This window comes from Dromaius novaehollandiae, chromosome 1, assembly GCF_036370855.1.
Source record: "Dromaius novaehollandiae isolate bDroNov1 chromosome 1, bDroNov1.hap1, whole genome shotgun sequence".
NCBI classification, from domain to species: domain Eukaryota; kingdom Metazoa; phylum Chordata; class Aves; order Casuariiformes; family Dromaiidae; genus Dromaius; species Dromaius novaehollandiae.
In genome coordinates, this window is record NC_088098.1 from 201,575,318 (window position 1) to 201,708,342 (window position 133,025).

Genomic DNA, 133,025 nt, shown 5'->3' on the forward strand with positions numbered 1-133,025 from the left:
CAACCTTTCACACTCATTTTCTGCTCTGCTTTCCTCTTTTCTCCTCCCTGGGAAGAGTAGCATCCAGGTCCTCAGAGGTTACAATTTGGAGAGGTATCAGTGGTAATATAAATTATTACATTTTTAAGCAAAATTTAGGTTTTCATCATGGTAAGAGGAAACACCACCCTGGGTGGGGGGGGAGGATGTGCCAAAGCCAGACACCCTCTCCCAGCAGCACAGAGCCAGTTTGACATGTGACAGGGACATACCTTGCCCCAGATATCACCAGAATTTTAAGAGCAAGGATGTCCCAGGCACAAGCTGAAGTGCGAGTGGGCAGTAAAACAAGATCACTAGGCACCAGCATGAAGGGTGTCCAAGGGAGAAGGAAGCTTTGTGTTTAGCTTCATTAAATCCATCTCCCTGCAAGCTAGTAGAAACAATCACCCAAAGCATCTATATTATGATAAAATCTGACACCGAGCCAGATGACATCTTCTGATTTTATTTGAAGTTGACACCTTGAGACAAGGCATAACAACTGAGAAGGTCACACTAGTAAAGAGGTAATGGGGACCTCAACGCCCCCACCCATTAACTCCAGTACAGAATATTAAAAATGAATCAGTGCAGTCCTCCTGAGGATTTAAGGACAGTGAAGCCTAAAAAGCTGAACAAGAAATTGAAGTCAAATAGTGGGGGATGGAAAGGTGGCGAGAGACTCCTGCTTCGAAACAACAACAAAAAATGTTGCTTCAAATGTATTTTAGAGACTTCAAGATCAATGCAAAGAAGTCTCTAATACTTTATGTATTATAAATAACTGCTTTCCAAATCCATGCTGATGTTAAGCATGCACAATTTATTTCTATTTTCATGCAAAATATGCAATATTTAGTATTTCCGAAGTCATTGAAGACCAGTTATCTTAACATCCCTACAGTTTTGCTGATTAACTCAGCAGAGTAGTTTAGCCCTGTAGAGAAGTCCTCCCTCAATTCCCCCCAAATGAGCCCCATCTCATTTCTGAAGCTGTGAAATCAAAGCCCCAGGATCTAAAGAGAAGTTTCTCTTCAAGAAATTCAACCACTTTAAGTTGTGGCCAAAGCTATAAGGAGAAATAGCATAAGCAACATGATCCAAGGTGCGTTTGAGTCAGGTCAAACTCCCAAAGCATTTGAATGGAGTCTGGAATAAGCTCAGACCACTTTTCAGATGACAGAAACACCACAAATCCGTTACATCCCCTTTTACTTGACCCATTAAAGCTCAACAGCTTTCATCTGTATTACTGCATATCTCAAAAATAAAATCCACAGTGCTTCAGTTTAGAATGACATATAATTTATTCATATAATTCACAAGTAGTTGGACACTACCCAAAATTTAATCTCAATATGCAAGTGATTTACACAAACATATAATACTAAAATTGATTGTTTAGAAGGTAAAAAATACCATGGGTATGAAATGCCATGGTAGATGCTGTTCAATATACTACACAATCTTAGTGTCAGACACTTCACATTTATATTTTTTTTTAGGAAAAAAAAAAGGCAGTTTGCCTTTTTTTAAAGTAGTCTGGAAAATTCAGGTGGTTTTGCTCTAAACCTTCTAATCAAATTATTTCTCCCAGTTCTTAGGAACTGAGCTGATAACCAAAGCAACATTTTCAATATTGGGGGAGGGGGGGAATTGCTCCCCTGAATTCACCAAGCACAACGTGATCAAATCATGTTGCCTTCCAATATGTGACAGAAAATACGAACCCCTGTATATCCAAAAGAACGTGCAGGAATCGAGACCGTGCTTGGTGGTGTCGGTGATAACAGCCTGATACAGTTTTTGGCCTCTGCCAGTATCCAGCTGTGAGTGTTTGCACTTCACTGAACGTATTAGCACTGCCAGATCATTTGGTGTTCATGCAGTTGTGGAGTCAGACTGTAATTCTGTATAAAGTCTTCACACTGAAGCTTGCATCTCATGAGCCTCAAATTCTGCATTAAGCATATATGGCTGCATGGACAAAATTGGACCTTAATGTGTTGTGTTTGTCTGCATCAGATGCAATTACACGCATTATCTTCTAGATGATGTCCAGATATATACTTTGCTTGAAATGCCAGAAGTTATCTTAAAACATACCAAGAAGTTAAAAAGCTTTCACAATACGAGATCCAGCTAATTATTCCACATATACAAAAACACAGCTAGAGAAATACAATTAAATTCTTCAATGCTGAATTATGAGGAAAGTCTAAAAAAATAGAAAAAACTCTGATATCTGGACATTAATTCCGAATGTAACACTGCATAATGCCGCAATATGAGCACCCATTTAAAATGAGAAATCCCCAAGAGAAGCATAAGGGGATCTAGTATATATGACAAAAATAGATGAATACTGCACCAAAAACATGCATACAATCGCCATGGTCATTCAGTATGTCAGTGATGGTCTAAACAGTGATCTAACACAAGAGTGAGGCAGTGTTTTCAAAGAAAAAAAATCAAGTGAATAACTACATATTGATTAAGCTTTCTGATGCAGCAAAATGAGGGCACAGAGCCATCTCTGGGTTCTGGAGCTGTTTCAAAATTCGCTTGTGAAACTTCTCTCTGACACGATTGAACTCCATTATGTCCAGTGGGTCCTCTTCAATCCAAAATTTGTGAAATTCGTGCATTAAGTAGCCTACGAAAGAGAGAAATACATTATGTAAAGATGTTATATAAGAATTAAAAAGAAACCTGCAATTAAGGATTACGATGTACAGAGACTGCTGCCTCCTGAGGTCTGACACTTAAGGAAGCTACAGAGCTTCCTCAAACACACCTCTGGGACCTCTGCTGCAAACCTGCATAAGGATTACCTTAAGAAACTAAAACAAGTGGTGAGAGTTTGTTGCCATAGCAGTGACATTACCCGCACCAAATTACCAGACAACAGCTGGAGTTCCATTTCAGGAAATCATCTAATCGTATGCTGAAAAAGGCTTCCTGGACTTTGGGATATTTCCCAACAGCATATTTTAGAGAAGCCTTTTACAGAAGGCACTGGCAGACCTAGGATATAATGAATACAATAGCAGAACTTTTCCCAGTAAATACAAGAAATCACTAGGTGTCTTGACATACGGATGCTGAACTGTTGATTTTATTTGGTTAAACGATGCATGCACTACACATTAAGATAATGAGTATAAAAGCAGGGGAAGCTGCTGCTGATGAGATTTCAGATAGCCTTTTTCCTCATGTTTTGCCTCATGTATTTCAGCATGAGAATAACACTCTCCAATAAAAACAGTGTATTGGTAAGTAATGTAACAGTGCCACATCTTTTTGTATCAATACTTCCTCTCCACACAGAGTTTTACTTTAACTGTGTGTCCATGAATTTGCAAGAAACTTTGTTTAACGTTTATGCCTATGATCCTGGAAAGGATAAGGTGATACAAAGAACCACCTGGCTTTGGTAAAATACCCCTGTATTAGGAAGAAACTTAGTCATGAAGTGGGTTGAATATACAGGCTTTGATTAAGGCCCCTTACCACCTCAGTTCTGTGCCATCCCTGTATTGAGGAGGAACCACTGAGGAAAGAAAATGTTACATCCATCACTAGGGCTTCGGTGAACCAGACACAACCTCTTGATCCTAACTCTCACAGCAGACAACCTATAGAGCCTGATCTTCCATCTCAAAACAGTAAAGTGTTCAAGCACAGAGCATCTGTTGTGAAGTAGGATTAATTGCTTCTATCCATTTACGTCTGTTGTATCACAGTTAGAAGTATGTCTTCAAATCTCTCCCAAGTATTTCAAGAGTCAGAGGCCATTTCCTGCCAAGAGATGTTTCTTTCACAGAACAGCTCAGTAAAACACCTTTAAAGTCATTGTATAACAGGTAAAACACTACTTTTAGATCTTCACCTAAAAAAATCTGGGAGATTTATAAGGGGTCCCTTCTGCACTTCAGCAGCGGGTGCGTTCAGCGTGCCCTGGAGCTATGCAGTTCAGTGCCCTGCTTGTACCATCAGAAGGCAACAGCGCTGAAGAACAATGTGCCAAATTCAATTTGCAGGTTTGTGTCTGTCCCTACAGTTGAGGGGAGCAAAACGGTGTAGGTGCAACACGGTGCATCAGCATTTCGGAGGTCCATGCAGCGCAACCATCATGCACCTTCATGAGAAAGGGTGCTGGAGGGTGCTGACTGGGCAATGCAACTGACTTTCCAGTTTGGCCAGGCAGCCTGTAGGCATTTACTGCAGCCTAATGGTGTCTCAATATTTTCTCGGCTGCATTAAATTAAAGGAAATCTAGGATGACTGAGGTGGGAGGGGAGAGAGAAACTGTGAGAGCAGAAGAGGAGGGAGCTGTCAAACTCAGCTCCAGGCTTGCCCAGCAGAACAGGACATGCAGCAGGCTCTTCACTGCTGGCAAAGAGACCCCGTAAAGGTACTAAAACATTTCTCTATCCCAAGCTTCAGTGATGGGGGATTTTAAACTTTGGAAAAGGAAAAAAAAAAAAAAACAAATAAAAAAAATAACCCCCCCCAAAAACAAAACCAATAATGAACCAAAGATATGATAGAGAGGGGCGTCAAACCTGCCTTACTAGACACAACTGTTCAGGAAGACATGAGCAGGCCAGGGATTTGGTGAATCAAGAGACAGAATAGCCTTCTCAAAGAAAAGATGATCTTAAGATGCTTAAGTGGATACTTAGGCAGATACTTATCTATTTTATCAAGCCAACCACCTAACAAAGGCAGAGACATTTATGACCCAATTAGGGTAGGGAAAGCCTAATGGCTAAACTGCCCTGAATTCCTACTAGCCAGCCTCAGCCAAGGCAGCAACCCAAAAGCAATCACAAAAGGGAGAGCCCTGTTAGGGTATGGAAACTCTCTGTGGAAATTTGGGGTAAATGAAGCTTATTAAATGGCAACTTGGTTCTGAAAGGCTTATATTATTTAATAAGAGAGATGCACAGCACAGCAATATTTGCTATTTATCCAGTCAAGCAACTAGAAAATATTGTAGATACTAAACACAAGTTCTTATTTTAAAAATAAAGGATCTTACTGCAACCTTAAAAATAAAACCAAACAACCAAAATTGCAAAGCTTTTTTTTTTTTTTTAAACCTACTGACCTAGAAGTTAAAGGATTGCCACTTTTCCCATTTAGTTGGGTCCTACTCTACCTTCGAAACTACCTCCCTCCTCCCCTTTCTCATATCCTTAAGGTTTCTTATGTCCTTAAGTGTTTTTAATGTTTACACTGAAAAGCAAAACCTCATTTCCAACTCAGCAGTTGCGCTGAAACACTGGAGCACCGAGCACGTCTGCTACGCTCCAGGGGCTGCGAGGGGACTCCCCCACCAGAGCCGAGCCGCCAGCAGGCCGTGTGCTGCCGCTCCCCTGGGCACGGCTCCCGCGGCGGTGCTCTTCTGGCAAGGAGGCGCAGCAGGTCTGCACTGCAAGGGGATGCTCAACTACGCGGAACGGGGCTAGAAAAGTATTAAGCCTGAGGGGGAGGAATCTACTGCAGGGGGCAGGGAGACACTTATTTTAGATGTAGGTATCTTGAGAGGCAGATGGCTTTACAGGGAAACAATATTTGGAAGCTCTTTAGTTTCTTGTTGTTTGCCTTTATTTTCTTACTATTTAAAGCCAGTTGAGGCATATATAAAGGTCACTTTGGTTTGGGCCAACCTGTATTTTTTGTTTCACCCCTTGGTTTGGTGGTGGTATACACCACAACCGAAAACTGGATACTAGTGACAAGACAGCGAGACAAGTGTGATAGTAGCTGTGCTGCATCAACAGGTTTGAAGGACTTGCCACTATTTTTGTTGTTGCTTTAAAAAGGGATGGGTGATGCAAACGGATGGGTTAGTAAGAAGACAAATTAGGTACAATCCTCCCTGCTCTGCCCCCAACTTACAGAAGGTCTGTTGGAAGTGTGTTAGTGTTGGTGCCTCTGGAGCGACATTGTAGAAATGGGTCTTCAAAGCTCCGCTCACAAGCAGATTGTATGCAAGGTCTGTTATGTTAATGCCCACAATAGCAAAAGAGTAGCTGTAAGAAAAAAGAGCAGCAACATTTACAGGTAGTTTGACTTTTTTCAGCACACTAGAAGAAACTCTGACAATGCTGTGGGTGCAACTGAGGTGCCTTAATTCTCTCCTGCTTCTGTTGAGCTTCCAAAGGGGGAGGGGGTAAGGGGGTGGAAAACAAGACAAGACATTTATCCTGCCTGCTTTGTACACTATAACGGCAGTGTTATGCTTGTGAAGCAAGTAGTCACAGTGAAAACAGGAGTTTCCTCGTCATGCCAGCCATTTTCGGTGGAGCAGCACAGGCTCATTTCTGTGGAAGGCGACCAAGGCTGAGAGTCTCTGTACTCCTGGACTCGCTCTGAGCCAGGGTTAGTACTACCTGTGATGGCTTTGTTTGCGGCATGGCCAGTTATTTGCTATTTTAACCTGTCTGTCCAACTGTAATTCATTACCCATAGATAGGAACATCAGGCTTGAACAATCAGTCCTACAAAGAATTTTGCCTACAAAAGATATTTCACAGGCTTTTCAGCTGTTTGAGAAGAACCAGCTGAGTCACCTCCAACTTCTTCCCAATGGAAACTAGATATACAGGCCAGAAAACAGATAAGAACCTATATCAAAGCATGTTGGAAACAGAAATAACTACAGACTTATGGAGCAAAACCCTGTCCTGCTAAGAGGGTGTATTAACAAGGAAAATATTTTTAGGCACAACAGAATAAAGAAATTGAAAGTTACTTCTTAATTTGTGAGCCTGTTGCAATAAAGAACTCAATGAGGGAAAAGGGAAAGTACTTTCTGGAAATGACCATTTCTCAAAGAAACATGCATGTCCCATGCTGCCATTTAGAGACAGAAGCAAATATGTTTAGTTAGGCAGTGATTTTTTTTTAAACAGCTATCATGTATGGGTATTTTCCAGTTATAACTATTAAGCAAACTGATTTAAAAAAAAAAATCCTTTGATATATCGCAGGAGCAGGAAAATCCAGAAGCTACCAGCAGCATGATGCCTTATGGGAAGTTTCACAGAACAATGAAATCTCAGAGACCCTGCTATGGACATTAAAATGTTGCATTTTCTCTAACAAGTATACCTGAGAAACTATAATACAGTTCTGTACTCATGAATAATACAGCTATTCAAAACCCACATCTCAACAAAAAAAGAACTCACTAGGACTTCTTCCCTATTATCATACTTACCCAAAAACAAATCAGAACCTGAGTCAGAAGTGAGACCTGATCATATTATGTATCAAGAAGAATTAGACGTTCATAACTGCACCATCCACAGCACACAGAGAAAGCTTCTCCTTGCTACAAGATTTTTCCCCTCCAATTACTACTTAAAATGACATTTTTCCTATAAACCTATCCACACCTTAATTTTCAAAGACAGTAAGCACTGAAGTATGTATATTGAAGTTTCCTTAAAAATGTAACCAGAAAACACCTCCACTCACCTCAAATATACAGCGTTATTGATAATGGTTGTGCTTGTGGCAACTTTAAAAAGACTTTAAACTTACCCAATTGCCTTATCAAACTTTTTCTTCTCCCATTCAGCTTTACTGAATTGGCTGGGGAGAGGAGAGAGGGAAAAAAGTCATCTAGATATTGCCATGCATTGCTGATTGATTAAACATTTCCTTTTAATTTGTTTTACACTATAAAGTTAACTGGACATAGATTATATTTTTTGCCCCATTGGCACATTTGCCAATGTGGCACAATCACATTTGACTCTACTTCTTACTGAAAGGATTGGCAAAAAAAGGCTTGAAAGGGGTAACTTACCTGCTATGTACCATCTCTGATAAACTTTTCTCATCATTTACAAAGTACGTGGCTACAAAGCTCTCAATAAAAGTCAATTATTTTCCTATACTGACCACAATGATGATCTATCTAGTTAAGTCTGAGTTACTGAAAATGTTTAAAATATTAGGTTTCTTTTAATAATCAAAGCAGATTTAAGCCTTTTACATTCTGCAAGATACACATGACATTCACCATTGGAGACACGATTCACTTGACACTAACAGGAAAAATACTCCTCCAATAGATAGTTCATATGTCCAACTAAATTAAGAGGCCACACTACAGCAAAAATACAGGGAACAATAATTCATAATACTTAGCACAATAATGCAGAGCTTTCCAAGGACACAGAAGGTGCCTCTCTTAAAACAGAATTAATTAGGGAACCATTTAAATTTTAAAATAACTTTATTGTTCAACAACATTTTCATTTAGAAGAGCTCTGTCATCCAACCATCAGTCAAATAGCATTCCACTGAGGAGTGTTTAACTGTAGCTACCTGCATGGAAGAAGTTGAGCAGAAGTCAGTGGCTGCATTTGCCACCAGCTAAAAGCAGACAGGACCTGACCCTGAGCTGAGCTACAACTTTGAGGACCCTGCAGGAATTTTGCCTCAGTAAGGTCTGAGCAGACATTGTAGACTAAATACCCCAAAATCAGACAACCATGCATGAACTTATAATTCTTGGACCATACTTGAGTTAGGGTAAATACATATGACACTAACAATAATCCCCGAATTTCATGCAAATATGGTATTTTACAAACTGTTATCATTAAGTATTAGAGACAGTAGGAGGTTCACACACATCCTCATCTGAATGTTAATATCAGCATGTGTCAGGATAGACCTCTGCATCTCAAATGATTTAGTGAATGAGAATATGCCAGTCTGTACTCAGTCTCCAAAATCTTTGCCATTTTTGTAGGCTGTGGCCTAACATCAATTAAAAAAACAACCCCTCCACCCCCCAAACACACACACACGAATGTTGACTAATAAGATGGCACTTTTAGGATGTAGACAAGTAATACAGTTCAACAGAAATAGGAACTACATTGGTCATTATCACATCAGAAACCAACACTGCTGCTAAGCAACCACACTAGAAAAAAAAAAAACACCAAAGGCACCACTACCACCCTCTATCTTCCAGTGAATGCTCTTTCAAGAGAAAAATTGCACATGCTCATACACAGCACTCCAAAATGGCCCTTGGTAATTAAATATGTAAATGAAGAACACTAATGGGATACCCTGCTTCACAGCCCCAGCACTGAACACTCCGTGTATTGTTAAAGACAGACAGACAGGGGTTCAGTTTGCCATGTAAATCTCAAACATTTAGTTAAATGAAAATTCTTGGCTATTTCTTGGTTATTTCAAACTATACAGTTTAAGAATCATGGAATCTCTTTCATTACCATATATGAACAAAAATCAGCCATGGGCAACAAAATATATAAAGGGAAGACTAGACTGGGGGTGCTTGTAGGAAGAGGGTTAATGCTAATACTTAAATGAAACTCCAGACAAAAATAAATCCGTGGACTGACTCTCAGGCTCAGTCTCTTGGGTTTATATTTCCCCCAGCCCTCCCCAAGGCTTTTTGTCACAGAATTACCACAGGGAACTTAGCTACAAAATATTGAGGAGATGAAAAACTTGGCAGGATTCAGACATGGACCTATGGTACTGAGCAGTAGAAGAGAAAATTTCTTCTGAGGCACTCGATTACCATAGGACTGGTTAAGAGGAATACCCCCCTCTGCCCTCTGTACCAGCTATGGAATGAACTTCCTAGAATAAAATAGGTCACAATACCAACTTCTTGCCCCTTAAAGGCACCTGTTACTGATCTCTCAAAAGACAGGACATTGGACTAGTCAAATTAGACCAATCATTAGTCATGGTGGCCAAAGTGAACATAAATAGAAGGGTTCTTCAACTGAGGTAACTTAAACTCTTGACCTAGACTACTTTTGATTGTCAAGTCAGAGTCACAGCTGCTTGGACAGTATTTGCATGGCTTAATCTTTTTCTACAAGAAGGTAAAAATTACCAAATATTTCTTACTAGAGGGGTCTAAAATGTGGTGCTTCAGCTCCCTCAAGCAAGGCTGATTTTATTCTTTATAGATTAAGATACTCAGATACACCCAGTGTTGTGCCATGGGCTCATTTGGGCTAACACTGCAGTATTTAGAGAAAGGAATGCAACACCTTCAAAAGATCCGCAAAGATTTTCAGTTTATAATAGGTCAAATTGCAGTATGGTTTGATCTTTATTTACATGTAGAGTCTCACAAAACTAAGAGAAAAGGAAAAAAAATACCTTAGTTCCTTCTTAGTGACTTCCCTTCATTATGAAAAGACAAAAGAATTAAAAGAAAGGTAAATAAAAAAAATAAAATCACTTGAAATTAGAAGTTAGTTAAAATAGTTAACATTAACTATTTCTATGATTCAGTATACAAGTTTGCCTCTTGGATCTGATTAGCATTCAGGATCAATACTTGGGCATTGCCACATGCTGTCTGTTTCCAAGCATATGCCCCATAAAACAAAAACCAGCCCCCACCCTAAACCACCAGTCCACACAGCATCATCCAATTAGCTAATTTTTTCTAGCCTCAAGCATTACCTGTATTTAGGCTGAAGAGAATCGGAAAGAACTTGCTGAGCTATCCCAGTGTCCCATTCGGCAAAATACCTGCAGATATATACATTTAGGGTCAACTGTTGAAGACAGACAACAAAATCGTTCATTGGTCATAATGAGCTATCCACACATACCATGCCCAACTCTTTAAAGGGTCACTAAGGGCGTGAGGCAATACCAGCAACATTTAACATGTTGAACTCATTAAACTGTCCCTCAGCCTCCCCCCCATCCCCGAATGAAAGATAAAAGCAGCCCAGCCTCGAATTATGAGTGCAAACCTATAACTTGTTAATGGATGTTTGTTACCATGCTCCCTTTCTACATGGTCTGCAGAAGACCGGTTTCTTACTGCTGGAGCATGTTGGCTGCTGAGCTCAAGATAAAGCAGTTCAGGCTTCCCGGTCTGGCAGATTTGTTAACCAAAATGAGTCATCGCAGGGACTGAGAAACAAAATAAATGGTAGGGATTTCTCTCCAATGAAGATTTAGAACAGAGTCAAGAGGCCAGATCCTTAACTGAGCTTTGCTATAACGTGACCTGCAGAGAGTCAATGAATTTTTACGTCCTTCAATCTGTAAGAGCAGAAAATAACCTCTTCTGGCGGTGGAGGGGGGATATTTTACTAAATGCTTCTAAGTTATGTAAATGTCTGCAGTAGATACAAGGGCTGGAGGAAAGAACAGATCACACTTATCAATCAATTCCTAAATTACCAACCATAGATACAATACTAAATGTCTGGTGTATGTGAGGCAGAAGGGGAGAGTTATTTAAACTCACTGCTTAGTTTTGAGTATTGAAAGAAATTGAGGAATTAATCCAGCTACCAGTCTGCCATCAGTGGCTGCATTTCAAAACATTTTGCCTAGGAATTCAGAATGAAATGTCAAAAGAAGAAAGTTGAGCAGTAATATAAACCTCCCACCCACACGCTTTTAGGGTATTTTGTTTAGACATCTAAATATTGGTGAAAATATATTTTAGTCTTTTACTTGGAGGAAGAGAGTGCTAACTTTCACAGAACAGCTAAAAAGGGCTTAGCAAGCTGTATAACCTAGTTAAATGAGGAATACTGAAAAGAAGAAAAAAATTGCAATGGAAAATAATTCTTTTTTTTCAGTTTTTGGCGTGGAGTCCCTGATGTTTAGAATTTAGTCCTACAGACTTGTTAAAAAGAATCCGCACACGATGCTGCTTTTCACAACTTCAGGCACAAGTACATCTATAAAGAAACATACTTACACCAAATTATATAAGCCCAGGAGACCCATCCCTCTAAAGTCTGTTTTAGGATCATCACCTTGGAAACCAATTTCACACCACTGCTTTGAAATCCGAGCTTTCAACGGCGAATTGGGCTTCAAACATTTCCATAACTAGGAAGATTACAGGTAGAATATGATTAAACTTCACACATTAATATGACCTTCTCTTCTTTTTAAATCAAGTAAGTTCTCATGTCACGTAATTGCGTTCCAGCAACCAGATGTGAACAAATGCAGTTCCTGGGGGTGGGGGAGATCCCAAACCACTCTTGAATGTTGCAGAAGTTTCAGCTATGGCCCTAAGGCCCTCCTGACCTTATCTACAACTGTTGCAGAGCTTTGCACAGGGACTTGTTTTGTTCATGCTTTATGCATCAGACTGGAATCTGCCTCCATAAGCACAGAATCGGGAATGGGCTGGACTTTTGTAGTAAATCACTGACAGGGGGGCAGGCAATCAGCCCTCAATTCCCTTAGGCCCTGCAGCAATCTTTTCTTCAGCATCTTTTGCAAGTCTCTAGAACGATTACAAATTGAGAGCACCGACTTGGCTACCACAGTGCTGAAAAGCAAATCACAGAACATAAAAAAAAAATATCCATAGAAGAATAGCACGTTCCACCTTCACGTTTAACTAAGGGGTGAATCATTCATTGATCTCACAGCAACAACAGGGGGGAAAAAAAAGTGATTTAAAAAGCCCGATCTTCAGCTGGAATAAATGGACTTAGCTGCACTGGCCCAGTGACTTCAGTGCTGAAATATCATGTTGCTAAGCATCTAAAAGCAGCCTAAACTGACATGTCTGAGAAATCCATACCTATCTGCATACATGCCACAACAGCACAAATTCACCACTTCTAAAGTGTATTAAGTAATCAGGTGTTCCTCAGACATGGGTGAGTAGCGCCTAAAGAAACACACTTGTAAGAAAAATAAAAAACAAAAGACACCCTACCAAAGGGAAAGACCTGTATTAACATTTCACACACAAACACCCCAGAAACTATATTAAAGTAAGTGATTTAGAGAAGCTAAAACTTTTAAAGATTTTAGCTTTAACAAGCTGCATAAAGCATTGTGCATTAAATTACATTTGCTATTTCTTTCTTATTCACCCATTAACAGTGAATACAGTATTATTCACCAGTTCAATCACATTAAGCTAATCTTTATCTCATTCATAAAATGCCCTCTTGGTAAACATGAATAAGTGATAAACATTAAGAATATGAATTACCCATTGCAGAGATCACTTAGCAGAGTATCTAGAAGCAATGAAAGGCAGCCAGCCTATTCTTCCCCAGCGTGGCCTAGAAACCAAATCAAACCCTTGGACAGATTTCTGTCTGACACGAGAACTCACAAAAGCAAAGAGCACGCTGTAAACAAGTGCCTAATACACAGATTATCTCGGAGGCAGAGGAAGATATTGTTATCCTTTTTTAATGTGAAGAATTTTACCGTGTAAGCTGAACTGTTTAATCTCCCCTCAAAAACGCTCCCACACTCGGCTTCCATTCTGCTTTCGTTCTCATTCAGCGATGTTTTTAAAGCACTGATGTGATTATACATCCTAAGTGCCATTTTCAGGAACGTTTAGGAACCAAGACTGCTTGGCAGAGTGGGCGTCAGGGAAAGGACACCAGGGCCCACTCCGGATGCTTCCCGCAACGCTGCCCTCCTCCATGCCCGCGACGCCAGCCCACAGGTCCCCACCTCCCGCTCTCCACGCGCTACAGAGGCCTTGCACCTTTGGGAATCCTTTCCTGGAGCCAAGGGCTCACAGTAGAGCTGCAGCCACCTACCTTGTATTTTCAGCGTCCAAAATCCTAGGCTGGGACCTACAACGCTTGCCTTCCGGATACGGGCTTCCTCACTGGGTAAACCTGAGCGCCCTTTTATGCAAGCCCCTCCCCAGCCCCCGAATTTTTCTTTTTGGCTGCACAGTGGCAGGAGTCCAGCAGAAGGGGTCTGTCTGGTCCTGCCTAGTGCTCAGAGCGTGGATCTGCTCCAGAGGCAGCCCTGGACCGTGGACCCCCTCAGCCAGACTCCCACCTGCCCGCAGAGCTGTCTGACCATCAGGGGATCGATGCACCCGTGGGGGCTGCTACTGCCTTAAAATAAGTAAGGGGATCTACGAGTCTCAACATGCAGTGCTTTGTATTTAGTACTAGAGTGTGCTGGGATCATCTGAAGAGATGTAGTATATTAGGTTTCTTGCAGGGGAGTTTTGGAAATAGAGGCCTGGCAATAATCATTCTAGCCATGCCTGCAGCAATTCTAGGCACATACAGGAGCCAGCCTTAAGCTCTAGACACCTACAGGTACTCTTTCGCCATTTGAGACAGCTTTTTAAGTAATTATTTGCATCAGTAAATGCTTATATAAAGTGCTCAGTAGAATTTTTAGAAGTGTCTGGTAGCGCAAGTAGCCAATGTAAACTTTGCAGAAGTTCCCCACTATAACTTGTGAGGTGTGCTATGTTGCAAGTCATATTGTGGAAGACAGCATCACCATGTGCTGTAAAAACAGACAAAGCAAAGAAGGTGGGTGTGGGTGGAAGGGAAGGAAGTGTTTGAAGTTCTTGATATTTTTGTCAAGAAAAAAATAAATACTAGGCTTGTTTATTATAAGACCAAAAATTCTGTAAGAGAGTGCTTTCTTTTTGGACAGGCTAATATATCACTACCTATTTAATACTTCCAGCCATTCCTCTGAAGCATGTTGCACTAGCTATGGTCAGAAAAAGGATCTGAAGAAATGTAGGGACTTGTTATTAGACTATTTTCCATCCCCTTTATTCTGTCCTCAACTTCTTTCTAACATGAGAGCTCTCTAGCTGTCTCCCTGCATATGGTTTTAACATCTTATTCCTCAAAAAATATTTTGTTTACTTCAATGCATGGTTTTTCAAAGTATGAAGTGAGTAAGACCCAATTGGTATGGTTTTCATCATTGTTCATGTGTTATCTAAAGAATGGTTTTATTCTATTTTCATTTGAAAATATATTTGATTAGTATAAACGCATGTTACATCATCTCCCACCTCTACATCCCACGTGATGAAAGCTAGAGGCCTGCCACTGGGATACATGAACAACACCTTCAAAAATACAGGAAATTGAGAAAGAAAATATTTACTCCAATTAAAAGAGAAAAATGCTCTCATCTTCAAGAAAGGTTTTCTGAAGTAGGATGCATTGTGGTTTTCCCAGATCTGATCTTGTACAGCCATTACCTGCAGTGAGACGTAGATGCCCAGCAGCTGCACCTAGTCCAACAACAAGCTCTAAGTGGCAGGCATTCATCAACTGAGGAACGAGCCCCTTGCTTGGCAGCTATTACACCCCACACTGCATTAGTATTCTGTATAGGTTAACCTTAAAACAGGTACATGATGGAGGAAGGTGAAAATACCTGTGAACATTTTAAGAGGTTTATAAACCAGACTATTAGGGTCGGCAAGTATAGAGGACTCCCTGCAAGTCTTTCTTAAGCACCTACCTTCAGAAGCATTTCTTCGTGTTGCGGATTCTCCGAATCATATGGCTCTCTGCGCAGCTTTTCAACCTCTGCAACCAGATTTCGGTACCCCACAATCTGCAGCAGGCAGGCCTGAAGAGACACCCCCAGCCTAAGAGGTGGGAGAAGGAGGAGGAGAATCCACTCAGTCATCTGCAGCCACGCAACAGCACTACGGTGCACATACCCATTTAATTCACAGGAGTAACGTTTCATCAGTGAATTAATAGCTTAACAGCATAGTTACTATAAGAGACTTTCCAAAGATCAACATTACCTTAAATATCGCCTCATGAACTGTACAGTCTTACTGCTTAGTGGCTTTCTTGAAAAAGAAGTTCCAGACTTTCTTTATTTTGAGCAGTGAATTCTTTCACTTAAAGGCTTATTATGACTCTACACAGAAACTCTGAAGGCCTGCTACAAGCACTTCACTGAATTTTTCCCCTCATTCAAATGGCAGCTTCTCAAACACCACCTTGAGACTAGAACTAAAAAAAGCTAAAGCTACCCATTTTGTTTCCATGTCACAAAGTACATGTGCAGTAGTCAAAAGCCTGAAGCAATATGGTTCACAAATCTGTCTCTAGCTTTTTTTGTTTTGTTTTGTTTGTCTTTTATGGTGCTTCACATGCCAAGAATTCCCATCATGGCTCTTTTCATTATAATGCAGATCAACTTTTAAAATTCCCGATGCATCATTAAAAAAAACCCACCATGTAGCTTCCAGTGCTTTAAGTTACGGTGACTTATTTGTATTTAATATTATAAAATTTTAACCTAAAACCAAGTTATATAGTATACAACTGCCAAGCTTTTTGCTTCTCATACAAATTCCTAAGACGATTTGGGTATTTATGAGAATAAGTGCTTTTAATGTCTGAAATAATCAGAATGTCTACTATGACTTCTGAGAGCACAGTTAAAACTTTATTCTCATTACTCTGTGGAACACAGGCTGCACTGATATTAAGCTGCCTAGATACTTCATCTGTTTTGCTTTGTATGCTAAAATACTTTGTTCATTCTACAATACTGTTGAGCTTTCTGAGCAGAAGGATTCTCACTGCTTATCTTTTGAGATTAATCCACAGAATAAGAGATGTCATCATCAGGCCATTTTTCTCGCTGCAATTTCATGCTTTTTTGTGGCTATAACCCTTTTAGAGTATCTTAAGCAGAGTCTTCCCTCTTTTGTTGTTTACATGCTTCACTTGTTATACCCTACAGTTTTACAGAAAGGTTGCATTAGAAAAAGCTGAAACGCCTGAGAAGATTGCATGCGAATTGCTGCAACGCATCACTAAACCACAGCCATAATGTTTTTAACTACACACAATAACCTCCAAGTAGTTTAGAGCAGAACACCATAGACAGTGGGAAGAAAAAAAAAGCAATTATATAAAAAAAATTATTTAAGTTCCAAACTGTAGAACATATACAAAAAAGCCACCCTTGCACTTTCTATCTAAAACCAGTCAAAAGTCCATACAATGTTTTTGCGTGGAAAAAGCCATTTTCCCCACACTTCTTTCCATTAACCCTTTTGCTCACTTCTCTCCTTCCCAGCAGGGCCAGGCCAAGGAGCTGGGTGAGCAGCCATGACCCTGCATTTCCTCCCCACCATCTATGTGCTGGCGGCGGCAGTTCTCAGTGTGGGAACAGCCGGTGTGGGGTAGGTGTGGGTGTGCTGGCCCACGCAGCTCAGGTGCTCAGAGACAGGGAGACAAATCTGAAACTTGGAGTATTTCACAGCCTCCTTCCATAGCTAATGGGACCATACATGTCGCCACGTGTTTATTTATCCTACTTTCTCCCTCCGCTGAATATACATAGCGTTATCCCCCCACTGAGTATGCATAGTGTTATCTTAAATGTATAGATAAGGTGAAATTACTCTGACACCTCCTTCTCGTCAGGTCACAACAGCCCCACAGCCTGCAAGAACAGCAGGCCAGCTCAGCGCAAACATCCCCAGGATGCTAGTTCAGCTCTGCAAAGATGCTACATTAACAAAAATGACTGCATACAGATTTGCAGAAACACATATAGCACGACACATGTCCCCTTGTCCTTACCCCAGGAGATTAAGTCTCTCGTATGCAAGGGACAGCCAAAGCTTCTGAACAAGACAGCCAGATGTGGGTTTTCTGGTGTTTAAAAGCAGGCAGACTAATACATTTTGGTTAATCCTGGCTAAAGAAATAGCTGACCTGCTTTAACTAAAATTTTTCCCTGAAAATTTGGTATAAAAATAAATGCCTCATATAGAAAACTTCAATCCAGATGATTAAAGATTAGCGGAATTATAATCAATTTGAAATAAGGGGCAATTTAGTAGCAGAGTTTGTTTCTATGCATGTGGCACCACCTCTCTTGCCTCAAGTTGGGGCCTCAGAAGAAGAAGAAAAGAAAAAAAAACCAACAAAAATATTACTACTTACTCTTGAAATGACAGCTTTTAAATTAAAAGGTTTGTTGTTAGTCACTTCTTACTCTTTTAATGCTACAAGGTCATAGTGCTTTCACTGTGTTGTATTGTTTACTTTTGCTTGGATAATGCAAAGGGGTTTTAAAAATGTAAACACATGGTTTCCTTCAGTTATGATGTGATAATTTCTTCCCTGCCTAATAGACTGTCTATGGCCTTGCTATCACTTTCACTGCCACGACAACCTGCATTGGTAGTATTTCATCCTTGGGGAAGTTGCCCCCATAAATCAATGTACCAACAATATACTAAGACAGCAAGAGTCAGGAAGCAGCTAGATAAAGAGACTCAGGACTTCATGCCTATTATCGTCACCATAAGAGATAACTCATTTTGCTATCAGCTTTCTGACAGCAAAGCTTAACTTATGCTTTTACACTGAGAAATAAAATTATCTTCAAATTGTGTACCAAAATAGCTATGGAGAACCCATTCTCCATGGATCAAGGCACTAAAGAAATCAATAATTCCTATTTATCTCACAAGAAAGTCACAAACTTACTGTGGATTTATATCTGGATTAATCCTTTTCAGCTCCATGATGTCATCTATAGTTTTTTCAATAGCATCAGGGTGAACACTTACTGAAGTTTGCAGCCGCTACAAAGAGGTTTTAAACATATATTAATTTCTATGGAAACTGCTATTCAATAGAAGTTAACAATAGTAAGCATGATACCTGAAAGCTTCTAGGTTAACAGCCCAAAAGACCCAACTCACTATATTCAGACCTTTCCAATTTTATTCAACCCTACTGACCAGTTTCAGAGCACTAACCCTATATGAGGATTCAAATCACTTTTCCGTTCCCATACTTTTTTTCCAAGGTATTTCTATGGCAGCTGCCACTCTTCTCTTCTCCATGGCCTGCTGCCTCCTCGATCCCACCAGTGCCCACAGTGTGCCAAGCCCCGAGGGGAGGAAACACTCCCCAGTTTTGCAAGACCACCTATTAGTGCAGTCACTGAACTGTCCTCTGTAGAGGATGTTCTTTAATGTGAGGTTGTAGCAAACCTTAAAGTGATTTTCGGGAGTGAGCACACAGCAGACTGAACAACACGACTGGTAGAGGAAAGGTGAATTATGAGATATTTGACTCACCTTACTTTTTGAACCCCTCAGCGACGCCTCTGTTAAAAGATTGAAAGCATTGTGTCAGTTAAGCTAAATTTCTACTGGATTCATTTAACACTAAAATTCTTAAAAGTGAAGCCATCCCATTATTAGCACATGCAGAAACGCACAAAGGCATGCAAAAACCTGAGCAGTTTGTAGTTACCTATTTTCATAGTTCTTGCAGCTCCAGGCTTGGTATTGTAACAGATCCTTTGTAGCTCACACCGTCCTGTTAATTTCCTGACCACGAATTTCAGACAGCGCCACAAGCATTTACAGTAGAAGTACAGGCATACCTGAACAAACATCCTGTCAGGGAAAGGAAGAAGGAAAAAAAAAGCCTGAAAATAAGAGACTTGAGCAGAGATTGTTTTGACAAGGCCACCCCCTCCAACAGAAAATACTTTCTTCTCCTAAATTCCCTAGGTGCCTAGTGGCACCTTTAAAGCAAAAGCAGCATTCACACGGCTAAAATTCATTCTGTTAAGTGTTAAATCATGCTTTACAATCTTATCCAGTGAAGAACCACACACAAAGTCAGAGCCAGAAACACAAAATGAATCAACTCAGGAGTTCTGAAAAGAGTATTTCTAAAAAGGGAACAAAAGCCTTAAAATAACAGGCTATATGTCTCTTGATAGTGCTTTTGAGAAACAGGACCGCATGAGAAGAAAGCCCAGATCATTCAATTATGGCAGCTATAGAGGATCTGGGGAGCCACCACACTCCACCTCCCTTAGCTTTGCCTTGGCACCCAGCTCTTCCAAACAAAGTGGTGGTTATCCTGACAAACACAAATCCCAAAACCAACCCCAGATCCCTAAAAATGAATAGTCCCAATTAAGAAAAGCATAGCTTCTCTCCTTAAACAAGGGCTTCAGTATCCATCCTGAGGAAAGCCAGTTCTTCCCAAAGTCAGCTTTTACACAGTAGTTTGAGGATGGAGCAGCAGCAGTTTTCAAGACCAAATGGACAAAGCCCTGGTCCGACCTCAGAGTTAACCCTGCTGCAAACATGATGTTGGATTAGAGACCTCCTGGGGTCCTTTCCAGCCTGGTTTATCCCGCGATCCTCAGAAAGCTTGGGAATGCCGTGCACCTAGACACATTCTATTTTGAAGTTTGTCAGTGTTGCAGCTGCTACCAAAGCCCTCATACCACACACTACTCCAATTACCTATCACACCCCAAACAGATTCATAGGCTATAACTTATTTGGACACACAATTTAGCTTTCTTGTTTCCCTAGCTACAAAGGAGGAGACCCTTCCATGTTAGCCAACTGTCAACCCCCTATTGATGGCACCAGGACACAAGATGGAGCAAGAAGCACCAAGAGCCCTTGGGACCAGAACCACATCTCAGAATCGATAAATCACAAAGACCCCACAGACCTGACAACGGAAACATCGGTACAACTTTGACATACGAGCTTGTTGTTTAATGGTCAAAAATAACTTGGCTCATTATGTTTTAAGCCTTTGTGTACATACATATGAATGTGCATCCATCATATTAATTTACTGTCTTTTTCACATGCTGTTGACAATTGCAAAGATGACATTTGTCAAGACACTCCATATTATAGCTTTAGCTATTCTGAAATACTGGATGCCAGATACTCAAATCTGCATAGCCTTATTAAAGCCAGAAGAGCTCCATTACTCCATAACTGTTCTTGAAGAGCATGTTTGTAAGGAGACAGTCAGGAAAGGGAAGATAAGTCATGTTAACGTCCACACAGGAGTTTAATCTGCATTACTTCGCTTTAGCTTAATCCCTTTTGAAGGAGAATTAAGATAAGGGAAGTAAAGCCACTTTATGTCTAAACAGAGAGCATCCACACAAGGATTTAACATGCTTTCAATGCATCCACTTTATCTTCACACTTTTAGTTAATTTGCTTAACATTCCTGAATGCCTGCATGTAGGCAACCCCCTTGCCCAGGAAGCTTCCATTTTAGATAGAAAGTGAAACCTAAGAGTGAAGATTCACTCTCACATTTGAATCAGATCTTAGATGGGCAAACAAGTTTCAGTGGCTGACAGTGACAGAGCATCTCCCCCACCCCAACATGCCAGAACACACCACCACGAGGAATGTGTGCAAGCTTTACAGCAGGCAATCAACTAGAGTATTAAGAACAAGATCAGTTATCAGGAGCCAACTCCATCATCTGCCAAGAAGTCATTCTTTAGGTGTTCCAACAGCCGGAAGAATAAGTCAGCTAAGACAAAATTGTCTCATACAGAGGCAACTACCTGCAACCTTTAATAGTGGCTTGAAAAAAAACCACAGGCTAACACAGAGTATTTCAGCTTTTCCAGTAGAAATCTGATATTAAGCACAACAGATTCAACTAAGACCCAACACCCAAAGAAGAATCAAAACACAACTTATAACAACCCCTCAGCCTCCTCAGTATGCCCCAGCTCCTCACTCAGGCTGAAGGTCCAGAAAAGTGAACATGAGATTAATGCCAAACTGGAATCTGGAGTGCAATGAAACAGAGTTCTGGGTTTTCATCACACATTTTTTGAACAAATTAAAGATGGCTTTTTGCTTCATTTCCAAAGGTTAGGTCATTATTAAAGCGATTTGTTATCCAGTGAGTTCATTTATACGAGAAAAAGGGAGGAAAGGCTCACATAACCTCATGTTAACCACTCATCTGGAAAGGTTTACTTCCAGTGGACAAAGTTACTCCTACAAACACCACAACTCCTTTAAGAGAGTTCATGCCTACACTGAATTGCCTTCAGAACTGAAACATCACAGTCCATTCTGTTACACAGAACCTGGTTTCTTACCAAGTTGTGAGACATGGATAAATTCCCAGTTTAAAAGTTAAGTACCTTGGAATTATATTCTGTTGCTGTCTTTATTTGCAAATCAAAAAAAAAAAAAAAAAAAAAAGCTAAATGAGATAGAGCTCTGATCTTCCATGGTTGCAGCAACATTCACCATTAAAGTTTTGCTTCAGTTGTGGTTTGCACAAAATAACTAGTAAAAAATATCTACTAGAAGTGTCACTACAGCACAGAGAAGCACAGAGAAGCACTACGTATATGAGTCACTAGAATATACTTAGCAAGCTATTACTAATAAAGCAGATAAACAATAATTTTGACTAGGTAGCTTAGAGAAGGAAGTTTTGCCTCTGTGGATACCTGCAATTTTCTACTACTCATCCATCTTAAACTTATGACAGTTGAAGTCTTCTGCTTATAACACGAAAGGCACAAAATTTTTTTGCAAGTTTGCTTTCAAAGGGGTTGTTCTTTAGAAAAGGGAATTCTTGCTTGCAGAAGTCCTGTAATAAAAGCATACTACTGATTAAATAAGATAGGTTTTATTTTAGTAGTTAAGGATTTCAGTTCACTTGAGCAAAGCAGACACACCAGCAGCTACACAACAAAACACTGCATATCATTACAAAGAACCCTTACAGATGTTGCAAGAAAAACACGTATTGGACTACAGCAGAGTAGCATTAACTTTCAGTTTGTTTTAGGACTGGATTCTAAGCTTTCTTCCTGTCAGATCTCTTCTGCGTTACTGGCTTTTTTCCTGCTTGTCTTTAAAAGTTTTCTTGGAACAAAAAACAGAGGGTGCTTCACTAGCGATTTATGTAGTCATGTAGCTTTTAAGAGGGAGCGAACAGCAATACTTCACTTCTTCAGGTGAGCTTTAAGAACAGTAGTGTAACAGAAATGAAGATGTTCCTACTCTTCCCTGTCCCAATACAAGCTCCTTGTCCTCCTGTATTACATGCAGCTGCACAGACCTGCAGATTCGTGTTTATGCAGTGTGTATTATAAGAGTTTGTATTACCATCTATTCAGGAAAAACAAAGAAAAAACCCTGTATAATAAGATGCTAAAGTGCATAGGCCTAATTAACAGTAAGTTCCCTTGATGAGGATGCTGTATGAGTGCAGACACAGGCACCCATCCTCCCACTGAGAAATTACACTTGAAAACTCCCAATCATTGATGCCAAACACTTGAACATAGAAAGCTACCTGCTGGCTCAGAGAAATGCCAGGGGAACTCAGCACAGCTTTGCCAGTTTTGCTCACAAAAAAAGGTCACTGAACTCTGAGGCCAAAGCTACAGCAGAATGTACTTGTTACTTAGGTTCCAGGATGAGGAACATATGCTCTGAAATGAGTATGTTTTTCCTTCCATGTCTGGAAAAGATTTGTGAAATATTATCCAACGCTAAGACTTACTGCCACAGCAGCCTGAAGTTACACAGAAACTTGACATTTTTTCCTGTACAATTAGCAAAGGCCAGTTAAGGGTTGGTACATGCATTTATTTCACATCTTTCTTCCTTGCTCTTCTACTTTCTAACTCTTATACATCTTCCTTGCTGTGTGTCACCCTACTTTTCTTCTGGTGGACTTCTTGACTTCTGCCAAGAGCAGCTTCAACCAGCAATGGAATTTGGTGGGTAGTACCTTGCAAAGCCTATCAGGAATGCAGCAATACTGCAAAACCAAAAAGGCCACTGACCTATATCATCAATAACAGAGCTCAGCAGAGATTCTCAAGGGCTCTGTTCCACGAGCGAAGAGAGGAAGGAGGAAGTGGATCCTACAAATTTAAGGATCCCTGCAATACCCAGATCAATGTAGAGCCAAAAGAACATAAAGTGAAAGCACCATTGCTGCAGTCACAGCACTGCCATTCTCCAGGGCACGTGCTGGTCTGACTCCGATAAGAGAGCATAAGGCAGCAAGAAGCTGAGGTAATTCAGCACGTTGATTTTTACTCTAATGTTGCATACAGAAGAATAGAAGTGTGTCCTTAATAAGAAGTCTCAAGATGTGCTCTCCACTAGCACAACTGCTGTTGTGACAGTACGATGGGAATGGCAGATTGTGGTCATTTGAATTCACATTTCTGACAGCATGACAACACATTTTCATTTTTATTCAAATGTTACTGAGTCAGTTTTGCAGTATAAACAGACAGAAGCAAAGGAGATCAATAGGTTTCCAAAGCTGTCTAACACTTCGGTGAAGGTCATTCCTGTGCAAGGTATACTTGCCAAAAATAGGAAGAAGTACGTATAACACAACATCTGGTATTATGTCGACATGAAGGGAAGCAGGGCCGAATTCTGTGCAATTTTTTTGAAACCAACAGAAAAGCTTTTTTTTTTTCCCTCTCTCTCTCTCTCCAGATAGTTTTGAAACCTTAGTATTTTCCAGAGACAGCAACAGACCAAAGAAATACCTAGGGTAAAATGAAAGCTTAAACTAGATGCCCCAAACCCCAATAGCTCAACTTAGAGCTGGACCCACCTCTCCCAAAATTCACTGGATCTACATAAACATCCTTTTCTTTCCTGTGTCCCATTTTATGTTCTATAGATACAAGAAATGCAACTAAGTTTTTCTTTAGGGACATACTCAACTCAGTAAAGAAAATGTCACAGGCATCATGAGACATATGGGTAATCATTTTGCCTCCGATTAGTGTTCACATCAGTATTTCCTTACTGAGGATTCCAGTTATGGCTTGAGAAATCAAGGACACGTGTTAGCTGTGGATGACAACATGACCAAATAGGTGAATAAGGAAGTGACACTATGCTATTAGAAACTAATTAACTTAACTATCTCTGGCTTCTGTAACTTATTTTGTACACAAGGTCAACCGTGAAGTGCTGTACAAATCATCATTTCTGACATGCACACAAGCCTGCTCTTAGATCCTTTAAAATAAATACATACAAACATTCTGTGCCTTTTCATACATATGACAACTGAAATTTGAAATCCAATTTATCTATCCACTTAGACACAGAAGCAAGTCACCATAGCAACTAAAGAACACATAAGAGTAATTTTAAAAAGAAGCATTCCACGCTTTCACATTTCTTGCTTCCAAATGACTTGATTTACATTTTATCTGATGTGACTTCAGTAAAACATAAGCGTATGCTTAAAATCTGTTACTGCTTGGAGACTGTTTTGCAGTAGATCAAGAGAAGATGTCAAGTTTCTAGGATTTATTGAAGAAAAACCAAGTGTTTGCTACAGTTGGTTCTCTAAATTATTATTTAAGATGTTTAAGATGAGTAAGTTAAAATCAAAATGGAAGTATCACTGACAGATTCCTTAATACCTGCTTACAACAAAGTGTTGGAGGATTAAGTGTTTCATAAAGAAACATTTTTATTATTTCATAATTAATATATCAAACTTTAGGAATAATTCAAATGAGAGCAAGGTGGAAGTCAAACTGGAAAAGACAAGAAACCCCAAACAATTGTTTTCCTTTACATATGGCCTTGGATTAGAGGTATGAGCATAAGCAGGGAGAAGAGCCCTGTGCACTATTGGGCATGTAGATTATTGGTCAAAAGTACTGCCCTAGATCTGGGGATTTAGAATTATTCTAATTACTGGATTGACCAATTAAAAAAAAAAGTTTCTTTCCACCGGAAAGCAGCAGCTATTGAAAACAGGTAGACGAAAAGGCAGAGATGAACTTCTGCTACATTATGCATCCCCAAGTCTAAAAGTGACATTCTTATAAGAACCTGGATTTTACACTGGTTACCCTTGGTGTAAGCACAGCCCACTTTCTCAGCTCTTCAGACATGCTGTACAGTCCTGTGAGAGGCAGGGACACGGGAAGTAATTCGGATTGAGATGGGATGCATAAGTAACTTTAGTTATTACTTGCTTAGAATTTTTGTTTTTTAATCATTCACTTGATTAAAGTTAGTCTTACTATCTGGCACCACAGTACGCATCTTCTCCTATCTTTTTAAGTACTGTCTCATTTAATGACCGAACTTTGTGTTAGAAAAGTACTATGAACCACTTTAAAAAACACCACCACCACAAACTTTTATACTTGTGATTTCCTTTTCCAGATAGAGTACAGATGGTGACTGTCAGCAAAGATAGGCATTCCCAGGGTGAAGACATTTTGTATATGTAAAGACTACCTCTGAGAGGATATCTTGGGTGGGGAGGGGGGGGAGGAGAGGGTGGGCACCCCCCCAAACCAAAACAACCCTCCCCTGCAAGCCCCTAAAAACTCAAGTAAAAATATATACTCTGTTATGCGCTACATCTTTAAAGGGATGTTGGGTACTTATCTGTTGTTCTATTAGGAACAACTTCATCACCTTCATATAAAACATAATTTATCTAGTGTTGCTAACGGCATGAAGCATGTGTCTTCTTACTGCCTTCTTTTGAATACGAGAATGCACAAGTGTCACTTATGCAAAACTAAGCAATTGCTGCAGTTGTGGAAGAGCAGCCACTCTTCAAACAGTTATACTTTTTCCATTGCCTTTCGTGGGAGGCCCTTAAAGCTCCACATATTTGTGGATCACCTTGTGGGAGGTGATCCTTCTCATCTTCTCAGCCCTGCTGAGGCCACACCTGGAGTGCAGTGTCCAGTGCTGGGCTCCCTAGTACGAGAGACATCCGGACCTGCTGGAGCGGGTCCAGCAAAGGGCCACAAAGAGGATTAAGGGACTGGAGCACCTGACATGCGAGGAGAGTCTGAGAGCTGGGACTGTCTAGCTTGGAGAAGGGAAGACTTGGGGTGATCTTATCACTGTATATGAATGCTTAATTGGGGGGAATAAAGACAGGGCCAGATTCTTCTTAGTGGTGCCCATTAACAGGACAAGAGGCAATAGGCACAAACTGAAACAGAGGAAATTCTGCCTGAACATACAAAAATACTTTACTTTGAGGGTGACTGAGCACCAGAGCAGGTTGCCCAGAAAGGTTGTGGAGTCTCCACCCATGGAGACATTCAAAACCCCACCGGACATGGGTTCCAGCTGATCCCGCTCTGAGCAGAGGAGTTGGACCAGATGACCTCCAGAGGTCCCTTCCCACCTTAGCAGTTCTGTGGGTAGAAAAGACTTCACAGGCCATCGGTCTGCTTAAATGGAAAGGTAAAAAATCCCCCCAAAACCAGACAAACACCCCCCCCCAAACCTACTGATGTTAAATAAATACAAAATAGACTGTATAAAAAGAAAGAAAAAGAGACAGGAGATTTTAAGCTGATTATAAAAAGCTTTGTCAGCAGTTAAACAACAGATGAAGAGTAGGTACAGAAAAAAATGCAAATTACACTAATTCCTCATTATCCGTATTCATGTCTGCAATGTTTTGTTTAGAAGACAAACCCCAGTAGCAGTGAGAGTGCCCTGATGCAGCATATGCAGACTTGCCCTTTGATAGTAGCAGCAGGGACTACAGCAAGCCTCCAGTTCACAAGCCTCAGTTAATGCTGAGCGGTTGGTCTGCCTATAGGCAAGAGCCTTCTCTTACAACAACCTGGATTTGAAAGCCACTGTTGAAAATCCTCCTGGGCTCCCCAGGTGCATAGGTCTGTTCCACAAAGCTGCTACAGTACCCTACTATCACTACTCAGATGGAACAGGTTAAGTTTATCTTAATTTCACAAGTGAAAGCTCAGCTCCCCTCTTGTCTGTCTCATGACATTTTCTATGCTACAGTCAACAAGATCACTTGCAGTCTGTGTAGACCTAACTGAACTGGTTTTAAGCACAGAGGTAATCTTATCCACACAGTATAATGCAGAACTGGGCAAAAATATCTGAACTAGTTTGGCTACTGGAAGATGCTGTGGTATCAATCCAGTGATTTAACACAACTGTATTCTGCCCTTTCAAGTTTCTTTTCTGTTCTACCTTTAAAGACAAAAAATAGCTATATGGCAAGTCTCAACTGAAGTAAATAAGAGTTCATACCACTGAGTCTACATTTATGCAACATTATTTTGTCAGAACCTCTAATTCTTGTTTACACTCCCTCATTCCATATCATCCTTCAGAATTATCACTGAGACAATTTCCATCATCTGCATAGTCTCCATTCCTCAAGATGAAATTCCCCACAGCTACTTTGAAGCTCCAGCTCTCATGCCTATTACCCTTGCAATTTTCATCCCGCTCTGTTGTTCTAGCATGTACTGTTGGTAGCCCTATTTACAGGAACATGTAAATTCCTTCATTTTTCCTTCTTATCCAAGAAGAAAAATGGATAACAGGGATGTTTCATGAACTATAGATACCATCAGCCAGTCCAGTGTCTACTCCATGTTCTGCAACAGAAAGTGCTATGCCACTGACCAGCCCTCTTGTCACCAATACACTGCATTTGGCCATGCATTTGACTGATGAACAGTGAAGGCCAATTTTAGCAAGCTCTTGGGCTGCTACTGCTGGTAACAGACAAACACTGGGATGGAAGATGTGTAATTGTTTCATTTCCAGCTGTCATCCAAGTTGGGAGGCTAAATATCCTTCTCTTGCACCTGGATCTCCCTGCAGCTCCTAACTTAATTGCTTTTTCACTATCACACTAACCTGCTACCACATTCAAATGTATGCAACAGAACTTACTTTCCCCCGTAAGTGCTCTTCAAAGATGACCAAAGTTTATTTCTTAATCTCCCCAGATTTCTTATATGCTCATAAAATACAAGAAATTGAATACAATATTCCAATCAGTCCTATCTTGAAGGATGAGTATAAAAGAAGAAATCCAGATGCTTATAACTGAACAGAATGAGTTCTCCACTTTAACACTCATTTCCTAAGTTGACTTTTTGCTCTGCATTCACAATATTTGACTTCCCATGAAAGACAAAGTCCTAGAATGTTATTTTTAGATAACCAACTGCTTTCCAGAGGCTTGGCTACCTTGGCTACTTAGGGGAAGCTAAACACTATCAAGACTTTTCAAAGCCTTTAAGATTCATTGTCTTCAGAATATGAAAACAAGTGGACGTAGTTTCCTCAGGAGAGCCACAGGGATTTAAATATTCAAAACAGCACTCTATCCAACATGAAAAAAACACCAAAGAGGCCAGGACAACCAAAGAAAGGCAGAATTGACAGTTTAAACGGAGAAGCAAAGTGTTTACTGTAGTCAAAAAGGAGCAGGCAGGTTAGAAGTTGTAAGCAGTTCAGCTTCTCCCCATGGAGGAAGCAAAACTACACCATGATGGAAAGATATCAGGCCATCTAGGGGGGAAGCTGTAATGCTCTCTGTAACCCCAGTTGTAAGCTTCCACCCCACCTGCAGGTGTTTAAAGGCCTGTTTATCTGGGATTCATGCCCCAGATCCTATATGGTACAGCTGCATAGGCTTGGCTCAGGCTGCCGAGAAGGACCGTACAGAGAAAGGAAGGTAAAAGTTAGAGGTGGGACCGCTGAGATGGAAATTATTAGCAACTCAAGGATTCAAGAAGGAAAACTCCAGTATGGGAAGTTGTAAAATTGTACAGGAGGGAAAAAAACACCCCGATGAGGTTAGTCAGGCTCCTTGTGAACCGTCAGGTCATTGGATCAATCTGAGTGGAAGACCATGGAAGATCTCTGCCACAGAGCTGCAGGGGCCAAGCCTTCCCCTCCTGACTGATGCCTTATCAGGTAACGCTTAGCCTAATGGCTCATTAAACCCCAGCTATCTTTTGTGTGTGTTAGCAAATAAATAAATAATTGCTTTAAATTTAAAGTTGTGCATATCCTGCTTACAGAGTCTTTGTGCATCCAGTTGAAGATGGTACCTGAAGAAACTGACCCAAAGTGGGGCAGGAACATCTGGGGCAAGGCTAGGTGGGCAACAAAGTCATTAGGGATGATCGGCCTAGAGGTAACGATACTAGTATCCATAGCGCATATGAAATTCTTTACTACAAACAGCTGAGAAAAAAAAACAACAAAAAAACCAAAAAAAACAAAAAAGATAGTGACAGAGGCTCTGTACAGAAGCATATATTTCAGCTCTCTTGAAAAGGTTTTCCCCATCCAGACATATGATTGCTCTGGCTTATACATAAATTAAGCTCTGATCTGTATTAGTTTCTAGGGGTGTTAACTTTCCCCACTGGCTACAGAACAAAGAGGACATTAGCTTTCTGCACCTAAAGTTGGCCTCTGCAAGTCCCCTTTACTACCCCTGGCTTATAGAGAACAACTGCAAGTCATACACAGGAGCAAGTAATCGTTAGACCTTTCTCCCAAAATGGAGCACAACCTTCCCGCCCCGCCCCCCCCCCAAAAAAAAGCATTTGCACATCTATTCCAAACATCTCCCCTTCCCCTCCTCCGCTTCTGCAAGCAGCACTCTAAGAAACTACATCGCAAGCGCAAAGGGGAAAAGCATTTTGTAAGCACTGTTCAACATTACTGCGTTTCTCCTATTTTCCTCTGACACATCAGACACCAGAGATCTGCTGCTGATGTGATGGATCACTGACCCGATCCCATATAACGGTTCCTGCATTCTTTGTTCCTATGAAAAACTGAAAAGGAGATCTTAAATTAGAACTGTCATTTGGAAACAGCTTTAATTAAATAGTGAATCTAGGTGAGTAGAAAGTAACCTAGAATGAACTAGTTCACACCTTCCACGCTATTGGTAACAGCTAAAACATTTAAGTCACTACAGTATAAAAACAATAAACATTTAACACTTTTGAAAAACATGCAAAAGAATTACCTTAGGAAGTGTTTCATGATGATGGTTTTGCTTGTGTTACTGGAACCGTACTGATAGCCTCTTCTTTGCAAAAGATACCAGTACTGTAGAAACAGAATTAAGATGCATTTACTAACAGAGAAAAAGAGGTACTCTGCATTTTTGCAAGTTTACAACCTGATCTTGAAACATCTCTCCCACATATTTAAGTACTGAAGAAAACTCATGCCAATAAAAACAAAAGTCTCAATTTGGTTACATGCCTCAGCCTGAGCACATATTTTGGCCATCCATGTGTCTCTTCTGAAAAATCTAAGGTTTAAAAGCACAGAATGAAGTGAGAACGCCTGGATTTTGCTTCAAGCTGTTTCAAGCACTTCTTAAAGAAGCAGTGTGGTTCACAGCAGCTTCCAAACGGCAATCTCAAGAGACGTTCAGCTCTCAGATTAAGCCCTCTGTTTTTCAGAATTTGTAACAGCACTTGGATATCCTGGGTAAAAGAAGCACATAAGCAAAGAAGTATTACTGGGTCCTGATTTAAATCAGTATAGGATATATGTCAGGTAACAAAACTTTCCTGGTGACAAACTTGATGAAGCAGTATGTTTGATGTCTTAAAACATAAAGAGTTGACCAGGTTGCCCATCAGTTCTGAGAACTGGAGTCCTTAAGTTAATTTTCATTATAATTACCATTTAGTTCAAGTGGAGGAGAGGAATGCAAAGAATTTAGTGAGAAACCTTATAAATATAACCCTGCCCACACACTGCAGGCTCTCCCCAGCTGCTTCTTTTCTTTACTGCAGGTTTTAAAACAGAACATTCATATATGAGCAATACTGGAATAGAGATGCAGACTTCTCAGATTACTATACTTCTTTTCCTGTAAAAGGTGATAAAATATCTTCCTTCTTCCGCCAGAAACCAGAGCACTGTTACACATGTTGGCTATTGGGACACCTTCCATACTTAAAGAACAAGACCACACTTCCAATTTCTGTACTAGCATCAACCACACATGAAAGCTTGAATGAGCACCACACTCTCGAGAAACCAGTCCATTTTTCACTCACACAGCACAGAATATGCCGAGAAGTACCTGAAGGCCTTCAAAGTCTGACTACTTTCATTATATAAAGGAAAGCTATAAATCTAAGAAACAGAAATTCGACCCTATCCACTTTTGCAGGATCCATCAGCACTGCTGGGATAAAATCTTTACTCTCCCTAGTTCTCATTTTCTTTCCCTTTTGTTACATGCAAGTTTTACATTTTGCTGTTGCTCGCTGACAGGAACAGCTGCATTTTTTCTAAACTTAAATGCTTGTTCTCTCTTGTCAGATTACATCACATACACATACAGCTTGCCGAAAATATATAATCTCTGAACTGTGAGAGCTTCATTCATTTATATTGGTTTTGACTGGCTGAATCATGTTGCTGTCCCCTGAATACAGCTGTAATTGGTGCTGGCTGCAGTGACACCTGCTTGCAAGGGCAGAGAGATGCTCACATCAAACTCTGCTTCATTAATGAACACAGCAGACAGGCTCCTAATACTTTTGATACGTCTCAGACAACAGCAAGCATAGCGAGCACAGGAGACGGGCAAAAACTACAGGGGATGTAACCTGCTCCCCTTCTCAGGTCCAATAATTTGCTGTTCAAAAGATACAGTTTGTGAAAGATTCCCATGGCTGAGTCTCAGCTTCTTAGCGTCAACTTAAACAAAAGAAGCTTCACCGCAATATTTTGATCCATAAGGGCAGCAGTGTAAGGAACACACCAAGAGTGCCAGGAGCTGTCAAATCAACTCGTTCTAAAATGTTTGCTGGCCTCAGCCTCTGAGGCCAGCTCCTTCCTGACTCGGATCAAGGACCTTGCTGAAAATGCTGCTGCTCCTTCACTACTGCTCCAAAAGGAAGAGAAGTTGCACCTATGTGAACCCCAGAATCATCTCATCCAGGCATGACATGATAGAAGCCTCAAAACACCCTCTCTTCAAGAGCAATAGTGAGCTACAGCCATTAAATTTTTTTTGGAATACTTATTAAGAACTAGACTGTTTCAAGAACCAACTTTTAATAAGTCAGCATTGCTGTTCGTCCACACATTTCTGCCCACAAAGCTAAACTCCAACAAATTATGTCTTTGGAAATCTGGCCATTGGTTGCTTCCCCCTGCACCACCCAAAAAACATAACTAAGTAGCATAAAACGCATGACAAGTGTAAAAGTATGAATTTTGGATCTTTTTAAAAGCCCATCCTTGGAATTACTCAAAAAATTAAGTTTCCTTGCTACTCTCCCCCTTTTTTTTTAATTGAGAAATAAACAAAAATAAAATTTAAAAAATAAGTTTAAATGTTACAGCATCTAAGGGGGGGGGGGGGGAGATGTAGGGGAGGAACTTCCATAGCTGAGAGATAATCAGGGTAATGAACATTTGTGAGCTTGCTGAAAGAAAAAGCAAAGGTATATAATATGCCCTTAACTGAGAAGCGTACAACAGTTAGGTAATCGTGGACACAAAAAAGTTTCTCAAGATTTATCTTCCTGTAGAAAAATCATTTTTGTCAGAAAATACCAGTTTCAGAACAGAATTTCCAAAGCCAGAAAGGTGTCCAGTGGAGGACAGCCTGCTGGCTGCTAGCATGCTGGAAACCCATGTCTGCACTTTCACATGCTTTCACTCAGACCAAGAACTTGCATCTGTGTTTTTCACATCCTAAGAAAGTCTTCCAACTTCAAGCTATAGAGTCGCATTTTATCCCTGAAGGAACTTGGAAAAGACTTCCCCTTTTCTCCTTTTGTAGGCAGTTTTAAAATACTTTTTAGTTTAATCCGACAACTGTGGTAAGCCTGAAGACAAGTAGGTTTGATTGTTAGCTGTCTTTGGTTGAACCCTTGAAATCTCTTGCACCAATGCATGGATCCACAACTGAAAACCTCTGTGGGTAAAGGTTTAAGGTTTGCTCTTTGGGATGACAAACGATTCAAGTTCTAAGGCTATAGGTGGATGGTGACAGAGGAAAGACTTGAGTTCAGATCTCCCATATGCCCGAGTTCCTCAACTTGTGATATGGGATGAAATCCCTCAAGTCGAACTGCCTTCTCCCTCCCACAATCCCCCTCCCTGCCTCCAAATCCCTTGGAAATTGATTCATCCATTTTTTCCTTAAGCTGGAGAGGAGTTTTCCATCCTAAAACTATCTGGAGCTTTTCTTGGCTGAGTAGCAATACAATTACAAGATCTGTATAAAAACATAAACAAAGCTTTCCTTAAATGAACATTAACTGTTTGGACTCTTGTGGTTAATTAAATAGTATAGCCAAAGAAGCATTTAAAAAAAAAGTCATAATCTGAAAGATTAACAGTTACTGTAGACTGAACGAAGTCAAAAGTAAGCCCTGAAAAGTCACATCTTGCTCTGAAGCTGAGGGTTTGCTCTGTCTTCAAGAAGGCTGCAGATACAGTTGAGAGGGAATTAAAAAAAAGTATTGTTTAATACTTACATATAAATCGACATATTTGCAGACTAAAATACAGAACAAAGTGGTTTTCTTCACAATGTTTATTTGCAAGCAAGAGACTCTTCTGACCTCGTAATGCATGCTGCAAACATTTCAAAGGCTTATATTCTAAAGAAGTCGGCAGTATTAAGATAAGCAGGCAGAATATAGGCTGATGAGCCACATTAACAGAGTCCCAGTGTCCAGTCTGGGGCCCCAGCAATATCCAAAAGACATCAATAAACCAGAGCAAGTTCAGGGGAGAGCCACAGACACAGCTGGGGCTGGAGCACTTGCCCTGCGAGGAGAGGCTGGGAGGTTGGCCCTTGTTCAGCCTGGAGCAGAGACAGCTTCGAAGGCACCTGACAGCAGCCCCCAGTGCCTACAGGGAGGTCATCGAGGAGATGGAGCCAGGCTCTTCACAGCAGTGCACGGCATGAGGAAAAGGGCCAGTGGGCGTAAGTTCAAACAGGAGAGGTTCACACTGGATGTAAGGAGAACCCATTCCCCCCGCCCCCCACCCCCCCCCATTAAGGCACCCAAGCACTGGAACAGGCTGCCCAGTCTCTGTCTTCAGAAGTTTAAGACTCAACTGGGTCAAGCCCTGAGCAATCTGGTCTGCTCTCAGAGCTGACCCTGCTCTGAGCAGGAGGTTGGACTAGAGACATCCTGAGGTCCCTTCCCCAACTGAATTGCTCTTTGATTCTTTGCTCCCCACAGTCACTCTTGCGGAGCGATCTGAGATCCTGGGGTCTATCCAAGTGTTTCTATCAAAGTAGACAGAGCATCATCAGCATATCTAAGTTTAAAATTTTATTTTAATAGTTTAAGAACCCCCACCTTCACACTAAAATCCTGTATAATTTGTAATATCTCCCATGAAACAAGCTCAGCTTGAGGGTGGAACATGATTATTCCCTCTGTACCTCTGCTCCCCGCCAAAAAGCCTCCACCACTCAATTTGACCATAAGCAAACTGTTTAAGGGACTTACAGCTCAAGAATAAGAAAGTCCACAACAGTCCTGCTAGCACACACACCTGAAAGCATTTAACAAAAAGAATCAACTCCAGGACCCCAGTTAGGTCAAGCTATATTAACTTTTAGCAAGTATTGCTTACCAACCTATTCCATGGAATAGATACATTTCTACTGGCACTTTACCTAATTGCATTAATACCTCAAGGTGGAGGACAGAAAGAGGAAGGGGAAAAAACCCCCCACCAAACAAACCCACACCCATGACAAAAAACTCTCAAAACCAAAACCCCGAACATCATTAAAACAGTTTACTCGAATACCCAGTGAAAACAAAGGATCTCGTGATGTACTCATTCAGAGGTCATTATGAGTTTTAGTAATTATAGTGCATAGGCCTCTCAGACTTGAAACACAACCTGGGAAACTGATCCCTTGCTGAAATGGCTGTTAGTAACAGGTCACTTCTAAATTCTGTGAAACCAAAGTTTGAAGTATTTTGTGTTGGCTCAGAAGTGGCTTTGTCCTACACCAACAGATGCAGCCACCACCAGGACCAGCTGAAAGACCAACAGCTGACACCTGTTTGGTGGGAGCTCGGTTTCTCATCTCGGTATACAAGGGTATTCTTGTTTCCACGTACCCGAGACTAGGTGGTATTCGGTTTCAAGCATTCTTAGGAGAAAGTCCTGGAACAAAATGTCACAGCTGATTGATGAAGCTAATGAGCAACACTTGACTTCAGTTACAGTGTCACAGGTAATAAGATTTTCTCTCCTAATCTCCATTACACATTGACATTTTATATTTCTGTATTTCACTAAGAGGGTGAAGGAAAGGCTAGATAAGGTCAGACTTTACTGAATTTTAGTACTGTCTAAAAGGACCTTTTGGAGATCATGAACACATGCAACGCTTAAGCTTTTATTCAGGACTGTTTCTTTGCACTGCAGAAAATCCCAGCAGGGTCATGGGGGAGGACAGACACAAAAGACAAGAGTACTTTCAAAGTCTAGTTCTGCAGTCCTAACTTACCACTTCACTTCAGTGCATTATTTACCACTTTAAAGAGGCAGTAATCTCACAGAGACTAAAACAGAAACAAGAAAGCATCAAGAGGATCTTACAGTGACCGTATCTGACAGTTACAAAAAGACAGAGGATTGCGTTTAGATTCAAGAAAACTTAGTCACCAAATCTCACTTTGTAAGTTACCTCTATCATCATCCAGCTAAGTCTAAACACTGCAATTCCCCAGCACATTTCTGCCAGATAACCCACAGCTTGTCGCAGATGACACCCAACCAAAATCCAGCTTTTAGAAACAGCTCCACAACACACGGCAGATCTCTGCCCTTTATGAGAAAGGCTATTTTTCCTGTCACCGGCTTTTTAAAGCAGGCTAAATGTTAAAAAAGCAACAACTGAGATCTACACACATACCTATATTTCACATTGAGAGCTACAGCAACATTCTAGTTTCACTGGTTTTTTTTATTGGTTCTGCTCTGCTACAACGTTGAAAGACATTGAAGAAGTATACTAAGTCATCTGTGGTCGCTAGTGAATATTTTGTTGGGTACATTCTCTCTCTTGATACTAAATATGAAAGCAAGAAGCACAGAGGAAGCTCCCCACACCCCAGAACACTGTCAGCTTCTAGAAATGCAGTCAGATGCTTAACTTCAGGTGGAACTACAGCATCTCCAAGTGCTGTTTCTGTCTATAATGCTTCCATTCTTAACAAACAATTTATTTCTTCAGGAAAGTACATTTTATCCAGAAGAGGTCTGAGTAGATGAAACACCTGCTTTAAAAAAAAAATAAAAAATCTCATGCTTGAAAACTGCCTTCAATTCAACCCAGGGCAACATGGTGGGTGGGTTTTTTGGTTTGTTTTTTTGCGCTTGCTTCATGCATTAAAATAAAAGCATCATTTTTGGCTGTGTCTTATGAACTTTCATTTGACCTCTGATGTGCTCACACAGGAGAACAGCAGCTTCATCTGGTTGGCTCCTCTGTGCCTGCACAGTTTTCAGTTCAATGTTTCTAGTCTACTTGCTCTGTTTTCATACACACTGTACAACAGCTTGTACTGAGAGGAAATCTGTTCTAAATAAAACATCACACTTTGTAGCAACATTCCTCCAAGTTTAGGATAAATCCTATGAGACTGGATGCATCAAATCAAGAGACAGAGGCATCCTGGATTAGCTCCCAGACTAATTACCGCAGAAACTCCAAGTTTAAATAACTAAATAGAATTCCTATTTCCAAATCCAACTGATGCCCTTTTCACCTTCCTTTCTTGGTTTTCACCTCACTGTATAGATGAGAGGACGGAACAGAAACTGCTTCATCTTTATCCTTTCCACTTGCTACCAAAATTAATTGAATTCTAGATTTACTTCAGAGCCTTGCCAACTCCCAATACACAGTATAGCTTTTTGGGGAAGAAGCTTATCATCCTACCAATGGGTCAAATGCAGATCCTCAATGTCAATGGAATTACACTAGAGATGATTGCTCTGTTCTTTACCCTGCTTTTCCTTTATATTTACTTGGAACAGGTAGGATTAATTTAACCATCTGATTAATACAACCTCATACCAAGTGTCAGCATGAAAGCTCACAGAATGAAGGTCTCTCACACTTACTTGGTTAACAGCTGACAACAAACAAAGGAAGAACACCAGAGGCATCAGGACAAAGGCCGAACAATCCTTTGAGGCTAGGGAAAGATAAAGCAGTAGGTTTGCCCTGAAATTTGGTGAGTGTTAGACATAATTCACACTGCTCTAACAGAAAATTGCTTGATATGGTGCCCAGTTTTCCCATCACTGCACCCAGATTACTTTGACATGTGACAACTTCTCCATTGACTTCCAAGGCACACAGGTAAGAGTAGGTGCTTAAGAGTTTATTCCTATCCTTCCGTAATTTTATGGACCTGTTATTCTCTAACCCAGGATTCAAGAATAACCAATTCCCATGAAGTAAGCCAGGAGGACGATGTCAAGAAGCACCGTGTCTGCAAGACACTGAACCTCCTATGATAAATATTATGCACCAACTGTTAGCTGCCTGGGGTCCTCCAATTTGCAGAGGGACAACAATAAATGAGCAACATACTGAATCTGTAGTCGAGATGACTTAAAACAAAGAAACACACCACACACAAGCGCACATGCACACACCCCTCACCGCAGTTTTTCTGGAAACACCATGGCCTATTTCACCTCCTGTTTGCTGCTCAGTAAGACATTCTGCATCCCCGGAGAGGGAGAAGGAAACCAGGGCAACTCCAAGTATACAACCTTGCTGGAAGCTCTGGTTATGCACATGCTGCACAGAAAAGCATGCACAGGGTAGTCTGCTGGTCCCACCAAGGTCTGGGGAGAGGAGAGAGAGAAGAAAGAATCTACTTTCCCAAGCAAAGCAGAAAGCTTTCTCAAGCTGCTCTTATAAATACTGCAAACTACACACTTGGAGCAGGTTTAAGTCCTTCTTTAGGTAAGGAATTGAAATTGTAACATGGCCAGAAATCCCTTTAGAGGCATCTTTCCAAGCCTGCTATTCAAACAGGCCTGTGCTCCTGCAGTTACTTGCTGCTTCTTCAACTTGCAAGGGTCACAAATATCTCACCAATTTTTAGCATCCATTCACAAGGGTGCGAACAACTGTAAAACTAACTACATTTAGACCAATTTCACCCTTCTGTAGCTTAAGCTAACAATCAGTACCAAAATCAAGTACTGCTATCAGTGGCAGAGAAGGAAAGCTAGGATGGAGTTTGGTGATGGGACATTCAGAGCAAGGAGGGAAACAGTAACACAAACACCCCATTAACACAACCAGGTCAAAGGAAAAGGTGACGAAGATCTGCAGATGGTAGAAGATAGAAAAATGGTTTGAAGTCAGTAAAGGTGTGCTTGCCGGTAAGCAGGACAGATGAAAAAAGCTTTCGGGCTGGGCCCAGGAACCAGCCTTCTGTGGCAACTGTGCAAGGTGTCCTTTCTCAAGGAGTGGGAAAGAGGTCAGTAGCAAGGTGAGTTACCATGGTGTTATCCTTCCCTTTCCCACTTCCTACTGGGTGCTACTAGGTATTTGCTTTCTTTCACATGCTCAGTATTGGATATGAAGAGATGCTGACAAAGACTTGATGAGAGAAGAGTGAAAAGGAGGGAGAAGAACATAGGAAGAAAGAAGAGAGACATGAAGACCATTGGAAAATATCTGCGACAACATTACTCATGGGAAGAGGAACAAAAGCAGAGCCAGGGAGAATACAAACTAGGACAGGATGACTGACAGCATTACCATAACAGCACTCATTCTTAACACAACGCAACATGGAAAACCTTCCTCCCCCACATCCTTTGCTACTTAGAATACTTAGAATACCTAAGGTAAAGTGATAGTTAGAAATACCGTTCAAAGCAAACAAGCAAAACATTTTCAGACCCCCTGCAGGTACACCGATAACTCAGTAATATAAACTGATGGCATCCTTGAGATGGTAACCTGAATGATACAGTACAGTGCGCAGACCCAAATTTTCTCCCAATTTCAGGGGCATCCTTTGTTTGTTTTTGATTGAATTATTACCAGTGTTTTTCATGCTTTAGAGCTTCTCCTGAATTGCTTGGCTTGCATAAGGTGCTAACTGGACATTCAAGATGCACAAGAACAAGAACTCCTTGCTGTGCTGCTCAACCCACCCACCCAGGAAAAGAAGTAGCCCTCAGAGTTGTAACCATCCCTGCATTATAATAAATAATGGGGGGTGGGGAGAGAAGGAGATGAAAAGCCACTCCAGCTGAAACAGTCTGTAGTATCAAAAACTAATGCTGAAATATTTTTCTCTTCCACAAAGAAACCTAAATCTAACACCTTTCACACATCTCATTTGCATATAGGAGCCTCCTATACAGGGCTCCAAGATCAGCATTGTGTAAAGATAACAAGCTTCGACCCAAGAAACTTGTACTGCAAGGGTCAGGACAAACAAGGCTCAAGGAAGAATACTACTGTCTCACAGCTCCCTGGAGATTTCATCATGGCCCCTCACCGGATGGTAGGGGCAGGCTGTATGGCCTTTGCTTTTCTTCTTCTTTTTAAATTTGTGCCCAGGGTATGTCCTACTCCCCACATCATCTTCTAGGAGCACTCTCATCTCCCTTCCTCACTCTTCTCCCATACTCAACTGGCACAGCAAGAAATCATCTTCCTCCTTCAATCCATCTGTTCTCCTCAAGCTGCCCTGACACTGAGAGTGTGAAGGCCTAGCAAGCCCAAATTTAACAAACCCTACATTGATCTTAGTGTTGCACATAAGCACAACCTGTTTGATGGCTCACATCCAAGTCAATATTGATAAGCATGTAGCTTTGTGAAGGCAAAGTGGGAAGAGGGAATAAAGCACTTCCTCTTATGATCTCCCTACTGGAGCTATAGAAAAGGAGTATGGCTTCCACGGCCACCGGACCACTTTGTACTAGTGTTCCCATTCCTACTATCTGCCAGCCCACCTGACTGTGCTGTTATCAGTACGGTAACTAATTATTGCCACACCATGGGGAAGAAGTCTCAATACCTGAAGGATCTTGGAGAACAACAGAAGGTAGAGATCCTATTGTTTTTTATAAATGGTAGGACTACTATTACAAAACAAAACACAACAAAAAAAAGATCAGTGGCAAAACTTATTTAATCGCCAGTGCAGCCTGGAACTGGCCACAGAAGCCCCATGCCCTATATGCTGATTCTAGCAGTGTCACGATTTTAGGATCCTAAGGAACTTACCAACTTGCTTTCAGCAGACTCGGACATAGATGCGCAATATGCACTGATGTGGCAGATGGTTTATACAAAGGAAGAACTCCTGTTTTGTGAAACTATGACCCACTTGTACACAGTCCTAAATAGGCATTCTTTACAGAGACAGACTTTCTTCCTTTTGCACCTTCAAAAGATATCAGTTAACTGTAAAGGAGTGAATTAGGAGCATGGCAAAACCAGCAATGGAGACAGGACCTCGTATGGCTCATTTCTTTTGTCTTTGGACTGTTACTTAATCTCTCTGCCTCAGCTGCATTCTCTGGGAAGGAGGATGCTTTCCACACAAGCTACAGCTACATCAGCAAGTAGCACAGAGCAATAGAGTGGATCTGTTGAGCAAAACAATTGGTGCCAAGTACTTTAAGTCAAAACCACATATATTTTTTTTGGGGGGGGGTGTCTGTTTAAGAAAAAATAAACAAAACCAAAACAATTGTCCCCAGCCTGATATACACTTTGGACTAGGTCCAGCCTGGTCCCTTGAACTGCATGCCCATTCGCAGTGGGTGCATCAGGCATGCTCCCACCTCCCACAGCTGATCCTCCAGTTATTCTCCTGTGCTCCAAGACTGATCACAATGGAAGCTGAAGAACAGAGAGCAGGCACAATTAGGACACTTGCTTTAAAAACAAACAAACAAACAAAAATCCATGCCACACTGAGCTAAAACATTAATGTCTAGTGGGAGACTGAAAACACCCGTGAAGTATTCCAGATACAATTATACTGGGTGGGGGGGGGGGCGGGGGATAACTCTCAGCAATGCAGTTTCCCATGGACACAGTAAGCAGGACTGCAGTATCCTGCCCTGCCTAAGCCTGCTCTAACAAGTTGCAGTTTCACCTGTCCAGTTTGCAGGTTGTTTTAAACTCCAGCCTTCTTGTTTCCTGCGTGTCTCCTACTCTTCAGGCTTCTCTGCAAGCCTGTGACTACCTGGTTGAAATCTAATGGAGCGCTCAGTCTGAGGAGCTACATCCAGCTTAGCACACAGCAAAAAAACACAGTCAGTACCTATATTAATAAAGGTACTGGAAGCTATCTTTCTGAAGGGCCTCTCAGCTATAACCGAAAAGGACGAGAAGTATTTGCTCATGTTTTGTGGAGAGGGAGACAGCACTCCACGATAAACTGCCAGAAGTATTTTAAGCTAACATACTTGGTGTGGGGCTTTTAATTGGTTTTATGCCATAGGGCACGAGATGAGAACTGCTCACTCAATTACAGCTGGGAAGTATTTTTAAGAAACCAACATCTTTCACACCAGACTCAACGAGAATCTGAGAGCTCCTACGGTGGGACTCCCGCATTAGGTTCATTGGAAGAGTTCAGTTCTCTCATATCGAGACTGCTCTGAGACCTGAACCAGCACAAGGCAACTGGAGATGGTCTCCAGAGGATGTGTCAGATACTCAGGCTGGATGCGAGCCAAATTGCTAGAGTAAACATATCTCTCTCTCTCTCTTTTTTTTTTTTTAAGGCAGTGTCAAGCAGGTTAGTTTACCACTGAACAGCTTGACTCTGCCTTGAAAAGGAGGAGCGCTCACGCAGTCCTCCGCACAATCGACGAGTGGCTCAGGAAGCTGCTCCTTGCTGCCTCTGCCATCACACTACTCTTTCCACAGCCTGGCAGCAACAAGCAGAGTTTCCACGCTGGGGCTCAGACACCGCCGTGCTTCTGGCACAGACTAGGCGAGTGCTGCGGTGCGGCACAGCTCACCACTTGAGCTTGAGTTACATGGATGCTGAAGATGTTAAGCCTGAAACATGGCCTCAGTGCTTCACTACCATAGATGTTCCCTGCATCGCATCTCTCTACATTATCCTCATTTTTCATTTTATTTTTCTCACTTTATCCTCCTTTCCTTATTTAGAATTTTACCATCTGGCTTCCTTCCCAGTACTCCAGCAAGACAGGAGGAGAGTTTATTCTTCTCGTCTCCTTCCCAAAGCTGGGATTCAAGAATAGGATAGTCTATGCAGTCTTTTGGCCCACGCCACTGAGCAAAAGAACAAGTGTCAAATAAAACAAGCTTTCCAATCAAAAAGGCTGAGCAGATGCTCATGGGGAAAAAAAATTATATATATAGCCTCATGAGCCAAAGGGCATTAAATCCAACAAGATTTGATCACCAGACAGCCCTGATGTGCTCTTGTAATTTTCTGCTAGCACTTCAAATGACCCCCTGGGAAAAATAAGCTTGCCTGGCTGTGTATACCACATATGTGCTGTCTCTACAGCTAAACAGAGTTTTCGCTAACATTGGTTACAGCTGATCACAGCTTAACTTGTACTTACAAGTTCTCTCTGGGCAGCTTTAAAATACAGGATGCTTTAAATACTAGCAGCATTCTGGAGCCCTCCATACACTCGCACTTGCGCGACAGCCCTTGCCCTGCCTCCCTCCCTGTGGGGCTACATTCCTGCAAGCAGCAGCAAGAAGCTGTGCAGGGGGGATGATGGATAACAAAATAACCACCTACTGCAACACAGCCCTGAAGTCTCCCAGCTTAAGTATAGCTTAGCTCAACCTGCTGTCATTCCAAGGCAAGGGTAACAGGGGAGGGGGGGGAAAAAATCTTGCCTCAGAGAGAAATTCTTAGGTTCACAAGAATTAAGTTAGCCAACGTGATGCTGCCCCTATAGCTGTAGTGCAATAAAGCGCTGTCTCACGAGCTGAGCAGGCAAAGGATTCATAAGCACTTTGGTTATATGCTCAGCTGTAGCAGGTTTTTACATTAGAAGAACATGTTTTACTTTATTCCAGTGAACCAGTAAGAAAGTTATCAAATGTGTTCTGTTAATGCTTGATTTTCCATTGTTTAATGCTTTCCTGGAAGTTTTTTTTGCTGATTTTCTGTCAAGAATGATGCACACAATATCTGAAGTTATCACATGATTTCTTTCTTGAAGATCAGAGGCTTCCTGATCTGAGAATCTGTTAGGCTTGGCAATAAGTCTATTACTACAGCAATGTGGATTTGCATTAGTCTTGGCTGAAATATCACTTATAATGATATGCAAATTATAAGGATTGAACAAGCCACAAAAGATATTTCTAGATGTACCTCGACACACAGCCTAGGCAGGCAGTTACCCACATTTAAAAGGGGGGGGGGGGGGGAGAGAGAGAAAAGCAGCACCTCCTAGGACTCACTAAGTCTCTCCTGGGTAGTAACCTGCTAAAAGTGCTAGACTTATGTACGCAATCCATATTAAATTACTCCACCTAGATACTGTTCTCATCTCCCCGAGATGGTCTCAGCACCAGCACACACACAACTGCTTCAAGTATTCATGGCTCTAGCGGTAGAAAACAGGTTTTCCTTGAACACGCATAACTAGATGTTTGAAACAGAAGGCAAACAGCAACCTTGCTGCAGCGCATGGGGATGATGCAGGATTTGAGAGATGCATAACTATTTCTTCTATTCTAGTTTGCTTTGGGGTAAGCCTGAGTAGCCGGGGGGGGGGGGGGGGGGAAGAAGCACGAAGACCTGGATTTACCAGAGCACGCAAGTGGTAGAATAAATCCCTTTCTTTCTAAAATGGCTCCTTTGTTTCAAACGCCTTTGTCACACGAGCGGCTCGTTGCGACCTGCCGAGCTGACCGCGGCGGGACAGAGGGTCGCCCTGGTCCCCCCCCCCCGCACACGCTCCGGCGACCGGCGCTCTGGAAGCGGGAGGAGCAGCAGCGGCGGCGGCGGGGGGACAGACAGCAGCACCCGGCACCGCCAGCGCCGGTCCTGGAGCTCGCTCGGAGGCAGCTGCAACTTGAACACACAGCGACCGCGTGGGGAGAGGGAGGAAGAGGAGCGCCGTTAGGAGGACGAGTAAGACCCCAGGCGGGTCCCCGCGGCGGGGTGAGGGGCCCCGGCAGCCCACGGACAGCGCCGCAGGGCCCCGACGGCAGGCGGCGAGCCCGGCCGGCCCGGCGCACACTGCGGGGCCGCGGAGCCGCAGCGCCGCGCGCCTGGCGCCAGCCCAGACCCGGCCACTCCCCCCCCCCCAAAAGAAATGCAAAGGAGGGATAAAAAAAAAAAAAAAACCTCTCCCCCCCCGCCCCCCCCCCCCCGAGGCCGCCAGGTCTGCCCGGAGAGTCCCGAACCGAAAGGGGCAAAACTTCCCTCCCCGGAGGCGCCGGCGGGGGAAGGCTGCGGGGCCGCGGCCGCCCGCCCCGCTCCGCTCCCGCCGCCCCCGGCAGCCGCCTGCCCGTCGCTAGGCGACCCGCCGGGAGCCGCCCGCAGAGCCGAGCCGGGCCGAGCCGAGCCGAGCCGGCCGCCAGCGCCGCCGCCGCCCGCACTCACCGCTCCGGGCCCTACAGCGCCATGGCGCGGCCCCGCCGCCGTCCCGGGCCGTGGTCGCCGGGCGGGCGCGGGCTGCGGCGCCGCCGCGATCTGGGTCAGCGGCGCCCCGCTCCTGCTGCGCCCTGCGAAGGTGAGGAGGAGGAGGAGGAGGGAGGGGGAGGAAGGCGGGCGGCGGTGCCGCCTACCGGCGGGCGGGGGGGCCGTGCCGGCCGCCGAGCCGCAGCCTGCGGGCCGGGCCGGGACCCAGGGCGCCGCCCGCCCCGAGGGGCCGCGGCCGCAGCGCGGTGCTGGTCCCTGCTGCTGCCCGCGCTCGTCCGGGGCCGCCGGCTCGGCCCTGCGGGGCCCCGGCTGTTCCGCGGGTGCCGCTCGCCCAGGGGCCCTGCCGGAGGGACGGGGGGGCCTGTCCCCCCGAGGGGAGGGCAGCGCAGCGGGCCCCGTGCAGCGCCCCCGGGCCTGCACCTCTTGCCCTCCTTCCAGCCTCGGCTGTCCCCAGATTGAGCTACCTTTCCGAGACCTTCCCTCCCCTGCTCCCTGCTTTTGCCGAGGAGAGGCGATACCTGGGCCTGTGGCTGACAGGGGACAGTTAGGGGATGGCAGCAGAGCAGGGCACATCTCCTAGGGGTTATGGTCACAGCTGGCTAGGGCAGCATCGCTGCGAGGCCACCTCCTACCCCCGCATCTCATCCCACCCACCCATCGACAGGCTCAGGTCCTTTCCTCCGCAGCAGGAGAGCCCGAGGGCTTTTGATCAAAGTTCAGGCCTGCTCATCCCAAGCCTAGGCATGCCCGCCTGTTTATACCGCTCTCCCCTCCAAGAGGGAAGGGACTGCTGCTCCTCTGAAGCATCCACAAGAGCATCTGAAGTTGCCCAGTGCTATAACTGCAGCCAGTAGGCAAATAGTCTGCCTTTCTGTTTGTCATTACTGCTTCGTGCACCTCTCCAGATGAGGCTTTGAAGCTGTAAGCAGGCTGTGGGGCCATGCTGCCCCCCCCCCCCCCCCCCTTGTCCAGGAGATTCTTAATCATTACTTGTCCTTTGAAAATGCTAATTAACCTCTTTTTCAAAGAGCTTCCTGTGCTGGACCTGAAAATTGCTTTCTGCATGCTTGTTGAAGGGATATGTTTTAATTTTCTTCCAAGTCCCCTTTTTTTCCAGTCATTTTGAGTCCATAATCAACTATTGAAGAAACATGATGAAGACATTAAGGTCACCAAGCCAAGCACTTAATGACTAAGAAATGCTGTCCATGTCTTGCACCCAAGGCAAGAGAGACTGCTACTTAATCCTCCCCTTCAACTAGAGCTGTATAGATCCTCTTCCACTTCATGACATTGCTATGCCTGATGCACCTCACTGGCAGATATTTTGATCTGCGGAGCTGACTGAAAAGCAGGGACAGGCTAAGCAGCTTCTGCTCTCCACTAGCTACCAAGGCCAGAGGAACCCCACCAAATAGCTGGTTTCAGACTGCAGCTTAACAACTGCATTTGTCTGCATCGTGTTTTGCACACTGAAGTAAGGCTTCAGCCTTAATTCCATGCATTAATGCAACCAGAAAACTATTTCCATCTCCTTCTCCTCTTGCGCTAAGGTAGTATTCTCATTTCTAGATCACAATTTTTTTGTTTGGTTGGTTTGGTTTGTTCCTCCCCCCACCCCCGAGATCCTTGCTCCCAGTTCCTGTGCCTGCCAGGAACCGCTCCAGCACTACACAGGAGGAGCACTGCATCCCCAGATGGATAAAACCTAGTACTGGTGAACTTTTCCACAGGTTTCAGTAACAGAGTTCAAATATGCTTCGCCCAAATAGGTGCGCACTGAACCCTGTAAGACAATTCATCCACAGTTGCGCAAGATATATCGGGAGCATCAAAAAAGACAGATCCATGCTACAATATTAGCCTCCCCCCAACCCCCAAGTGCCATACTTGTGTCCACAAATGTGGAAGAATGTAAAACATAGGCTGGAAAGGACCACTGATTCTAGTCCCTTGCTCCTGCAGCAAATTTCTATAAGCTGCTGTAGACCATAGTTAATCAGTCTTCAATGAAAAAGGAAAAAAATAGATAAAAAACAACAAAAAAAAATCCCACCCACACAATTAGGTTTCTCTCTTCTGCTACAGTTGCAGGTGGCTGCCTGAAAATCCCATTTCCCTGATAGTTAGAAGTCTAATTTTCAGCCTAATATTATTCATGGCTAAATCACACTTTTGGCCCATAGCCATCCAGTTTGGGGCATTTCTTCTTTGTAGTCATTTGCAACTGATAGCTTATGGCAAGAGTTCTTGTTAATCTTGAAAAACATGGCCTTGCTCTTTATGTTGTTGCCGTGGAGGCGAGAGTGACAAATGCAGAATCATCCAGCTCTCATACAACATTTCAGTCCCCCTTTTTGTTAATAGCTCTTCCAGCTTTATCTTGCCAAGAAGTTTACTTAACACATTACTACTTCATGTGTTAAATTCGGTCCTCAAGTAACTCTGTGAAAGCCATTGGTGCTGTAGGCTTTTTTCCAGCATTGCGTTGCCAGAGCAAAAACCTAGCTATATGGGTTACCTGGCAGCGTTTATGCTGTTCCTCTCCAACTTAATTAACAATCTCCCTGTAGCATCAGGGCACACGCTTTCCTGAAGCAGCAGCTCTAGCTTTTCCCTGAACAATGCTCTTGTCTAGAAAAGCAGTAATCCTGTCAAAGGAAAACACCATACTTGCCTAGTTATATTTGCCTTTGGTAAGGTCGTGTTATAGCTTATTCCATTTTCCTTCACATCTTTAGAGCAGATTTTGAAATTTTTTAACCCTAATTTAAGGGACCAATAGTCCCTTATTAAGACCAATAATGTTTGTGTTTTCCAGATGACCTTCTGCCAGTTCTTTGAAGTTAGGTGATACATTGCTAATCTATCAAACAGTGCCATTCCCAGCTTGATAACACCTGACTTGTCAAACACCTATCCGATCGCAGTCTGAGGGACCCATTCACTCAATAGCTTGGGATGGAAGTTACCTGTACCGCCATACCTCTCACGTTCAGCATCATCGTTCTCATCAAAGTTGGAGTCAGGAAGAGTATTTTAAAGGTAATGGGCACAGATTAAAAACCAAACAGCTGTTATGATTATAAACAGCTAGAAAACTTTTTGCTATGCTGTACTTCCCTAAAAACAATGCAATTCTTTTTAACTTACAGCAAGTGGAAGAAGTTGTGCCTTATAGTAGAAATATTGCCTGTATTTAGAAGCAGCAGTGAAATATATATTAGAAAAATAGATACAGGATCCTACTAGTTGAGCACTGTCACACTTTCCTAGCAATAGCTCACAGAGCCTGCTGTGAGTAATAAAAGCCAGCAAGGTCACCTGCATGATTAATTTAGTGTTGAAAGAAGGTGACAGGGACAGCAAAAACAGATAGCAACAGACCTAGCTCAGATATTGGTGAAAAATCAAAAACTCAAGTTGCTTTTTATTTTGGATGGAAGTCCTTGTTGTACAATTTACTGATAAGAGACAAGGCTGACAGCAAGCCTGCAAGCTGTGTCCTTGTGAAGAACCTCATGTGGTTCTGAGACGTTCCAGCACCTTTCTTTCCTCAGGAAAAGTACCACCCAAGTACCATTACATGCATATGTGAAATTACTCTTTGGCTAATATTTTCTTAGAAGGACAGAAAATATTTCATTTTGTTTTCTTTTTAACAAAAATATTTTTCATTTTGTAATAAACAGACAGTGGCAGAAATATTTCACTTATATTTGTATTCAACTACTTAAAACAGAGAAGAAAAAGAACATATTTTGCATAACACTGGAATAGCCATAAAAGTTGTAATAAGAAATTATAAGGAAGGAGTAAAAAAAAACCCTCCTGTTTACATAAGGGTTTTTCTTACCTCAGTTTTAGAAGCCAATAGTTTGGATTATCATTCTGTTTACTCCTGGTCTTACTCAGGACCAGACAGGGTCCTCTCAGCATAAATTAAAACCTTCTCCAGCTGCTTTTAATCCTACCCACTAGCCCTGGGCTTTAGGGGACCTTTTGTCAGCTGGGCATTGTCAGGGTGTGATTGACACAGCCATGTCTTTAATCATGCTGCTAGCACTTTTCCTGGGCCGGGACCTGTGGATCAGCTAAGAGTTTTTATTTTTTGTTACTTTGTGGTTGATCTTCTGGCTCTGTTAAGCCAGGAGTGACTTAATCCAAGAGGCAATTCGTGACAGTGCTGTGCATTTAAAAGAAAATTGCTGTAATGGAAGCATACTGCTAAGTATAAAGATACTTGTGATATCAAAGGAACAATAGCAGATTAAGTACTGTAAAACCAACTGCTGTGTTTTTTTATTACTTTCACTGAGCTGAACACACTTTTTCACTCGTGGGAAAAAAATGTGTATTAAAACAGCTATACCTTTCTCCTAGTACCCCTGCCTACTGAAACACATCAAGTCTGATTTTAGTTTAAACAGCTATTTGCCCTCACTCTAGGTGGAAATGCATCACACCTCTTGTCATTCAGAAACCTCTGTGTTTATATGAAACTGTGCACGGCCTTGGCATTAGACCTCCACAAGGGAAGACCAAACACTGGTATGTGGTGAAATGGAGGCTTTCCGGAGCCAGCAGCAAAGAGATGGCAGAAGAACTCTGTAATTTGTGAATCTGATGCTAGGACTTCTCTCAAGATGTTCAGATAGGAATCAAGCTCAGATCACCCTTGGTGTATGATGCCATTGAGCAAATGTCCAGCTGTGCCTTCTGGGAGGTGTCATATGGTCCGGTCTGAACAGGATGTTCAGGTAAAAGTGTAGCGGGGAGGACAACGCTTGGCTGAACCCAAGTCATCAGTACTCTATGTGCATGCAAGTTCCTTGATGAAAAGAAGTTCAGCAATGATCATTGCAGGGGAGGAATCTGAAGTCTGTGAGCAGGAATCATGCAAGAGGTATGCTAGCCGTTGTTAGCTCTGTAGTGAAAGGTGTCTATAGTAAATTGATATCTGGTTGCTGGACTGTACTACAAATGCAGCAGGACAGGTGCTCGCAATACAGTTCTTGCTCCTATTATCATGGTAGCCAAGAGCTTTGATGTATCTGCCTGGAGATCTATAGTTTATTTTGAATACATAAAAAGAGATATAAGAGATATGGAATCAGTCCCTCCTGAGGATCCATGAGAATCTAGAAATGTGCACTAAATATCTGGGCATTTGCTTATGTGTAAGAATCATTGCACTTTGGAGCCTCTCATCTGAGAATACTCATGTGCAAATTGGGTTAGCATCTTTGTTTATGTCTGATACTGCACAATGTTCTTAGGAGCCTCTGTTTTCACCCTATGTAATCATGTAATCAGGCTGGGATTTACTGGATGGGATTTGGGGTCTGTAATTCACTCATCCCCATTCCAAGCAGTGCCCAGGCAGTGAGTACAATCCTGAGTTATGTGGTGCAGTCAGGTATTCCCTTCTTTGGTGTCCATGTGCATTCAGGTAGGTGCTGACTGCACTCCTGGGAGCTGCGTACTTGATGGGTGTACGGGTACTTACCTGCATGTATCTCCCTCCCCCCACCAAATGCACGCCTACAGGTGAGCTGCAGAATGCCATAGAAACGTGCTACATAGAACTGTCCTGCTGTGGTAAAGAGAAGGATGAGATGACAAAATACATTTCGAATCTTTAACTTATCTAATTTTGGTTTTTTTAAGAAATCTGCTTACCCTAATTAAAAAGAGAACACAGAGAAAAGAATTATTTTCTTGCTGTTTGTGGAGTCATTTTTATTCTTGAGATCTGTCTCCACACTCTACTTTGAAATACTGAAAGAGCTGTGATTTCTTTGTGCCTAGCTCAGGACAAGTATCACGTACAGAAATTTCTGTGATGGTGTATTACATGACTGGCACACTGGTGTTATAGCAACTAAAGCAGCCTGCACACAGCCCTTATGACCCTTTCTTAACCTGCTCTCCTAGTCATTTTGTTCATTTACAGCACCACACTTCATTTCACTCATATTCCTTTCACTGAAGATGCTGTAAAATTTAACACACAAGACAATAACCAAAGCATGTAGATGATGATAACATGAGAGATGATGTGTGTCAGGCTTACTCATACAGACTTTAGAGAGATGACAGCTAAGTGAAGCAGTCAGTATGCTCATTTAGTTTCCCCATTTCTGGGAGTAAAGAATTCTACTGGAAAGGACTTTGTCTTCATATGAATTAAGAGCATTTAATGCTATAATGCTTTAATTTAAATTGTTCTGTTTGTTTTTGCTGTATAGAAAGAGATTTGCAAAGCAAAACAAAACAAAAAACAGCATTGTAGACATGAGTATCAAATCCTGTATGCTAAAAATGCTTGCTTTTCTTTCATAATAAAAGTGAACAAACTCGAATATGCTGGTTAACATCATACTGTCTCCTGATCTTCTCCACTAAGATGTGTGCCAACCATATTTATGTATGCGTGAAGAAGAAAGCTTTGTATTTATAATAATTTTTTGAAACAAATACTCAACATGGGAAACAAAAAGAGACATGAACATTTCTTATGTATTCTTTTCATTCATCCTCTGTAATTAATCAGATCCACACTTTGAATGAAATGTAGCCTATGCATTCAAGGACTACAAAGTGTTACACAAGCAATGATTCATGAAGATTCACAACCCTTGGTGAGTTGGATAAATATTTATGAAAATGTCATACAGATTGGCACACTGAGTCACAGAGAAGTGATGTTTGTAAAAAAAAATCCACTAATTTTGCATGCTTCCATTTTTTGGCATATCCAGTCGAAAAATTTGCAACTTCTTTTTTCAGATGTGTTGAATATATGTACAGCTCCAAAGAAATCAATAACAGCTGAATTACATGAGCAGCAAGTGGGGTGCCCCAAATGACTGGTCACATCTGATACTTTTAGCATAAATACCTTGCTTATGGTTGAACAGCTAATCTTCTTCCTACGAACGTGAACCTATTGCAAGAGTACTGGCTGATGGGAGCTACTGAGATGATGCCTGCAAGAAGTTGAAAGGAAAAATCCCAGGCTGTGGCCTACATTGCATTATTTTCTCCTGTCTCATTGTAGGCATTGAGGAGGTGGAAGTGCAAAACACCTGAGAAAACTTTTAATATTATTTTTTCCCTGTATGTAAGCAATATTGTTCCCTTTAAAAATTAACTTTGCAGATGGTGTCTGGACTGCAATCACCAGATCTTTAAAAAGATATTAGTTAGTGAAGTAGGCAAATTCACTGCTTGATATTACATGATTGTCCTTGACACATTTACACCATGAGAAATGATGGTTTCCAAGGTTATGCAGGAAAGCAGAATGCCTGCCTGGTGTAGATAGCAAGAAGGATCCCTGTGTAGGGTTGCATTGCATTTTGAATGCCTACCAAATCCTAATTGCTTGTGACAGAACTGGGTTTTGCCAGGTTACTGTAAGATTCTGACTGTAGGGCCAGAAGAGAATAATATAACTAAAATAGGGATTCCAAAAAATAATACTTCCTGTCTCGTCATGGAAAACAAACCTAAAGAGCAAGAAGAGAATATAAAGTACATGCAGGCTTTGAAGAAGAGGTGATCATTTTCAGCCTTTGGAGTGTCAGACAAAACAAAGGTGTTTTGTTTAAATCTTTCTAACTAAGTTGCTTCCAAGGCCCAAATAAAATATTTGTTGCTGGGTTCAGTGATTTGTTTGGGAATCAGTAGTTTGTATGGTTCTTTCAGTACTTCATGTTATTCTTCTGATACCCCAGAAAGTGAATTAGACTAGGATAAAAAGACCTGCCCTTGACTTTGCCTGAAATGCAGAGAAAGAATCACCTGGGCAGTCAAAGTAGTATGTCCTGTTCAAGAGATGGCCAACAGAGGACTCAGTCATTTTTGGAGTAGTGTTTCCAGTGGTGATTTACGGACCATTAATTATCTCCAAGCCTAGAACAGGGAGTCCAATGACCTATCACGTAGTATTGTAGCTGAATAGTATTTTCAGTTAAAAGTCTGATGATAAAGGTGCATAGTGACCATCTGACAATGGTCCATTGGTCTAGCTTGCATGGGGACCCCTCTTGTAGAGCAGAGGAAATGCCAGCAGCATCCCTACAGCAGAGAAGACAAGGCTTTGGAAAGATTTAAAATCCTGAATCTTCAGTATTGCTTATGGCCAGAGAAAATTCAGAAAAGTAAAACTGAGGGCAAAGTAATTGCCTGCAGTGTGTTGCTTTATTCAGCATGTGGGCCTTTGAAGGCTGGGGACCATTCACTGAGAGGTTTTATGTGAGTGGAAAAAAAGTGGCTGCAGACAGCATACGAGGAGCTGCACTGGGAGCTGCTGGTTGATCTTTATGGATATTATGCCTTAAAGTAATTTTGCATAGGGAATTTACATCTCTTAGATTGTGCTTTACCCAAATGAGGAATTTTCTGTTTGTCAACATTTGCATGCACGTTTCAGGAACCTCTCAGGAGCTGGAGCTTTGTCCTGACAATACTGACCACAAAGGGTCTTCTGACCTGTGATGTGCACATTGTAATTGCAGTCATTTGTAGAAAAGTCACTGAACACGGACCCTTCCCTGGGAAGTGTTCCTAGCCATGTTTCTATCCATACACTAAATTAGCTGTAGTCAGAGCAACAAGAAGACATTTTGAGGCTAGGCTGCTTGTCAGTTTGGTTGCTTTATGCCCTTCCAGTAAACTTATTTTGGAGAAAAACTGTATGCAAAGTAAGATAATATGAGGGAACTCTTGTAGCAACAACAGAATTTTGAATTCCAATTTTCATCCACATACTTCTCCTCATTTGGTGTCCTCTTACCCAACCTTTATTGTGGTCTTAATTCTGGCTAACAATTCTAGCTCAGCATGATGTGGAAAGCTTAGGTGCACTTTCCCTTGGGTACTACAGTGGTAAGGCAGGCCTAAATCCCTTGAATACTGGTTGTCCTTCAACCTTCCCCACAATTCTGGCTTGTACCTGGAAGTTCAGGAGAATATTCCGAGAACTCTCTATAAAAGGATCAAAGATGTTCTGCTTATTTAAGCCTACAGGATGTGCTTCCGATTCTAGTGAATGAAGCACCATATTAATGGTGACCAAGGAGTGCAGATACACCCCTGAAATGTATCTGACAACAGAAGTCAAAATTGTCCCCCCTCTGCCCTGGTCTGGTAACACTTGTTTACATTTCCTTAAGGTGATCTCATTGCATAGGGGAAGTGCTGTGAAGTAGCTACTCCCTGCCCAATCCTAAACTTTTACTGATTTTTTAGGTTCTCTGAATAAGATCTGTAGCTGTCCCAATACAGAACTAAAATCTGCCTGCTCAGAACCTCAGATAAAGTCGTGTTGTTGTGTCAAAGAAACTTGCTCCACAAAAAGTGTTTACTTCCCCATAACGATGGAAGTGAACATGCCAATAATCACCAATTTGTGACACAAAACCAGTGTTGCCAAATCTTACAATGCTATCGTGAAATTTATACTATTTAATATTTTTCTTTAAGTTCCAATACCCTAAGTCTAGAGATTTCAGGAGAATTTCAGTCTTCATTAAAGGAAAGAAAAGAAGAAAAAAAACCCCTCCAAAGTCTTTTGTTTGTGGAAGAAAGCTTGAAGGTATGAAGAGAGTGTAGCCTACAGCTTAGAAATCAGAAAGCACACTGCTGTTACTTAATGTTTTTGAGTCACTTGAGAATAAATGATTTTTGTTTGCTAGTATTTAAAAATAAGGTTGTGTCCTGCCTTCATTGTAATAACTAGCACAACTTCCGTTGGTTTTACCAGGGCTTAGATTTCTCCCTGTCTCTGTTTTTAGTCTTATGCAATTGCTAAAGAATTTTTAAGTTGTTTTTCAGTTGTTTTTCTTTTTTAGAAAGAAATATGAAATCTAGCACTGAACAGTACAAATGCAGAATCAAAATGACATGCAGCACAGAGCAAGCCTTGCTATCTTCCTGAAAAATATAAGCCTTTGGCATTGCAGAGGTCTGTTATGGAGAATTTTACTATCCTAAGTGGCAGCAGTAGCATGTTTTGAATTTAGGTCAACAGATATTTCTCACAGTCCCTAACAATTACATGAATGTTCTCCTAAAACAATCCATCTGTGTCTTCTCAATTATTACGGTGCTCCTCTACAGTACTCTCCTTGGGTGGTTTTGAGCTATATTTTATACTCAGAGGTTTCTTCGTATTTCTGTAACAAATTGCTATCCTGAACCATATCCTATTTGCCATGATTCTTAAACTGCAGCTTCTTAAATCAGGAGATTTGATACAGCAAATCCTACTGTCTTCCTGTGATTTTCTGGTAATTGGGTTTGAAAGTGATGGAAATCCAGTGTGATCACATTAGGCTAAAGCATGGCTTGGATTGCTTTGGTATAAAAAGGGAGTAAGATTGTCTTTCTGCATATGGATCAGTAACCTATATTTTTCATGGGAAATACAAGTGTTGTTACCTGTTTACTTATTATCATGTGAAGTGGATGGGGAGTTAGAAGGAATAGACAATACCTTGACTGTCTCCTCAAGAATGTGGTGAAGACAGAATAGCTAATAGTACAGTGAGTATTGTAAATTGCTCCTGGAAAAAGTCAACAGCATTTTATTTCTCAGCAGTGAATATGTGGGAGCATGACATTCTGCTTTAGAACATGTTTCCTGTTTATCAATTATGAGAAAACAGAGCCAAACCCAAGACTTTTTGATAGAAAGCATATTTTTAAGAAAACGCTGAAAATTTAATTTCAAACTAAAATATTTATTGATTTTTAAAACCAAAATATTATCATTAAAAAAAGGGAAAGTTACTTAGAAAAATTGAGGCTTCTCCCAAAGCACTTTTAATCAGAGAATAAAATATAAAACATAAATAAGTTTGAATCCTCACTTTTGTGAGCTGTTTTGTTGTTTAGTCAGTAACAATGTAGTTAGGCATATGGAGCTGTATTTTGACTTGTGGTCAGTAAACACTGTGGTATCTGAAGGAGGAGTTTGTGTGCATCTAATGTAGCATGAGAAGGGACAGCACAATGCTTCAGGGCTTAAATTGTAAGGGAAATAGCAATTCTGATTTGACTACAATCAGCTTTTATTAAGAAAACCACAACCAGCTTTTAATCATTTTCTTTTTAATTGGTGAAATTTTCCTAGGTAACGATGTTGTTTATGGCAGTAAAATCTTGATATGTTTACAAAGAAGATACTGAAACGGTATTCTAATACGCCCCCCCAAATCCTTGACCAATGGTGACCAGAGACATTTCAAGAACAAATTACACAATACGCCTGCTTTCCCCCAGAAGGTAATTGCCCAAAGAAGGAAGCAGTGGTTTCACCCAAGTGATGGTTAAGGAACACCAGGATCAGGCAGCTGCCAGAATCTGTCCTTTATGCTCTGAAATGTAACATTCCACTAAGCCTGTGCTCTATTTCTTACCTACCAACGATGCATCCCAGGGAAATAAAATACACACAACCAGGGTTTGAATTGGAACACAGGCACTTAGAACACTAAAACAGAAACAACCTTTGGGCAGGTGTTTTCCACTTGTCAAAACAAGTTGGTAACGAATTACAAACTGATTTCATTACAATCAGCTTTTTGGTAGCTTTCAGCTTTCATAAATTCCCAGGCTGAGGGCCTCAGAGAACACTAATAAACAGAAGAGCTGTTGACATTATGTCTGGTTATTCTTCCCCATTTCATTCTGGCTTACAAAAAGCCCAGATGATAATAATTGGTGTTTTTTTGATCAGCAAACTCCCTGCTATACCATCATTAGGTAGGTAGTTAATATTCAAACTTTACATATGGGAAAATGTAAGCAAAGGTCTGTGCTATCATAATATCTTCTGAGGGCACAGGTGGCCTGTTTGGCTCAAGGATGCAGAGTGATGTACTGCCACTGACTGGTGGAAGGAAGGTGATGACTGTCTAGCCAAATACTATCTTCATAGGCTGACAGTTGTGCCCCTCCAGCCTCACATGCTTGGTGTGCTTGTACCTCATGCATGCTGGATAGCTGTGTCAGGCTTAGGTCACAGTGTATGTTCCAAGGGAGATAGATTTTTTTTTTTCCCCCAAGTAAGCACGGCCCTACCTAGCTGCATGGGTACACTTCGAGAGAGTGGATCTGGGACAAAGTCATGGAACTGGCTTCTGACTATGGATTTACAAGGCTCATTAGTTGCCTTGCATACCTTGCACCTGGGAATCCCATATCTAATTGATCTTGAAAAAGGTTAAATACCCACAGGAGTTTGAGAGAAAGATAAAAATGAGGCTAGTATTTAAATTGAGAAGGAAAAAACCCACAGTTTTTAAAGAATAAGCTGAGCAGTAGACTATTAACCTACCAAAGGCAGAAAAAGTAGGTAATGTTAAATTTTAGTACTTTAGAGGAAGAAGGGAGAAAGGGTGGTATTGATTCAGGAGTGCACTATAAAGCTAGGCTAGTCTATGATGATAAAAAAAAAAATTAAGGGGAATAGAAGACTTGTATCTGATTCAGGACATCAGTTTCTTATACAGGAGCCAATGAGCTGTGAATGCACTTCCTTCCTTTCAGTGAGAAGCAGGTTGCTCAACAGCATGTGTTTACTCAGAAGCCTTTGTGCGGTGGCTAATGAACAGATGAGTGGCCTGTAGAAATGTTGCTGTAGATCCATGGGGTCACTCTGCTTGGCCTACTGCTGCCTTTGCTGTACTGATGTGTTTTTGTCTTCCTTTGTCCCTAGTGCTAGGCATCCCAAATATATGGTCAGTGCTGGCTGTGATGGTGGCCTTTGTGGGTATGGACAACGCTATAGCTCTGGATGCTAGCTCTGTGCTAGGCTGTGTGTATGTTCATCTGACATGTTTTGCTCCATACCCTTATGACACATCCCTTCTTTTTCTCCTTCCATGTAATGACACCAGCTGTATGTCCTCTAGCCATGTGCTTCCATACTGCAGCTCTGACTTTGTATCCCTACAAACTAAATCCCATCTATTCATTTCACCTTGCTCCTTTCCCTTCCTACTAAATGGAACTGTATGTAAGAGCCTGTGGGGTATGCTCAGCCCTTGCCAGGTAAACACTTCTGCCCAGGCAGCAGCAAAGCTGTCTTTAACCCACAGTGTGGATGGATATGGTTCATGTAACATGTTTTGGGATCCCTAGCTCGAGGCAAGGTATGTTGGAGTAGACCCTGTCCTAATCTGTGTGTGTGATCCCTCTGTATATCCCTTTGCTGGGATGCTAGTTCACTAGCTAAGGAACTGAGCCCAGCATGGCATAGGGTGACTTTGCCCCGCTGGGGATGGGGGTTCAAATGTTTTTTTGCTGCTGCTGCAAGGTCAGTAGCAGAATTTATTGATTGGGAGGAGGAAGGTAAAGAGCAGGTTTTACTGGGAGAGAAAAGGAGGCAGTGAAGGGAAGGACTGCCAACAAGTACAGGTTGGACAATTTTGATTCTTAGAGTGAACAGAAATAAGGAAGTAGAGCAGTTTAAAAAAAGTTACATTAAAAACAGAGGTGAAGTGCTAAGTAAGATGAAAGACAGAAGGGGGTGGAGGAGCAGGAGAGGATCAGAGCCTGACAGTTGAGGAATGGCAGAAAGACAGCGAAGAAAAAGGGGAAAGGGAGAAAGGAAGCGAGGTGCCCGAGGGAAAGGCAGCTCGGGCGCCGGGAAGGTCCGGGGAGGGGAGGCCCGGGCACCGCCGTCGGCCTGGGTGGCGCGGGGGGGGATTCAGGTCGCTGTGTTTCCCGTGGGCCCTTTGTGCTCCGGTGGGGAAAAACAACTGTGCACCCAAGGCAGAAGACTGAGTACAGAGGGCTATTTTTACCCCCTTTACCCTCGTTTCCCTAACTCCCTGCCCCACCACCACTCTTAAACGGGCTGCGAGCCCCGTTTCCAACGCGGACAGGCTGCACTTGAGGGCCTATTTGGCTACCGCCTTTGAGGCCTCCCCCACCCCCACCCGCAAGCACTACCGCACACGAGAGGAAGCCCTACCTTCGGTCCCAGCCACACCTAATCCTCCCTAGCGCTGAGAAAAACCTCCCAGTGAGCCCGGACCGTTACCTAGGAGTGGGGCTTTTTCCCTCCCCCTTGGGCGCGGGGCGGGCGGCAGGCGGGGCGCCGCCATGACGGAGCGGCGCCGCCGGGCCCGCCTTCCCCAACATGGTCGCCTGCAGCCAGGTAACGCGCAGCGGCCGCTATGGCGGCTCCCCGCCCTCCCCCCGGCCTGGTGCCGGTGCCGGTGCCGGTGCCGGTGCCGGTGTGAGACGCGTTTCTCTTCTTCTCTCGGCTCGCCCCGGCGGCGGCGCGGGCCGCTGCCGTGCCCGGCAGGGGCAGGGTGTGTTTAACGGGGGCGGAGGCCGAGCCAGGCCCTGCACATGCTGCACGCAGCTCTCGCACCCCCCGCTCCCCCCCGTGTATAAGGGCCGAACGGTATGCGCAGGTGCTGAGATAGATATATTTTTTAAACACGGGCTCAAACCCCATGAACTTAAGGGATATCAGTGGGAGGTTCCGGTATCGCTGTCAAAAATGCTACGAGAACAGCCGCAGAGCTACACCGGCACTTTCGGGCGTGTTTGCACCATGCTGCAGCTCCTGACTGCCGCCTCGGGGCCTCCGCGTTCCGCGTCCTCTCCGGGTTTTGCTGGGTTTGTGTCTGTGGAGTTGCTGTATGCGTTTACGTGTCTGAAAAAACCCTGAACAACCCCAAACTCGGTAGTAAGCTGCGAAACTTCATAGCCGCGCGTAGCGCCCCCTCTGCTGGTGGCTCCCGTCGGCTCCGCTCGGCCGGAGGAGGCGCTTCTCGAGCGCAGCGGGCCCGGCCGCCGCCCCCGCCCCGCCCCGCCCCGCTTGGAGCTTTCCGTCTTGGCTGGGCCTGGTTGCAGCTCTCGGTTACTCCGTGTGATAATCTCAGAACAACCGTGCGGCCCGCTGTAACGGGAGCCGAGGCTGTTGGAGCGGGCGGCGGGTTGTGAGGAGCTGCTCCCTGGTGCTCGTGGAAGCAGGTGGCAGCAGTAGCGAAGGCTCTGCTGCTGGGCGCTTGTTTTGGAGTCGTGTTGACCTTTGGGAAGTGGATGCGAAGTGCTGCCAAATAAAGTTTTCTGCTTACGTATAACTGTGATTCCTTAACTTTGAAGCCGAGGGAGACGCTGAGATCAAGGAGAGGTTCTGCTGTCCCAGCGAAGGCATCTGGTGGTATTTGGGATGCTTTCAGGGGTCGGAGACATCTGCGTGAGGCTGGCAGGTCTGACACCGCCCAGGGAAGGTCTGCAGCCTCTGGAGCAGCAGTTAAAAGACCAGGCAGTGTAGGGTAGGGCTTTTCTGCTGACTTTAAATACCTTGGTTTAGGCAGCCGAGTCGCACCTCATCTCTCCCTTATTTTATTGGTTAGTTCAGAGGTAACGAAAGGGTGGAAAGTAGTGTTTCCACTTTGGTTTCTGTGCTGGCTTGCCAAGTACTGGGCCACTACTGCCTCACTTTTGCTTAGAAAATGTGGGAGTGTGGGGGGCTTGCTGTCTGAGGCCTGTTTAACCCCGCGCTGCTTTTCTCTAAGATCAGATGCATTCGCCCAGTATGCTGAGCTGTACATGCTGTGTAAAAGACCTTTCACTTGGACATCCTTTTCTTGTGGCTGGGCCTGCTCTGAAGAGGCTGACTGGCAGCAGTCTGACTGGTATAGGTGATGTGTATGGCCTCCACACTTCTCTTTCTGAAACAGATTTGCATGGTTCCAAAGAGTGAACTCATCCGATGCACTACTGTATATTTTTACTCTCTGCACCTGCACCTCACCAAAGTCAAAGATGTATCTCTCTCTCACACTTCCCTGTGAAGCGATTTGAGACTGCTTATTCCCTCAAGGAGAAGCTAAGATCTGCATGGGCAAGACATGGCAGTCTCTGTAAAGCTGTAGGCCTATGTTCACCAAAGACATCTGGGCAGACCAAGCCTTTAGGAACAAATCTGTTACTTGGACAGCTTGTGCACGTATGAGCTTGCTGAACAAGCTTGCAAATTGGAAGAACCCTTCTGGCGTGGGTTAGCCTATTAGATGTACTTAGAGAAGCCTTGCTGTAAACATATGCCTCTTTTCATGAGCGCCTTTTTTTTCCAGATACCTTTACTTGCATTTATCTTTTGTTTTCCTTTTCTTGGCAAAGACCAAAAATGCACGTTTTTCCCATGAGATGCTGTGATGCTGCCTGCCAGTTACCAGTACCTCCAGCAATAAATTGTATAGTTTGAAGTCTCCCTCAAAACAAACAAACAAAACCAGCAACCTCCCCTCCACACAGCCTGCACATCTGATTTCTCAAAATATTCTTTTAGCTGTTTATGAGCAAGATGAACTAGCATTTAAGTTTATATTTTCCTCTGTGCTCTTTCTTTCCCAAGTAAAATATAAATTCACTGTGCTTTCTGTCTAAGCCAGTTGGAGATTTCTCTGTTGTTTTTTGGCTAATGAGTGTTAAGGAGAGTGGTGGTGTGTGTGTGTTTAACCCTGGTTGAAGATTAAATGAATCTTCAATAGGAAAAGTATTTTGAATGTGTTGCCTTTGGAGACAAATGTGGTTTTGTCAAAGAATGAACTGTGGACTGCTGAAATGTTTACAATCAAGAAGGGAAAATGATTAGTTAAGAAAGTACCACAAGATTCAGGAAAGGAAGGGAGAAAATAAGAATGGAAAATAGGCAAAAGCCCTTAGTGAGCTCTATCTTCGAACAGTCTCTGGAGGGAGATAGGAGACAATTGCTAATAAATGCATAATGAATAATAATCTCTTACAGGAAGGAGGATGTGCTGGATAACCCCATTGAGCTTTTCTGCCTCTATCCTTTATGTTTCTGAAGTCATATAAATGAATTATTTCGGTAGAAACCTTTCCTTTTTCTGAAACTGTGCCCTGTTAGAGATTTGTCATTAGTGAGATTTACTTTTTATACACTATGTTACACTGCATGTCAGTGTGGTTATGCTCAAATTAACGTTGAAAAAGCGACTGTAGGAACTGGCAACAGTCTAGTGCTGGTAGGGTGGATCTTGGTGCCAAGTAGTTTATTTTGTTTATTTAGTAAATGTAAGTTTCATGTAGTCAGGATCTGTGCAAAAATTGAGTAATGTGTGGCCAGGAGGTCAGGGTTCAAGCTGTTATGGCCATTCATGCAATGTCTCAAACCTGATAGCGGACATCTGAAACAATTTCAGGATAGAATCGTTGGAGCTCACCTGCTGATGGCTTGCCAGGTTTGCCAGAAAACATTGTTACTCTGTGTTGTCAATTCATTTTCTTTGACAAGTGTTTTAATTCAAGACTGCTATAAAGTGGAGTTTGTGAGTAGAAAAGCAAGGATAAGAGAAAGAAACAAGAGATGTTAAAGAGGGGCAAAAGACTGGGTTTTCTTCAGGAGCATTTATTCTGCTCCTTTTTGGAGGATTTGAATCTTACTTCTGCTGCGTACTGTTTTCATTCTGGTTCCCCTTAAAGATTTTCAGCACTATAGATAATGGTTGTGCATTTTGACAATGGTAAGCCTGCAGCAGCTGCAAGGAGTATATAATTACAGCTCATATTCAACTCTTTAATTTGTTTATTATTTTACTAACATATTTTCTTTTTTTAATCAAGTATTTACTAAGGCATTCAGCGCAAAGTTGCATCAATTAGTAGAATTAATCATTTCTTTGACCTTTACCATTTTCCTGTGATACATTGTCCTATTATAGTGGTTGTGTCTGCAGTTTAGGTATTGGGGACCAATCTTGCAAGCTGGAAGATTGCAAACAGATGACAGGTGGAGCAGTTGGTTTATTTAAATAAAAAAAAGCTATGCCAATCACCAGTATATTTACTTAACATTTTCCAGGATTGTTATGGGATCTGTGTAGTAAAAGAATGGGAAAAGACAGACAGCTGTGGTTTGTTTGTCCAGCTCTGTTTTGAGGATTTTTGGGAAAGAAGTAGAAGAGAGGAGACCCTGAAAATATGGGGAAGGGATTATGCTATCTAGAGAGAGAAGAGAAAGGAAGGCACAGTCTGACCACGTCAATGTCTGGAAACTTTGTCATAGTCTTAAGTAAGGTCTGAACTGTTTTCTTGGGTTTGAAAGAAATGGGAAGAGGGAAGGGAAAAGAAAGTAGGCTCAGAGGGGCATGGGAAGGGTGCTGCGTGATCTCGGTATAGTAGTAGACCAGGAGGGGTAAAAGACGCAACAAAACCTGGAGGAGGCCAGTGAGTGGGTTACCTACCAGTGAGTTACTGGAGGGTAAATGGTGTGCTGCTGTTAAATTCAACAGTCAACAGATGTACACAGTTGTTTTGTTCTTTCCCATAACAGGAATGTGATTTTCTTGAGGTTTGGGAGATGTGCTGATGAGGTGTGGAGCATCCTGATCACTCATTCTTGAGCTTCTGGGTGTCAGACACGTTTTTCTACTCTCAAAAAATGCCCCAATTTTTGCCATATGTCATATTCATTTGAAAGTGGCAAGTCTGAAGTAGGAGGCCAAATGGGAACAGTTCATCTCTAACTCAAGTATTAGGTAAAGCATTGAATAAGTTAGAAGCTGAGATGATGCAAGTGTCATGGCAGTTCCACACAGGTTTTTTCCCTTGTTCTGCTCTGGAAAGACTGTGTAAGGAGGAGAAGGAAATCAACCGAAATTACTTAGTGAAAACAGGAGGGGCAGACAGGGTAAAAACTACAGATGGATGTATGTAGTGCTGTTGTGAATAGAAGAGTAAAGTGGAGATGAGAAAAATGTGGAAAATAAAATCTAGCAGCTTTATCAAGTCTTGGGGAGGAAGCCTCTTAACGAAAGAAAGTTTAATAACAAAGCTTCTAAGGTGGGGAGAACTGTGATATTGACTGAGGAGGACAGTAATGTGCAGATTCAGTTTTGTCAGCCCCAAATAGCTCATAAAATCTGGAATTATCAAAAGTCCAATTACTACCCTAAAGATGACTTATAGGACAGGAAGGCTATAGCAGAGCAGTCTGCTAGAGCAGACTGAGTTATTTCGTTTTTTCAAACGGGAAACTTACTGTGTATTATTATTTCTGCTTCTCAGATCGCCAACGTGGAAACTGACAAAACCAGTCAAGACCATTTCAAAGTTCGTAAAATGAAGAAGAAGGTATTGAGGAAGCAGGCCAGAGCTCAGCACACATTGATGAGACATGAGGGCATTGAGTGCGTCTCCCATGCCACACAGGTGATTTGCAGCTCTAATTTTTAAGAGAGTGTGAAGATGCTGCTTGTCTGTGTCCTAACCTCTCTTATGTTTTTCTGAAGCGCAGTTCTTCTCTAGAAAGCCCTTCTTGAGACTGAGGATTGGCTGTACCCCTTTGATTCCAACCAGAATCATATTTCAGCTGTTAATGCCTGTGGAGAGACTTTGCTGGTCTTTGGATGAGGTTTTTTAGTCTGAAACAATAGTTTGGGTTGGGGAGGTTGATGAAGCATGGAAAATGTTACCCTGCTGAAGTAGATAGATTCTTCTTCTCTTTCTTCCTATGATTTCTTTTTGTCTTCTCTGGCTTTTAGCTTTGTATCTTTTTCCGGTATAATTTTTCATCAAATATAATCTGTCTCATCTACACACCCTGTTAAAAACATGTCTGTCTTAGAATCTTTCCTACATTGTTTTCCTCACATAAATTGATTCAGGCTGTGATTCTGTGGGAGTTGAACTGATTGACTGACTTGCAGCTGTTGAAAAGGGGAGAACATTCTCTTCCCTTGCATAAAAGGGGCAAGAGAGGGCAATTCTTCGTCTTCATTATGATACTCAGTGAAATTTTCTATAATCCACTTTATTCCCTAACCTAACAGAAAACTACCCAGTTTTTTGATCTGATGGTTTTCTGTCATAGTAGAGAGTTACAGCAGATCAGAGAGGCACCTGGTGAATACTGACTGGTGCTAGCAAAAGGTAAGTGGCAGGAACTTGCAGCCAGGAGCAAAGGAAGGGAGGGAGGATATTAGAGAGTTTCACTTCTTTGTGTCAGCTGTGGGGAGATGCTAAGTTGGCTTGAAACGTATTCTAGTACTGTATCATTTATTCTGTTTATCTTGATCTTGCAAATTCTTCCCATTCAAATACAGAAACGTATTAAGTCTTTATACTCTTTCCTAAGAAAATTGGGCTTTGTCTTCACTGAGATTTCATACCATGTGAGCATATGCTAAAATGACCCAGCAATCTTGTATATGTTGTAAGCTCTTTGGAGGTAGTTGCTGTTGGTTTTTTTCCCCCTCTCTAGTATTCCTTGCAGATGGATCTGTGATCCAAGTTTTGTTTCCCTTGACACTGCTCCAGGTGCCAAATTATCCATCTAATCTACCCAAATGAATAATTTTTGGGTCCAACAAGCTCCTCATGGATGATAGACTCTAGAAAATCCTTATAGGCTTAGTGCAGGGAATCTGGTTGTAATGACATTGCTCAGTCACAAGAGCGTGATCAATTGTTGCATGTGCTGCTGTTTTATAGTCAATGTCTGTGTAGATGAAGCGTCTATAGTCAGTGAAAGCACTTGTTTGAGTCTCCTTATTTCCCCTACACGATGGGCCTCCCCACTAGTAACGTTCTGGAATTTGTATTAATAACAATACTCACTAATGTGGTTATCTTTGAATAATTTGATCAGTAATGGACAGCCTGATGCTGTGCTAAAAAGTGTTAATAGAGCCACAACAACAGACAATCTCAGCAGTAACTCAGATATGCTCACTGTTTAAAAAAGAATTACTGTCATCTTTTTCTTTATTAAATCCTTCTCTTCAATTTTAAACCTAATTTTCTGTCTTTTAGAGAAGTGAAATGCTATCATTTGAAACAATTGAACACTTCAGCAGCTGCTTTCAGAAAAGGTCACAGAACATTTATAGACTTTAAGGAAAAGATTGTCTGAAAGTTTTCTAGAAAGGTGTTACGTGGAGGCAATCTGAGTAAATTGTTGCTAGCTGTATAGAGTCACCAAAGCTCAATCCAAACTTCAAGACTGCATCCTCATTTGCCTTTAAAATGGGACTTAAACTTCTCTATGCTCCATGGTTAGACTAAACATCTAGTTATAACACATAGCTATTCACATGTCAAAAGAACTTTCTATCCTTTTTTAAAAAAAGGACTGTGGTTTTTGCAGAAGATATTTCTTAAATTCTAGTCCTTTAAAAAATCTATTTTTTGTGTTTCTTCTAGTATTTAGTGAACCAGCAATGATCCTTACAAACTGTCACTGAAAATTATGGTCATAACTCACTATGAAAGCCTAAAATGAAGCAATTACGCCTTGTACTCAAAGTAATCTGTGTTAGCTAAGGATGGGACACAGATCCCTCTTGTATATAAAACAAGAGGGAGAATTTTCAGAGAAGAGTGCTAAAGCAGAACTAGATGCTCTGTTTATAGAGGCTGCTTCCAGATATATGAGGGACATGGAGTGGGACTGAGAATACCAATCTCTGTGCTTGGAAAGACTCCTTGGCAAAGAAGAGAAATCCTTTCTTAACAACAACAACAAAAGAATCACAGTCTTGGAAAGTTTTTCTGTTTGTTTTTGTTAGTAGTAACAGGTGTCCAGAAAAGTTCCTTTTTAGAGGACTCCAAAACGATGTCTGACAGTGTCACTTTTTCTCTGTGGTACACCTGAGGACACACACATGCCAGTTCCAAGTTTGAGTGGTCTTGCAACTACATGCAAGAAGGCTATAGCTCTGCTAGAGGTAGAAAGCCTTTATGCCGGAATGTGTGCTCGACAAATATAGATTGCCCATGCTTTAGCCTCGGATACCAGGCTAATTGAAATATAAATATTTTGCATGGAATACATAGAAGAATGTTCATGGGCTTGCTCCATTTTTCTTTATAGAGCTGCTATATTGTTAGAGTGTTTATTTCAGGTCAGTCAACAGTAATCATTAATTCTCCTTTTTCTTTTATTTCTGTTTAATTAGAGCTTGGTTGTTGCCAATGCTGGTCTAGGTAATGGGATGAGTAGACACCAACTGTTTAGGATAGTAGAAGAATATGGATTGGTGGAAACAGTCTTAATGCCACCGAATAAACCATATTCATTTGTGAAGTATGGGACAACAGAAGAAGCCAAGAAAGCCTTTGATGCCCTCAATGGAAAAGAAGTTACACTGGAGGACTTTGGCCAAAATATTGTTTTATATATTAATTTTGTGGAAAAAGGTATTGTTGTTCTGCTTGCCTGTAAAAATTACTGAATACTGCTTCCCTTTGCTTTTGATTCTTGGAGTGTAAACATAGCTAAAAACCCCACTGATCTTTGTAAGTAGATACAGAAAGTTAAAGCCAGAATCTAAAACACCTCACAAAAAAAAAAAAAAATTATTTCCTCCTTGTATTTGATGATAGGATGCTCTAATCTGGACTCCCTTAGACTTGGAGGCACAAGGAGAGAGGTGGTCACTTAGGTAGTTTCCAGACCATTCAATGCTGCATATGAATGTTTCATGATTAAGGAGCTAAATTGGAATCTAGGAGATCTCAGAATAGTTCATTGGACTGCTTCTGTGACCCTGGTCTTCTGATCTCTTTCTCATCCCCAGAGAAGGAAAATATGTACAATGAGATTTCTGCTTTTTTTGCTCTCTTCAACCTCTCTTTTGTGACTGACTGTAAACTATTTAACCCTCTTCCTATGTACCTTTTCCTGTGAGTTTTTATAGTGTCTATAGTGAAAAGGGTTGGTGTGTACATTCTGTTGGTGAACAGATATTTTTAATTAAAAAAAGAAAGTTAGGACAGCTAGCTGAAGGCCCCTATGTCACCAGCATTTTCTGTTCAGAGAAGTGTAGCATTATGGTCCTCCATATTTGATCACAAGTTGCTTCTCTGTGCATCAAAAACAAGAAGTAATAGAAAATAACAAAGCACTTTTTTCCCTGTTAGTGGTAGTTGGAACATTAGAATTTCAGTGGTACTCTTTGCTTGACAGCTACAAGCAGAGGTGAATTGCCAAAGCTAAAGTGTAAATTTTATCTGGAAGTTAAATAAAAGTTAAACTGAAATGCTGGTATAATCTCTCCTGAAATTATTGGAAATTTTTTAATCATTAATTTGACAGAAAAGCAGACAGTTTTGCATTTGGAAAGCATGGATCTTACTGGACTTATGCAGTAAAATTTAGAAAGTGTTTTGCGTAATGCAGAATTTGGGCTTTATCCTGTTTCATCATGTCAAAAGGGGATCATTTATTCACCAAATCAGCAACCAATCAAGGCTCTGTTGCATCATTAAAGTAAATATTCTTACAACTATACTGCATTTCTGTAAATATTCCTATAGCTATAACCTATAGGGAATGCATGGTTTATTTTCCCTCAACAGTGACAATATTTTCTTTTTCCATACACCCTAGTTTTTTGGAAGAATGCTGTACCTACAAGCTTGCCTCCAGGCCTAACAGTCGTTGAAAAGGTTATTTCTCCTGAGGAAGAAAGGATGATGTTGGAAAGTATTGACTGGATAGAAGATGAAGATACTCAAAATGGTGAGCAAAACTGTACAAATCCAGACCTTTAAAAATATTTTCATGCTGATATTTTCTGCATTTTCAGTTTACAAGAAGTCTGCATGTTGGAAAATGTGTTGTTTGAAGTTATTGTGTATTTGTTCTTCTTGTTTTAGAAGTTGGGTGTTATATCATAAATGATTAACTACCAGGGGCAAGTGATCTAAAGTGATATCCTGGAATGGGTTTACTTGAATAAGATTCCTCCATCCGCAGACAACTCAAGTCTTTTATAGACAGTTCAGTCCAGCCACAAGACTTTGTTCTGTGGGTTGTAAGGTTGTAATCTGATGTCCTACTTAGGAGCTGTCTTCTGTTGAACCAAAAAGAAGGCAGTGAAATACTCTTTCCAAATGCTTTTGTGCTTTCACTTGAGCCCTGTGGAGTTAAATTGAGTAATAAAATGAGTTGTTCTTGGAATTAACTCCAAAGTTCTTATATAAATTTTTTCCTTGGAACAATGCAAAAGGTTATATTGACCTTAGTTAACATGTAACTTAGTGAAAGTGAAGGATCCTGCTGTATACTCAAGATAACAATCAAGTGCTAGTCCAGAGGTCAGGGCAAGAATAAAGATGCATTAAACACAGGTCAGTAAAATTGATACTTCTCTACTTCTTGTATGTACAAAAGCAGAGGCAGTTTGACTTTGAACTATAGTGGATGCTATGGCTTGATGCCTTGTTACCTTTTGTACTTGCAGAGGAAGTGTGTGCCATCAAGAGCAAGGGTCACATGTTGTTTTAGTGATTGATTAAAGAATGTTTAGGTTTAACAGAGGTGAAATGGAATAGGGAAGCAGCAAATTGCCTGAACTATGTTATGTAGTCTAATCTTATTTTAAACTTGTGTGCTTTCACAGCCCAGAAGACTTTAAAACATAGACGAGTAAAACATTTTGGATATGAGTTTTGCTATGATAGCAACAATGTTGATAAAGATAAACCTTTGTCTGGAGGTGAGAACTTTCCTATTAAATAATACTTATTTTACACCAATATTTAAACCATTATATAAAGCTTTTAGCCTCAGGTAATGTATGGATGTGAGATTCTAATTAAAGGAGAGCCTTTGCTGGATCACTATACTAAACGGTGCTCCAGAATGGGATCCATTTGTAATTAGCGTGTGTGCTTGAAGCTTGTTTTTAATCACTTGCCAGGGGTTGCTATCCTTTTTTGAAGTGTAGTCAAATATGGCTTTTGGGATTGTAATTGTCATTCTTTTTTAGTTTTGTTTCATAAAGCAATTACATGTTATGAATTACATATTAATTTGTGTGGGGGGGTTGTGACGTATTTGTTTGTGTATATTTATCTTGATTAGCTTGAAGCTTGCTGGATGCACACCATTTAAAAAAAAAAAAAAAAAAAAACTTCCTTTGGACTGAAAGCAGTCTTGAAAAGGTTTGAATAACTCATTTGGAGTTGAGAGCTCTGAGTCAGAGGAATGCAAGTGAGTCATCTTATAGTCTTAGATATAAAAATAGTAAAATGGGGGATTAAAATCCAATAAAACTTAAATATAAGTGTTTAAGGTGATGCATATGTATAGTGGCGGATGTAGCTTCCAACAAATGGGTTCTGGTTGCACTGGAGTTCTAACAGTGAAACTGTGTATAATCATAAGAGCATTGATATTTGAGCTGTTTTCTGGTCTCACAGATGGAGTATTTTGTGTGTGAGGGGAACATAACTAGGGGAAACACTTCACTGGGGGAAAACAATGAAAAAAATCAATAGATTCATGAAGAGGTCAGTATTAACATGTTTATGGGTGATACATTTGACAGAATTTTACAGTTAAGTCATCAAGTATAATAGCAAACTAAAGATTCAGTGCAGGACTGTAACTTTCATTCCTGATTTAAAAACAGCAAATTTAACCTCGGCTGATTTATTTGAAAATATTTGATCCAGTTCAGTAACAGATTTTTAGAGGGTAAATTTTTTAGAGAGGTCTCAACACAACCTCTGACTTTCTGTGTAATAATTTTTCTTGACTGCAACTTCCATATTACTGTTGGTGGAAACTTTGCATCTGATTTGATAAGCTTTTATTATTATGCAAAGATAATGCAGTTTGCATTTGCAAACAGTGGGTCTAGTCTGCTCGTGAATGTGGAGGGCTTGGATGAATAGCCTTTTTAATTGTAAGATGTTATAAATACATCCAACTTGCAGATCAGGCACACAGTTTTGATATATGTGTTATAGCAAATGCAGAGTGGTCTTTATTAAAGATGGCTTATGAGATACTTATGAGGCTGTTTCAATGTATTTTGTCCAAATATTATATTTATTCTAAATAAAAAGTGTCAGAAGCTGTCTTGCTTACAGTTTTGTTTCTAAAACTAGGTCTCCCTGAAATTTGCAACCTATTCTTGGAGAAGTGCTTGAGGCAGGGATATATCAAGCATAAACCTGATCAATTGACTGTAAATCAGTATGAACCTGGACAAGGTAAGTGTATTTGTCCTTTAAAAAGTCTGAGCTTCTCACTTCAACTGAAATTCAGAAGCCAATAGCATCTAAATGGGTCCTGGTGCAGGGACAGGATTTAAACACTTGCTTAATATATTACTTTTGTAACCAGGGATGCTTTGGTGAATTGAAACTAATGTCTTCGTACTGTCTTCTGAACTTGGGAACCTGTACGGTTTTGATACCATTGTTATGGAAATTGATGGAGTTCAAGAGTCCTGAGCCATAGCGAAGAACCTAAATATAAAAAGATGCAGAAATAAATAACCATGTTTGGTTTTGCACCTAAGTGCATTTCTCAGTTACTTTTCTACACTCTCCTGCTCCCTGTGCTGTACATACAGTCTCCAAGAAACAGCTCTTGCTGTTAGTATCTATTATATATTGTTAGTGTTTGTGATATATGGGCTCTTAAGTGTGATGCAAGTAGTGTTCCCTTATCTGAGGGATAAGAAGTTTTTCCAGCAATCTTTTCGAAACTGAAGACATCTGAAGAGAAATTTGCTTCTAACCACACCTAAGGTCAGTCATCAAGGCTAAGTATCTGGCTTCCCTTCTGTAGGGAGTATCTAGTTTGTCCTTAGGAAGAAAGGACAACAACTTTCCTTTCAGAATTAATGCCTGACAGTTAATGCAGGGTCTGCCAAACAGGGGTCTGAAAACTTGATCCCATTTGTTTGTCTGACAGTCTGTTAAACTGACACAGTCATGTACCACTGGCTGGAACAGCTGAGGAGATTAGTTAGAGCTGTAGATTTCTATCAGGGGTAGAAGGAGTACTTAAAAAGAGAAGAAAAAAAAACAAAAAACAAAAAAAAGCAAAATACCCTTTCTTGAGTGCAAATTGCTAGGACGTGAATGAGCATAGAGTACAGTCAGATTAATACCTATAGTATGTGTGTTATGAGCCAGATTTTGTCACTGGACATTAAATTTAAGGTTTTAAAAAGTGACTGATGACTTCGGGTATCTGACTTCACCATGCATATGAAGGCAGAATTTGCACTTTGTATTGAAACAGAGTTATAAGCAAAAACAGGTACGTGACCTTGGATCAGTTTTCAAGTCTGGCCAGTTTTCTGTCAGACTAATAAAACATTTGTGTTGATCTCACTGAAACTAATGGAACTCAGAATATTTATGTCTGGAGGTGAAATCTGGCATATAATAAGGAGGCTTTTTACAGCTCCTTGACACTGTTAGGAAGAATTGTTTTTAACTCAGAAAATTTGATAGTGTCCAAAGTGATCGTGGGCAGATTTTTTAATAAGCAGACATAAATGTTTTGGTTTGGATCAATTAGGAGTTACTCTTTATCTGTCTGGGCCCATTATGTTGTCAAAGAGTAGTTGTCAGAAGTGTAGTTGCAGTCCTTCTGAGCTGTCTGTAGGCCTTGCTCCAAGGCTGGTGACAACTTCCCACCACATACTGTGATCTTGTGATGGTTTGCAGACTGCTATTTCAGCACGTGGTGTTAAGATGTGTGGCACAGGCTCCAGTGAATGACGGTTCCTTTCTGATTGGCTGATTCAAAAAAAAAAAAAGTTTGTTGTCCCTTTGGAAATTCTCAAATGTACATGGTTACTCATAACCAACAGATGTACTGTCCAGAGGTTAGCCTAGTGTTGGTGTGTGGTGTTCTCCTGGGACATACAAAGGAGAGGCAGGGTTTGACCCCCTTAGTGTCTGTATTTGTTAGTAGTGAAAGGGTCCTAATTCTGAAGGTGAGACACTTAGCAGAGTCATTTGCTTAGCAATACAGAGAATGTTTGGGATGACTCCTGCTCTGCAAAGAGAATTAAGAGAAAAATACATGGTCATAGATGAACTAAGGCCCAAAATCATTTAGCGTAACTGTTGGTTCTAAGGTGCCTGAGAAGAGAGCATAATTGTCTCAGGAGCTCTCTGTATCAAGGAGAGCATTAGGAGTCTTTAGGGGGTGAATGAGGTCTTTGGGTGTCGAAGGAAAATATTTAGAAACCAGAAAAACACAATAAAATATTTAGAAACCAGACTGGTTTCTATATATGCTTATTTTTTCCCACTGATTACAGAAGATCCTTGGGTTAACTGTACGTCTAATCTGGGCACGATAGACTGGTCTGGTCCTGAATCCTTTTGGAAGGCAGCTCTCTCCTTTATGATAAGTTTCGTTCATTCAAACATATATTCTACTTTTCAATGTGGAGATCTGTAGAAATAGAGCTTGCAAAGAGGTATTACTCTGTTGTTGCAATGACTTTTTTGGCATTTCTTATACAGGAATTCCTCCTCATGTTGATACACATTCTGCTTTTGAGGATGAAATAATCTCTCTCAGTTTAGGAGCTGAGGTAAATTTAACGTTTGTGTATATATTTTGGTGATGCTTTACTGTGAACCTTCATTTTTATATTGTTTAATATGTTTTAATTTGCTTTTCTGTGGTGTCTGATCACACATCTGAATTCAATATCAGGCATGTAAGGTAATGTGATATGCTAAGAAAGTAAGCAGCTGCAATGAAATGTTGATGTCACTGAAAGATTTGCCAGTGATACCAGTGATGCTGGAATAATCCTGTTTTTTAAATCCTAGCGTCCAGTTCTTTATTGCTTACTCTTCATTTTGTACTCATATTAGAAAAAATCTCACTCCTGTTGATGTTTCTAATTCCATTTTCTCCTGTGTCATCCTTTGTCCCCTCTGGTCTGCCTAAGCCTGCCACAATATTTGTATTCAGTACAGTAGGCTCATGTAGATGTATTACGTATAGAGGGTTCAGTCAAAGTCTGAAGTCTACATAAGCTTCCAACCCATGCAGATGATTCAAAGAGTGGGAAGGGAAATGGAATAACAGCAAAGTGAACTAGCTTGAAGTCATGCAACAGGTCAAGAGTAGGGCTGAGAATAGAGTCCATGTCCTTTGCCTCCTACTCCTCTAATTAGATTCATCTACTGCATCTGTGCCTACCCCTGCTTTACAGATTTAGTGTTACTTTCTCTGCCATACGCACTACTGTAGCAAGTCTTTGATACTTGGACTTCCCATCTTCCTACTTTTTTCCTGAAAGTGCTCATATTCTACACTTACACGTAGCAATGAAAGCAAGCAATGGAGCTGTCTTGTGCTTTTGCGTCAGGGATGCTGTATTGCTGCATATTCACATGATGCTAGACAACTAGAAGCCTAAGAAAGCTAACAACAGAAGGTTATAGCAATGGATAATAAAAGTTTGACTTTTGAAGTATTGAACTTTTACATCTGCAAGCTGCAAACTCCATATGAGAACAATCTAATCTGCTATTTGTTCTGGCACTGGTGTGCAGAGGACACAAGTGTGTGTGCATATGGAATTGTACCTGCATACTGTAGTCAGGGCTCTCTTGTTATAAAACAGCAGCTTTGATTGTTGGTCTGGGTTTGCCTTGCTGTTCTAGGTAGAGAGAGGAACATGGCTGGGTATTCTGACCACTAGACTTCTTTGAATCGCTGACTTCCTCTTTCCCTTTTGCAGGTTGTTTAGTCAGTGTGGAACTCCCGGGACTGGGGGTGAGTCTAAGGAATAATAGCTTTCCCATTCACATGTGCAGCAGTGACACTTCTATGTTCTTGGTTGCTTGAAAGGGGAGTGGCTGTGCTGCCATGCAGTCCTCTGAGCCAGAGCATGTTCATCTAACCGCAGCGACCTTCCAAATGGAGTCTACTAAGAGTAAGAACGTGTGGGATTAGTTGTGTTTTGGAATCGCCCCATCTGGGGGTGACTTCCCCATGCCCCTTCAGTGCTTCGCCTTGTTTCTGAGATAGTGTGTTCTGCTGTGTTTCGCTGCAGTGGTATCTTTAACGGTGTCAAGGTCTCTGTGTTAGCGCACGTGAGAACTTCCATTTCCTTCATGTAATTTCATGGGACTCTAGGACAAAGGCTGTAATAGATCTTGGGTGCAGTTTATCCTTTAGAAGTTTAATTTTCTGATACATGCTGAGCATTCATAGCAGCAATAGGTGAGTCCAACTTTACAGGTGTTTCTAAGTTGACCTTGTAAATTAAAAAAAAATTACACTTTTTTTTTTTTAATAAAAATTGTATTAGAGCTGCTGTAATTTCAGATCCTTTTTTACCTAGGTCTCTGGCCCCAGGCTGCTTACCCTTTCCATTTCAATTAAAAGGCCGACTATGGCACAGAACCTCTGTTACTTCATCAGTGAGGCACTATAGGCAGTGCATTTCTAGATGATTATATTATAGCACACCTCTGTGATGGTCTGAAACAGATGGCCAAAGGCAGAGTGATTTTAATCACCTGAGAAATACAAACCTTTTCAAGAAGTGGACTGCCCGGAGCGTTATGGTGCTGTTAAAAATTGGAACATATATATTTCAATCAGGAAAGCAGTCAGACTTGGGCCATTTCTAGATATTTCAGACGTACGCATTGGTCACAGTCTGTTAGGTAGCTCCCAAGTTTCAGTGCCTTTTCCTAATGGACCATTAATGCACTTTTCAGACGTGGACAATCAAAACACACATATACTAAAACAAGCCAGTGGCCCATAAAATGCTGCATTATTTAGTGCCTTTTCTTTCTGGTACTTCTACAACTTCTAATGATGTCTTTAATATATTTTTGTGCACTTAGATCTTCATCTGATTTTAAAATGTAAATGTCTGCTGTAGTAATATGCAGGTTAGCAGTTTTATTCCCATTACAGTTTTCTGCTTACAAAATTTACACGCTGATAATATATTGTCACAGTTGCATATACGGTGGCAAACGCAGTGCCACGTACAGTGGTAATCTGTCTCTTGTTCTCTCTATCCTTTTTCCCTTTAATGTGACTTAATATCTTTTTCTTCACCTGAATAAATTAGGGTAGAACGTTATGGAAAAAATATATAAACAGAATCATATGTCTTGTCTCTTTATTCTCCTCAACAGATGCTCACATTTGATAGAAGTACCATAAAGAAATAAACTGGTATCCCAACTGATTCTGTGTCCTGTTTCTGAGGTTGACTGATACTTCAGAGGAAGAAAAGATAGCATAATGCCACATATATTGTTATACTAAGTCATGGAAAAATCTTTCTATCTTTCCTTCAGCTGTTGTGTAGCTGTATGTATTGTATCATGACTAATTTTAAGTCTTGCAATCATAGATTATTGTTTATGCCCTATCACTGGAGAATCTAAACATTTCCATTTTTGGTATATTTGTCCTTACAGGATCTCTGAGTTAGGCAGGTACTAGTAAATAAAATAAATGTCTTGGCTTATGAACAGGAAGTCCATGGCACTGAGACTAAACACAAGTGTTTCACATACTAGCCTAGTGCCTTAGCCATCAACATAGGTTCTCAAACCTATTACAGCTTCAGTGATATCTTGCAGTCTAAAACACACAATCAAGAATCAGTCCTTTTCTCGGTGCTGAATGAGTTTATCCAGTAAAAAAGCACTTTGTACTAGTATGTCAGAGGGATCACTGCAAATCTAATTTGTTTTTGCATATTTGTTTTACGTTGAAGAGGAAATCGCTGTTGGCATGTAGAATTTACAGCTTAAATATGAACAAGCAATCCTGAGAAGAAAATAAGGGCATGATTTCTCACGACACTGCATTTGTTTTGCATTAGGTAACCTACAGTGATCCAAGTTCTTATGGTCGTGGGAAATGAGGCAGAAACATAGGTCTGAGATTCTATTCCCCAGCTCAGTCACATGAAACAAGTTTGTCCGTCAAGAGCCACAGTGAACCAGATGGTCAATTTTGTTCCAGTTGGCGCAATATGTAGTGTTTTAGGGAGGTTACAGGACTGATTAAACTTGATGTAGGAGAAAGTCTCTCCATTACTTTGGACCTCTGCCTAGCTTATAAAAGCCATGAAACAGTTTGTGGGCAAAGCAATGAGATATGTGATGTGTCTCGTGCTGTGATACTCCAGGAAAGGTGAGGCTGTCAGAACAGGCTGCTTGCTTGTCAGATTTTGACCCGTTTCTTTGGCACCTGCTCAGTAACTGTAGAATAAAGCGAGACTTCCTTAATGTCCCACTGAACTTCTAATGGCATTGTATAAACCACCACATTCATCCTTATTTATATGAGCTGGTATGCTAAAAATCTTGATGAGACTGTCAGTTTCAATGCTGTAATATTGAATATAAATGTAACTCAGAAGTTGTGATAGTAGGAAAAGAAAGGCAGTGGATTAAAATCAGTTCTAAATGATTTATTAAGTTTCATGGCAAACCATATGTCCCTGTTCCCATGAATTTGAACAGTGTGCTGCAAAACAAGGAGCAGTTCTTTCTGTTAAGTGTTTTCTGTATTGATGGTGTTATTTTCAGTGCCTCCATTTGGTGTCTCTAGAGATACACAGTTCTACAGTATTTCATCTGAGGAGCCTGACAAAGTTTGGAGCTGTCTCAGAAAAATCCTAGGTGAAGCCTGTGTCAAGCTTCCTTTTGTGGATTTGCTGCAAGAGTTTGATCAATACTGAGATTTCTGTTCCTCCGATTTTCCTAATTTGCCATTTAACCTGCTGTTACATAAGCCTTGATTCGTTAAAATTTTAGAAATACAGAGGTAATGTTTCTACGATGTTCTGAGTTGTGTGAAAGTATGCAACCCAGAAAAGGATATTCCTTTCCTGGCTGCAGATTTCTTACCCCCAATAGTTAGTGATACACTGCAGTCTTTCCTCCTTTCAGCCCTGCCTTATCCTGTTGAAGAGTACCATTGGACACCAACTGCTATCCTGCCAGAGGGTGAACCGTAATCATTGTTTTCCCAAGGAGTTTGTATTGTGTTGAGTTGGCACCTTGCTGTATTTATGATGTTCTGTCCTGTTTTCCTAATATCCAGACCTGATGTAAATATTTCGGGCTTGTCATTCTCCTCTCCTTGGCCTCTACTGTTCCACCTCGAGTGCCTTACTCTGCTTCTTATCCCTGTGCCTTGTCCTGGCAGAAAGCTAATATAAACACTGAGAACTGCTGCTGCGGTGCCTTGGTTAGATCCTTGACCTAATTTCTCTGAAAGAGAAGCTTCAGGGGTTTGAACCAGGTTCATGGCTCAAGGTTAAACAGGGAGGCTGAGAACGTGGGGTAATCCCTGACCTCTGCCTGTCTTCTGTTCATCTGAATGCATATTCAGGATGTCCTATCCTGCAGATATTGCGGGCCTTGGCCTAAAAAGAAAAGCAGTGGCTCTTTTAAACCTTGGAAGCAGGACAATATTACAAAGATATACCCCACCAGACCTTTTGAAATATGCATGGCCAATGCCAGTCCTAGAAATGATAGAATGAGGTACCCTGCTATTACCGTCTTTCAGACTGATAATTTATTCCTGCAGTTTTGTTTCTTATCTGTTAATCTATTTCTAATCTGTTTTTGTTAAGAAATAGAAATCTGTAGCTGCTGTAGCAGTAGCTGTTTCTGTAATGGTTGCTTGAGAAAGATTTTGTCAGAAGCCTTTAGAAAGTCTAGATTGCATCCAGCCATTGACAGTTATTTAGCAACTGTTTTGTGTTTTTGAATGAGTTTTAACAAGGTAGACAGGTACTGGGTATTGTTGTGTTAAGTGTGTGGTCCCAATCATATTTTGCTTATCTTGGTAGGTTGCTGATTCAGTTTAATTTGCTGCTTTTACATTTACATCTCTTTATTATTCTTTTAAGGGAAGTCATAAAGCATCTTAGCTATTTGAGGAATTATTCTGGCAGTGACTATAAGACTTTGAACAACCTTTTTCCTCTTTCCATGCTAGCAGCATAATTGTAGTGGGTGAAATTATAAAATAAAAGTGATCATTGTTTAAAAAAAGATTGGATTGAAAGAACCAAAATGTCCTTTGGGAAAAATGGCAGACATTTAATCACTACAATCTAATGCTGAGTTCAGAAGTTTGTTCAAGTGGTTCTGATGGAATTCCTTAAGCTCAACAGCAGTTTTCTTCCGATCTGTAAGACAGATTTCTTGAGCTGTACCCATCATACAGCCATGCATTCTATCGGGTCCTGAAGAAGTGCAGTCTGCAGTGGCTTCTGTATCAGTTAGATGGGAGCCCCAAGGGGCTGTATTCCTGTCTGTATACTAAATTCAGCTGGTTTATTCCATCTAAGATGATATCTCATTTTTGCAAACTAGTGGAAAGCTTCTGCATGTGAAAGGTGTTCTGAGCACCATGAGTTAAATATGTTAGGCTTCCCAGCTGTATTGCTGTTGTGAGGCATGTGGTAAATGAATGGGCGAATGAATTTACTAAACACTCTGTTGTGTGAATGTGGTGGACTCTTGCAAGGACAAGCTAAGCAACCAGCCATTTGATGAAACTAATGTTTTTATCATGTTTACTCTGTACAAATACGTCTCGTGTGTCTCTTTCTGTCCATGTCATCACCACATTGCATTGTCATTGAGGTTGGATCAGACCCGTCAAAATCAAGGGAGAGCTTCCTGTTGATGTGAATGAACATAGGGAGAGCTTCCTGTTGATGTGAATGAACATAGAATTGTGCCCTCTAAGATAAGCAACAAAGCATGCATCCCTTTGTGATGACTTATAATCACAAGAAGACTTATAATAGTCTCCCTGTCTTTTCAGGCAAAAATGGATATTCAGTAACATACTGTTCTGAATCTTTATCTTTCTGTGCTGGATGTTTCTTTTGCATTTTCATAAAGGATTCTGCTTACAGACGTAGACATGTCCTGCTGATGTTTCTACCTGATCAGTTATTTTAATCTTTCCAAGGCTCTTGAAAGCTTTGCTTTCCTCTTTCATGTAAATTGTTCAGAGGAGCCCATGTACTGCAGTGCCTATCACCAACTTGCACTCTCCCGTAGCCTTGGCTGTTTCTAGGCTAACTCCTCTTTTAGCCAAAGGTAACAGTAGACCCCCACTGTGAGGCTAATGCAGACAAGCATTTGTTTCTCAAGTGCTTTAGGAATCTGCTGACTGTTCTTGATTCGCACTGAGATGCTACGAGAAGAGCATTCAAACAGAAGTGACCCAAGAGCAATGATCCTTGCATCATTGCTCTAGGAACTCTGTGGCAGTAATTTGCTGTAAAGCAAGACAGAAACATGGAGATCTTAGCTTCCCCACTCCCTCTTCAGCTGTATGGGAGGAACAAAAACAAAGCTAAGCTAAGAGAGAAGCTGTGTTTTAAAGTTTTGTCTTTAAAAAATGCTCTTTTTTTCCTCCTTCCATCTAGATGAGAGATTCCAATTTCCAGCTGCCTCTTTGTATGAGTTGTCCCTGTTGTGATTCTCAGAGGTCTGGTGTTCAGTACTGGAGAACATGTACAGGGCAAACAACTCTGGGAAACTAGTCTCCTCTCTCTCCCTTTGGGAGGATGTGTACCAGCCGTCCTTTCTCTCCATAGAAGAGGGAACTCTCTCATCTCTCTTGCCTTTCCATAAAGCTGTCCCCCAGCGGGCCAGGCCTGCTAACTCTTAAATTGGTGAGAATCCCACTTCTGCTCTGAGGAAGGACAGCTTACAGTTTGACTGCTCTAGGATCAGGCTGCAGAATATGCTGTGACTTGTTGAGATACGATTCCTCTCCTACTTCTAGCTCTGCTAGAGTAGGAAGTTGACTTGCTCCAGTCAGTGGAGTGCTTTTATGTTTCTTCTATGCACGTTGCCCATCGTTTTGGCTGCTAAGAGGGGAAGGCAGAGCTGGGGCTTCTCCAGGTTCCTACCACTTTACTTTGTTTGCAGCCAGTAGGTTGTTTTTTCTGGCGTTCTCTGTTCTTTTCGAATGGCTGGTGTCGAGAAAGGGATGGAGGAAGGATGATGTTGCTGCTGCTGTCCGGAGGAGCTAAGGCCAACATCAGCAGTGAATGCAAGGGGAGTGTGGAAGGAAAGACAAAAGAAGCTGAAATTAGGAGGAAATAAGTTGGAAACCAAATTCACTCAATATCACATGGAAAAAATACTCAGAGTTTTCTCACAATCACACCAAAATCCTTCTGTGAGTGAAACATTTTCTAAAATGTTTGAACTCTGCAACAGGTCTTCTGGTTTTCTGACCACAGTCCTATCTGCTGAATAAAGAAGGAAAACTTCAGCATAATTCATTTATAAACTTCATTCTGTTTTAAGAGAACCTGTTGTTTCCAAGCTATTTGCTCTTTCTATAGCGTGCTGTTCTAACCTTTCTTATTTTGTATGCTGAAGCAGCATCATTTCGTTTCCAATTCTCAGATGTCTGGCTGTTATGGCTTTACTGTGATGCACAGATACATAGATTGAATTTTGTAGTGGAATCAAATGTACTTACTAAAAAGCCCGTTGCTATTCTATAGCTTTTTTAGAGACTTCTAATTGGTTTTCGTATAGTGGAAAGTATGAAGGTAGATAAAAGTCTTACAAAGAAATGTTAGACTTTGATGCACTATACTGTTCTTTTTAAGCTAAAACCCATTTTTTCTCTTCTCCCACTTCACTCCCCCAAGTACCCATGAACTGCTTTTCAGTGGGGGGATAGATTAATTATTTAAATATGAAGTTACTGTTAATTCCTGTGAAAGTTGTAATTGTTGTAGCAGAACAAAACTAATAGAGTACTTCAATTTATCTTTAAAATAATATTCCTACAGCTCAATTTATTTTCAAGTCAGGTTTTAGAATGTCATTCTTGGAATAAGGTTATGCTATATTTTACCATTAGAAGTCTCTATATGATTGTTTGCATAGAGTTGGGTTTTTTTTGTTTTGTTTTTTTTAAAGAAATCTGAATTTCTGGGAGAGATTTATCATTGGAAGTTATTTCTATTTCCTGTATTATTTTTAGAAGCTCAGTAGTTGGTGCATGAAATGGAATCCTGGGGTCTGCCACAAATTAATGGCAAACAAGCTGAACTCTAGGGCATTAAAAAGTCGTTATCCGTAGCTGTTGCATTTCAGCAGTACTTTAGTCCTGGAATTCAATAAAGAAACCTAATTTCATTAGCCAGTGACGTCATTCTCTATTGTTATAGGAGCCTATTTTAAGACTCTGGCAGATTTCATGTAAAAATTCACGCATATACATTGAGCTATGGTATAATAAAAACACAAGCCAATCACAATTAGTCTGTAAGCAAAGAAACATGCTTAACTTGTTAAGCTCTTGCTGTGGCATATGGTCTCAGCTTTGAACTGCACTTCGATAATACCAGCAAAAGTGTAGCAAATGGAGTTTGCAGTCTGTCTGCCTTTATACTATCTTTTCAAATCTGAGCATCTTGCGTACTGCAATATTGTGTTTCTGTTTTTCCTGTCAGCAATGCGTAGTGTTTTAGGAGTGGTGTCTCCACAGAGCTTTTATTTCAGGAGAATTTACTTCTGGAAATTTTCAGCGAGGAGCTGGCAACATAGAGCAGTTGAGGACTGACCTCTTACCTGTGATTCTGAATAGAAAACATCCATGTGCCAGTCGGTTATGTGAGGCGCTGTTTAAAGCGTGCTGGGGCTTTCAAACCTGGCACGCTGATATACTTGACAGAAAGAGATTCTGAATCAAGGTAGAGAGAGGTGTGCTCTGGACAGAGGAGAAAGTGGATGAGTCTAAGGCAGTCCCCTGGGTGCAGGGCAGGGCAGACCCTGGTCTGTTTGCTGGGATGGCAGAAGAATGGTTGGAAGGAGCCAAGGTTGACTGCAGCTGAAAGCAGGGAAAAGTGGACACTGCTCTCAGTTGCTTGGGAGGTGTTCTTGTTCCTCCTCTTCCTCCTCTGCCACTGCTTTCATCACTCTGCAGTATCCTCATCCTGAAGTGTCCCACTTTTGTCATCCTGCAGCAATGAACAGCACGTTCTAGCGTTGTCAGCCCAAGCCTGGGTGTTTTGGGTGCTGTTATCTTTCCTGCTCTAGATAATAGCTTTTCTGTTCATCCAGCCTTTCCTGAACAGGTGCTGAATTAAGTTCTGTGGCGCACATTGATTGTGCGAGATTTGGTGTCAGTTTAAGTTCTTATACATTGCTGCCTTTAGCAACTAAAACAGTTCCCCGTTTCTGTGAGATTCTGTTGTTAATTCTAAGCCCCTGATTCCATCTCTGAGATGAAGGGCGATCTTTTGCCGTGGTGTTGTGCCGCAGACCGGTGCCATGTTGTTTTTGGGCTATGTTTACTACACTGTTAGCATGCAGTGTCTGCAGCCAAGTAGAGCATAGTTTTATTTGCTGGTGAATGACTTTTCTTTGTGTATGTAAGTGATTATAGTAAGTTCATGGCCAAATGCTGAGGCCCTAGTAGAACCCTTTTGTATAACTTTCAGCTACAGTACGTGAAGACACTTACCGGGCTAATCAAGTAGATGGAGGGGTGTGAGAGAACAAAGATGGGATGCTGCTTGTGAGGAAAGTCAGCAGTGTTGGAACACTGCCTACCCAAACATCAAAATGTGTTTTTTTTTCTGTTTGCTTGTTTTATCTACTTTAAAATAATACATATATTTCAGGCATCTGTGGTACCTTCTGGGTGTGACACAGTAGCAATTGTGTGAACAGATAAAACAGTTTCCCTGAAGTGATTTTAAAGAAGTCTTTCAGCATCATGCTGTGTTTTGAATTGCACTTTATGGCCCTAGGAGGCATCATTGACCAAGAAGGTCGCTTTCATTATTATTATTATTTTTTCGGAGTATACAGTTTTGTCTGCTAAGGAATGATTCTTCTTTAAGTATCTAAGCCATTTTTGTAAATTCAGGGCCAGATCCTGGTTCCTCAGGAGATTTTACTTTGTACAGTGCAGATACAGAGGATTAAGGAACAGGCCATGTGGGGATTTCTATAGCAGTGGATTAGAAACTGTGTCTTGCTGGCTCTTGTGAGGTATAATGCAAGAATTAGGAAAGGCACAATTTGGATATCTTGAATTCTAGTAAGTCCCTGTTATAATGGTCTCTGAGATGGTTGTTTAATAGAGTTAGGAGATGTGCTGTTGACCTTCGTTTGCGCTGGGCTATTTATATCCTGGGAACATGCACAGTAGTACTTTGGGGGACATGATTTTGTGGTGGTGATAGTGAAGAAAGGGATTTTAATTAAGGTAGGACTGATTTAAATGGATTTGGGGCACCTGCTGAATCCATGCAGCTGGCTACCATGTTGAATAATATGTCATTGTCAAGGGTATTCAGTTCAGGATTAAGACACTTAAATTTTAGCATATACAAGTAAGTGTATACAGGTGCACTGTATGTCTGAGCTCCAGTGTAATCAATGGAGACTGAGTCAGTTCAACCTAGAGAATAATTCAGATCATTCTGAAGTAGGCATCTAGTGTCTGGTTGTCTGAATCATTCCACAGGTTTCAGTGACCTAGTAGGAGTTTAAACATACACCTGTAGATGCCCAAATATACATGTCTTAATCTTGAACTAAATCCCACCTGTGACTTACAGTTAGCTTGGATTCCTGTCCTACAGCGTTACAAGCAGAAAGCTGAGACCTCCAGAGATGAGAGAGCAAGGTGAGTTTGATGAACATGTCTGAGGTTTGTGGACAGCGAGAGAAGGTTTTCCGCTAAACAGGATGATGAATATGCAGCATGTCTTATCCGTGCTGTGAAATACCCTGAACCTGCAAGGACTTGGACTGTCATACAGCAGATAGTGAATTTGTGCCACACTAACACATGGCGAAAGAGTACCATCCTGAACCTAAATATTTCAGGTCCTCTTTGCTGGAAAGGACTCCCTTATTCACCATAGACATTTTCTGTTCCAAGTTTGGCAATGTTTTTTGACTCTGCTAATGCATGGTTTGTCCTGTACCAATTATTATTTGTATTATGTGGAGACCCTATTTGCAGTTTCTTGGACAGCTTCTGCTTCAGAAGGCTTGTGATCGAGAGTTATAGTGATCAATGACAGGATGAAAAATGTACAGGTAGGGTGGGGTTGGGAACAAGATTAGGGGTGAAGAGAGTTCTGTTACATGCGTTTGTAACCCTGGTGACATGGAAATTACTGGTTATAGTATGTTTTCAGAGGTATTTGTAAATGATCAGTGGAATGAAAAAGGTGTTGTGTTCTTTTCAAACCCTGAAATCCTTCCTTTTCTGCTTAGATACTGAAAATCTCTTTTGAGATTTCACAAGTTTTTAGCATGTGTAAAAGACTTATGAATATTCCACAGCAGCACATACACAGCTGTGCGCACCAGAACACCAGAAATGTCCTCATACTTGTGTATAAGGTCACACATAACAGCTGTGTCTGTGGTGTAATGATTTGGTCATGCTCTCTCAGTTCATACAGCATTAAACATGTAAATAATGAATATTTGCATTCAGGACAGAGAGTAATACATTCAGTGCAAGTCTGAGGAGGTGTATGTAGGGATACAGAACTGTTTTCTTCTGCAGTCTGAATAATATCTTGTACAGATTGAGCCTTCTGGAGACCACTAGGATCATGATTTTGCCTTTTCAATATAACAACAGAGTCCTTGTGCTCTTCCATTGAACTGTACTCTGTTAGAGTGCAAACAGTACAAATCCTACACTGTCAGAAAAGCAAAATGATAGATTTCATACATTTGGGACACATTCTGCCCTGGTGTGGGTGGATGCAGTTCCCTGTACGTCAGTGAAGTATCACCCACATATGTAAAGCAAGGCATATGTCTGAAAGAATGGAAAATATTGCAGAGAAGGCTAAATCAATAAAAGAAATGAAATGAAGACTAACAGCATTAGCCTTTTGCTTTCTGTGTCCTGAAAGAGTTTAAGCCAAGAGCCAGGGAGGCCATTTATTAAAGGATGAAAATGGGATGTTAGCAAAATTTAATAAACTGGATGTTGCTGAGGACTTGACTGAATCTTTGTCTCAGTATTCACAAAAGAACGTCAAGGTCATATGCGGGGATTGGATAGCATTTTCCAGAAAAGAGAAATTTATACCTGTGCTGGAAGAGCAAGAGAAGCACTGGTAATGCAACTGATTCCTTTTGCTATATGAACTGGAAGTCTTTTTTGCAGAACTCTAGTATCAAACATTGAATTTTAATGCAAGTAATGATCTGGAAAGATGCAAAGGCTGTAGATAATGTCCTGACATACAAAAGAAAGTGGAAACTTGGAAATTGGAAAAATTTCCGTACAAAAGAACATACAAAAGAAATTGGAAAAGGAACTGAGGTTCTAGAGTGATCAAGAGTCTTGGTCAAGAATAGATGGAGCTAAATGTGAGGGCCTAAACATGAACCCAAGCACTGAGCTACTGATTTTCCACCATGCTTCACTGTTAGTTTTCTCCTTGACTCTTTGATCAGCTAAGTCTTTCCAATGCACAATTTAAATGGGGTCATATGGAGTTCAGATGACAGCTGTTCCCAAAAGGCAGTATGGATGAAACCACATGTGTTTGGCCCCTTCAGCTGGTGCCAGCCCTGTACGTTTGCAGTTCTAACACCTTCCCCCCCCACACACACTCTTGTGCTGTCTCCTAGGGAATACAGCACATTCCTTCACTGCTGTGCTATAAAACACCACCCTGATGAGTTCCAGCACAGCCCCCCCCAACGTTTCAAACACCTTCAACTGCAAATAATAATTGTATTTTAGGGGCACAAGGACACTTTGTGGGGCCTAGAGGAGTTCTGGGACCAAGTGCCATGTAGGGTTGATGCAGCTGGTTTGCTCTAGAGGCAGCCAGCTCTAAGCCATGTGGACCTGAGCCAGTATTGATCATTTGGCCTCAGGACAGGGAATTGTCTCTGACCATCTTTTGTTTAGCAATGCAGGTGTATCTGAAGTGGCACAAATTCAGCACTGCAGTCATTCTCCAGTGGCAGCAATTGGTGATGGGACAGTGCAAGAATTAATGGCATATCCTAGCTCTGCTTGTCTTTTTTATGCCAGCTGAAGCTCTTTTAACACCTTGTGGTTGGTGAGATGCATCCTTAAGCACAAAAGGAGAGTGGTATATATTCCAGCTGAGACGAGGCCTGCAGAGAGGAATGGAAACTTGCCTGACCAACAGGACTTAGCTTGGAAATTGCAGTAGTTTTCCTGTCCTTGTGCACTACCTGAATCTTGTAAACAGAGTGCAGGCAAGAAGAGAATTTGGATCATGGAGTTAGTGGCATACAGAATAGCCAGGACAGTGTTGGTATCCTGTATCCTGTTCACTGGATATGCTCTTTTCTGTGTGATTATCAAGAAATTAACAGTGAGATAAGACCTCAGAGAGAAAAGAATGAAATAATGTCAGTATTTTGAGATAGTTTTAAAAAATTGATATTCTAGATCTCAATTAAAAAGAAAGAACCTAGAAACTTAATATGATACAGTAAACTCATGGAGACAGTAATTCACTACATGGATGAAAAATTGAGTATGATTTTAGAATAGAAGTAAGTAAATTAACTAGGTATTAAGACTAGCATCACGATAGTGCTTAAATAGATAAGTAGGCTTAACAAGAGATAGTATGTGGGGGAGGCCTGTGCATGTGTTGAGAGATTTTGAGGTAGACAGTGCTGAAATATTTCATCATCATGATCATCGATATTGCACTCATTTTCTGGAGTGTGACTAGAGTCCATGATACAAGAGGTGAATATCCAGTGTAGGTTTACATAAGATAAATTTCCTATGACGTGGATTATTTGGGGGAGATAATCCCATTTTCTTTCAATTTAAAATTCAGCATCTTCCTAAATTCCAAATTTTGGACTTTAGTATATTTTTTGTAGTGAATATAAAGGCATTGTGAAAGTTATTATTGATTGATTGCTTCAGTCCCGTGTGGACCATCAGACTCGCATCTCTGTGCATAGAGCCCCAGTGCTCTGTTTGAGCCCTATATGTGTGCTTTAAATCTCTAGTGTGTTTTTGAAGTAGACATTCTTTTTCATCTGTTTTGCATGTGGGAAACTGAAACTGTAGGCTAATAATGTGTCCTAGCTCTCCGAAAATTCAGCAAATAATACCAGACTCTTGAAAAATGTTCCATATTGTACTTTTTTGCAGTCCATTATTTTTTGAGCTTTAGATGTTTCATCTAAGGTATTCTATTAACATCAAATACAAATTGCATGAGAGACAAAGTTTAGGAAAAATAGAAAAACAGAATGTCGTCCTTCTACAATACGGCAGCGAAAACCTTATTGATGTTGTCCTTATAGTCCCATTGCATTATTTCTGTTTTGCCTTTGGATCATTACTCATTTGATAGACCAATCATTCACCTCCGTCCTCCTGTGTTTTCATGAAGTGCAGTACTCCTGCACCGAAAGGCAGTGCAGACTGTGCATTCCCTGAGGAGCTGAAAAAAATGTATTTTTCCCTTTTTCTTTTATGTTGGATTCTTTTCTGTTTTTTATATTTTGCTATATTTTATGCCGGAGGAACAGTGTTCATCATGTGGGTGTCTGCTTTACTTTGATGTTTACCCATCCTTAAAAGCTGTTTACTGCTTCACGTGCTCTCATGTCATGAGCATTCTATCTTAAATAATCTGGCATCATGACAAGATATTAAATCTACAAGAATGTATTATTAGCTGTTTGTGTTTCTTTCAAGTTTTTGGCATATATGGGTGCTTTTTCCATAGGTACAAAGAAAGAAGGTAAAAATTGTATAAGATCAAAGCATCCACTATTTTTATTTTTGAATGCAATTTCTGGGAGATACACCATGGGCTAGCTGGAAATTTGATCTTTATTGACTCTGCCACCTAAGAGAATAAAGAAAATGGGTAAAAACGAAAATAGTAATTGGAAATAGCTCCTGTGGAGCAAAGCTGTCATGAGGCAGATTGATTCAGCAGTGGCAGAGTTGCTTTATTGATTGCAAGTCCTTAGTAAATTAAAAAGAGTACGAAATGCGTTAATCTTCTGTGTGTGTGTTTGCGCGTGTGCATGTGACAGTGACAACTTAGAATGTTCTGCCCGGATAAAGACGCGCATAGGAATGTGGGAATGGTATCTACTGCAGTCGGTAATAGGCTTTTCAGAGATAAAAACAGAGTTCTTCAAAAACCCTTCTGGGTTAAATGTGCTTTACTGTACCATAGACAAAGAATAGCAGAAGTACTGTTGCTTAGTTTTTAAGGCCTCAGGTGCAGTTATTCTAGATGAAAGAATGAAACATAAGCATAGAAGTTGCAGTAATTTTCTTCAAATGTTCACAGTGGGTTTGTTCAATTTGCTTGTTTCTCTGAATTGCAATCTTAAATTTGTTCTTAATAGAAGAACTACAAAATTTTAATATATTTTAGCTGAGGATCTCTGACTGCTACATGAACAAAAGTCGGTTCTGGATTTGGATTTCTAACTCTTCCCCTTACTGCTGATTACTTAATGCGGTTGCTCGTTTGCAAGTGAATTAATCTTTTATTTATATTTTTCCCCAAATTGTCACAGCAACACAGTGTGAGGTGGTGGTAGTGCAAAAGCTTTTCCTCCACAGAAAAGGGGGGAGTGGGGATGGAGCTGGGATCCTAGGTTGGTGAGGACTAGGCTTGCCAGATGTTCTGTACAATGTGTAATCTTCTGTTTTTTCAGTCTCAAATCCTGTACCACCAGAAATTGGTTTCCTGTTGTCTTAGCTTTGCTGAAATTCAGCTAGGACTACATTCTCTCTTCTTGTACTGTCTGCTGTTTTCCAACCACTTCTGTCTAAAATCCCAGCTACTAGGGGCAGTTTTTGGCCTGTCATTCCCAACACGCTGTCTGTTACAGAGCACTCTGAACCTCTGCTTTTGTAGATGCACAAGTGCTAACAGGACAGGATTTGAGGAGCATCTTTTGCTAAGCGGCTGCGGGGGCCATACCATTGGTGGGAGAAGAGGAATTGGAGATTTGTGAAGTAAACCAGCTGAGAAGGCAGGGAGTCAGAGGAGCTGTTTCCAGCTGGTCTGTACAGAGTTTCCCAGCCTGGCACTCAGAGAAGGGAGAGGGACTGAGTTCCTCTTGCAGTTTTCTCTGGAGAGAGAGGAAATGAAAGTGTGGGAGACCCCGTAGAGCTTTCAGTTGTTGACCCTCAGAGAAAGTGCAGTTCTTGAACGTCATCACAAGAACTGGGCTTTGGTACTATTAGTGACCCAGAGAGAGGCCCAGAGCGGTAACTTAACCTTTGGGAAGGCATTTGGACAGTGTCTCATTTTCACTTTATTCTGCCATTCTTCTGAAGAACCCAGTCCCTATCTTACCCTCTTACACCTTTCCCCTGACAGCAGTGAGCCAGAAAGGCAGAAGACAGAGATATCTCATCCATTTAATCCAACCACTGCCCTCCCCACTTCTTTTCTTTTCATGTTTTTCCTTCTCTAACTTGCTGCTGTTGATTAGTCATCCTCTGAGGTTCTTCGTCTTGCCAGAGATAGCTATTTCTTCTAACAGAGACTTGCACTTAGCCATGCTTTGTGGGACAGCTTCCTCATCTGACCTGTGAAGCCACTGGGCTTTCTGCCTCCTCATGCCATGCTTCTCTGAGGAGACCCAGAGGAAAATGCTAAGTGCAAAGGGGAGAGGTTATATTAACAAGTGGATGTCATTTATCTGTATGTGTAGCTATTGAAATGTTTCGTAATCATTAATCAGAGCACATAGGTAGGCTGTGTAACTATGTGAGCATATTCCCATTCCTCCCATATATCTCTTCCCCTTTCAGCCCATTGTTTGCCACACTCGTCATTTCTTGCCTTAAATTTAGATAGGTTAGCAGAAGAAGGAGCTGTGTCACTCTGTGTGGGTGGTACTACAGTATAAATAAACATTTTTTCCTAAAAATGTAAATGTCATTGTAGTTTGCTCCAGTGTGCGCAATGTTAAACAGCTAATGTTGTAAGTGGTAATTTGTAGTGTTTAAAACAGTCTTGCTTATGTAGTCTGTCTTGTGCTTTTTTGGGCTGAATAACTGATCATTGCACCATTGTTTTCTCTTTGTTAAACATCTGCACACAGAAGCAGAACTGCTTAATTTGTTTCGATCTGGCATACTGTAATAAGTCTGCTTTTAAATTATATGCTTAGTAGGTTACAAATGAGATGGCAGCACTTTCATGGTGTTCATTCTCCAGTGTAGCTGGAGCCACTGACTTTAATAGTTTTTGATCACTTTTCTTTTATGCTAAATCTTCCATAATTCACCTGGCTTGCTTAAATGACTTCCTGCTTATTTTCCACAGCAAGACTTTCTCTCATTTGGGAAATGTAAAAGGATAACATTCCTAGCCCAGACAGAATGTAGCACTGCCATCTGGGCTGTGAAATTGGAATAAAGCTGAAAGCGTTACTTCAGTATATTGCTTTGGCTAAAAACCAGGTGGCAAATGATAAAACAATGGTCTGGTAGTTGGCATGTTAGTCTGGATCTTGGAAGACTGCGTGTACCTGTGGCAAGTTGGAAATGATTTATCTTACCTAAGACTGGCTATCTAAATGTTATGTATCTACTCTGAGTTAATTGTCTCAGCTTGATCTGCTGTGAACAGATAGGCATTTTCAGAGGGCATAGGGTCATCCCACATCGCTTAGCTGTATACCTTTGATTAGGATGAATCACTCTGTGGAAGATAACTACCTGTCTCTGTCTGTGTAGACCTCACAGAAAGATGCTAGATGACTGCCTTAACCTAAATGTGTGACTTTTATGTGCCCAGGTTACAGCAAATGACCCCTGTAGCTAGCTGTCTTTAGTTGAGGGGTAATCATCCTTTCCAACCTCATAGGAATGTTAGGTAGATTCTCACAAGGAAGCTTTTGTTGTGAAAGTACAACATAAAACCCAATATTTATTTTAATAATACTTTGTAAAATTATATATATTATAATTATGCATATAATTAAAATCACAAATATGTATGTATGTGTGTATGTATGTGCCTGCCTCAGATTTTTGAACACAGTGCTGAAAGTCAGAGATCTTAAGGGTGCAGGATAGAGACAGGGAGGCTTTTGCTCCCCTAGGAAATATGTAGCTATTTCATGGCAATATTCTGATTAACGCATTGCACAGACAAAGCCAGAACTTTAGAATGGCTGACATGTTTATGGGAAAGTTATACTCATTTGTGGTGGGTGTTCTTCTTTCTTTTTAGATCGTGATGGATTTCAAACACCCCGATGGCCACACAGTAGCAGTTATGCTGCCTCGATGCAGTTTGCTGGTGATGGCTGGAGAATCCAGATACCTATGGACGCATGGGTATGTGTAAAAGGCCCTGCATTGCTGATAATAGGAGAAGAACATGTGTTGTTTGTTTGTTTTTGTTAATGTTATTCTGAATTTAAAATTGCTCTGAAAGAAATGAAATAGAGTTTTATAACTAACTATATAAATTCCCTCCTATGCCCAGATGCTGCTCAGGTTAAATTGAAAATTTGCTAGTTTTGGGAAGCTAATCATCAGTCCCTGAGCTGCAGTTTCTTCCTACTGTCACAAACTAAGTTTCACTCAGAAGCTGCTGTAATGTTCATCTTCGGTGTGAAAGCCCTCAATGGCTCTAACCTAGCAAAGAATTGGAGGTGGTGGAATTAGCTTCACCATTTCTCTGCCCTCTTTTCAGTACACAGCTTTTCTGAATGTATCAGATTTGGAGGAGGATTGGCTTAAGAGATTGAGTTCCTCTGCGTGGAGGGCATGGGCGGGCACAAATGACAGTATCCATGAGCTTTTTCCATTTGCCTTAAGGCCACTTTGACTACTGGAAGGCTGCATGTACTAAACAGGCATGGGATCCTGGAAAAGAGATTCTTGAAGTGTGTCTTGAGGCTTTGCTCATTATGGAGATGAAATATGCGCGTTTTAAAGTCATGCCCCATGGGGAAATACTTACAATAGGAGCACTGAAGTTGGCAAAAAGGGTAAAAGCTTGGTGAGCTCTGAGAGTGACAGTAGTGCACTTCAGAAGAATGTGTAAACCCTCATATTAGACAGAAAGGCCCAGGGGAAATGTTTCTTCCTTTGTTTGACCCAAACGGTCACTGGTTACAGCAGTGGAGAGACTAATTATATTCTGTGTAAATTAAACACCAAATCCTTTTATCAGCAGAATACTTTCTGCCTTTTAATTTTACTGGTTGATTTGTACTGTGAGGAAGGGTGAATAAGGACTCCCCAGTGACCTTTACATTGTTCATTTTTATAGACCACTTATACCACCTGTATATTCTCTCATTAAATTAAATAGGTATAAAAAGCAGCTGTTGCTTCTGACATGCATCATTACAGAAGCCCAGGGCAATGAAGGCATTTGTTTATTGGTATACAAGATTGAACATGGATATCTGCATTTTAAGCTTCTTATTATAAGCTTCTGTCCTGTCTTCTTTTGGAAGGATTATCTACGACTCGGAACCTAGTTTGGTCTCCATTTCAGTGACTTTGCTGGCCTAAATGCCTAAATGTTGTCATTGTCAGGGCACAGCATGAGCTGATGGCTCCTGGTGGCGGCAGGGCTGGGCTTCGTAGCCAGGGCCCATCCCACCACCCTGCGAGGGAGCAGGGCAACCAGGGCTGGGCCAGGCCAAGGCCCACAGGTCGGGGTTGGAATCAGGCCTGGTGAGAGCAACCGGGGTTAGACCCATCCCTGCGATGGCCGGGCAGTGCTGGGGATGGACTGGGCTGGACAGTTGGCCCATGGGTCAGGTCTGAGTCCATGGGGCCATGGCCAGGCACAGACACGGCTGAGACACATCTGGGCCTGTAGCTCGGGCAAGGCCCGGGGAGCCTCAGCTGAGAAACAGCTCCCAGGGGAAGGAGGAGTGGCCCTTGCTGAGGCCGCTGGCTTTCTTCACGACAGCTTTCTTCATGGCCACCAACTGTGCTCTGCCCAAGCTGGCCCTGAGCCCTGGCAGCCAAACCCCCAGGAAGAGGAAGGATGTGCTCAGGGCACTTGCAGTGTTTGCCAGCAGGCAGTCTAGTTGGGGTAGTTGCAGTTGTGTACCTGCCTACTAAGAATTGGAATGAGATCAATACTTAATTTCACTTATACCTTCAGAAAGGTGGTTATCTTTTGAGAATCAAAGATACAGGCTGAATTCAAAATGAAGATCCCAAATCTCTCTACCCATGTACTATTGTTTCTGGCCCCAGTGAATGTCTGTCTTTCCTGTAAGTAGTTTTTTTTGAATGATAAACATTTTGTAAAGCAGTAGTGGGGCCAGATATTCAGTTGGGTTAAATATATACTGGGATCTCTTTATTTCGGAAGGGGTAATACCCAGTTTTTATGTCTTCCTTTTAATTTTGTTCCAGTTATCTTCTTTTCTCTTTAATACCTGCTCATCGCAACACCAGGTATTTCTCAGGTTCACATCTTCACCTGGTGAAGACTTTATTGCTAAGTGGACACTTTCTGCAAATAACATTTGAAAGGAAGGACACTAAAGAGAGCGGAGATAACAGAATAGACTTACATAGCTTGCTACTGAAGCATGGCATTGCAATCAACAAGACTAATCATCCTGCAAGCAAGTGTAGTCAATTCATTTGCATACATAACGTCAGGATGTATTTAAGATCGTTCGTAATGCCTTTTATCTACTCCTTACAAATCAAATTAGAGAGAGCAAGAGGTTCAGTTTTGGAATCTTTCTGGAAATGTTTTCAATGTGTATATTTGGATACCAAAGGAATTAGAGACTTTAACTCTATTAACAAGGTACACAGAAAAACAATTTTTGTTTTTTTTGAAAACGTGTTTCTGAAAGAGAGAAATATGGTTAAGAAATAAGTTATACTATTTCATTACGGAGAGCAAAGGAAATGCAGAAGGATATGTCCTCTTTTTGTCTCATTGGAAAAAGTAAAATTACATTTTTTCTGTTGAGTTTCCTTTTTGGTTGGATAACCTGCCAAACCACCATTCCTGACCCTGCAACAACAAATCAAGTCTGTGCCGAGCAAGATAATGTGCAGCATTTTATTTTTGAACACTGGGAATCCTGTTTTCAGCCCAGCCTTTATCTGGAGGCTTTTTCCTAACACAGGCTAAAGGAAATCATGTAGGTTAAAATTGTAGAACCTTGAAAAAGAAGACTTCTCTCTGAAGATACTAGCTCTTGCATGTGTGGCTTTTTGCTGCAGGAACAAAAAGAACTTGATGGAAACACAGAATCCAAGAGAGAATCTGCAAAATCTCAGGACTTGAAGTTCTACTGTGGAGGAAGTCTTGGTGAAGTCTCACCTTGTTATTTTATTGTAGCTCCATTGACTGCCGTGGGGCACGGCAGTTTTTCATTAGAGCCCATCCTTCCTGTGGCTGCCTCTGGGAGATTTCCATCTTCAGAACTGCTCCATGTCTCCTTTGTGTAAGATTTAGACAGCATATTAATCTGTTGCTTCCTGATTTCCAGGCAGATGCTGCACTTTTTCTCCCTGTGCCTGGATTAAAGATCACTTTCACTGTGATAAGGAAGACTGCGTACAGCGAAGTGCTGGAATGCTGATCGGGCAGCCTTCTCAGCAAGCAGATCGTTCCTCTTGGTTAAGTACAGGCAGTGATCAGCAGTTTCACGTGACTTGCCAAAAAGTTCCAATAGAAATTTGAGGTGAAACTGAAGGCTGTGCTTTACTAAAAGATGTAAGACATTTTTCCCCTATTGGCTCAGTCTACAAGGGTTAAATTAGGCTAACCAATATGGAAGTCAGTTGTAAACTGTGAATTTGTCCTACTCGGAGTCAAGTGCTTTGAAGTCAGCCATTCTGAAGGGGCTTTGCTGTGAGGCCAGTTCCTCAGAGATGATCTCTTTGTCTTGAAGAAATTTCTGCATTAATCTCCTTGATGAATAAGTTAGGAAACATTTTAGTGTGACAGTAACAGCTTTGAAGTGCTAAGCTATTTCCCTGAAGAGTTTTAGTTTTGTTCCAAGAGTATCTACTTTATCCCATGTGCAAGCGATGGTAAACCACATGTGGGTGCAGCTGTATCTCTTCTCTTTTGCATAGTTTCCCATTTTACTTTCTCATTTTCCCCTTGTCATCTTTGAGAGAGATTCATCTTCAGCAGAGCTATTCAAAATTCACATTTTTGGTACCTTTTCATAATGTAAATCTCTTCACAAAATTATTTGACTTCTGTCAAATTATTAACTTCTGTCACCCCAGAAAAGTTCCAAATCACTTTAATTTTATGAATTTTATCTTTGCAAAAATGTATTTGTTTTCCTTTAAAATCTGGGCCAAATCCAGAAGTAACCTAAGATGCTCTGTTCTCAGTTTGCTTGATTGATAGATTACATTCAAGAAAGATGATCTGCAATGTAGTTACTCCCTTTAGGCATTTTAGCGTATCACCAAAATGCTACATTCTTTGCATCTTCTGCAATGAAAAAGTGAAAAGACAATGCTGTTGCAAATCGGAATTCATTGAAGAGGCTGGTTTGTAACAAAAAAAATCAATCTGCTAGTGCAGAGGTAGTCAATGCTATTCTTTTATGTCCATAGCCACTATTTTTACTAGTGTATTTTTTATCTTCAACAAATATATTTCAGATAGTCATGCAAAATAAACAACAGAACTTTAAGGAAGGTAGGGAAGGAAAGGAAGGGAAGTGTAATTCCTTGCAAATAAAGAATCTCTTTAATTAACCTCATTGGTTGATGTGTCGGTACCTCCTTTTTTCTCTGAAGTTGAATAAGTTGAAAACTCAGAAGCAGCAATACATTAATAGCATGTTGTAATCACACTTGTCACAGTATTTAAGAATTGCCTTCTTAAAAAGATCAGCTTTTTTCTGATGCAGATAAAATTATTCTCTATTTTATGTTACTGTGTATTAGGATTACACCCCGAAAATACGATGTCATTCAAGCATCTGAGCTTGGACAGAAGGTTGGAACAATCACTGCTGACATCGGAGATTTAACATTAAATCGAAGGGAAACAAGGACATCATTTACATTCAGGAAAGTGAGGAGAAGCCCTTGCAATTGCAGTAAGTGTTGTGAGGTGATCTTTAAGTCAAAAGTGTTATTTATTTCCACCAATATATAAGCATTGAAGTTTTGAACCCTCTGTAAAATATAAATTCTAGTATTTTTTAAAACAACTGTTTACCCCAAAGCTGAAACCTTATATGCAGCCAAAGAACAGAACTTTCTAGGTGTTGTTTCTCCTTAAACAAAATTGCAGTCCTTGAGACGTGATGAGTTACTGAGAAGAAGAGCATACTTGTTTCCAAGCACAACTTTGTGTGACATGACTGTGCTTAACTTTGTAGGGCAGAATGAGTTTGGGCAATTATTGTTGGACTTCAAAAATAAGAAGTGGATATAGGCACTGCCAAACAGAATGCCGTGTGAAAACACCCATGTGAATCTATTCCAGAATGCTGTGTTATTTTCCCCCTCACAGAGGGAGGATCTAAAGCTAATACAAAGGCTGGAATACCATCTAGGTCTTGGCTGCCTTTTTTGATGCTGCTTTTTTGTGAAACCTTGTACAAATCAGTGTCTCCCTTTGGGTAGTTTTGGCAGTCATGGAAGCCTTTCCTGAATGGGCTCGGTTTAGCCATACCATATGGCTTGAATTGGTTGCATCCATATGGTTGCTGGAGCTTCTCTGTACAGGAAGACATTTGGCTTGCTCCAGATGTAGACAAGTAATCTGGGATCTTGGGTTTTATTGGGACCTCGAGTGCCAGAATAACATAACAGTATAGAAGTATCCATTGTTTTGTCAGGTTACCACCAGTTTTGAATATATTTTATTTGAAGGGGACTGTAATTTTGTGAAAATAAGAACATTAAAAAATGAGAATCACTCTGATCTGCAGCGACAGAGCCATGCAAGTACATTAGGGCAGTACAGATAATAACAGATAGGTAGGTGGCTGAACATTTATGTGGAAATGAAGTCCATTTATGTCCTCAGAACAGAATTTCACTGGAATTTCAGAGGCTGTATTGCAGTGATGTCATGATCTTTGATGTTAGTGGCAGTGCCTCAGTTTTGAAAGCACAAGCCTTGTTAATATTGGGCAGCAGGTTGAAAGATCACTTTGCAAATGGTTTCTAGTAAGCATGAACAGATTACTTGTTTTAAAGTCATCAGGCACCTCTGCACTTTGACCTACATTTCAGTTTTTAAAAGGTAAAGAAAGAGTGAAGCATATGTTGCAATTTAAGATTCCACTTTTTTTTTTTCTTCTGCTACATAAGTTTAACCAACATGGAATGACTGTTAAATTTTTTCTTGTTTGCACATCTGTTGCTACCTCTAGTTTACCCATCTGTCTGCGACAGCCAGAAAGGACAGCAAAGACAGGAGCAACCTTCATTTCCCCTCAGTGAGATGGAGGCCTCAAAGCTGGAGCAAGAACACGTACACAAGGTGTATGAAGAGATTGCAGCACACTTCAGCAGTACCAGGCATAGCCCGTGGCCGCAAATTGTAGAGTTTCTCAGGTCATTACCAAAAGGGGCAATAGTGGCTGATGTTGGATGTGGTAATGGGAAATATCTAGGCATCAACAAGGAATTGTACATGGTAAGTAGCTACTGTCATTTGTTTTCTCTTTTTGTTAGTATTAATGTTTATTTCATCATGCAGTTGTAGTATTTTGGAGCTTTAGTTGTGGGAAGGGTGTCAAGAACAGAAAGCTGTTTCCTGATCCAAGATCAATTACCAATTGCATTAGGTTTCCACATCCATTCACTATGTGCATTACCCTTTTCTTTTTCAAAGCCACTTTTGCTTTGCAAGTCAAAATACGTTACTAAAAAAATTGTAATGGATGTAGTAGGTAGAAAAATGTAGTGGATGTTTTGGGCGTTTTTTGGTGAAGAAGTTTGCTGAGAGGGAAAATAGTTGGGCAGTTTGGTGAGTCCTTCCAACAGGTTTTTCACTTAGCTGGTGGGTGGGGGGTGCAGTCTGAAATCCCCATAGGCAGTAGTTCTTTTCACATATCCTCTTTTAGCTCTCTTTGACCTGGTGGCATGGCTTATTTGTGAATCATGTCACTTTTGGCTGTCCCACCTCAGGCTCTCTGTGCGCAGGCCCAATAAATAAGTCCACATAAGATTCAAGGGGGAGTGTTAAATTCAGCACAGACTTCTGGCCTTTCCCTTTCTCATTCCTTTTCCTCACTTTTCCACCGTCCTGACATAATTCTTGCTAACGTTCTCATCTTCCCTGTCTTGCTGTCTGTACTTAACCCAGTTTTACTCCTCTCCCTTCCCATTTCGAAGACATGAGGCACATACAGATACAAATCAAGAGATTGTTTTTATTGCAAATACTTCAAAGGGTTTTTAGTGGGGGGCAAACTTTCTGTTCTTCCTTTACCAAAAAAAGTCTTCTTGAGAGGTATGCATTATGCTATCTGCTGTGCCCTGTTCAGAATTGTCTGATTCTTTGATGTGTTTGAACTATGAAACACTTTGAAATCCATCAGGCTTGAAAAAATTCTATGTAAGACAAAACATTCATTATTAATAACAAAAGTCAGACTTGTTTATCTGTTTCAGGAGTTTCTGTCCTGCTATTTATATTCAGCTATAAAATGTAAGTTGTTATTTACAGCCCTGTCTGTATTTGTAATGCATTTATTGTCATTACTGCTCCTATAAGCTAGAAAAAAACCAACTGATTATAAGTAGGCATGCTTATGCCTGACTGCTGTAGCCTGAAAATAATTGTTAATGCTAAATACATTTCAGTCTTTCACTCCAGACTGATCACTTTCCTGTAAGAAAAATCAGAAAACCTAACGAGAGGGAAAACATTTTCCAGGGAATCGTGTAGGTCACCTGGTCGTGGAATGGATATGGTAAATTGCTCTTGTATAGGTATGTGGTAGGCTTTTAAGCCAATATCTCTGCAAGATGCTGTATTCAGAACCTCCCAGCACCATTTTCTGTTTTCTGGAGCCCACATTTAACCAGCTAAGGGGAAGTAAGAACCTACATCTACTGGCAGTCAAATGAAAACCAGACCCTCCGTGTTACAATCTTAGGAGTTACCTGTTAGTGAGGACAATGAGACGATCCAAGGGGACCCGACATTTTGGGAGCAGATTAAACTGTGCAGCAATATGTTTTCTACTGAGGAAACAAAATATTTGTGACCCATTTGGTTCCATTTACCTGGTGAAGCTCGTGGTCACAAAATACCAGTGAAGCCAAGCACTGAGCAACGGTCATAGGGATTAAACTCTTGTAAGAGATATAAGAGCACTTTGTTCATAAGTAAATCAAACCCCCATTCTTTGACCCAAAGGAAAGTGCCAGCAGACAGAACTTTGCAAGACATTTTTCATCTGGTCAACTCATTAGAGAATATGTCCTGATGTTTTTTGTGCATCTTTCTCTAAAGCAACTGGTAAAGACTATTATTTGCAGCAAGATACTACTTTAAACAGTGTGCCATTTCCGTAAGTGTGAAAGTGACTGATGTCAGTTCTTTATTTTGTGGATATGGATTTGTGGGTAACGAGAATGCATTCATTCCTTAATGGAATTTTACCTCTGTTTCCTTGCCATAGTGCTCTATAAGAAGCACTGAAGAACATCTGTTAGCAATATATCAGTATTATCACTAGTAGCCACTCTGTTTGGTGTGGTATATTGGATGAACCAGCAAGTTCAACCATTCTCTTTATCTGACCGAGAACGCAGCAGTCTTTTTGTCTTTTTGTGTTCCTTCTGGGTTCTTATTTGGGCTCAGTGGAAGGGTCTGATTGCAGTCATATTTCTCATATTGTGTTAATTCCATTTACTGTGAGTTGGACATGGATCCGAAGGTGAGGGGTTGCAGAATATGCTTCATATATCAGATGCATCGTTGGGATAAGGGGAATGCTCTTTAGATACAGACCATCAGTTTTGTCCCCCTTTACGCACATTTAACCAGCTAAGGGGAACCTTTCTTGCCCCTTTCTCTCGGTGAACAGGAGTCATTGAAATGATGTGAGATTTTGGGCTGAAGAGAGCTCAGGAGGAACTGGGCAGCAGGAGCGCAAAACCAGAAAGAACACCAAATTGCTTAACTAGATTCTGACACTTTGTCATTGAGAAATGGACTTCCCAGTTTAGACACAGCACTTTTTTCCCATGGGTGCCCTGACTGTATGCAATAGAAAAACAAAACAGTATGTGAAAGAAATGCCAGAGACCTGACTCAGACCAACTGGAGCAAGGACATTTTTCTTTCTTGCTGTGGTTGTGCTCTTGTCTCTGTTTCTACCTATGTGTGTGTTTGCTGGAATGTAATTTGGTTCCTTGAGGCTCTTGTGCTATTAGTTACAGCTGAGGTGTTTCTCTGGGGAAACAGATAATTTCATTTGGTGGTTGCATTTCAGAATTAGCTGTAGTTTTCTTCATCAGTTTCTAATGAGTTGAATCAGCCAGGTTTCTAGAGACTTAAATGAACTAATTCTACCAGGTAAGAGTTAGTTATAATGAGATAACATACAGAGAAGATATATAATGGTGGGCAACATTGACCTGTCTTTATTTAAGTTTGCAGGAGGATTTATCTTTTGCAGAATTGCAGTAACATTAAAAAGTAAGCTATTTATTTAGTGTGTTTTGGCCCCGAATGATCCATTCCAAGCCACTGCACTGAATAGATTTTATAAAAATTATTTTGGCCACCACTGAAAAGCAGCCACTCCTGGCTGAAGTGGTGGAGGTGAGGTTGCTGGGAACCCAGAGGATCAGGATGGGATTCTGCCTGTGCCCAGGAATCTAGTATGGAGCTGCTGGAAACTCGGGCAAATCACAGGTTTAACGTTTCTCTCTCCCCTCCCTTCTCCCCATCTTAATCTTTTTTGTTGTTTTTCTCATCTGTCTAAAGGTTTGTGTTTCTTGATGTGCCCCAAATAGAGGGTTTCATATGTCAGAATGACCACACACCTTTGTCTCTTCTGTGAGGTTTTGCCTTCTTTGGGGTTCCACTTGCAGAGTTGCAGGTCTCAAGACTATTGCAGCTTATACCGAGACAGATTTTCTGGTTTAAAACAAGAGTTGGATGCTTCCAGTGTTTATCTGGATACAACTAAAACCAGTGCCTAAAAACCCTCTAAAAAGCATAAGGGGATTCTGAACCCTAACAAATAGGTGTCAGCGTTCACTCTGGAGCTTCTGTAGGCTGTTGTTCCCATCATGAAAAGCAGTGGAGGGAGGTATGAAGGTACTGCCAAAAAGACATAGGAATGGCTGCCTGAAATAAAATCAGTGAAACTTGAGAGGCAGACCTCCTTTAAGGAAATATTAAAAGGTGTAGAGCCACTTGATGAGAGGTGGGCTGGCTATGAGTGCGTTCAGCTGAATAGTCAACCATGCTATTTGAGATATATATGAGATATCAGGTGGCTTAAGCAAGGTGTTTGATTTGGAGAACTGGGAGAAGAGGTAGAAGAAATGATTGAGATAATAGGATATAGGGAACCTTACAAATATATACAGCCCACCAAGGGATGTACTGGATTCCCATGTTTTTGGACACTGAAACTAACAGTAATTCCTCTACCTTTCTCTGCTGTTCTAGATGGGATGTCAGCCAGGACAGTATCCTGTGCTGAGCATAAAACTTAGAAAAATGAACTGGCAAAAATTAAAGCATTCCAGTTATGTTTCAAGATTGTTTTTAATGGTTTGATTACTTTTTTTTTTAATTGGAGAGAAAAGTAAAACTATTCTAAATTAAAATATTTATTCAAACTGTTTTCTGAAAATGAAGCTTCATCATACCATAGCTTCATCGTGCTTCAGCATGTAGAAATCAGTTAGTGATAGAATTAGGAGAAGTAGAGTTTGGGTCTCTCTGTTGCTGTAAATGTTTTCTAATGAGACATCTCTCTCCTTTTGAAAAATACCACAAACATTCATAAAAATGATAGGCTGGTTTTCCAGCTGTAAGCTGGCATTGCTCCACTGAAGTTAGCTGCTTTATACTAGCTTATAATTTTCTAGAAGACTGAAACCAATATATGTTGATTTTGAATGAATACATGGTTTTTGTAAACTATAAAACTCAGGCATATGGTGATTATAACTCTTTAAAAATAAAATTCTGAGGCAATTTTAGGAAGGATGCTAAATGTGCTTAGCTCCAGTACCAAACAGACTTGTGGTGATGCCCCGTATTTAGCATTTATGCATAAACATGCAGCACCTATTATAATGTTTGCATTAAAAAGATCTCAAAGTTAGGCCTAGTATACCTTAGAGCAGCTGGTGTTCAAATCATTCCATTTGAAGGTCTCCGTTTTCATTGCAAGATGGAATCTTTTTGCTTTGGATGTAGATTCACTTTAATAACTATGACATTACAAGTAAGCCTGACTTCATAATTATTTGATATAATTTAGATGCAAATGAGGCCCTCACATTCTGGCAGTCATGCCTTTGTTCTCATTCTCAGTTCATTGAATTTCATCAACATACAGTGTAGTCCTTTTCAAGGTCATTTTAGGAGGGGAGGATTGAGTTCCTTTATCCAGCTTGTTTGTGCTATAAAAGCATCGGGCCAAAATGATTCTTTCCGAGCAAGCTTGTACTACTGGAAGATGAGAGTATTCTTCTTCCTCCTCTTTCTGCCGGTAGTGAATTTGGTCTTTTGATTTTTATTAAATTACTGAATGCTAGTGTCTTAATTGCAAAAGTAGTTGAAGGCGCTGGTAAAATGAGCTGTGGAATCTCTAACATGCACGTTGTCAATTAAATCCAATCCATGATGAGAGTAATTTAAAAATGCTCCAATTGGCTTCCAGTGTGAAGTGACAGAGATCTGTATTTACCTCTAAGTAAACACGAGTTCCCTTTTATTCATGATGAATACTCACTCAGTGCTTCAGTAAACTCAGAGGAGAGGCCAAGGAATAAATGGAAAGAAAGCAATATCACAATTGATCTTTTCAGGTCTGTTTTGAGATATTTGGGCAGGACAGTATGTACACATTTGTAGTGCTGTTTTTATAGACTTTGGACCAAAACCAAAGTGTGAGGGACCTAGTAAGGGCCCTCACTAGGATGAAGCTGGCTTGGAAGCTCTCAGAAAATGTGACTGGAACAGAATCCTGGTTTTCTTCAAAGTTGTGACTGTAGATTTGAAAGCTAAAATAATTTGAACTGATAAAGTAAAAAGTTATGATGGAAAATATATTTATTTTCATCAATCATTGCAAAAGAAATTTTTAATTTTAGCAGTACTGTCATCTCTGCTGGGTTGATTAACCAGAGCAAGTTGTTTTCTATTCTTCTTCCATCAAGGATGTTTTAGTATTCTTTCTGTGTCAGATAAAAGAAACAGTCAGCAATAATTATTTAGGAACCTGAATCTGTTCTTTTCTATCTGCTTTTTGCCAATTATTCAAAACAAAAGTAAATTTCCTATTCTCAGGCAAGCTGAATTTGAAATATGACTTGGTAGCAGGGCTTTGGTTTGAGTATTCTGTTCAACATGGCAGATCTGAAAATGTGGATGAGGCATGCCTCGCTCCATTTGTTTTTACGGAAGAATCTTGATCAGTTTGAATTTACTGTTTGTATGCAAGCCTGTAAAAAATTTCTTCTTGATGCTTTTTCTTACCATCTTTGACTTGGACACTGAGGAAGGTTCAAAAGGAAAAAAAGAAACATTTTATGAGAAATGATTCCTGTAGCTCATATCATTTGGAATTGGAAAATTTAGTTGTGCTGGCTATGAAAGTTTGAACTGTGTATTGTGATTTTGAGAGTGAAGAACTGTGACTGAGTACTTCCTTACTTATGCTGAAGTGACAAAATCTGGGTGGTTAGTGAAGCTGTGCGACACATACTTAAGTGGTGCCACCAAAGGCGCCAGATTGGTGTTTGCACTTGTAGATTCAGCTTTTGTGAGTTTAGTATTTGGCTGCTTAAAATCTTGTCAGGTTACAAACAGCAATTGAAAGGAAAAGAAAATGCTGACGTTAGGGAAGGTCACATCTTCCTTTGCTGTTTTTCTAGTCTTAAGATAGCTAAAGAGCCCATTTCTTTGGGGAAAGTTAGTCTCAAAGCTGTCCTGCTTTATGATGTTTCAAAATCAAGTGCTATAATGAGCTATCTAATAGCCAATCTGCCATCTTTCAGTTTTAAGTAAGCATTAATCTTTTTTTCTTTTAGTCCAGATCCAAGAATCACATATTCCTCTTATTAAAGGCTATTCTACCTCATTTTTATTTTAAACTAAAATGTGTTGCCTCAGTAGGAGATTGAGATGACTCTATAAGTATCAAGTGAAAATCATTTTCCAGTCCTGTAATTATCCTCTTACAGAAAGCATTTCATTAAACTTTTCATAACAGATTGGCTGTGATCGCAGCAAAAACCTTGTGGATATTTGCGGAGAAAAAGAATTCCAGGCTTTTGTCTGTGATGCCCTGTCAGTGCCAATCCGGAGTGGTTCTTGCGATGCCTGCATCTCTATTGCTGTAATCCACCACTTCTCAACAGCAGTAAGTCACCCCTCTCTCTGTGCTTCTCTGTACCGTTACATTGCTGTACATCACTGTATTGCAGACAGCTACAAATATTGTTAAAAAAAAAAAAAAAAAGCAGTTTTTTGGAAGCAAAAGAGAAGGAAAAAGGGGGGGAAAGAGGAGTTTTGCATTTGGTGTAACCAATTGTCAGGGCAGAGTTAAGCTGTTGCACTGCTGCTGCTTCTTAGATATTCTCTTCACATTCCCCCTCTCCTTATCAGGCACCCTTGCTCCTCCTAGCACTTCGACCTTCTGGACATTTGTGTTTCATTTTGTTCTGCTTATAATTAATGGCCCTGGCGAAGGGGGCCCTGCTTTGGGAGTCAGGAGGTGCGTTACTTCCTGGCTCAGATCTTGAACATGTCATGATTTTTTTTTTATTTTGTGCCTTCATTTTCCATCTGCAAAGAAGAGCAGGGATGCTGCCCATTTGCCTGCCATGTCTCTGGGCTGTGCGAGCTTCTCCTCACAGGAAGTCGTAGTTGTAACACGTTCTACCGCTATGGAGCCGTGATCTGCAGGGCAGCTGCATGGTGTCTCCATACCTGAAATACAGCAAATGTCTTCATGCACTGCATACAAAAGTGGGAAGCAGTCTGTTTTGGAGAATGCTGCCATATCTTTGTTGAGAGTGGTCAGAGGACCTGTGTTTAAGTCATAGATCTGACTTGTCTGGCTGTGGACTTAAAGTGTGTTTGTATCATAGGGTAGATTTGAATCTGAGATTTTAGATGTTGATCAGCTTTCTTGAAAAGACCATGTGTCATTTCCAACTGGGGTGACATGTCCAGAAATCCTGGTCAACAGTATTTTCAAATGGAAAGAGAACTGTTCAGGAAAATAGCTTGGGTCATGGGTGTAGAGTTGATTTACATTATAAATTATTTACTACTACTTGGCTGTAGTGGAGCATGGCACTACATGCTTATACATGTCAGACAGAAAAGGACACTCTCCAAAACAAACAGTGGAAAAAATTCCTCTTATCTTTATTGTACGTTGGGGGGGACAGTAAGAAGGAATTACTGCTGGTTCCATTCACCTGTATGTCTGTTTATATACTAGCTTAACACTTTTGCTTTTCCTTTATAGGAGAGGAGACTGGCTACTATCCGTGAATTAGCCCGTCTTCTAAGACCTGGTGGAACAGCACTCATTTATGTCTGGGCAATGGAACAAGAATACAAAAACCGGAAGTCTAAATACCTTAAGGAAAAGAATGATAGTAAAGGCAAAGAGGAGGAAATAAATACTGACGTGGCCCAGGGACTGCTACGTGATCAGATGCCTGATGGCAGCAGCCAAGACTCAGCAAGTTCTGACCAACTCCTTAATGACTCTAAGGACAAAGGCTGGCATGCAAAGCCAGTAGCAGACTCCAGACTGCCCGTTCACACTAACCGAACCTCCTTCCACTCTCAAGACTTGCTGGTTCCCTGGCACCTGAAAAGTGACACTAAAAAGAAGGCAGAAAGTGCTGATACACTGTCGTTTCCAGCTGGCTCTAAGGAATCGCAAGAACTCAGCCCTATTCTCCACCGTTATTATCATGTGTTCTGTGAAGGAGAACTGGAAGCAGCATGCAGATCTTTGGATTGTGTGAGGGTTCAAAAAAATTATTATGATCAGGGAAACTGGTGTGTGGTTCTGGAAAAGCTGTAGGCCTGTGGTGCTTCCTCCATTGCCTGTTTTTTTACAGGATGGAGGAGATACTTTTAATGCAGGCTGCAGCTACTACCTCTTTCAAAATAGCACAATAAACATTGTTTATTGAATTTATTAACTGAGTTGTTATCAGTATCTAGCACTGTGTGCATGTGTTAACAAAATAATGGCCAAACCCAGACAGTAACTCTGCAGAGTGTTTATTTTACTTCAGTGAATTACAGGAAAAAGGATTAAGTGTGTAAAATGCTGGCCATGGAAGTCACTAAGGCCAGCATTCAGCTGGGCCCAAGGTAAATAGTTTCAAAGAAAAAGGGCCTGGTTCTCCATTTTTTTACACTGGTATGGTTATGCTGGTATACCTGCAGTGGCCTCCCTGCAACCCACCAGCTAACTGGAATAGAGATCTGACCTGATTATTGCAACTGGCAATTATGATAAAGCTGATTGCAGTATGAAACTGTGGGTCAGGGAGGAAGAAGGAATCAATGGCATGTGAAGCAGTTTGACTGACTGAAGAGCCCAGTCATTGCCTAAAGTCCAGCAGAAGGCCTATTTTCACCTCTGTTAAGGGTCACAAATCTCTTTCAGCTTGGAATTTAATCTCTTTTCTTGGTCATGGTCCTTCTTGTTTTCTCAAGGGAAACTGGAAAGCCAATGGGGACTTCACGGTTCCTTTTCTTTCCTTGACACTCAGACAACCACAGTTCATGCTGTAACTCCCTGAATTTCTCAGGCTCTTCACTGAAGTGCTGTTTGAAAGCTCCTCTGAAGTATGACACAGTTGCCTGGCTGGAATACTCTGACCAGCTCTGTTAAATGCCTGACTTTCTGAGAGTGCAGGGCTCTGTCCCTGCAGGACTGGAGATTGTGGTGTGGTGCCAGATCTGATGGATGGAGGTGCCCTTGGGGGAAAAAAAAAACAGGAAAAACATTAAATTGAGGGCAATGTTGGTGCAGATTTTCTGCAGAGTAGTTTCAACCCCTAAATGTCAGCAGTGGAATAAGTTTTATTTATTGTATTTCAGAAAAGCAAAAGACTCGAGCAGAGTGGAGCTGATGCTATCCTGGCTGAGTCACTGTTTCAGCAGCCATTACTGCCATTGCCTGGAAAGACTAGCACAATTTATTTAACACAGCTCTTCTGCTATCAAAGGAGTGTGCTACCTGCAATGTGTTTTCAAAATTAAAATACAACGGATTGGCTTTTGTGGAGTGAATGGCTATTGGTATCTCTGAAAACCAGGAGTGCTAGGCTTTGCCTTCATTGCCTGTGGTTGTAGCAGGATCTATAATACAGGCAGGTCATTGCTGTCATAACTACTGGCATCTAGACCAAGGTGCCCATCCTGAATTGTGGGGACTTTGACGACTTTTGTCTGCCTTCCTCTCTGCAGTTCTTTCCCCCATCATATAATGGGGAAAATCTGAGGGAAAAAAAAGACAGTGATAAGAGAGGAGCTTGTTGCCACCACAATCAATCTGGCCTGTGCCTGGCTCGCTCTCCGCTTCCAAAGAGCTTCTCAGCTGCAGAAACTGCCCTGCTAGCAGCAGGTCTGTCCTAGCTAATTTCTTTTCCTTGTGCCACATGTGGAGGCAGAGAGGCATGTCCATGGCAGACGTTGGGCATATTCAGGAGTTGGTTTGCACACATGCAGTAACTACCACGTACCTGGGAAGCACTGGACTTCCCATACACTTACAGATTGGCTCTTCTGGTATGCAGTGCAGCTCGTGACTTTAGGCAGGAGAGGCCTTTCCTTCTACGAGGTAAGGTCAGCCCGTTTGCAGGAGCTGGGCATTGCTGATCCTGACCTGGTGATGTGAGCTGGCACTGGTGCTGTCGAGGGAGATGTGGTGCTGGAATGTGAAGCCCTGCCAGTCTGGAGTGAGAACCTGAGCTTAGCACTGGTATCGATAGTGCAGTTTCTAGCACAGGAGCAATTTGGTGTTTGAACAGCACTCTGTGGTGCTGACACGCAGGAGAAAAGTTGTCTCTCAAAGACTTGATTTAAACAAGAATGTCAGATATGGGGAGCAGAAACTGAGGCAAAATTGTGACAAACTGGCTGATGCCACAGGTGGAGATAGCAAAGTAATCCAGTCCCCAGCTGTATTGCAGGACCAGGCTACCTCTGTGATCTTGAAACATTTACAGCGTAGCGAAGACTTTATTTCTGGACTCCAGACAATTACATCTTTCCTGCCCTTGCCTGGAGCAGGGCTTCTCTGCGTATTAAAATGAGGATGGCTGCAACCTGAGAAAATCATGGCCTTTGCAGTCAGCACAGAAGTTCCCAGTCCAGAGACTCTAAAGCACAGCCCGTGGCAGTGACTGCATCTGCTTGACAGGTCAGTAGGACTGACAGCTGTTCTCTGGCTCTGCTTTTTGCTCTTCATTTCTCCCTAGTTTGTCTCTTACCAATCCTTCTTTTTGCTGTTTCCTATTTTCCTCCTCTTCTTTCAGCTCCTTGCTTTTGCTCATAGCTGACATGCTGTGTGCAGAGGGTGGCCCTGAGACGACCATCCTTATTGGTTGTTTTGGTTGCTGGGTGAGGAATTACTTGATTCCAAAGAGTTTTGGCCTTATCAAGTGTTAGTGTTAACAAGCAACTACTTATAAAACTGCAAGGATAGCAGACCTCAGTCCTTTGTCCTTGAGTATCTGGCACATGCATTGCTCTTGCTTCAGCCTAATGGCGCTGCTCCCAGCATACGGCAGGCCTCAGCATGAGCCCTGTGTTAGGCCTGACGACCGAGCAGGAGTCGAGTGAGCGGTTACAAGCTCTGCATACTGGTTTTGAAGGATTCGTCCTGTTTTGTAGGGAGTGCCCCAGCACGCTCTCTTCCTGAGAGCTGTGGGGGGCTTCCAGGGGCAGCCGGGCTGGGCCTCATAGCCAGGGCCCATCCCACCGCCCCTCAAGGGAGCAGGGCGGCCAGGGGCAGAGCCCAGTTCGCCAGACGTGTCTGCGGTGGCGAGGCAGGTTCAAGGTCAGGCCAGGGAGTTGGTCTGTGGGTCGGGGCAGTGGTGCAGTGGAGCTGTAGCACAGGTTGGGGTGAGATGCTGTCAGGGTCCTTCCACTGTGATCTGAAAGTGCAGCCCCAATTAGGAGAGCTGAGCTCTTCTGAGCAGCTGTCTCTCCAAAGGAGGCTGTGCTGGGCTGAGGGGCCACTGAGGTACTGCTTAAAACATCCTCCTTGCTGTTACGGCCAAGATCTGAGTAGGAAAACATTCACTGGCTTTCTGCTATTAAGCTTTTCCTAGGAAAACATCTACAAATGTCAGTTAAATGTTCTCTTTGGTTTTGCTTTTTCAGGTTGATAGTGCAACGAAGTAGCATTCTTTGTTTCTAGAGGTGCTTTCTGTTGAGTGCAATGCTCAGTCAGCAGTCCTTTCATTTTTGCCTGTTATTTCAGATTACCCTGGATTGTGTTCGTTTTGGAAAAGGTAGCAGGACCATGTCCCTTGTGCTGTCTGCATAACCATGTGTTTTGCAGTGCCTGGATTCCTTCTGAGCACACAGCAGCTTCTCCATTTGCTTGTAGGTGCATTTCCATAAGGTTATATAATGTGGTGGCAAGAAATGCAGTCCTGCTTGAAACTTTCCAAAGTGCTGCTGTATCCTGACCTCAAGACAAATCAGAGAATTAGTCTGTGGCAGTGCTTGATCACACAAAGACCTGAGTACTCTTGTTCTGACAGAGGAAAGCACAGAGATGGTGCCTCGAAATGAACCATTTTGTTGGCTCTGAGTCAGGCATGAGTTTAAGTGTTAAGCTAATCTAGGGCTTGAATTGCACCAAATAGTCACAAACCCTGAACAGTCAAATATGGACCCCATGTTACAAAGTGATCTATTTTTCTCTGGCTCTTTGGCTCCCACAGAGCTCTTCTGCTTCCCTCCACTACCCCTGCAGAGACAGCATTAGGCAGTGTCTGGTGTAGCATTAAGCACTTCTTGACTGTTAAGGCTGATTAACTTGATTTCTTGAGTGCTGCATAAATGAAGAAGTCAGATTCCCTCTTTCACTACTTTTATGGTGAGGCTCTTGGGATGTGAGAAGCCTGAGAATAGAGTCAGACTTTACTATTAGCCTTTTGACTACCATGCCAGCATTGCTGGAGTTTTCCTTCTTTAGCTAATTCCTTTTAGCTAATTCTCAGTCACATTTCTCATCTATTCCATCCTGTGCCCAGAACAGAAAGTGCTGATCTTCCTTTCCCAGCCAAACCAGCAGTGATGGGTCTCTGTTGCTCCTGATTCTGGAAGCCGATTGTGGCATGAAGAACGCCAGCTTGTGTAACACTGACTTGAGGGTTAAATGTACAGTATATAATTCATTATTGAAGTGTTTTTTCCTGATATTCCTAATTCCTATTTCCTGATATTCCTAATTCCTCCTGTACAGAGGGCAGAGTTCGGCTTGTCAGCAAGGCTGGTGAGCCAAAGGCCCAGCCCCAGGAGCAGGTCCAGCTCTGCAGAGACTTTAGAGCTGGCAAAAACTGGGACTTCAGGGCTGGAGTTGGGAAGACTCTTGAGTACCTCCAAGGCTTGGAAATGTTATGAAGTATTTCTGTAATCAAAGTCAGACAGTCTCCTTAGATGCTCAGAGTACGTAAGTGGTGAAGGAGAAAATGACAAGGGAGGACAACAGGTAAATGTTAATAAAATGTATTGCAGAGGTTTACCGAGGAGCCCATTACACAACAGAATTATGTGCCACAACAAATGCCCTCTGCAATATTCACAGCTTTTTTTTTTGTTTTCTTTTCCTGGAAGTGTAATGAGCTGAAACTCTTCAGGGTCAACAGTCAGATTTAAATGTTACAGGTTTCATGATGCAGTGGTTTTCACACTAATTATGCTCATTTTTTGGCCTTATTTAAATAACAGTTGTATCAAATGGTTATTCATTGTCAATCTAGAAGAAAAAGAGAATAGCAAAGCTTTGCATGGGTATGACCTGTGCTGCGAATGCCAATACAGCCTTTGAGATAATCGTCGCCTGGTGTCCCAGAGCAGGGTAATCACCTTCAAAGAGCCTCTCAGTATGCCCAGGAGTAGGGAGGTGGGAATTCCTTCTCTGCCCAAATATGACCATTAATTTAGCTCTGGACATGGGCAGGCAAATGTCTGCTGTTGTGATTAGAGGTGGCAGTTTATTTTGGGATCACTCTCCTCCTTGTTCCCAGCCTCCTGTACCAGGGACTGTCAGGCTGCCCCACCTTATCCAGCACCGGAGACGATGTCCATCAGCTGATGGGTTGCACTGTCGTGCCCTGACAGAACAAGCACTGTGGAGCAGCAGAATATTTATGTGCTTGAAGTTAAGTACATGAACAATGTGATCTGTTGGTTCAGAAAAGTGAAGTCTGCAAAGCTCTGAGAGCTCCTCTTGCCTTCGTGCATGTCACTTAGACTGAAATCCTGATGCAGGGATGCCAGTGACCAAACTTGCTGACAGAGAGCCCTGAAAAGTTACATGGGAGCCTCAGTCCTTTTTCAGGTACTGGCCTCATCAGATTGAGCAGAAGATGAGCTTTCCTACTGCTCCTTAAGGCTAAATAGATTCAGCATAAGAGGACAATGCAGTGCAGTGAGAGACAATTTTCAGTATATTTTGAAACTTCACCAATAATTTTAACATGATGGAAAAATTCTCGATAGATTTATACATCATTCCTTGATCAAAGCAACAAAACCTACTTGGGAACCTATTTTTGATGAAGTTTCCAAATGATCATTCTAAGAGAATATTTAGGTCTTTACTGAGCAGTGGGAGCATCAAGTTTGTTACTTTCAAGAGACATTTCAACATTTGTAAATTTGCAATGCTTGAAGCTGCCTGTTTTTCTCCAGAACCGTTTCCACATTTTTACTGAATTTTGTCAAGATCTTTATTTTTGTATGTGCAACAATATCCCAACATGTTTTTAATTAAATCTGTGGTGAAAAGTTTTTGGATGTGTTTACTGAAAAGTTCAACTTGTGGGGGGAAAAAAAACATTTCTGCATGCAAGAAATTCAGTACAAAAATTTTACACTTTCATTTTAAGTAACTTCCTATGTTCGTTAAAAATATTTCTTATTAAATGTAAGAAGCTGATACAGGAAAATCCCAAGTACACTCTCCCATAGCAAGCCATGCTTCAGCCATTGGACTGGCTTCTTAGTCTGTAAGTAAGTCTGGTAAGTAAGCTGTGGCCCCGGGTAAGACTGAGTGGTGTCAGGGACTTTCCTTGGCCCAGAGACCTGGAGCATGGAGTGCTCTTCAGAGAGGTGGTAGAGCAGCATCTGGCATGGCAGTGATGGGAGCTGTCAGTGCCTTGCAGCCAGCAGCTCTTTTCCTCCTCTCCTGGTTTGCCCACTCTGCTTGCCCAGGGTCAATGGAAGGGCCTTTTCAGCCAAAGAACTCCTCTGTCTCTGTTTTCCCCTAGGCCAGAAACGTCCTCGAGCTTCTGGACAGTGTCTATGACACCTTCCGGACGTCCTTCTGGAGCTCGTGTTGGGCCATGCGGACTGCGGCCATCAAATTAACCGGTGAGAGACAAAGCTGCAGTTCTCTTCTGCTCCTGCCTCCAAGAGGCAGCGAAGGGCCAGCTCCACTTTCTCTGCAATGGGGTGGGAATAGCCGCCTGCCTTACGAGGCTGGCAGCAGGAGGAATTAGGGAAGGGCTGTAAAGGGGCTGAAGTCTCTGTAAGGAAAAGCACGGTGGAAGTAGTGTTCCAGATGAGGCTTAGCCTCTGCCACACAGCTTTCTCAGCTCTGCTTCATGCCTTTTCCTAGGAAGTTAAATGTAGACGGGAGCCTGCTGGTTTCATATCTAGCACATTCCTGTGCTCCCCAAAGCCCATCCTCAATGTGCAAGACGAGTTCGAGACTAGCCTGGGAAGTGGGGCCACCATGGGAAGTGTATTGGTGTTTACGCGTGTGCATTGTGTGAGTAGGTGTGATCCTGGAAAACGCAGATGCCCGGTGGCTGGGAGAGCAGGATATGAGTGCTCTAAGTACAGGTAGGTCACACTTGCCCCTCTTGCACTCCACTCTCTCCTTGCCTGGGCAGAGACTTCCCCACCTTCTGCTCCCCTATGCTTCCCCTTCTGTCTGGTGTCCTGCCCCAAACCTTGGCCAGGCTGTGACTTAATCCCAGGTGAATATGGACTCTGAGCCCTTGCATCCCCAGACAGACAAGTTCCTGCTAAACCAAGAATGTCTTTTGCACAAAAGCAAACTTGGGAAAAGTTGTCAAGCTCTTGAGAAATTAGACCCTTGCACACGTTTGGCAAAATGGTTGCAGAAGCCTCCTTCCTGCTTCGTGGGGCATGGAAGACTCCTCCTGGAGGGACCGTTGGTCTCGGGGGAGAATTTCTCTCGCTGGATATGTGCGGAAGGCTGAGGGCTTGCAGTGAGAGTGTGCAAAGGCAGCTGTTCCTAGTGCAGCCTTGCCACCCTCTGCCAGGAGTGAGGCCAGGGAAGGCTTGGCAGCTGTGCCAAGTGATGCTCTGCTGAGAGAGCCAGGGAAGTGAGGACCAGTCTGTCCTGGGCTTTGACAGTCACTGATGCGTCTGCCTGTGTCGTTTCAGCTCTCCAGCTGATGCAGGAAGACCAGCATCCCAGTGTGCAGCAGGCAGCAGCTCAAGTCCTGGGAGACAACTGGTCCGAGCTGAGAAATGTCCACACCAACTGGGAGGTCATGCGAGTGCACCGCCCCCAGGAAAGTGAGGAGTGGGAAGGCCAGAGGGGCAAGGAGAGGGCAGCCAGTGCAGAGAGGTGGCTGTGTTACCACAGAGCCGGTGCAATCAGCTGACCAAAATAAAGCATTGCTTGTTGAACAGAAGCCCCTGCGGTGCTTCCTTGGGGGCCGAGGCCTCTCGACAAGCCCCTGGCTGCGGCGGGGCTGCTGTGGTGCCTGCGGACCTGCTGTTCTTGCCGTGTGTCTGAGCTGTGTCTGTACGTGGAACTGGAGCTAGAGAGGGCTGTGAATCCTAACCCGACCTTGAACACCATGAGGCGGGCAAGCGATTCCAGAGTGTGTTTGTCTGTGGGAGGGTTGTTTTCTGGCAAGACGGGGATTTATCTTCCAGCGTCTGGAGGAGCAGCCTCTGGCCATTTCTGGGTGCTTTGGCTCTAGTTTTTGTGTTGCCGAACCCTCCGTGGGGGCTTGCCTGAGAAGGACGAACAGAGACACGTGAGAAGAACTCTGATCTGCATGGCTGATGCTAATTGCTTATGCTAAAGTGGCCTGGGATTCACTGCAGTATCCTAGAAAATGCTTTTAATGCCATTTTCCTTCAGTCCTGGCTTGGGGTTGGGGCAAAAGCTGCTCTGATTTTTCCCATTTCATGTGGCCTCTATCAGAATCTGGGAAGTATGTCAATGTGTAGCTTTAAATTTTCTTTTTTACTGGTGACTGTATCTCTGAAAATGGGGCTTAGTTTGCTTTTCTTCTCTCTCTTCTTCCAGTATGATTAATAATAATGTACTATCTTGTTCCCTTATTTCTCTCCTTAACAGTGATGCCTAGAAAATATTGAACAATGTTCTCTAAATAGCTATTCCCTGTCACACAGCCTCATCCGTATCCGTATTTTCTTCTGTCACATTTTATGTGCTCTCTGGGGCACGTGCTGTCTTTCTGCTTTGTGTTTGTGTAGTGCGAGCATAGCTGGCTCTTGTCTGCAGCTGTATTTCGGAGAGTTTGGTTCCACATGTTTTTTTTCTTTTCCACCAGCCATGGCAGATTAAGTTGTGCCCTCCGTTTTGCTGTAGATCCCATTCCTCAGCTGTGCTGAAAACACTGTTTGTGAGGGCTGCACAGACGGAAATGCATGTGAGTGTAAAGGAGGAAAAAGACTTAAGGCAGCCCCGAGAGAGAGACCCCCAGCTCACAGCTCTTCTGTGCACCCCTGAGGCTCTGTCCTGAGAGGCCGGGTGGCCAGGAGCTGGTATTCTACCCCCTCCCAAGCTTGTCCTTTGCCTAGTGTCTCATTTTTTACAAGTATATTGACATGTTTATAATAAGCTTTTTGAAAAAGTGACAGCTGAATTACAAACCACCACGACATGAAATTCAAACATTGCTGTGTTAGCAAACAGCATTCTGATTTATTTCATCTGGAAAAGCTATTGCATAATAGGAAATGATGAAACACGAGGAGGACTTAGGAAGATGTGCACTTCAGAAGAATCTGTCAGGTATTTTGCCCTTTAATCCTACAGATCATTAGTCTGCTCTTTGCAGGCCAACCAATTAATCTATACAAGAGATGCAGATTTTTAGGTCAAGGTCTTTCTCCCAATTTATGTACTCAGAGTGGTTCAAGAGGCACAGGAACAAAACACTGTCTGGAACTGAGGATAATCCATATCATTTCAGACACATTAGAGACTTGCTCAAAGGGGCAGTATTTTAGTAAGGGTCAGGCAAACAGAATGGCAATCTGATGCAGAGAGAAGCCAGTGGCAGTTCATGTTGAAAATAAAGGATCTCTTGACCAAAATGGCACTATTTATACTGCATATGCATGATGCATCCAAAGCAAGTCCTAATTTTTGCTGATATGGGATGCACTTCTGTAGACTGAGCAGGGCCAAATCTCTCACATCTGTCTATGCTATGATTACGCATTGATTTGATCAAGAAAAGCTTGTGGTATCTATGAGATACAAGGAGGTTGAGGACACCTGTTTTAGTGTCTGGTTATTTGTCAGATTCTCTTAAAACACTTATGTGCCTAACTTGTAGGTAACTGAGCCCCAGAGTTGAATCCACAATCGTGAACATCCTGTCTGTAAGCAACCTCTCTCCAGTCCCTAAAGCACCTAGCTTCCAAGCTCCAAAGCAGCCTTTTGTTACAGCCAGGACTTATATAAAGTGAAACATCTTCCCGGTAACGTGACCGTCCCGACCCAGGGTCTCCCTCGGCTTGGCAGCTGGGGCACTTTTCTGGGCTAAATGCTTGTGCTAAGTCAGGCAGGGAGGTTTGATTGAGAAGATGCCTCCTGCCACCTTCTGTCCAAGACTGCCAGCAGCAGTGGGCTGGGAGACCACTTCTGCTACAGGGGTCTGATTTAACCCCAGAAGGGGAAAAATAGCTGGTAGTCCCACAGGGAGAAAAATGTCTCGTATGGCATGAAGTTAGATGGCTGTGTGTCTCTGGAAAGTAGCGTCAAGACACCATCTGAATTTAGCCTGCCAATGTCTCTTTAGGAAGTGTGGGCCACTTCTCTGGGGACTTTCCCAGAGCTTCAGCTCTGTGAGGACCTGTTTACAGTTCATCTTTCTTCAGGGACTTGTGCTGGTTCAGATAATAGAGCTACAGACTTTGCAAGGTTTCTTGACCCCCATGTTATATAAAAATATATGAGAGGCAGATGGAAAAATACAATTTTTCTTGGCTACAGATTCTTTCACTGCTACAGTACATTTTTGGAATTTAGGGCAGAGTCTTCTGAAATGTCAGGATCCTGCTCCTGCAGGAAAAGTAAGAGAGGTTTTCTGCTCTATAAAAACATTTAAGTTACTGTGAAGTCAGGAGTAGTCTGCTGTGCTAGATAAACACATTTGTTTTATTCCTCAGTCCTGATCTGAGACTGATTTGTCTAAATTCCCCCATTAAGACCTGATTCCTTGTTTTGCTGCTGAGGAAATTCTAGGATCCCTATTGCACTGAAGGAAGCTGGAAAGCAAGTGGTTCCCATCAGTTTCCTTCTGTTTGTCTGGGTCTGGTCTGCGTGGCAGCTGACGGCCATTGCTTGCTGCCTCTTTTAAAGACAGAGATACAGGTGCTGCTTTGCATAAAGAATAAAGCCAACAAGACAATGAAAATACTGGAACACACAACCAGTTTATAAGAACAGAATGAAATTCATATGGTATAGTGTTCCCCAAATCCTCTCTGCTATTACCAGAACAAATAAGAAGATAGCAAAGAGCTCAGCATTTACCTAGTCTAACAAATGTTTGCAGACTTGGATAAAAACAAACATTTAGTGTGTGTTTGTCTGTGTATCTTTTACTTAAGTGGTTACAGAAAATACCCCTGGCAATTCTTACTGGATGTGTTTACATAATACTATGTCAAAAGTTACTATCACATCTAAATGCTGTCAGCTGAACTAGATTTAATGCTTTTCATTGCAGCTACTTGCTTCAGGTGCACCGGGCTGGGTGAATCAGTCTAATACATGGTCCACAGGTTCTCGGTACAGTTTCAGGGAGATTCAAAAAAGAAATAGCTGAAATACAGGCTTGAGGCTGGACTAAGGCACCTTGTGGTAGACTGCTTTTTAAAACTTCTTCAGGCTGCTCCCGCGCACTTTCTTGTACCAGGCTCTGCTAGGTGGATTTCTTTTAAAGACATCTTTAAGGAGACACTGGGAGAATAAGGAATGGGCTAAAATTCTGTTGCTCAGACTTAGTTTTAGTGTCTGAAATGCAGTAGAGGATTGTGTTACTGCAACTCAAGAGTGGAACAGAGAAAAGAAGATAATTTTATGGCATTTTACTGTTCTCTTCTGCCAAATATCCACCCCCTTCTTGGTTCTTAAAGGACTGTGTTTATCCATTTCAGTCAATCACAAGGTTGCTACAAAGCCATGGTCTCCAAATGTCACTGTCTCATGGGACAAAAAAGTGAATAAGTAATGTGTTGCTGGCAATATTGTACTTTGCTCTTTGTCTCAGTCTAGCTTGGATTGCAGTGACCATAGATTTTTGTGCTTGCAAAGTGGTCTGCATGATTCTGTGGCAGTGTGTTTTGCCAGAAAAACCACAGCTGGGAGGAGATGATGTTAAATCACATTAGTTGTTAGTTCTCATAATGCAAATGTGTAACCTTCTCCTCCTCCTAACTCTCCAATGCATCCCTGCCTTAAGGAAACTTATAGGACAGCCAAAGATTTTCCTGTTCTGCTGAAACTCTGGGCTATGTATACAATTAGGTTTTGGGTTCTTTCATATTACTTGAACAGTTCAAAATGGCTTCAGTGGGAGTCAGGGATCTCTGCCACTTTGCACAGAAAGGCTATCTCTTTCTGCTTGCTGGATGACAGGAGGTGACAAGTAACATGTACTGAAGCTGTCCAGAGCATGGACTAAGAGCATCTGCCTCCCCAGGCACCTCTGCCAACCACAGCTGGGTGTAGAGAAATCACAATTCTTCTCCTTCTGGTCAAGGAAGAAGGGACTTTCATCAGCCTGACCATGATAGATGATCAAGCTGTATCCCCTGCAGCTGGCCCCCCTCTGATCCCTGACCTGTTTTAATCAGTTGTAAGGCATGTCAAGTTCAGGCTGTTTTTTGTATAATATAATAAGCCTGTAAAGGTTGGGTGTAGCTTGATTTGCTGTCTAGGGGAATCCTAAAGAAAGGGAAGAAAGGTGGGGAAGGCGGTACTGATTGATAGGCCCTACAGAAAAAAATAATTTGGAAGAGGGACCAACAAAGAAATTGTTTCACATGCTGTTAGTAGTGATACTCCAAGTGCTGGGAAAGTATAAAAGACCAAAATGGACCATGGTAGTAGGAATGGTAATGAGAAGGAGGGAGAGCTGTGCGATTAACAGTAGGCATGTGTGTTTTAAAGAGGGTATCTGCAGAGGCTCTGTCAAAGATCCAAAGCTTGAAGAGCACGAGGAGCCAGCAAGGTGGAAAGATCTAAAACATTTTCCTATGGCTAATGGGCACCTTGTCTTCATGCTTGAGAAGCTGCAAGCTAGAGATTGGACATGAGGAAGTTGTTGGTCAGGGCATGATGAGCAAGACTGAACATGTGTTACCAAGACTCTTCTTGCCCAACATGGGTAACAGAGGGGAGGCAGAGGAGGAAAACAAGATGGGGGTGAAAACTCTGAGTTAGAGACAGGAACAGACGAGAGACCAGCTTGCGTAGAGGAAAGGCAGAAAACAGAAACAGTGAAATAATGCTAGTGGGTGATGGAGGGTGCTACAGAATGCCCTAGGGTCAGGCATAAAATCACAGAAAAAAATCAAGTTGGAAAGGCCCCCTGGAGTGATGTAGTCCAACTTACTGCTCAAACCAGGGTTAATTTCAAAGTTAAAGCAGGTTGCTCAGGGCTTTGTCCAAGTGACTTTTTAAAATTTTCAGGGAACGTGATTCTGCAACTTCTGTGGGCATTTCTCCACTAATCTTGATGCAGGCCAAGGGGTTTTCTTGATAGTGCTGATTACCAGTAAGAAATGCCTTCCATGGAGGCCTTTGTATTACCAGTTCCTAATGTAATCCACACAGCTCAAAGAATGTATATCCTGTTACTTTACAATATACCCTAAAGGGTGGCTGGTGTTAGCCATTACGAAAATGTTTCAGTACCTTTGTTTGAAGACCAGAGTGGAGTGTAATAACTGCATGTTAGCCATCTACGCTGAAGTCACCCTTAACTCAAACAATGTTAAAGGAGAAACAAATGTGTTTGTTTACTAAATCTAAACAATTAAGACATTAATGCCAGAACAAAAAAGAAAAAATGTTTGATGCACTTTCCCAGATTCAGATCTGAAAGATTTCTGTGTTCCTGTGTGGGAGGTGTTTATCTCATTCGTGTGGACCACTTGTTCTTCTGAATTTTCCTTTTGAGGAAAGAATCATGAAGAACAGTGCTAGCTTCTATGCCCTAAATCTTACTTTAGACTTGCTTTGTTGCTCATTCAGATCTCCCTTGCTTTACTCATTGAATTTTTTTTTTATTTCGCTAACTGCAGTATATGGTAGTTTTAATACTTGTTCCTCTGGGTTATTGTTTCTCTTCATGCCTTGGAAATGGCGATGTCCTTTTCTTATACCATCTCCTTTCTTTGAACTATTAGAGGAAAATATGAAGCTTTTCCATATGCTGAACCTTATATTCCATACAAATACAGATGTGCTTCATGCATACAAGTAACATTAAAGCATGTATCTCATTACTGGCTCAACTGAGATAGCTGATTTCTATCATGTCCACTTTGATACTGGATATAAGGTCACTAACTTCCAACTCAATCTTTAAGAGATAGTGGAGGAAGTGAGGAAGTTGCTTTAATGTATTAAGAGGTGGAAGAGCAGGGAGATCATAAGAACAGCTTATGGGGAAGAGCTTGGTAAAAAGAAACTAAAGCTGAATAGCAATAGAGCATGACAGTGGAGAGTGGAGACTGGTAGTAATCACTTACATGGCATGATCCTGAGGGGAACAATTAAAGTAAATGTCTATCAGAGGTATTAAATATAGGCTAGAACATAGCAATCAGTGATAGCAAGCTGATGGTGTGCATACAGGATGAAGAGAACTTCTGAAAAATAAAACAGAAAGTCGGTTTCCTAGGTAAGTTTTCCCTAAGCAGAGCTCAGGTGTGCTCCATATAAAGCAAAATGCAATTAATGTGTTTGGGGAACCATGTACCAGAAATTAATGTCATTACAGCTGTCATTGCATACAGCAAATGTTCTGAATTACTCAAAGTATTTCCCTGACAAGGTATGGGAAATACTGCATGGACGGGGAACAATCTCAAGCACTTATCTAATGAGAGGTTTAGAGTGACAACATTCCTCTATACATTAGGAGGTTTTCAGATTCGCTGGAATCTGGATGAATTTTAGTTTCAGAATTTCAGGTCAGATCAATTAGACCAGTAAATATCACAGGAACAGTTCCCATTTGCAAAGGAGAAACAGTAAAGATTTGTACAGAAATACTGAAGAGGATTAATAGTTACTGTCTCTAATGTGCTTGGTCCTGTGTATTCTTCTTGCTGTTACAATTAAGGATCTCTTCTCATTGCTTTTTATGTGCGTCACTATGGTTTTCTATAATTTATTGGGGAGAAAAGAGGGAAAGACATTTCATTTGTCATTGTGAATCTCTTATGTGTGCTAATGCACTTTATGTGAAGTGATTACACTGACAACAGCAGCATTTGGACCCTAATTTATTATGCAAATAACCTGTCCTGCATTAACTAATATGTATCCTCCTGGGACAGAATCAGAATTGCATGGCTCTGTCCAAACTGCTCTGAAAGGCTGTACGTGACATCTCACGTAGCCACAAATGCATCATTTTCCTTCTCTTGCTCACCTCCTAGATAGATATTTGCTGCAGAGATGGCTGTTGAATGCACACAGCTTGTTCCACTGTGCCCGATGGCGGTCTCATCTACCAGATAGATACAGATTTTCTAAGCTGTGAGCCATCTCGCCTAACTTTTAAAAGACATCAATATTGTTGTCTGCATGCTGCTGCCTCATCTTCACTGACATTCACTTTACCTTTGAGAATGCCAGACATGTTATTCCTTTTGAAATTTTGTCCTTCCCTTGCTTCTGTGATGCTCTCCTTTCCTGAGTCTCCTTCTGTTTCTCTCACTCTGTGCATGTCCTTCAGAGGGTTTTCCTCATCCTTCCTTTGGATAGGCTCCATAGGGTTCTGCCCTTGTTTCCCCGTTCTTCTTATCTTGATGTATGATCATCTACAAATACAATGCAATTTAATTATCGTTGGTCTGTAGACAAACGACAAGTCAAACTCTCCATTACAGACTTGTTTCTTTATGTCAGATTAAAATCATGGCCTCTCTGTTGGATATCTGGCAGACAAAATTCCCTTTGGCTTAAACAAAGTTGGTCAGTCTCTCCAGATGCAGCTTTTCATGGCTTGCTTGCTGCAACATTTATTTTCCTTTGGCTTCAGCAATGTAATCTTACCACATTTATATTTGTTTAGACATCTATACCCAGTGTTACTGCACCGGTCATCTTCCTAGCTTCTCATTTTAACTGTCTTGCATTCTCTCTTTGCATTCCTTCACTGACCCCCTCTTTGTCACATCTCATTTTTTCATTGTTTTCAAGGCCCTCCATGATGTATCTTGGTGAGTCACAGTGATGAGAGAAAGATAAAGATGGTCATAGGAAGTCCTGGAAGCAATGAAAAATAGTGTATGTGGTACAACAGGCCAGCAGCACCCGCTTTCTGCATCCAAGACTTCCAGGAATGCTCCTGTTCTTGCGCTGGAGTGGGGTGTGTGTGTGTGTGTGTTGGGGGTGGGGGTGGGGGGGCCTAAATGAGAGTGACAGGTTTCTCCAGGCTCATCGGATCACTGCTTTACTTCTGGCCACGTCTTGTGTTCTCACCCTCTGCATTCTGTGATTCACCCTTTTTAAGGTGCTCAAGTCACCTTTGTCACTGGTCTCCTTGTGCTTCTTCTTTCACAGGCAAACTTCTGATCACCTTGCCAGTAGCTCCTCTTCCTCGTACTGAGAAAGCAGCTGTATCTCGCTTGCTTTCCTAGTAAAGGGGAAAGGCTTTACTTTTAGGCTGTAGTGTTCAGATACACTCTCCCATACAGGAACAGCTATTTCTCATGCTTTTTTGCTATGAGGGATCCCCTGCCATGGAGGGCTACTGTGCAGGTGAAACATACCTCAGTTCAGGGTGCTGCAGTGCTTGGCCTGGGGCTTGTGTGCACCCTATCTGTGCTCGGTGCCAGAGGGAAATAAGACTCAGAAAGATTTTACTGATGATTATGAAGTTCTTGTGGAGATGGACCCACTGTTCCCAAGGTGAGAGCCACTCCTGCATCAGTGTAACTCCTCTCTAGGTTGAAATTAGGAGGAAAGGAAAGGTTAGTTTTGAACTGCAATTCACTAAATTATCCAACCTCCATGTGAGTAATATGAGTTTATGGGCAAAACTAGACTAAGTGGTGTCTGAGTGATAATGAAATATCACAGAATGGTTGAGGTTGGAAGGGACCTCTGGAGATCATCCAGTCCAACCCCCTGCTCAAGCAGAGTCATCTACAGCAGGTTGCCCAAGACCATGTCCAGGTAGCTTTTGAGTATCTCCAAGGATGGAGACTCCACAACCTGCCTGGGCAACCTGTTCCAGGGCTCAGTCACCCTCACAGTAAAAAAGCTTTTCCTTATGCTCAGACAGAACTTCCTGTGTTTCAGTTTGTGCCCGTTGCCTCTTGTCCTACCGCTTGGCACTGCTGAAAAGAGTCTGACTCCATTCTCTCTATACCTTTCCTTCAGATACTTATACACATTGATAAGATCCCCCCTGAGTCTTCTCTTCTCCAGGCTGAACAGGCCCAGCTCTCTCAGCATTTCCTCGTAAGAGAGATGCTCCAGTCCCTTAATCATCTTATTAGCCCTTCACTGGACTCTCTCCAGTAGCTCCATGTCTCTCTTGAACTGGGGAGCCCAGAATTGGTCACAGCACTCCAGATGTGGCCTCACCAGGGCTGAGTAGAGGGAAAGGATCAGCTCCCTTGACCTGCTGTCAATGCTCTTCCTAATACACCCCAGGATACCATTGGCCTTCTTGGCCAGCAGGGCACCTTCCTGACTCACAGTCAGCTTGTTGTCCACCAGGTCTTTCTCTGCAGAGCTGCTTTCCAGCAGGTCAGCCCCCAGCCAGTCCTGGAGCATGGGGTTATTCCTCCCTAGGTGCAGGACTCTGCACTTCCCTTTGTTGGACTTCATGAGGTTCTTCTCTGCCCATCTCTCCAGCCTGTTGTGGTCCCTCTGAATGGCCTTGACAGATTCAATTCCAAATAGGCCACGGCCTTCCTAGTCATATCCCTGCATACTGGGACAATGTTCCTATAATGCTCCCAAGTGACCTGTCCCTGCTTCTATCTTCTGTGCACTTCCTTCTTCTGTTTGAATTTTGCCGGGAGCTCCTTGTTCATCCATGCAGGTCTCCTGCCCCCTTTGCTCAGCTTCCTGCTCATTGGGATGCACTGCTCTTGAGCTTGGAGGAAGTGATCCTTGAATATTAACCAGCTCTCTTGCACCCCTCTTCCTTCTAGGGCCATATCCCATGGGATTTTTCCAAGAAGGTCCCTGAAGAGGCCAAAGTTTGCTCTCCTGAAGTCCAGTGTTGCAATCATACTTTTTGCCCTGACATTTTTCCTGTCAACTATTGCTTTGGCTTTGAAGAGCTGAGGAGAAATAAGGAGGAAGCTAGTGAAAACCTAGTGTGATTTCTTGTCCTGTCTGTTTGTTTCTCTCTTTCACTTCCTTTTCCTCAGCTTCCAATAAATAAGATGGTGTAAGCATTTTATTTTAGGACTTTTTCAGAAGGCTCTGGGGGTTGATGGAGAGTTGCCCCTTTGACTCTGTGAGCCTTGAGGAGGTGGCTTGGCAAGCAGGGCTGGACATGCCAAGTCTGATATGGCCTGAGAGAAGAGTGGTACCTATAGGCCTGCATGTATCAAGATGTCCCTGTGGGCAGTCATATGACACATCTTCAGGGGACTTGAGGGATCAGGGACGCAGCAAAGACTGTCTGACAGGACGGAAAACTTGGCTCTCCCCCTTGACCAGGCTTTGTGTATGCTTTACCATCACAAAGTTGCAACCTGGATGACAGCAGTAGCTTTTCTTTTGATTTTGCAAAAGCAAAGAAAAGAGATTTTCAATTCACAAGAAAACAACGTGGAGAGATGCGTCATTACAGTATTACTAAGTACATTTCTCTAGTGCAGAAATTCTCTTATTATCACTTTAGCATTATGATAAGCTGACCTTTGTTGTAAAACTAATAATACCGTTTATCTAAAAAACAAAAAGAACATCAATCTTCAGTCACAGCAATCAACTGTATCAAATGATATATTTATTTGTAACTGTGATTTTGTCTTATATTCCCATTAAAATTTAAAGGAAAACTGTATTGAAATGAAGTGTAAGAGAGTAGAATAAATTAATGTGAAACATTTTTATAAATGATCTTGTGCACCTTCATGTGCTGTCTTCTTTGGAATTTAAATCAAAACTCAAATAGTGACTCAAAGTCCAGAGTTTAAAAGCTATTAACACTGAAAAATAGCTTATAGTCTGTTGCTGGGCCATCCTGTTTCCTCAGCTTGTTCATTTCTGATGCCTTCTGCAAAGCAGAAGATGGAGAACCACATTTCTCATCACATACTCGCTGCTCCTACCCACATCAGTCCTTAATGTCAGACTCCTCATACCCTTGGATGAGTTCAAAACATGAAACCCCAGCCTGAGAGCTGCTGAGGCATTCATCTCAGGGAGGCAGGCAGAGTCCTTCGCAGCACTCTGCAGCTCTCTTCAGCAATCATTCAAGTTGCAATCTGACAATATCTAAAGCTCTGTTAGAATAATACAGTGATTCCTGCGCTCCTATTATTAAAAGGCAAATCCTGTTTTCAGGTTTCCATTTTTAATGCTCACCAGCTTTTCACACTATCTTATTCACTTAGAGGAGGGGTTGTTCATTCTTTCTTTTACAGTGGTTCTTGCTTAGCTGTTGAAAGTAGTTTTCACAATAGTCTTATATTCTTTGGTGCTCTCTAAATCTAGCATCACAAATACGCCTCTTTTTCCTTTTTTTTTTCCCCAAATCCATCTTCTGTGGACAACATCCCGGGGTCTGAGGACCAGTTTGTGTGCTGTCCATCTTTTCAGCCTGATTAATGTAAATGTTTCCTCTCTCTGGCCTTATGGCCTATAACTCTCCCCCACATCAGACTACCTAATATGCCACTACTAAAACAATCCCTTGACTCACCAGGCAAGTAATGACCTGCCTAAGTTGCTTGAAAATCCTAATACTTGATATTTCCTATTCAAATACTCTCCTCAGATTATGTGCCCCTCACTACATGACTTTATGCAATATTTTCCAAATTGCCATTTTTTTATTTCTAACCATCTTGTTTCACAGTTCTCTTTTAACAAGCTGTGGCTTTTAAAAGGATATGGGCCATCTTGGGGAGGGTTCTGTGAGAAGGAATAACGTGAGATGCTGAACTCTTGAGCTTCAAGGGAAAGGCTATATCTCATCATCAGTTCTGCAGTCCTCTGAAAGAGTGGATTACTCACAAGGCTCAAAACTGCACAAATGCTGATCATTTCTTGCAGAGGGGATGAGCTTTTGAACTGTCTTTCTGTTTTAGGCATCCACAGAAGGAAAGGCATAACAAAGGGTTTGGCTTTCAGAGAGCTTAAAGGAATTAATCTTATAGTTTACTGATTAAGTTTTAAACCTACAGCTTACAGCTTTTCAGATAGAAATTTTCAGTTCCTGAAAAATCGACCCTTTTTAGGCATGTCAATTGGGCAATTTTGACACAAGGCCCTATAGTGAATGTCTTGTCTGGCAGCCTGCTGATGTTTTTAATTGATAATAATAACCAGTTTCTAGCAGGGCTATTCAAGCCCTTCAAGACAGCATGGTTTCTTTGATGAACACTTCCTATCTTGTTTTTTTTATTACTAATCTAATGATTTCTGCTGTGTCTACTCCCTTTACTTCTTGCCTTTTCCACTCTGCATCCCACACTCTAAGGAAGAAGGATGAAATAGGTGATGCTTTATTTAGAGTCCATCACTGCCTCTCCCTGGAGCAGCAGAACAAGAGGACATATTTTATCTGGCTCAATTGCATAGTTCTCTGTCTTCCTTCAGGTTGCTTCCTCCCAGGTTTGTCTTGAAGTTCAATTACTGCAGAGGCACTGGAAACTCTCATTGACATTCAGAGCACAGAAAATATTTTTGAGTTCTCCAAACAGTCTAAAATCTTCTTTAATTAAAGTGAAATGAATTAGATTCTCCTGCAGTAAGAGAGCTCTCTATTCTGGCCCTAGTAATACTGGGATTTATACAAAGAGCCTTAGTTAATGCCTTAAAATGCAAACTAGTTGTATGTGGGTTCTAGCAGTTAGTTTAGTTTAAAAACTTCCATGGCACTGGCAGAAAAGGGCAGTCACCTGCAGCTTTTACTCCATGTTTGGGCCTAAAGGCAGTGCATATTACAAACCTCCCATGTGGAGGCCAGAAAAAGCCTGGTCACCATGCAACATTCCTGTCATAACACAGGTATTTGCTGTTTTCTAGCTAAGTGCAGCAGGCGCTTCTGATGGTACCTAAAATCTGAGAGGAATGCGGGAATCCTTCCACCAGGATTTACTTGGCTTTTTTCACAATTATGGCAGACCAGAGAAAAACTTCTGTTGCAGCATTTTTCTGCTTCCTCACTAAGTAGCATTGCCTCCTCATCTAGGTTAATTTAACTCTGAGACAAAGAAACAGAGTTTCTAAGTGAGTCAGAGCATCACATTGTCTGTATTCAATGAAAATTAAATGAAAAGAGACCAAGTTGCTTACTAAGATAGCTCTAGCCCTTATCATCTCATTCTGCATTGCAAACGTGCTCAGTGGAAGGTAGTGATTTACCATACCACTCTTTAAAGCAGAACTTTTCCTTGCATGAATGGTTCTTGTGCCAGGCCATAGGAGGCATATTTTTGAACATGGGCTTGAAATTTGTTTCTTGTTTTTACTGTAAAAGACCTCAAACTCTTCTCTCTGGGGCAGTGCTATTAAGAAGATAGTAACAAAGTGTGCTTTTCTACTGTGCACTTTTCTTGGGTCTCAGGCTGCATGGGGAAAGAAGGTAGATTAGAAGGTGATCTACAATAAGACACATTCACACTAATTCTTCTTAATGAAGAAATGCTGATCACGAAGATTTAACTTATCTGTATGCCTTGAGTTAGAGGAATTACCATGATTAGTTCTGTTTTTTTCTGTTGATATTTCAAAGACTAAACAACACAAACATTAAGTCTGGCATTCCCCTTCTCTCCCATTTTGTGTTACAAAACCTGAAAGACATGGAGCCAGCTTGTAGGCCACAGTTGTTTTTATCGCACCAGGATCCCTAGTCGAAGTGTTGTAAGGATGGCCAGAGCTCTTCTCACTCCTCTGCACTTCTCAATCTCAGTTGGGTCAATCAGCTTGGTCTGGCCTACATGCCAGGTACATTCCTGGGAGATCAGGCAGGAGAAAATACAGGGGCAGAAGTTACTTCTTCACCCATCTGCCCTGTTTAATCTGTGCTTGGTTTTATAAGGCATAAGGTCCTTATTGTTATGTGATTGATCCTTTTCTGAATCCACCAACCAGGCAGAATCCCCTCCTGATCAGTGTGAGTATTTCCACCTATTTCCTATGTCAGCAACTCCATAGGAGGCTTCTGTCTTTCTGTGCGAAAGCTTGAAACCACATCACAGAGGAATATTGGGTGAATCTTGACTAGGAAAAATACCATGTTTGCTTTTTGGCACTCTGAATCTCCAAGGCCAAAGCAGGCCAAAGCACATGCTAAAAGAATCCAAGGTCCTCACACTCTGTGGTTGCTTTTCTGGCTTGGTGGTATTCAACACCATGCAATATGCTTAAGGACAGGCTTGCTTGGTGTTGCCTGCGTGTTTCCAAAAGCAGGGCCCTGGAGGGTGATCTGTGCTTGAAAATGAGATGAGTGGCAAGATAACCTGAATAGTGTTACCCTCTGCAGAGGATTTGCTGTCAAGAACTGCAACAAAGTCTGTGGCTTGGGATGTCAGGCGTATTACTCAGACAGCAGTTACAGCCATTTCTGGGTCAAGGGCTGAGACAAGGATTGGGTATGAAATTGCCCTTCCCTCTTAACACAGTGCTGTAAAATAAAGAAATATGAAAAGCAATTTCAGGAATTGTGGGGTGAAAACTGGAGAGGAGCAAATTGCTAGAGCTGCTGCCAAAAGAGACAGTTATGGGCATTCTCTATGGCAGTCAAATTCTCTCTACAATTATCATTACAGTGCTGTAGTCCCATGGAGCAAGACCTCACTGGTCTCAATAATTTTTTTCAGTGCGCGTTCTCCATTTCATGGGAGAAAGCATTTCCAGCTGTACTCTCATCCCTACAGGTTTTTTGAATCTCTATCGCAATGAAGGAGAGACTCCCCTATGATACTCCACACCACAAACCTAGCTGGGGGTGCAGCAGCGGCTTTCTTCAGTTTCCTGGTTGCTGCCCATGAGAAGTGCACAATGCAAAACATCGCCGGAGAAAAGGGCAAAGACAGCCCCTCAGTCTTTAGGAAATGGTAGCTGATGGGAAAGAGTAGCAGCAGCCACAGCCGGTGGTTTCTAAGTTCAGAGTGTTTGCAGCATCAGTTTAAGGTGTTGCTGCTCCTGTAACTAACTGGCTGACGGAGCTGTCTGTGGGACTAGGCTACAACCTGGATTATGGAACTGACTGAGCTTTAAAAAACAAAGTTAGGCTTTTTACTCTCATTTTTAAAAACAAAATAAACAAGCTGCACTGAACTGACACTCTACCTTTGAGTTATTGCATTGGTCCGATGCATAAGGACTGACAAACTGAAGCCCTAGGTTTTCATTCCCACCCCTGCTACGTGATTTGAGTTAGTATCTGTGTTTCCTTGTGGAAATAGTTGATTCCAAGCGCCTGTCCTGTGCACCTCTGGACCTCTCCAAGCTGAGCAGGCAATAGAAAAGATTTCTTGTTTTCCCTCAAAGAGAAGACTTTTAAAAAGGTGTGTTACCAGACTCAGTAAAGCAAAAGACAGGGCAGGCAAACAGGTGGCTACAAAAAGTTGCCTTTCTGGATAAAATAAATATTATTACTGTTTTGTGCTACCCATACACTAAAGACTTTGTTTTCAACTCACAAAAAGAAGAAAAAACGTACAAAAGCCCCACAGGAGATGTACTGAACAAATTGTCATTTCACATGTGTAACTACCATTTGCACTTCTACAGGTTTCTCTCAAAACATTTGTTATTCCCTCGCTGTCTCTAAAGAATTTCCCACATGAACAGTTCTTACTATTACAGTCATGAGCCTGAGGTGGGGAGAGGGGAAATGGATGTGTTTCTAAACCTCATCCCCTTGGTCTTTCTAACTATAGTTGAAGAGGTAACTTGTTTTCAAGGTAGCTGAGCAGATTAACAAAATAACAGTTGCTTAGGGGCAGGCAACACACGCTTTGCTATTGAATATGGAGCGATGGGTGAAATCATTCTTCGATCCACCACAGTCTCCTCGTTCATCTTCACTGTAAACTGAGTTCTCATTTCCAAGGCAGGCTGTCAGTAGCATCAACGTCACAGCAGCTCTTTTGTTGCTGCTGGGACCACTCTTTCTGACAGACAGTAGAAATTTGTCTGTTTTTTCAATTCTGGCCCTCGCTGCACAATTCAGGCACAAGAAACTAATAACCCCGACATTGCTACTGCATTGATTTTTGGGCAACATATTCTGTCATTTTATGGCACTGAGCTAGACACTGTTGCTTTCATTCTCTGCTGAGGAAATTTAGTAACATTTCTATGAAAGAAAAGCACTTTTTTCCATAAAAAAGTATTTCAAATTTTCTGCACTTTTTCATTCTTTGTTCTTTGCTGTAATTTCTCAAGTGACTATATTTTTTATTTCGTAAATGAGCCATTGAAAATTTCCATCCCAGTCTAAGTGATCCCTCCGAGTGTAATCTAAATGACCACCTAGCCGTAGAAATGGCAACTGAAACCCGGGTGGTTTGAAAGATGAACAGAATGAGAACGGACTGAAAGTAAGTCCATCTTGACTTGACCGTGTGTACCTGCCCTCCATCCTCTCCCCAGCATCCCGTTGGATATTGTGCTTATTCAGTGTGAACACTTCAGAATGTGGTGCCAAAATCCAGATAAGAACCTCCCCCCAGCAGTAAGCTGGATTTATCCATTACTTCGCAGTGTCACCACTGCGGCAAAAAAAGTTTCATACTCTCAAAGAACCCCTTTGCCTAGTGAAACACTACCTTTGGCTTAAAGAAAACTGTACAGAATCACACTGAGTGGAGAGGATTTTTTCCACACCTTTTCGTATAAAAATAAAACATCAAATGGAGCCCTAAAGGCAGGCAATGAAGGTTAGCAGCATGGAGGTTTATAACACAGGTCAGCTGGAGAATCACCAGCTTGACCATGCAGCTTCTTTCAGGGAAAGTGTAAAATCTGTTGTTACATGGGAAATGGTAATTCATTCTGCAAGGTCAGTGCCTCCCGGTAGGAGTTCAGCACAGACCAGTAACTCTGGAACATTATTGTTTTATTAATGTGTTTAATTTTGGCAGTGGGAATAAAATGACTGAGCAGAAGTGTCCTGCTGACCATTAAACGTGGTATACCACAGACTTGTTCTTTAGGTTCACTGCAGATTTCTGAGCATGTGAGTGGGTCTCAGAAATACTAATATGTTAAAACAAATGAGACTAAAGTTTCATTTTACTTTGCTTCCTCTGAGAAAATCCTTTTCTTGGATGAGGAGAGGAAATGAGGTAAAATTATGTCATCCATTTCCTAACTGTTGACCCCATATATTAAAGTAATCTCTCAAAACTTACAAGATGGCAGAATAATCATATTTTTAAAATAACTTTTAAATTTAAACTGCTTTTCAGTTTTTGACCTTCTAGAGTGCATTTGTATCATGGTTTCTCCTCTAAAATCATGAGTATTGGAAACTTGTATTTAATTGAAAATTTAGAGTATTGCCCTATTACATGATGCAGAGGATTATGAATATCAAGAATAATACCAAATATTGCAAAAGCTTACACAGTGCTTTAAGATCTCTTCTTTGTCTGTAACTTGAGGTTGTGGAAAACACATTTTCTGCTCTGACTCCAGCTACTGGTGGAAGAAGTTATTGTCCACAGCAGTTGCAAACCACACTTTTGTTAGTTACCAGCCTTTCTCTTCTCATGCAGCTCTTCCAAACACTCCCTAAACTGATTCATTTGGAACTATTTGGGTCAGCTCATGGACTAATAATTTGCTGTTTAGCTTAAATATAAGCCCATTAAGCCAATATACCTGACTGTGCATGAAATGAATTAGGGAGTACCCACCTGAACTGCTCTGCTGCTGGCTGCCTGCAGGAAGTGGTAAAATCAGGGAGGGAAAAGAGCCAGTTTTTCAGTAAAAAGCACACGTCATGATGAGAAGAGGCTTTCCTTTCTGGGCCAGAC

At 41.7% G+C, this 133,025-nt stretch overlaps 2 protein-coding genes and 1 long non-coding RNA gene across 8 annotated transcripts; 2 read left to right on the forward strand and 1 right to left on the reverse strand.

The window, feature by feature from the left end:
- Positions 1-1,304: 1,304 nt before the first annotated feature.
- ELMOD1 (ELMO domain containing 1) lies at positions 1,305-45,653 on the reverse strand. 4 transcript variants are annotated; one of them, XM_064505067.1, is made up of 13 exons: positions 45,079-45,211; positions 30,465-30,547; positions 22,108-22,250; positions 19,101-19,246; positions 18,923-18,951; positions 18,324-18,421; positions 15,313-15,442; positions 11,783-11,916; positions 10,519-10,587; positions 10,210-10,233; positions 7,582-7,632; positions 5,932-6,065; positions 1,305-2,677 (listed from the first exon to the last, which is right to left on the reverse strand). In XM_064505067.1, exons 4-13 carry the CDS (start codon positions 19,243-19,245, stop codon positions 2,505-2,507), a joined length of 987 nt encoding a protein of 328 aa, XP_064361137.1. In that variant the 5' UTR covers position 19,246; positions 22,108-22,250; positions 30,465-30,547; positions 45,079-45,211; the 3' UTR covers positions 1,305-2,504. The 4 variants fall into 4 exon arrangements, with proteins under 4 accessions (XP_064361137.1, XP_064361136.1, XP_064361135.1 ...); XM_064505066.1 differs by lacking the exons at positions 22,108-22,250; positions 45,079-45,211 and adding an exon at positions 45,636-45,653; XM_064505065.1 differs by lacking the exon at positions 22,108-22,250 and having other exon boundaries at positions 45,079-45,205.
- On the forward strand, positions 45,143-51,501 carry LOC135327172 (uncharacterized). The gene is made up of 3 exons (XR_010387321.1): positions 45,143-45,208; positions 47,939-48,162; positions 49,567-51,501. It is a non-coding gene; the product is annotated as an uncharacterized LOC135327172 (long non-coding RNA).
- A 7,711-nt stretch (positions 51,502-59,212) lies between these two features.
- Positions 59,213-107,292, forward strand: ALKBH8 (alkB homolog 8, tRNA methyltransferase). Of its 3 annotated transcripts, none has more exons than XM_026100172.2 (12): positions 59,213-59,293; positions 64,186-64,329; positions 67,077-67,317; positions 68,510-68,641; positions 69,525-69,620; positions 71,020-71,124; positions 73,408-73,478; positions 92,166-92,272; positions 96,851-97,005; positions 98,293-98,558; positions 105,340-105,489; positions 106,606-107,292. In XM_026100172.2, exons 1-12 carry the CDS (start codon positions 59,276-59,278, stop codon positions 107,173-107,175), a joined length of 2,055 nt encoding a protein of 684 aa, XP_025955957.2. In that variant the 5' UTR covers positions 59,213-59,275; the 3' UTR covers positions 107,176-107,292. The 3 variants fall into 3 exon arrangements, with proteins under 3 accessions (XP_025955957.2, XP_064361139.1, XP_025955959.1); XM_064505069.1 differs by lacking the exon at positions 59,213-59,293 and adding an exon at positions 63,636-63,656; XM_026100174.2 differs by lacking the exons at positions 59,213-59,293; positions 64,186-64,329 and adding an exon at positions 64,346-65,049.
- Positions 107,293-133,025: the final 25,733 nt, after the last annotated feature.

What these genes read in the sequence shown, in the direction of transcription:
- ALKBH8 (XM_026100172.2), top strand. An exon ending in AGATAAACCTTTGTCTGGAG is followed by an intron (nt 69,621 to 71,019) that starts GTGAGAACTTTC and finishes TTCTAAAACTAG; the next exon opens with GTCTCCCTGAAATTTGCAAC. An exon ending in TCAACAAGGAATTGTACATG is followed by an intron (nt 98,559 to 105,339) that starts GTAAGTAGCTAC and finishes TTTTCATAACAG; the next exon opens with ATTGGCTGTGATCGCAGCAA.
- ELMOD1 (XM_064505066.1), bottom strand. An exon ending in CTGGGCTTATATAATTTGGT is followed by an intron (nt 10,588 to 11,782) that starts GTAAGTATGTTT and finishes ATATATCTGCAG; the next exon opens with GTATTTTGCCGAATGGGACA. An exon ending in AAGTTTGATAAGGCAATTGG is followed by an intron (nt 6,066 to 7,581) that starts GTAAGTTTAAAG and finishes TTTTTCTTACAG; the next exon opens with CTACTCTTTTGCTATTGTGG.